At 33.6% G+C, this 107,644-nt stretch overlaps 2 protein-coding genes and 2 long non-coding RNA genes across 7 annotated transcripts; all 4 read left to right on the top strand.

The window, feature by feature from the left end:
- The first annotated feature begins 221 nt into the window (after window positions 1–221).
- Window positions 222–3,071, top strand: LOC126886821 (uncharacterized). 2 transcript variants are annotated; one of them, XR_007698777.1, is made up of 3 exons: window positions 222–487; window positions 686–997; window positions 1,658–3,071. It is a non-coding gene; the product is annotated as an uncharacterized LOC126886821 (long non-coding RNA). The 2 variants fall into 2 exon arrangements; XR_007698778.1 differs by having other exon boundaries at window positions 222–491.
- Window positions 3,072–5,076: 2,005 nt separating this feature from the next.
- On the top strand, window positions 5,077–14,031 carry LOC126886815 (uncharacterized). 2 transcript variants are annotated; one of them, XR_007698775.1, is made up of 3 exons: window positions 5,077–5,188; window positions 10,550–11,046; window positions 13,840–14,031. It is a non-coding gene; the product is annotated as an uncharacterized LOC126886815 (long non-coding RNA). The 2 variants fall into 2 exon arrangements; XR_007698774.1 differs by having other exon boundaries at window positions 10,550–11,056.
- A 1,983-nt stretch (window positions 14,032–16,014) lies between these two features.
- On the top strand, window positions 16,015–59,114 carry LOC126886812 (zinc finger protein 664-like). Of its 2 annotated transcripts, none has more exons than XM_050653877.1 (2): window positions 16,015–16,929; window positions 57,990–59,114. In XM_050653877.1, the coding sequence occupies exons 1-2, from the start codon at window positions 16,638–16,640 to the stop codon at window positions 59,060–59,062; spliced, it is 1,365 nt and encodes a 454-aa protein (XP_050509834.1). In that variant the 5' UTR covers window positions 16,015–16,637; the 3' UTR covers window positions 59,063–59,114. The 2 variants fall into 2 exon arrangements, with proteins under 2 accessions (XP_050509834.1, XP_050509833.1); XM_050653876.1 differs by lacking the exon at window positions 57,990–59,114 and adding an exon at window positions 32,532–36,389 and having other exon boundaries at window positions 16,018–16,929.
- A 6,003-nt stretch (window positions 59,115–65,117) lies between these two features.
- Window positions 65,118–106,507, top strand: LOC126887391 (zinc finger protein 271-like). The gene is made up of 2 exons (XM_050654891.1): window positions 65,118–65,604; window positions 104,539–106,507. Exons 1-2 carry the CDS (start codon window positions 65,370–65,372, stop codon window positions 106,431–106,433), a joined length of 2,130 nt encoding a protein of 709 aa, XP_050510848.1. The 5' UTR covers window positions 65,118–65,369; the 3' UTR covers window positions 106,434–106,507.
- Window positions 106,508–107,644: the final 1,137 nt, after the last annotated feature.

Genomic DNA, 107,644 nt, shown 5'->3' with positions numbered 1-107,644 from the left:
GAATCGTGGACTCAAGTGTACACTTTTGACATTGCGTCCCAGCGGTGACATAACCGTCAAAATCTTGAAATGCCCTATTCGATCTTCTTCTTCTCTTCATTTGAATGGCCTTAGCTGCCAGGGCTATCCAGCCAGACCTATTCGATCTAAACTTCTCAAATTGTCAAATGTCAAAAAGCATTTTTGTTTGTCAGGACTATGGAGACCTACACAGAGGAGGGAGAGATTAAATGTCCAGCAAACGACGGCAATGTTGCCAGATTCCTTTTAGCGGGAATTTTAAAATTTTATAGCAGTTTGGTTTTAAATTTGACAGTTCTGTTTTCTCAAGTCAAAAATCTTAACCTTACTTTTACAAGTGATTAAGATTATTATTATTTTATTTACACGTAAATTGAAACAATAAATATTGTGCTTTGTCATAATTTAAAACTCATTATGTTGAAGTCTTTTCCAGTTGATAAAATTGCAATTCAAAAACTTTTAGGTAGGTACGTGTAACTTCCACAATATTATTTATTTTTTAAGTATTAAGGTTGATGTTGATATCAAAAATTTAGATTTCGAAGATAGTTTTATGTAGGTAGATACTAATAGAGTAATACAGATAATAGATTAGATACAAAGTAAGCTGTAAGTAGTATAACTGCCCGTGTAATCACCTGTTATTTTGTTTTTTTTTTAGATTTGCACTGTATGGATGGCACAGGAAGAGGAGAGAGAACAAGAGTACAAGAACATGAAACATCTTATTATGAATGTATATGTATGTGATCCTCAAAAAATTATTTTTCAAAACAAGATAGAGAAAGAGCTTTAAAATCCCAAGGATCCTGCAAAATGTTTATTTGGTGTACTAGTCGAATAATAGTATCTAAAAATATTGAAACTGTTTTAAAACACATTATAGGCATGAGGATGATATAGAGCACTTACATAAATACCAAAATCAGATAAATATCTCTTCAAAGTTTATTTTGAGACTTTCTTCAAAAATGTAAGTGAAATATTTGCATATCGACGGCGGAAAGGCAAAACTGAAATTTTTTTATAACATGAGTTACTTCAGTTTTCGCTTTAGAATAAGTTTATCGGCAGTTATGTTTATATACAGCAGTTTATATACAGCTGGGAAAGTTTCCGGAAGGCTTCCAAAAGGCTTTCCCAGCTCTAAAAGCTGTTTAATAGGTGCTGATACACTTATTCTAAAGCGAAAACCGAAGTAACTCATTTTATACAAATTTTTCAGTTATGAGGTCCTGCCTTTCCGCTGTCGATATACACAATATAATTTAAAACAAGAATGTTACCACTAAACCACTTTTTAAATATTAAGGCGGGTTGACATTACTAGTGAATAACGAACGTGGCTCACGCTTACGTATTTTGCCCCTGCTATTGTTAGATATTTTATTATCTATTTTCAAACTCGAGCAGTACATTTGTATCTATGCATTGCATAAATACAAATGTACTGCTTGGGTTTGAAAATAGATAATAAAATATCTAACAATAGCACGGGCAAAATACGTAAGCGTGAGCCACGTTCGTTATTCACTAGTAATGTCAACCCGCTTATACTCATGAATATTTACTACAGTTTACAATTTCAAACTAGTGTGTTTGATTCTCCTATACCTATATTTTACTTTTTTAGCAAACTTCAGACTGTTCAGGATAGCATAATAGCATAGGAGGCGAATTAAAAAGAATTAATTTACTTACAAGAAAAGATATCACAAACATTAAACTCTCTTATGGCATTGATTTGAAAGATGGGTATATGTACAAGGCTGATGCAACCAGTGTTTATTTTTGGGTTGAATGCTTACAGACTCATGTCCAATATTATTTTACAAACAACAGGGCATACTAATGGATATTCATTCTGAATTTAACATTTATGATTTTTGTCTTATTTTCCTTAATACTGTGCCAAATGGAAATGTTAATTAAGTTTGGCAAATCCTTTATCGCAATCGATGGAACTCATGGGCTCAATTCCTATGACTTTGAACTTATGACAGTATTAGTAAAAGATGAATTTGGGAATGGATTTTGTACTGCTTTCTTATTTTCAAAATAGAAAAGATACCTACTTTAACTTACCAATTTTTTTAAATACATGTCTGTGTTGGTATTATATGTATAGTCAAATGTTTTCATATCAGGCATAAGTGACACCTTTTACAATGCCTCGTCAAATGTAATGGGTATTGCTCCTAATAGACTGTTAAGTGCCTGGCACATAGATAGGGCATGGTAAGTAAATCTTAATAAAATATCTGATTCTGAAAAAAATCCTATTATATATACAAGATGTATTAATGATGGTTCAGAGAGTATTAATAGCTTTTTGGGTAGACTTCTAAGTGATGCAGATACATACAATTTCAATAAGTATTTCCAATAGAACTACTGCAGTAACATCCAACAATGGGCCTATTGTTATAGGAAGGGGTTGTGGAATTAATACCAATATGACCATTCAAAATTTTCATAAAATTTTGGATAAAAGGGTATCCATTAGTTGTTATCAGTTAAGTTTAAAACTTGGCACTCATGGAGAGCTATACTCTATACCATAATATATAATAGGTATATCTCATAATATTACATCTCATATTGTTCACTCCAGTAGTAATAAGTGAGCCTGCATACACAGAACCATAATAATATATTATAGTTTGTGTATGCAGGCTCACTCATTACAATAGTGAGCAATAGAAGATATAACATATTATAGTATAAGTCTCTGTGCATGACCAGATTAACATGTTTGGTGCCCATCTCGAACAAGCTCCACTTGGCTGGTACCACATACTTAAATCATTTATTTAGTTACACAGTACTACTCACATAACTTATGTGTCGTCAGTACCTTCCATAAAACCTTCGTGATGCTACTCATACTTCATGGCCACTGAATGTGTTAAAGCTTGTTAATGTAGGAGAGTTATACTAAAATATATATCTTATATTATATTGTCTTAAATAGAAAAAATATCTTATTTAAATTGTATCCATGTAAGTTTTGATTTAATGAAATAAACTTTTAATCAAAAAAGTGTTGTTTATTTGTGTACACCTAGCAATATCCTGATCATAGATAAATAATATAGTATTACCGGATCCTGATATGCAGACACCAATAGGGCTTTTCATCGATTGTCATTTGTTTCGAGCTTCTGTCATGAGTCACATAATATTAATGTATCTACGTCATACGTCTTTGGCTTGTATCATTGGTATATACCAATAACGTACAACGTAGATATATTAATATTATGTGACACATGACAGAAGCTCGAAACAAATGACTGTGAATGAAATGCCCTATTGAATAGGGCTTTTTCATCGATTGTCATTTGTTTCGAGCTTCGGTCAAGCGTCACATAATATTAATATATCTACGTCATACGTCTTTAGTTTGTATCATTGGCAATATCAATAACATATGACAGATATATTAATATTAGACAACACATGACAGAAGCTCGAAACAAATGACTGAGTGAAAAGCCCTATATCATGTAAATACAAGTCATAGAGATGTCTTTCTACGGTTAAAATTTCACAGCCTAAAGACATCATTTATGTAACTTCTTAAGCCGTCACAAAATGACTGCAATAAGAAAATAGAATTTATTAGCTCGCCTCGCCCCCAGGCAAAGTGAAGATGCTAGGCCACTAAGAATGTTTTTTTCAATTTTTTTTATTTTGCGGCTTTAGCACTTAGCTATTTAGCCAGATACATGATGAGAATTAATACTATTATAATACATATTAAAACTAATTCAAATTACTAGTAATTTTATTAATATTCTGAATAATTATGTAACCACTTAATACTAAAATAAAAAAGTGTCCATCCCAACACATTTTCACCTTTGAAATCGTAAATTTCCATTCCCATTAAAAAATAATTTGTACTGTATAAGTATATTTCTTTTGAGCTTCATTTTTTTTTCAAAATACTGCAACATGACTTTTAAATTATGACACAGTACAATACTTGTTTCAATATTTACATGTAAATAAAATAATCCTAATTACTTGTAAAAGTAAGGTTATAAATTTAAGAATACAGAACTCTCTTTTAAAACCAAAGTGGCATTAGACTTATTTTAAAATTCCCGCTAAAAGGAAAAAGGTAAATCTGGCAACAGTGCCGTCGTTTGCTAATCTCTCCCCACAGAGGGGAGGAATCGAGATAGGACGACCTTGAAATTTTTGTACACGATTTTGCCTGTTTCACCATGCCCCGCTAACTCTAATAAAAAACATGTAATCGTATTTATTTTCCTTCCGTTTAGTCAGAGGCGCTGATGTCGGCATTGTGATTGGTGGAACATGACTTTTGACAAATCCTGCGCTATCTGTGAATCTGTAATCTGTGTTCGTGTTCGTTCGTTCGTTGTCGTTCACTTATTTTATATGGTCGATGGTCGGTTAGGTGTAGGTGATGTGTTTGGTGTTTGTGTTTATTTTGTGGCACCATAAAAAGCTGATATTCAGTCGTGTTTTTTGATATTTTTGTTATTTCATAATCGAGTACCTTTTTAAAGGTAAGTTTTTCTGATTGTAGGTACTGTTTATCCAACAGTTTTAAAATACACATTTTATTTCGCGTTTTGTTGTTGGGTCTAATGGCTGATCAGCTGTTGTGTGCAGCCGATAAATTCAACAAGTAAACATATATTTAATAGAAATTAAATACTCATATTTCTATGTAAAATGTCACATTATTGTATAAATAAATAATTAAGAAACAAAAGTTTTTTGTGTTTTACCTTTATTGTCCACTTGAGTAAAATAATATTAAATATTCGAAGTACCGTATGGAGGCTATGATGTACCTAGCGTGGAGGCTAGATAACGCTACCCTTCCTATCCAATCAACAGCAAGAACGTTTAAAATTTCACACCTATCATGTCGAAGCTACAGACCACTTATGTGGAGGCCAGATTTGTAGTATCCTTCCAATTTTCCAGGTGCTGAAATACGTGACATATTTTTTGAAGGGTAAGATCGCATTCTACCAAATCACACAACACTTTTTTCTATGCTGTTTCACTCTTGACCTGTGCTTGGTGGTGTGAACAGCGCTTGGCTCCGCGTTCTACGAATACGAGGTCTTTCCTAAGTACTAACGTACCTAACCTACCCCAAATTGTTTTTGTCTGGGTAAGTTGAGCATTAGCTTAATCATTTGAATACTTCTTTCTTTTTTATAGGCTTAATTTGATATATTTTGTTATTTTTCTTTTTTATATATTGTTTATTACAAAACTTGCACTGACTGGCTTTTTGTATTATGAGTAACGAACAGGGGGGTACGTCCCCCCTCAAACCCGTCGAGAACATAATTTTAGATTCCGCATCAAATAGTAATAACGATATTTCAAATAGTAATAACGATATTTCTAACTCCCATAGCCTATCTCAGAACGATAAAACCCATCAGGAACAAAAAATTATCAACCTCTACTCCGAAAAAGATAATGGGCCCTTTTTTGTGTATTTAGAATCAACAAACATAGATACGAAAGTAGGTTCGTTTAATGGGATTAAAATTGCTAGAGATATTTTCAATTTAAAATTAAAAGATATTCAAAAATACATAGTAAAGGCCTTAATCGAATTGCAATTGAATTTATTAATTTTGAATCAGCTAATCAATTTCTAAATAATAAAACTTTGTTAGACAAGGGTTATAAAATTTATATTCCCTTTAATTTTGTTACTTGTAAGGGTATAGTTAGACAAATTGATCTAGAGATTGGTGACAAAGAATTGTTGGATTGTTGCAGTACAGGCTCTGACATCGAAATACTAAATGTTAGAAGACTCAATAGGAAGGTATTCAAGAATGACATAATCACGTATGAACCAACAGGCACAGTACTCTTTACTTTTAAAGGTGTAATAATGCCTAAAATAGTAAACTTTTATGGCATGCCGAAACTAGTTAACGTTTACGTAGCACCAGTTACTCAGTGTTTCAATTGTTTAAGGTTTGGGCACACTAAAACAATCTGTAAGAGTAAAGATCGTTGCATTAACTGTGGTGAACTTGCCCATACTGAAGCATGTGAAGTCAGATGCTTCTTCTGCAAGGGACCCCACAAAGCCACTGATAAGAACTGCCCCGAATTCCTGAGGCAAAAAAACATTAAAGAATTAATGGCATACGAAAATATGACTTTCTATGATGCCAACGAAGCAGTCACAAAAACATATGTAGAAAAAGATAAGTTTATTATGTATGCCAGTGACTTCCCAGTTCTTAGGAATAGGAAGTCCAATAATATCCCAAACAATAATGTTAGCATCAACGACTCTGTCACGCCCTCCCAAAGAAGAACTCATAACTTCAAATCCTCCACTACCAAACGCTCATTTCAACAGGTGGTCTCTAACTCAAACAACAAAAGACGAGTCATTCAAAAAGGGTACGACAAGAAAGCTCATGAAGAAAACCTCTTTTTCCCTAATTCACGCCCCGAAAAATCAACATACTCTCCCTCCCAACAACAAGCCTCAACATCATATAACACAAACACAGAAAAACCCTCATCAAACTCTCTACAAAACTTAGCCTGGCATCCCAGTGCATTGCAACATATTCAACATTCTGACTCAGATACTTTATATAATACCAGAAACGCTTGTCTACATTTTCTCAATAATGCGACATTCGATAATTTAAATATTCTCAAAAATATATTATCCCAGACAAACTTGGACTATATGGACCAAGATTCAATCTCAGACTTTGACTCTTTATAACTTCCTATACACCACAATGTCTCACAACCCAAAACTAAAAATAATACAATGGAATATCAGAAGTGTTAATGCAAATAGGGATAACCTGATTAGTCTAATATCCGAAATGGATCCAGATATCATTTTCATCAATGAAACATGGCTTAAGCATGATGCCAGATTTTCTTTAAACTTTTATAACATCATCCGACAAGACAGGGATGATTCATTTGGTGGGGTGGCAACATGCATTAAGAAATCCATAAGGTTTTCGACAATCAAAAAATTCAATTCAGCTCTAGTTCAATACATAATAATTAGTATCAGTAACCTATACCTTATAAATATATATTCTAGTTCAAATATGGCAATCACTGCCACCTTACTAAACGAAATGGTAGAAGGTATACCCTTAAATAATCTAATCATTATGGGGGATTTGAACTCACACCATCCCGCTTGGGATAAAGGGGTATGCAATAAAGGTGGTAAAGTTATTTTTGATTTTTCCTTTGATAATGACCTTACAGTGTTAAATGATGGCTCAGCAACGTTATTTCAAGACTCTAATAAGAACATCAGTGCAATAGATCTTGCAATTGTGAGCAACAGTATGTGTTTGTCGTCTGAGTGGGGTGTTATCCAAGACTGCGGTAACAGTAACCACTTTCCCACATACATTAAATTAAATATAGAGGACCTTAATGGAATAGAAAGACACCTACTTAAACCATACAAAACAAGAAACACTAAAAAAGCTGACTGGAATACCTATTACCAGAACATATTATTAAACAAGCAAAACTTGTCAGAAATCAAAGACTATAAGGATTTCCTTACAGTCATAAACACAGCGGCAGATGAAGCAATCCCTTTCAAAAATTGTGGGGTACAGGGTAGACCCAGGAATCCATGGTGGGACGAAGAGTGTTCCTTATGGATCAAAACACGAAAAGAAGCAATCTCCAATTTTAATAATTCCCCCTCTATAGAAAATTTCATCGAAACAAAACGCATCATCGCTATGACTAGGAGGAACTTAAAAGCAAAAAAGAAATACAAATTTAAAAACTTTTGTGAATCCTTAAACAGAGGATCCAATATCACTTACGTTTGGAATAAAATTAAAAAATTTTCCAATTATCACAATAATAAAGTTGTTCATAATCCGCCAGATAATATTAAATTAGAAATATTAGGTAAAATGTCTTCAATAAACATTGATCCCAATTTTAATATGTCATATGATAACCAAGAAGTTGCTCCCTTTTCAATCCATGAGTATAATTTGGCGTTAAATAATAAAAAAGATTCTGCGCCAGGTATCGATGACATATCTTACTTGATGTTAAGAAACCTCCCACTGGCAGCCAAAAACACACTGTTAAGAATTTACAACCTTTGTTTGAGTGGGGGTCCTGTTCCTGTGGAATGGAAAAAATTTAATGTAATTAACATCTTAAAGCCTCAAAAAAACCCTACTTTGTCTGAGAGTTTCAGACCAATAGTCCTATCATCCTGTGTACTTAAAACTCTCGAAATCATAATTAAAAATCGTCTGGATTGGTTTATGGAACACAATTCACTATTTAAAATTAATCAATCAGGTTTCAGGAAAGGTAGAGGGACATATGATAATTTAGCTCTTTTACACTCTACGATTTTAGAAGCATTTGAATCTTCCCAAACGGTATTAGCCATTTTTCTAGATATTAAATCAGCCTACGACAATGTTGAAATATACAACCTTTATAATAAACTTAAAAATTTAAACCTCCCCTTGGCTTTAATCAACCTTATCCTTAAAATCCTACAAAATAGACTTTTATATTCAAGAGCTGATGACGGCAATTTCTTGGGACCATACCAAACTTCTAAGGGGCTACCTCAAGGCTCTCCCTTAAGCACCATTCTTTTTAACATATACATTCATGACCTTTTCTATTTATTCTCTAACGAAGTGAAAATATGTGGGTATGCAGATGATTTAGTGTTGTATATTAGCGGTAAAGACATTCATAGTATGACAAATAAGATCATCCCAGAAATTACAAACACTCAAAACTGGCTAGAAGCTCATGGGTTGTCTATTTCAATTGATAAATGTGAAGCTGTGTGGTTCACAAGAGGTCAACGCAAAACAAACCCCCCTATAATCACTCTTAATAATAACAATAACATTCCCTTCAAAAATCAGGTTAAATTCTTGGGCATCACTTTTCATAAAAACTTGAAATGGGACCCTCACATAGACAAAATTGTACTTAAAGCAAAGAAAAATATCAACATATTGAGAGCATTGTGTGGAGTTTGGTGGGGTGCAGACCCCAAGATTCTAATTATGGTCTTTAATGCTTTGATTAGGTCTCATATGGATTATGGTTCCTTTCTGTTCAGCCCAATTACACAGAAATGTAGCAATAACCTAAATAAAGTATTTTTCGAAGGGCTCAGAGTATGCCTGGGATGCATGAAATCCACTCCGCGCTTAGCAATCTTAGCTGAATCTGCTCAGATTGACCTGGAACATAGAAGTCTAATACTAGCGTCTAAATTCATATCTAAAATTATCAAAATTAACAATCACCCAGTAATAAAGACGCTTCTTAACATACGTAGAAAAATCATAAATAAACCCATTTTCCACAAGGCAAACCTTGTACCTCTTCTTGTAATGGCCCTTGAACATTTTTTCCCTTATCAAAACAAAATACACAAACATCCAAACTTTCCTTGTTATGACTTGGACTTCAACACATTAATCAATCCAATACAAACGTTAAACTGTAATCTTAAGAAAAATGAATCATCAATCAAACAAAAATTTTCAATATTCACCCAAAAGTACAATAGGGATTTCTCCTTTGTATATACTGACGCCTCCAAAAGTAATGGGAGAATAGGTTTTGGAGTCAACATTCCCAACATTAACTTCAAGTTTTCTTCTAGGCTTCCTGGTGAGTTATCTATAACAAAAGCCGAAAATGTGGCAATTTACCAAGCAATTAAAATCATAATATCTAAAGACATCAAGAAGGCTATTATCTTCTCAGATTCTCTAAATGCTATATCTAAAATTAAAAACCCTAAAATATCAGCCACTGATGACTCAATCTCCCTCAAAACAAAAAATCTCATCTTATCAGCATATAAGAAAGGTTTTGACATTTTAATCTCATGGATTCCAGGACATTCTGACATTCCTGGTAATGTAGAAGCTGATTTACTAGCCAAAATAGGGACAGGCTTAAATATTCCGTTGGCTATGTTATTAGACTCCCAAGATATTCTAAACTCCATAAAGGAAAAAATTATTACTAAATTTAAAATCAATTGGGAAGCCATGCTGCGGAGGAAAAACTACCAGTATATGAGAATGCAAACCTCTTTTTCCTTTAAGGCATGGTTCTCAACCCTAACATTTAAAAACAGAAGACATATCACCACAATAATAAGAATGAGAACAGGTCATTGCTTAACTAAACAACATCTTTTTAAAATCAAAATAATAGACAGTCCAGCATGTGAATGCGGAGTAGTGGAGGATTTAAACCATATTTTCTTTGAATGCCCCATTAATGTTATTCCCAACATGGATTTATACACAATCTTTATTTCAATGAAATTCAAAACACCAATCTCAATAGATACAATCTTAATATCCCCTAACGAAAGGTCGGTCAGTGCAATCTTACAGTTTCTTGACTATAATAAAATTAATTTGTAATTCATGATGCTCAACTTTATTTTAATATGTTTAATATTTTTGCCTTCCAGTTTCTCCTCTGTGGCGTTCCTATTACCATTTGTTTACAATCTGTGTTTGTGTTTCCTATTTGTATATAACACCTTAACCTCAAATTTTTAAAAGTCAGGAAAAAATGCTACCATCTCACGCAAATGTCAGCGGCCCTGTGGTGGGATCACGATCAGTAGAATGGTAGAATGCTGACGTCACAAAAATAATTCTACAATCGACAATTTTGGTATCACGTTAACACGCTTGGGAAAGTAGAATCGGTGCTCGGCAATGTTCGGATATTCTACTAGCCGTGTTAAAAATATCGCTTCTTCTTCTTAAAAATATTGCTGTTTGACGTGTGGTTGTCTTTATTTTGTGGTGGTTGTATTCAAAAAGCTAACCTAAAGAAAGATTATTATTTGTGATTATTTTCAATTTGTTTATTTTTGTCTGGTGTTGTTTGGAACTATTTTATTAGAAATCACTAAATTTTTGGATTTTACCTGTGACTAGGGAACATTGTTATATTAAGGTATTTTTATGTAGGTATTTTTTCTATAAATTCCTGTTACTGTAAAGGAAAAATAACACATTAATAAGTTGTAGGTTCATATCACTTATTAATTATTATTAATATATTTTGATGTTTATATTAAATACAGATATAGTTCGACGTTCAGATGCTTCCTGCTCGGATACTTGGTCATATACAAAGAAATGAGCAATTAAGAAACGAAATAAATGGGTATAATATAGAGGAGAATAATGAGAAGGGAAAGTGACGCATTTACTTTAGGAGTTTGTAGATCTATTTATATCAACAACAGACATAGTGAACTATTTAATTATTATTAATATATTTTGATGTTTATATTAAATACTGATATAGTTTGACGTTTAGATGCTTCCTGCTCATATACAAAGAAATGAGCAATTAAGAAACGAAATAAATAGGTATAATATAGAGGAGAATAATGAGAAGGGAAAGTGATGCATTTACTTTAGGAGTTTGTAGATTTATTTATATTAACAACAGACATGGTGAACTATTTTTTTGAGAGGCTTATACCTCATAATATGTGATAATCCGTTCATCCAAGCAGTGTTGAGCCTTCACTGTAAATTTTTACCTCACTTATTTTTATGCAATAAGTTCCTATCAAAGAGTAGTCGGTCAGAGCTATCAGTTATTTTTCGTCTGCTATAACTTTTCCCACGTGTAGCGATTCATTTTCAAACAAATTAAGTCAAAACATAAAGTGAAATGAACGTTGATGTGTATATACATTTTGTATACTAATATACTAAACACATCGGCGTACGTTTCACTTTATGCCTATATATAACTACTATATCAATTGCCCAAAATACTGTTAGCAACCGTTTAAATGATGTAACAAATTTAACAATTGAACATCTAAGTGAAGAGTCGATTATCTTTCCTACTACATTCGTTCAAAAAGAGAATTTTAAAAGAAAATTTATGCAGAAGTTTAACTTTCCTGGCTGTGTAGGGGCCATAGTTTGCACACATGTTGCTATAATTGCTCCAACGGAACGGGAACATAACTATCTTAATAGAAAAGTTATCTTTCTAAAAATGTAGAAATTGTAACACTCGTTATATAACACTACTTACTTGTAATATTATTTTATGTACTATATGCTGCCAATAATCAATTTATAAAAATAATGTATTATCACATAATATATTATATTGCAAATATCACAAAAATTTGTAGTATTTGTTGATATTTGTGTTGAAAAAACTTTGACTAACAAAATAAAGAATAAGTAAAAAATTACAATCTTTTAGGCGTGTGATCCAGACTTAAAAATTTTAAACATCGATGCTAGATGAGGAGGTGCAACACATGATGTGGAGAAACTCAAATGTAAAACTTTTTTGCAGCAGATTGTTTAAAATAGAGATCAAAGCATTTTCCATTTCTATTCTGGCAAAGATTACTTTCACTTCTTAGTTATCTTTGCTGGACGGTGAAGCTTTATATCTTATTATGAAGTATTTTGAACATAAAATTTTTGTTTTATGGATGCATTGATCAAATATCTTAAAGAAATGTTTATTTAAAGTTTCATAATAATTTTTATAAGTACAGTGGAACCCCGATAAGTCGGCCCCCGATAACCCGGAAGTCCGGCTAACCCGGACCGATTTTCATCAGACAAAAATTTAACAAATAAACAATTTAACAATTTTATCAAATAAAAATGTATGTAGGTCAAATAATATTTGAGAGATAATGTGTATTTGTGTAATTTGAACACATATAAGTATGTACAACAGTAAAAATGATTCATGCACACGGCGGCAGGCAGAGCGACCGTCTCAGCTTATCGGAAAGAACAGGCACCTGTCTGTATTCCTTTTCCGTTATTTATGTCAAACTGTCTTAGCATTGTTTAAAATAGACGTGACTATTTAAAAATTCTTTTTTAAAACAATGGCCTTAGTCTGTTCTTAAATAACAACATTGTTTTAATCACTTCCGTTCTGTAATCGTGCTTCAGATTGTGTTTGCCTGATTTTTGTCTACGTCTACGTAATGGTAACAAAACTGTAATGTTAACAAAACGTAAAAATGTTGTGACAATGGAAAAGAAACTAGAAACATTAGGTAGGATTGATAAAGGCGAATCTTTAAAATAAATTTATTGCAGCATCATAATATGATATTATGATACCATATTATGGTGTCGGTACATCTCTACAGTATGACTGAGTTTTTTACCAAGAAATGAACAAAACTCTACACTCTATACAACTATACGTAATTTAGATGTGTACTGTGCATATGTGTTTCATGTTTTTGTAATTATAATGGAGGTTATTTATTAATTTTTACTATATTCTCCGGCTAACCCGGATCGGCCGCGGTCCCGATTAATCCGGGTTATCGAGGTTCCACTGTAGTTTAATATTATTACTTATTTTTGCACTAGAAATAATAATTGTAAAGCTTCATTGACTAATGGCCAGTTTCACCAAAGATGAATAGTAGTTTATTCGATGAATAAAATTATTCAACTGATAAAACTGACACAACTATGTTTCTCTAACGTCAAATAGTACTTATTTTATTTATTTATCAAATAAATATTTACTCTTCAAATGAATTGACGAGTTAATCTCACTTTAAATATCTATAACAAAGAAAATTTGTCAATTTAATTTTAAATTATCAAACTATTCACTGATTTATTTGTTGTTGGTGAAACTGGCCATAGAGAGTAAAATTGCATTATTTTTCAATTTACATAAATTTGTGGTTTATTTGTGATTTATTCTTTGTTCTTATTTTAGTCTTGGTATGAAACAATGTTAAGACAATACTGTGTGCTTTTTCAGTCCTATGAAAGAAAATGTTTTGGATGTAACAGAGAAGTACTACAACTTTGTTATGAAAATTTGTCTTTATGTTATTTTTATAATGTTCATGGATTATATTTGTTTTTATGTTTTCTTCAGTTTAAATAAAGTTTATGTTTTACCCATTATTGATTTTTATTTCAACCTGAAAATTATAATGATAATAGTAAGAGGATTCTGAGGTTTTTCTGCAGAAACAATGCATTTTTTGAGAAAAAATATTTCACAAAAATTAAGGTTAATTTTGTAAAAGTCAGACTGTCCTCTGTAGTTAATTTACATATATTTTTATATTGTTCTGAAGCTGCTTCTTTGTGATATCGTATGCAATATACTATTTTATTGTGAAATAATCCACGATTTAGTTAAAAATAAAATTTATTAACGTTTCAACTTCCAAGTCGGAAATCGTTATTGAAATACAAAATCTTAATTAATATTTTAGTACTCATTAATAAGTTGAATTAAAATTTATTATATTAATTTATATTTTATATTTCGATAACTGCTTCCGAAGTGGAAGTTAAAACGTCAATAAATTTCATTTTTCACTTAAATTGTGGCTTTTTTCCCAATAAAATAGTAAATCATATATTTTTATTAACTAAACTTATGCCTGGTAGCACCAACAAATCTTAAACTCAGCTCAGCTCATAGATATGGCCGCTTTAAGTTTCACTCACATTGCACCATAATTTTCGATTCTTATCTAAATAAATAAATAAATTAAATAATCCATTGTGCCAAGCTGAAAACTCATCTAAGACTCAATGATGCCACACATACATATATTTCGCAATCTGAGCTTAAGGCACGTCTAAAGTTTAAGATCTGTTGGTGCAACCAGGCATTAAACATCTTTATATAGGTAAGCTTTCAGAATACAAATAATGTGCAAAAGAATAAGCATTTTAAATTTTAATCAAAAGATTAAATTCAAACAAATTTTTATAAAAAAACTACAAATAATTTAAATAACTTATTAAAAACAATCACAGTGAAGGTCAAACTTTTTTTTATCTGCATCAACCACTAGGGTTATTAGTGGTAGGTTTATTAAACAAGTGGAGAAAATATTATATTTAAAATGAATATTAATGAATAAATTATATTTACTATAAGTATGGGTTGTTAAACAGTATATAAAATCAAAATGTACCTACAATTATGTAGAAAAAAGTTTTATTCATCTAAGAAACATACAGTGTGTAAGTAGATACATTCACCAATCTATTTTGAGACAAAATTCTATTCTGTAGAGATTTAAGGTACCAGTATCACGAAGAAATAAAGTTGATGTCTCCAAATAAAGGAAAGCCAAACATGTTATTTAGGTTTGTTGCTTCGTTATCCTGCTATTAGTTATCTCAAAATAAAAACTAATTGTATTTTTGCAAAACAGTCACTATGAAAAACCACGAGAAACTTTCTTTACATGTCTATGAGGAAAACCGTTGATTGAAATATTATGTAAAACATATTAGTGAACATAAACAATAACAATAAACAAGACAAAAAATACGGAAGCGGGAAAAATAAATATCTGTCATATTGCCATATTGGTTCTGTTTTTGTTTATTAACATGAGAAAGAAAGAGATTAACCGTCCTTTCTACAGCTAAGAAGTGGTAGTTTGAGGAGGATTTTTATTCTACAAGGGTGGGGATAAAATTCGACTGGAAACGACCATTCTATTCATCGTGATACCAAATTTACGCTTGCAGGCGATAATCGACGGTTGCTAGGCAACGTGACGTCAGCATTCTACCATTCTACCGATCGTGATCCCACCGCTGATATGGTTTAGAACGATTACATCACGGTCGCCAACAAATAGTGCTGGCGAATCGCCTCGTAGCGAAGCCATAAAAAAAGAGAAGAAGAAGAATTTTGCCTGTTTGCTTGGTTTCTCGCTAGGGCGGCGGTGGCGTCAGTGCTGCCAATTTAGTTGTTTTTGTGCCATCCGTATTGACAGTTCATTGGTTAAAATTTCAATTTGTTTGTTTATATTGTAATTTTGTAATGAATTAATATTGTAATTTAAACTGAGTCCGAGTGTGGACCAATGAACTGTCAATACGGATGGAATAGGCACAAAGACAACTAACGCAGCCACGATACAAGAGAGAGGTCCTAGAGAGAGACAGACAAGGTGGTGGAAACTTTGACAGGCCGTGTAATTTGAGTTGTCTATATCAACTTAAATCGGGGAAATATAAAAGTAAAATTCTAAATATAAAAGTAACATAAAAACATAATCAAGGACTACTTCTTCACTTTATATAAAACAGTCACTAATTTAGTATTTAAATAGTTTTAAAATTATTTAACTCCCAAATACTTTAGGAAAGTAGGTATTTGTTTTGATAAATACAAATAACAATTCTGAAAAGTATTTAAACACCAAGTATGGCACTGTGTACTCTATTTATCCCCTAAATACAAAAAAGTGGTTAAATTTTGAAATATGTACTGCCAATCAGCATTAGGCCTTAGCCAAGTTAAAATATAAGTTAAAATATTCAACGAACTGTAAATACTGATTCAATCGGGTCCATTTATATAGGCAACTCAAATTACACGGCCTGTCAAATTCTCCAACACCTTGTCTGTCTCTCTCTAGGACCTCTCTCTTGTATGTTGGTGTCAATCTTGCTTCACTATTTGAATGGGACATGACCATTCCATCCGTATTGACAGTTCATTGGTGTGGACACATTGTGTGGATGTGAATGCCCTGGTGTAAAATTATCATTAGAATAGAATACATAAAATCAAGTTTACATAAAATGGAAGTGAAACAAGAATTTATTGAGGAAACATGCAAAATAGAAATAGAGTATAACGACTTGGATGATGCTCTTCTAGATGGCTTTAAATGTGAAATCAAAGAGGAATCCAATAGCCAAAGTACCCATGGCACATATGATTCTTTTGACTTAAAGAAATGTCCCATAAAAACTGAAATAGAACAACATGGAAATGCCCTCAATCCATTTGAAGAAAACCAAGGAACTGAAAAAGGTTAGTAACTAAATATTTAGTCCTCCCATATTTAGAAATATTGTAAAAAGGTAAACTGTTCAGCCCTAGGCCTTCAAGGCCTGTTGAGCTTAATACAAAAATATTTTAGCCAGTATAATTTTGATCCTAATTTAAATTTAAGGGCATGTGTGTGTTATTCTAGAGTCACACAGTAAAGACCGATTTATGTTACAACAGGGACATAGACAGGACAGGCAAGTTGGAGGATCGTATGATATGAAAAGCATTGGCTAGTTGATCTTACAACGGGGCGACACCGGGAAGTACCAAGGACATGCGATTTCTATTGTTTTGCACACTGTGCTGTCCATGTCCCGCTGCAACATAAATCAGCTTTAATGCCTTTTCATAGGGATTCATTATACACACACCAGCAAAATTAATGGAACACCTTAAAAATGGGACATGTTTAGTGATGTAAAATTTCCGGGAAGATTCAAATGCCGGAAAGTTTACGGGAATATTGGAAACTTTCGGAAACTTATGGAAATATTGCATTTTTATTAAAATTATTTTAATAAATTATACAAATCAGTAGTTAGCTTTACTTATTTTTGTGGTATTACGAATACAGAAAAAATCTGTTAAAAATTAAATGTCCAAAATTTTAAAATTTAACTTAATTAAAAAAAATACTCGGAATATTTGTTATTAGTCGTTATAATTAAAAATAAAAAAGTATTTTATTTAAAAATATATTAAAATAAAAAGATAACATACAATAACCAAACCAAAATTGATTATTCGCGGTGTGCAAGTACTTGGAAGGGATTCGTGAAACGATCGTGCGCGAATAGAGGAGAAATATTGCAACTTTCTTAAATAATTCATATTGTCAATTGAATTTGTCAAATTGACGTACATTTCATATCTACTGTCATTGAAGGAGAAAAATTATATGTTGCTCCACAATATTCATATGATATGCAATTATTATATAAAGGTAAATTTAATTAATTGTATTTTGCTTGCAGTACTGCATTTTAATAACTATTTTATTTACTACATACAATTGTTTACGTTTTCATCACATAACCTGAATCTTATTTGTTCTTCTTATTATTTTTTTGGGATATGGCCTTGATAATTATCCAGCAACCAGGACTAACATAATTGGTCAATACAATTAAAAGTGCGAATAAAAGTGCAGGGCGTAGAAATAGGTGTCGCTTTGCGCAACTTGCACGGTCCCAATATAGGTACTTACTTCAGGTAATCTGCATTCCTATATATTATTAAAGCAGGAACTCTTTTCTTAACAAATAATAATAAAAGACACTACAAAATTCTAAGGAATTATAATTACAAAATATATAAATAAGTAAGAGTCTATTCTTGTGAGTCAACGAAATTGTCTTCACACAAGCTGGACTCTGTATTATGAAGAGAATATAATGAAGAGTCTCTCTCCGTCTCGCTTAATCTTTAATTTTCTGATATGGATTAAGAGTCGTGCCCTGCTTCCAAAAGATGAGGTATAGAAAGGCTCTCATCACATACCATTTTTCCATGTTTATGATTTTTTAGTGAGTTCTTCATTATGAGCTATTAACTTTCCTGCTCTATCTATAGTCAGTATATTTCTCCTTTTATTATGTATGAAAGAGTATGTGCTATAACTACGATCTGTTTCAGCGAAGGAAGCTGGTAACCTCAGTATTGTAATTGCCAAATCTCTTAAAGAAGTTTTGGTGCACATTCCTTGTCACCAGCTTATACAATCAACTGATCGTGCTGAAAGCCAAATAAAATCCATTGACCAAAGGTCTGCTTTTGCACAGAACTTTGTTAGTTCTGTAAAAACGTTTTCTTTTTTGTCAACAAACTTGGGATGATTGGTTAATACCTTGTCTATACACTGCATAGCTAATATATGCTCTTCATCAGTGAGGCTTTGTCCTGTTAAAGAAGAATCAAGCAAGTTTCCAGCATAGTGCACAGGCTTCACTGTCATTTCTTTTCTTTTTTCTAATTTAGATAAGCATTCCTTTTCCTTAGACTTATTGATTGGAAGTAATGGAATATTTTCGGTAAAAATATTTTCTCTATCCTTAAATGCCTCGACAACCTGAGGTATTTTAAACATATTGCCTTCCAATAAAGTCTAATCCATTTCACAATTGGCGTTAGCACAACTGCTACTTTTTATAACTTTATCCAAAATATTTCATCATTCAGACATTTCTGTATGTTATTTATACAATTAAGAATTGAACTCCATCTAGTTTTTACAGGAAGTTTTAATGATAGTATAACTTTATTGTAGTTTTGAATTTTTCTTTTTTTATTATTTCTCTTTTGAAATATTCCCATGCATTATACCTATATACAACCACAATAAAGATGCACTAGAAATAAACAAACCAAGACACATTGAATGTTCGAGGAGGACTCCCAAATCATGATTTACAATGTATTAACATTGTAAATCCTAAATCATGATTTGCAAAGTTTATACATTTTAAATCATGATTCCTACTCCTCGTAATATTCAACGTGTATGGGTTTGTTTATTTCTAGTGCATCTTTATTATAATTTTAGTATAGCTTTAGGCATTTTAGTATAAAAATAATGAAGGTAATGTTCAAAACAATGTTCCTTTTGTCCTTGGCAGTGGTATAGGTTCACCGGCCGTGTGAATTAAATAGCGCTACTTCCATGTAAATTCAAATTACGTCACTGACTCTTATGTCCAAAAGGCTCTTGGAAATATTCTCAAAAGTTCTCGGGAATATTATGGAAAGTTCTCGGAAACATTCTTGAAAGTTCTCGGAAATATTCTCGAGAATTTTCCATTGAAAGTTTCCTGGAATATTCGCGGTCAGGAGAATATTTCCATTTTTTATAGGCGAATATTCTCGAAAACTTTCCAATGTTCGCGAATATTCGCTTGGAAATATTCTCGACTCACATCACTAGACATGTTAGATGTTTTGAATTTCCTAAACCATTTGTCCGATTTGAGTGAATTTTTAGTATGTTATAGCCTTATTATTTAAGAATATTGGTGTTGCTAGACAGGTAAATGTCATTTTATACTGGGTGTAACAATCATACTGTGTATTTTCCTTACAGTTCGGAACACCCTGTGGAATATTCCAGCATATTATATCATCATCATTCTCTTTGCCTTATCCCTATGCGGGGTCAGCTTCCCTAATTGCATTTCTCCACACAATTCTATCTTGGGTCATATCAATGTTAATCCCCTTTACCAACATGTCGGCCGTCTAAATTCAAAACCAAGTAAGGGACATATTTTTCATAATCACTTTTTTCAGATGTGTCCTATACTTGGAAAATTCTCTATCGAATGCGCTTATTCCAGTTGTCGTAGGAGTCGTATTTTTAAGGATATACAATATCAAAACCTAGTAAGTACTCGACTGAAATGCATTTAAAAAATTTAAAACACGGTACAGCTCCATTGCAATTTAATAACCCAGTAAATACAAGGAGGTGCTAGGTTTTAAAGCAGCAAAATTCCCATACTTGGTTTTTCATTTTGTTATAGAGTCTTACTAAGTATTTAAATTTGTAAATGCAAACGCACCCCACTCTATTTTTTTTTCAACACACGTCTCGCCAAGTTAGACTACAAGACAAACTGTTTTGGTTTGGTCAGTGTAATTTAGATAAGGCGTGTGAGGAGTAGTATTACTCAGAGAAATCTAGTACGTCGTAAGTATATTTTTCTTTACGTCTTTTAGACTAAATTGTTATTTTAATTTTATTAAAATATACCAACTATTTTTAACTTAAGTTTGTCGCAGGTTGGTTGCAATCGATTAGTAACATGTAATAAACAATTGATTTTCATTATTGTCAAGGTGTTTGATTTGGAAAATAGGTAACTAGGGGAGATGGGGGTAATGAGAGCCAGTGGGTAATGGGAGCCACCTTATTATTACGGATTGGAATGCCTTAATATATATACTGATACTATCTACTAAACTTGCTGTTAATGAATATTTCTTTCAGAAAGTCACTTATAAAAGCATAGATACAAACAATGTGTTCGAATCTATTCAGCATAACAATGTCCCAATACCACCGTCGGACCCAATTAATGTTGGATGCTTGAAACAAGAATAAAGAAAACTTCTGTTGGAGTGAAAGTAAAAAGAAAGATATACTCCAACAGAAGTAAGGAAAAAGATGAAAGTAACTGTGGGACAAAAATGAAAATAGATGGGATGTAAAGAAGAGAGTAAAGTGGCTTCTACATTGAGAAGCCGCAGTAGGAAAAATACTACTTTCCAGTAGTATTAGTGGAGGAAAGTGGAAGGATGTAGAACTGAAGAGAAGGGGATATTAAAAGGGATAGAAGTAGAAGTATGAAGAGACAGAGGCAAACTGAATAGAGTTGGCTAGCAAGAGATGCAAGAGAACAACTTGACACTCAAGGATGGATAAGGCTCGTTTGCATGCCTGTCGAAGAACAGTAGCTCTGTAGAAACAAAAAAATACATTTTTTTCAAATAAACTTTTTTATCCGATGCCTAGATTTTGTGTGAAGAAAATGTATTTTTTTGTTCTCCTTAATGGCGGTACAGGCTCGTTTTTTTAATATTGTATTTAATTACAGAGTTCCACATATTAATGGTACATTCCATGTCAAATCACTCAGGCAAAAAATTTTGGATCTCCGATTTGTCTGAAAATTGGTATATAGCTTCTGCGTGACGTAAAAATAAGATATTTAAAGTCAAAAAATCTTCTTCTTTTTTTCTCAAAATGTTATTTTATGCGATTTTACAGTGATTTGGTGTTTATTTAAACAAATTTGCATTTTCTGTCGTAAAGTATCAATGAAAAACATAATATTTTAATAGAAAGAACTCAATAATGTCATTATATGGCATTATAACAAGTGATTTTGAATCAAAACAAGTTTTTGATCAAATTTTATAGTGTAAAAAACGTTAAAATACCGTTTTTTACATTTTCCTCCATTCCCAAAATACATTATCATCGATTTGGCTGAAAATTTGCCCACAGATAGCCAAAAGATAGGACTTAATGCCCGATTTCACCAACGATACCTAAATATTTAAGAATTACCTAAGTGGATTTAGGTACTTCCTAACTCTAAAACGGATTTCACCATACGATAAGAATTGCCTAAACCGCTTAAGCATTACCTTACGTTAGGATACGGATTTCGATCTCTCTAAACTTTAGGTATTACTTATCGTTGACAGTCGGGTTATATTTTTACAATTTTGACTAATGTACTTGTGACGTTTGTCAATAATTTGCTTCTTACCTTAATTTTTCTGTTATTCTGTAATATTAGGTATATTATTAACATAAGACATAAAAACACCATTTCTATTCCTTATCATCGTACACAGCAATACAAGCAGTCTTTTACATATCAAATAGCCCAAGTTATGAATAAATATACTACTGGTACTAATTTTACTCAAAACAAATTTAGAAGGTTCGTTATTGAAAAATTAGGAAATATTGCATAGGTAGAGTTGGCTGACATGGTATGAGTAGAGCTTACATTCAAAGCGCATATTGGTAAACTGTTAATTAATGTTACATTTTGATTTATTTTTATTTAAATGTTAGTAGGTAACCTATTATACATAATCCTAGGTATATTTTTTTTTTATTATTTGTTTTGCCCAGGTTAGCTGAACAGACAGGACATGTATTCTGCCCCGCATTATACATCTCCTGAACTGAAACTCGCCTGGAGCTTTTTTTTAAACTAATATTCATTATGTGAATAATATTATAGAATGAATAAAGGCCTTTATTATTATTATCCAGATTTAGCCATACGGCTCACACTCCCTCTAAGGGGAAAATTGACTCATCCCAGATACCTACGGTATCAAAAGGATTGTGCTCTGGTGGGACTCTTTCCGTGTTATCGAGCCCTAGGTGACTTGGAATGCAGGTGTATCTCCCAAAAATTTTCGTACACTTCTGGCCGTCGCAAGTAGTACAGCTTTCTGCATGGTCTTATAAAGATGTTCATTGAGACCCAGCTTTTTTATGCTTTCGAGGAGGGTCTTCGGAATGACTCCAGTAGTAGATATAACAATAGGTATCGTCTGGGTACTTTGCATTCTCCACTGTCTCCGTATTTGAATTTCCAGATCTCTATACTTGGCGATCTTTTCAGTAAATTTACTACGTAGATTATTGTTGTTAGGTATCGCCACATCAATTAGTGTTGTTTGTCTTGTTAATTTATTAACTAGTACGAGATCTGGTCTATTATGTGCCACTGTTTGGTCTGTGAGCACACTGCGGTCCCAGTATAGCTTGTAGTTGCCATCCTCAAGCATACTCTCAGGAACGTATTGATAATATGGGAGATGGTCCGTTTGGAGAAGTCCCAACTTATTAGCTATCTCTTGATGAAGGATTTTTCCCACTGCGTCATGCCGTTCCTTATATTCAGTTGCAGCAAATGCCTGGCAGCCCCCTGTAATATGTTGGATGGTTTCTTGGGCTTGACATCCATATCGGCATCTGTCGTTTTGAACCTGAGGGTCTTTGACGATATATTTCAGGTAATTTCTGGTTGGTATAACCTGATCCTGAATGGCCAGTAATGAACCCTCCGTTTCAGGGAACATCTTTCCTGATGTCAACCAATAGTTCGACGCTATATTGTCGACATAGTCTTGGCTAACTTCATTGGGATGTCGCCCGTGCAGAGGTTTACCCATCCAGGTGCGCAGTTTTTCATCCTTAGTAAGGTGGTTTATGCGCATTTCTGGTTCCCTCAGTTTGATCGGTGTTGTGTCATCTACTGCGCAAATTGCGCGGTGTAGAGTAGATGTCTCAGCCTGCATCTGAAAATAAGTTCTTAAATTAGCAATCTGTTTATCTAATTGCTCACCTGTATCCATAAGTCCTCTTCCTCCTAAATACCGGGGTAATGTCGTTCGTTCTACTGCACTTTTAGGGTGGTGTTTTTGTGCCTTTGTGAGGTGTGTTCGTACTTTTCGCTGAAGATTTTCTATATCCGTTTTTGTCCACTTAACAATACCAAATGAATAGCTAAGCGCGGAACAAGCGTAGGTGTTCAGTGCCTTAAACAAATTTTTACTGTTAAGCTGTGAACGAAGCAGCTGTTTAACCCTTCTTATAAACTCAGTAGTTATCTCAGTTTTCATTTGCTTATGGTCAATTTTCCGCGCCTGCTTTACTCCAAGATATTTGTACATATCGTTATCGCCCATGGCCTCGATGTTCTGGCCATTTTGCATATCGAATCCACCGGGCTGTACCTTTCCTTTGACTATATTCAAAACACGGCACTTGTCTAGACCGAACTGCATACTAATATCATTAGAGAATGTTTCTACAGTTTTTAGCATCTCTTCTAGGTGTTCTCGAGTGGAAGCCATTAATTTCAAATCATCCATATACAACAGATGATTGAGCTTCGCTACTACAGTATTATTGCTTTTAATGCTAAAACCTGAGTCTGTGGAGTTTAATAGCTGGGAAAGGGGGCTCAAAGCTAAACAGAACCACAGTGGACTCAACGAGTCTCCTTGAAACAGGCCCCGGTTGATTGCGATATTTTCGGTTTCAATATTGTTTTCACCAGGTATTTGGAGGTGAATTTTAGTCTTCCAATCTCTCATTATATGCCTTAAAAAGGTCACTATGTTATCATCGACCTTGTATATTTTCAAAATATCTATTAGCCATTCATGCGGTACTGAATCAAAGGCCTTTTTATAGTCAATAAAAGCAGTAAAAAGATTCCTTTTTTTAGTGAATGCCTGGTTAGAAATGACTGAGTCGATGATAAGCTGTTCTTTGCAGCCCATGGAACCATCGCATCCTTTCTGTTGAGGCTCTATGATATTGTTTAGAGCACAGTGTTGGTAGATACGCCGGGTTACACAGGATGTGACCAATTTATACAAAGTTGGAAGACAAGTAATTGGGCGGTACTTGGATGGATCTTGGGTGTTATTTTGATCCTTGGGTATTAAATAAGTAGTTCCCTGAGTTAGAAATGATGGTAATTCCTGCGGATTAGAAATAACATGATTAATTAATGTTGATAAGCACTCATGAATACTCCAAAACTTTTTAAGCCAGAAGTTCTGAACTCCGTCTGGTCCAGGAGATTTCCAGTTATGAAGCTCTTTGATGACATTTGAGACTTCTTCAGTCGTGAATGGTTCGTAGTTAGCAGCGACGTAGTGGTGACAGTTGTGCGTCGTATCTTCTATCCAGCCAGCATTGTTGTTAAAAGCAGCTGGTGTGGAAAGTTGATTTCCCCAAAACTCATGAATTTCTTCTTGGCTTGGGTAAGACTTGTCGACACTTTCTACGGTGGAATTGAGTTTTCGGTAAAACGCCTTCTCAGAGTTCTCAAAAAGTGCATTGTCACATTTTCGGTTGCTACTAACTTTATACCTTCTTAATCGTCCTGAATAGACGGAGAGTTTTTGTTTTAATGTATCCAGACACTGTTGGGCTGTGTTATTTTCTGGATCGTATCTCGAGTGTCTTGCAGTGCTCCGCATTATTTCTTCCACTCTCTTAATGACTTTTCTACTTGTTACACCTCTTATATATTCTGTGACTTGACCAATATCCCTACGCAGTAATTAAATTTTTCCGAGAAGTCTTTTTTCCCATGGTGCAATTCTGTTACCAGTCCTTCCGTTATTAGTACCCCGTCGTGTTCTGATCTTAACGCCCATTACATTGGCAATTGCTGTTGCTGCACAGTAGATTAGCATATGCAGATATTCCAATGTGTGGGCTTCTACGATATAATTGGGTAGGACTTCGGTGTTCACAATTTGTAACAGCGCACCTAGTTTCTTACAAGAGTTTATTCGTGGTAGCGGTGGTCTGCTAAGTGGATTTGTTCCATTAAACTCTTGTACGGCACGAGCCATTTCGTTTTCTAGACTATCGCGCAACTCGTTGTTTTCCAGCTGTGTATTGTCAGGTTGAGTTTCTGGTATGGGAATCTCAGGAATCTGCTCCTCAAGGATTTCATTAGGGACTTGATCTAAAACTAGCTCTTGGTTATTAATCTCCCGTTCGACTTCGCTTTTGATGGCATCGCGTCTAGTCTCTGGGATAAGATTATTTCTTATGATTACCCGGTATTGATCTGATACTCTTTGCTCCGATACTTGAATATCTGGGTACTCCCTGCAAAATTATTATTATTTTTATTATTTTATTATTATTATTATCCAGATTTAGCCATACGGCTCACACTCCCTCTAAGGGGAAAATTGACTCATCCCAGATACCTACGGTATCAAAAGGATTGAGCTCTGGTGGGACTCTTTCCGTGTTATCGAGCCCTAGGTGACTTGGAATGCAGGTGTATCTCCCAAAAATTTTCGTACACTTCTGGCCGTCGCAAGTAGTACAGCTTTCTGCATGGTCTTATAAAGATGTTCATTGAGACCCAGCTTTTTTATGCTTTCGAGGAGGGTCTTCGGAATGACTCCAGTAGTAGATATAACAATAGGTATCGTCTGGGTACTTTGCATTCTCCACTGTCTCCGTATTTGAATTTCCAGATCTCTATACTTGGCGATCTTTTCAGTAAATTTACTACGTAGATTATTGTTGTTAGGTATCGCCACATCAATTAGTGTTGTTTGTCTTGTTAATTTATTAACTAGTACGAGATCTGGTCTATTATGTGCCACTGTTTGGTCTGTGAGCACACTGCGGTCCCAGTATAGCTTGTAGTTGCCATCCTCAAGCATACTCTCAGGAACGTATTGATAATATGGGAGATGGTCCGTTTGGAGAAGTCCCAACTTGTTAGCTATCTCTTGATGAAGGATTTTTCCCACTGCGTCATGCCGTTCCTTATATTCAGTTGCAGCAAATGCCTGGCAGCCCCCTGTAATATGTTGGATGGTTTCTTGGGCTTGACATCCATATCGGCATCTGTCGTTTTGAACCTGAGGGTCTTTGACGATATATTTCAGGTAATTTCTGGTTGGTATAACCTGATCCTGAATGGCCAGTAATGAACCCTCCGTTTCAGGGAACATCTTTCCTGATGTCAACCAATAGTTCGACGCTATATTGTCGACATAGTCTTGGCTAACTTCATTGGGATGTCGCCCGTGCAGAGGTTTACCCATCCAGGTGCGCAGTTTTTCATCCTTAGTAAGGTGGTTTATGCGCATTTCTGGTTCCCTCAGTTTGATCGGTGTTGTGTCATCTACTGCGCAAATTGCGCGGTGTAGAGTAGATGTCTCAGCTTGCATCTGAAAATAAGTTCTTAAATTAGCAATCTGTTTATCTAATTGCTCACCTATATCCATAAGTCCTCTTCCTCCTAAATACCGGGGTAATGTCGTTCGTTCTACTGCACTTTTAGGGTGGTGTTTTTGTGCCTTTGTGAGGTGTGTTCGTACTTTTCGCTGAAGATTTTCTATATCCGTTTTTGTCCACTTAACAATACCAAATGAATAGCTAAGCGCGGAACAAGCGTAGGTGTTCAGTGCCTTAAACAAATTTTTACTGTTAAGCTGTGAACGAAGCAGCTGTTTAACCCTTCTTATAAACTCAGTAGTTATCTCAGTTTTCATTTGCTTATGGTCAATTTTCCGCGCCTGCTTTACTCCAAGATATTTGTACATATCGTTATCGCCCATGGCCTCGATGTTCTGGCCATTTTGCATATCGAATCCACCGGGCTGTACCTTTCCTTTGACTATATTCAAAACACGGCACTTGTCTAGACCGAACTGCATACTAATATCATTAGAGAATGTTTCTACAGTTTTTAGCATCTCTTCTAGGTGTTCTCGAGTGGAAGCCATTAATTTCAAATCATCCATATACAACAGATGATTGAGCTTCGCTACTACAGTATTATTGCTTTTAATGCTAAAACCTGAGTCTGTGGAGTTTAATAGCTGGGAAAGGGGGTTCAAAGCTAAACAGAACCACAGTGGACTCAACGAGTCTCCTTGAAACAGGCCCCGGTTGATTGCGATATTTTCGGTTTCGATATTGTTTTCACCAGGTATTTGGAGGTGAATTTTAGTCTTCCAATCTCTCATTATATGCCTTAAAAAGGTCACTATTATTATTATTAGTTGTAATTTTGTATTTTCTTTTATATTATTAATATAATATGTGTTGGAAAATATAGAAAATCCTTTGGAGTTTTTTATAGGTCTGTTAACAAAATTATGTAGTATACCTACTACCTTACAAACTAGTGTTGTGTTTCAAAAACCCATTCATGATATAACTAAAAGTGTGTCATAAAAAAATTAATAATAAAAAGCAATTTTCAACATATTATTTATTTTAAAATTATTTCATTAATGACAATTCAACTAACTTCAATTTTTCGTCATATGTGAAATTTACAACTCTTTTATTTTCCTCCATTTCACTGTACATATACAAATAACATACAAGACTATATTTATTATATACAAACTTAATGCACAAATATCTAACTACTAAATAAAATAACTATACGCTGTGAGCTCGTACGTAGAGGGGATATTTACAAATTCGCGAATGCCAGTAAACGTTTACCGGAAATTTGACATAAATGTCAAAGTGATTAATTTAAAATTAAAATTAAAAACATTAATTATAAACAATATTAGTTGGTCAAAGCTGTGGTATATATTTTTACCTTAAATATACTTACGTTTTAAATACTGAAGTTTTTTTAATGTTCCGTAATATCTAATAGGGCTTTTCATTCACAGTCATTTGTTTCGAGCTTCTGTCATGTGTCACATAATATTAATATAGCTACGTCGTACGTTATTGGTATGTACCATGATACAAACCAAAGACGTATGACGTAGATATATTAATATTATGTGACACATGACAGAAGCTCGAAACAAATGACAATCGATGAAAAGCCCTATTATAAATAATCTATTATAATCTTAGCGCCATCTACACGATTATTGTCAAAGTATCCGAAGTAAGAAATTGATATTTTATCAATAGAACGTCAAAATGATTAGAAAAATCTTAAAAAAATCGATTACAATTTAATTACTTTTTTGCGTTGTAAATATTAAGCGATAACAATTAAATAATAAATTTAAAAATTACCGGTAAAAGTTGAATTAGTAACCGCTAGGAGCGACACCAGCGAAGCTCAGAGCGTATAACATTACAAAACTGAACAAAACCAAATTGGCAAACTAACAATAATGACAAATAATCGAAAAAGTAAGGAAATGTCATCTTATTCTTCTTTTTATTTATCAAAAATAGTTCAAACGTACCCTAGGTAATACCTAGGAAAGCATTTCCTAGATAAGCACTTCTTTTAGTTGTGAAATGCAATTGTTCCTAAGTATTGACTTAAGAAGTTCCTATCGATAAGAATTACTTAATAAGGCAACTGTTTAGTTATCCTTGGTGAAATCGGGCATAAAAGTGGTTAGAAGGATTTAAATTATATTTCAATACCAAAAAAGTTACATGCAGTAATATCAGACTCAAAAGTATATATTAGTCCAGTCGGGATAGCATTTGACCTTGAATGCCGAGCTGCCCAAAATTTTATTTTTCTGATCTTTAGGGGAGTCAATAGTAGCCTAAATTTAAAATCACGAATGAATTCCTCCTTTACGTTAAAGGATCCGCCATCTTGATTTTAAAGGAGAACCTTTTTTGCTCAATATCTCCGCCATTTTGAACTTTTCGACAAAAATGGTAGCAACTGAAATTGTTCCAAATAAATCGTATTTACAATTATTACAATTTCTTTTTAACAATTTTTGTCGTGAGGTCGATATTTTCGAGTTAATTGTACTTACAGTAGACGCCTATATTTTTGACTATAATATTGTATGTAACTTTTTTGGTATTGTAATATAATTCAAATCCTTCTCACCACTTAAAGTCCTATGTTTTGTCTATCTGTGGGCAAATTTTCAGCCAAATCGATTATGATGTATTTTGGGAATGGAGAAAAATGTAAAAAACGGTATTTTAACGTTTTCTACACTATAAAATTTAATCAAAAGCTTGTTTTGAATCAAACTTGTTATAATGCCATATAATGACATTTTTGAGCCCCTTCTATTAAAATATTATGTTTTCCATTGATACTTTACGATAGAAAATGCAAATTTGTATAAATAAACACCAAATCACTGTAAAATCGCATAAAATAACATTTTGAGAGAAAAAGAAGAAGAAGATTTTTTGACCTTAAATATCTTATTTTTACGTCCCGCAGAAGCTATATACCAATTTTCAGACAAATCGGAGATCCAAATTTTTTTTTGCTCCAAAATTGAGTGATTTGAAATGGAATGACCCTAATATATTTTTCAAATTGGGCTCCGTACCGCCATTCTTTATTATATTACGAATACGTCTGCCAAATATCTCGAAAAAATATTCAAAATTACAGCCGCAATCTTGGAACGCGTTTTCGCTACCTGTTGATCGCTACTGTTTCCTCTTAAGATAAGGTAAGTTAAGTACATGCAAAACAGTGTACATTTAAAAAATCTGACGATTTGGGCGGCCCGTAAGGAAATGGGTGAGTCACAAAGTTTCACAAGCAAAAATCGAATATTTCACGAAATGAACGATACATCTAAAAACTAAAAAATACATGTTCAATATTTGTCAAAAATCTATTGAATGATACCAAACACGACTCCCCACGGAGAGGGGTGGAGGGTAAATTTTAAATACGAATCCCGCGATATTCCGCGAAATGAACATCAGATCGAAAAACTGAAAAATACACTTATTCAGTATGTTTGAAAAATCTATCGAATGGCACCAAACACGACCCCCGCGGAGGTGGAGTGGGGGGTTACTCTAAAATTTTAAATAGGAGCCCCCATTTTTTATTGCAGATTCGGATTCCTTACCAAAAAATAAGTCACTTTTATTTGAAACATTTTTTCGAATTATGTATAAATGGCGCTATAATCGGAAAAAACGATTGTTGGAAATGGAAAATTAAATTAAAAATGGAAAGTCCCCACTAAAATGGAAAACTTTACTTAACTTTTTTTGGTTTTAAAACCTACTCTTCACTACCCAATAGGTCCTCAAAGCGCTTGAGTGACTGAACATTTAGCATACTTTCCTCCCCTACTATTTTATATTTGTCTACACAGCAAAATAATTATTTACCAGTCTGACTTCTTATTTCCTGGTCAATCTGTTCAAATAGTGATAAGACCGTGGTCTTTGACAAACGAAATCGGAAAAAAAGTCTAAATCGTCCCAGTAATTTTAATTCTCTTCTGTTATGAAACCGAGGTAGACGTTATGAACTAAACAAAGATTCCGAACTTGATATTGCATTGCATTAATCATTTTTTAATTTGGTTATGAAATTGTTTTTTTATTTATTTTTCTGTCAAATTGATAATTATTTCTCGAATTGCACATGCGCACGTACAGTTACTGCTGCCAACAGAAGAACCGAGTTAGCTCACCGAGATTTTCTTATCTGGTTTAAAGCACTGAAAAACGCTATGAGGGTTAAAATATTGGTTAAAATTTAAACTAGGTTAGCTAACCAAAATTTTAACCGCTCACTGAAAAACCGGGCCTAAAGACCTGTTTACACGGGTAGAGTAATGATGCAAGTTCTTGATAGAGTAGAGTAACTCTACCCGTAAAGACTTGTTTACACGGATAGAGTAATGATGCAAGTACTTGATAGAGTAGAGTAACTCTACCCGTAAAAACGCTCAGCACAGTAGAGTCTCAAGTAGAGTGTATAGTAGGTGGTAAAGTAGAGTGACTAGCAACATGTGGCAAAGTAACTCTACTCTACTACCACCACCATCGCCAAAATGTCCATTGGCCTACGTACTCTACCTATAGGCTTGTTTACACGGGTAGAGTTTTGAGAAGAGTAGAGTGGCGAGGAGAGTCGACTCTACTTGCTACTCTACCAAAAATGGCTTGTGGTGACCGTTCACACGAGAGGATAGTACAAGTAATAGCAGAACAACGGAATGACAGCGTCCTCACTCTCCTTCCGACTCTACTCTACCAGAATCGAGCGCGTTCCATAAGACCTGTTTACACGGGTAGAGTAATGATGCAAGTTCTTGATAGAGTAGAGTAACTCTACCCGTAAAAACGCTCAGCACAGAAAGTAGCACAGTAGAGTAGCAAGTAGAGTGTATAGTAGGTGGTAAAGTAGAGTGACTAGCAACATGTGGCAAAGTAACTATACTCTACTACCACCACCACCGCGAAAATGTCCACTGGCCTACGTACTCTACCCATGGAACGCGCTCGATTATGGTAGAGTAGAGTCGGAAGGAGAGTGAGGACGCTGTCATTCCGTTGTTCTGCTATTACTTGTACTATCCTCTCGTGTGAACGGTCACCACAAGCCATTTTTGGTAGAGTAGCGAGGAGAGTAGACTCTCCTCGCTACTCTACTCTCCTCAAAACTCTACTCGTGTAAACAAGTCTTATCCTCTCGTGTGAACGGTCACAAGCCATTTTTGGTAGAGTAGCAAGTAGAGTCGACTCTCCTCGCCACTCTACTCTTCTCAAAACTCTACCCGTGTAAACAAGCCTTTAAGTGTATTATAGTCAGTTTGATTTTTAGGTTGTCTCCAAGAGAACAAGATGGAAATGATGGAGACACTAACTGAACATTCATCTCAGGAAGAAAATTATATGAATCCACGTGCAGAAGGAAAAACATTAAATAAAAATGTAAAAGTTGTAACTGGGAAAAAACATTACAAGTGTGAAATTTGTTTTAAGCGGTTTAGTCTAGCAGGTACTTTAAAAAGACATTTGAGAGTACATACTGGAGAAAAAGGTTATAAGTGTGAAATTTGTTTTAAACAATTTAGTGAAGCAGGTAATTTGAAAGTACATTTGAGACTGCACACTGGAGAACAACCTCACAAGTGTGAAATTTGTTTTAAGCAGTTTTTTACAGCAGGTGCTTTGAAAGTACATTTGAGACTGCACACTGGAGAAAACCCTCCCAAGTGTGAAATCTGTTTTAAGCAGTTTAGTCAAGCAGGTCATTTGAAAGTACATTATTTGAGAGTGCATACGGGAGAAAGACCTCACAAATGTGAAATTTGTTTTAAGTCGTTTATTACAGCAAGTGAGTTGAAAATACATTTGAGAGTGCACACTGGAGAAAAACCTCACAAGTGTGATATTTGTTTTCAGCAGTTTAGTCGAGCAGGTACTTTAAAGATGCATTTGAGAGTGCATACTGGAGAAAGACCTTACAAGTGTAAACATTGTTTTAAGAATTTTGTTAGAGCAAGTTATCTGAAAATACATTTGAGAGTCCACACTGGGGAAAAGCCTCACAACTGTGAAATTTGTTCTAAACAGTTTAATGAAGCAGGTACTTTAAAAAGACATTTAAGAGTGCATACTGGAGAAAAGCCTCACAAGTGTGAAATTTGTTTTAAGCAGTTTATTACAGCAGGTTCTTTGAAAGTACATTTGACAGTACACACTGGAGAAAAACTTCACAAGTGTGAAATTTGTTTTCAGCAGTTTAGTCGAGTAGATTATTTGAAAAATCATTTGAGAGTGCACACTGGAGAAAAACCTCACAAGTGTGAGATTTGTTTAAAACAGTTTGCTCGAAAAACTAATTTAACTATTCACATGAAAGTTCATACTGGAGAAAAACCTCACAAGTGTGAAATTTGCTTTAAACAATTTAGTCAAGCAGGTACTTTAAAAAGACATTTTTTGAGAGTTCACGCTGGGGAAAAAGCCTCTCAAGTGTGAAATTTGTTTTAAGCAATTTAGTCTAAAGTATAATTCAATAAGCGATGCAGAGCATATAAACAACGATAAATTTAACAGATAATTGAATACCTTGGGACCAGAAGGGGGCATGCCACCAAACAATATTTTGGAGAAAACATCATTTTAAACTTATTTTCAAATCCTGAAATCCAATTTTTAAAATTTTCTTGGTAGTAATGCCCATAATCGTTTGGGGGTCCGGACAAATAATCCCCGGACAAATAATCCCGGACAAAAAATCCCCACAAATTATCCCCGGACAAGAAATCCCCGGACAAAAAATCCCCACAAATAATCCCCACAAATAATCCCCGGACAAATAATCCCCGGACAAAAAATCCCCACAAAAAATCCCGGACAAAAAATCCCCACAAAAAATCCCGGACAAAAAATCCCCACAAATTTTTTTGGACAAAATATCCCCACAAAAAATCCCGGACAGAAAATCTCCGGATAGAAAGATGCAGTCTGGCGGCCTAGAAAAAGGTGGAAAGATGCAGTCTGGCGGCCTAGAAAAAGGTTGAAAAGTTATAACGCCATTGATGATGATAATGACTAAATATTTTTGACGTTAAACTTACAAAAAGGAACAGAATTTTTTGCATTACAATCAAGATTACCGTTTTCTGGACCAGCAGTTATCATCACTAATAGACAATAAGTACAACATAATTCCCAAAGCCTTAGCTTATTCCCCATATCTTCCAAGATATTTGAAAAAACTCACGATTGGAATTCGACATTTGGTAATCGAAATTACAATGTATGCTTAATTTTAATCGCTAATCATTATTTTCGTGCAGAAAACTGGTTTCATGGCGATTGCTATAACTCTCATGCACTGAAGCTGAAAAACATTTGCGTCGATTGCATTCACGGGAAAACTTTTAGAGAACTATTTGGTAGCAAAAAAATTTCTTGGGGATTTTTTGTCCGGGATTATTTGTGGGGATATTTTGTCCAAAAAAATTTGTGGGGATTTTTTGTCCGGGATTTTTTATGGGGATTTTTTGTCCGGGGATTATTTGTGGGGATTTTTTGTCCGGGGATAATTTGTGGGGATTTTTTGTCCGGGATTATTTGTCCTGGGATTATTTGTCCTAGCTTCAATCGTTTGGAAATATGATATTAAATACACAATAAAAGTAACACAAGTGTTTATTTAACGGTTTTTGAACCTTTTTTGAAAAAATATGAGGCTTATCCCCTTTTGTATAAAAAATTATATTCTAAAATATGAACATAAAATGCAACAATAAAATAATTCAGTTGTCAATATTTTCAATATCTGAAAAGTCGTCCGAATGTTCAATGTCTTCCAGTGGTTCATTATTCTCAGTATCTAGTAGAATATGTTGGCAAGCACCAATTTCTACCTACACTGTTTTTTGCAACCGCAAGGTGCACCTAATTTTTTGGTTTTATTTTCTTCCCTTTTGTATTTATATACATATTCGTAAACTAGATTTTTTTTGTCTTGCGCCTAATTTTTTATGTCGCTGGGTATTCTTGTGTCTCCATCTAGAAGGCGCCTTCTTTTCTGAGAAGTTTGAGGGGTATAAACCTATTCATTTTCCTACAATGAAGTAGGTATTTTACTAAAAAGGTATAAGCCACAAAAAAACTTTAGAACAATCCTAATATTTTTAGGTTCGAAAAATATAACAATGGGACAAGTCACACAGTAAATAAACTTACTGTTCCTGAGTTTATATTTTCCTAATCGCTGCTACTTCCGGATACTGTATAGTCTTTGTCATCTTCGCTTTTATTTAAAAACGGATCTTGGTCACTGTGTTCAGAATCAAACTCAGAAAAGTATATTTGCCTTTTACATGCACGGGAATGTTCCGCCGCCATGTTGATTACTACTGTGGCTTGTTTCCTTCTGTTGCAATATAAAGTAATGGTGACACAACGGGACTTAACTACAGCGGCGCCATCTATGAGAAAACTGCTGAAATTTTCTGTTTGAGACATTAATATGGTTTTAAAGTGTGTGATTTCTACTCTAACTCATTTTTGACGAAATTGTGGCTTGTCCCCTTCTGGTTCCAAGGTCTTCAATTGTTAAAGATGTTCCAAATGAGTCTACTCCTTCCGATAAGTAACAGTATAATTATGACACTTTATTAATTTTTTCTTTTCTCAACTATTAGTGTTTATTGCATAGTAAATAAGTTATTGTTATCACTGAATAAATAGTAAGTGAAAAAATGAACCGCTTTATAAAATTAATGAATATTTTATGCATACATGCAGGTAACAGTTCTTGTTACTCGTGGTGGAAAACAGGTTCGGACAAGATTTAAGTAGGTATATTTCGGTATTAAAATTTTGTAATTTGAATCGATTTGTTAGTAAATTTTTAGTCGTCTTGATGGTTAAAGGACAATAAATTATATTTATGCTGTTAATGTTGAATAAGCAATTATTTGTTGTGCGATTTCAAACTATTTCAGTATATATTTTTATTTGTGTAACGACCCTATCTATACGTAATTGTGATTACTCTGTAACAGTAACCACGTATTATTTCAATAATAGATATTGAAACCAAAAATGTCGTCCACTGATTCTGCTGATGAATTGGTTGAAATACATGGAGTCCTCCTCGATAACGCAGTAAAAGAAGCCCTCGTAGCGTTGACGTTTAAGAAATAATTTTAAATGTTTTTAAATGTGAAAGACAAGAAAATCCCGGGATAGTGGTTGAAGATATTGTGAAAAAAGTGGCCAAAGAAGTTGGAGTTTGTGGTAGAAGTGTGTTTACGGTGATCAAGGAATACAAAACGAATCATCAATTCGCAGGACCTTAAACCTATGACTTGCATGTCTCATTGCTTGACTTTACGTTTAGTTCTGATGACATATTTATAGTACATATGCATTCCCCAAACTTTTGAAATTTAGAAAAGTTAACAGCCACGAGTCACGACATATTAATAATTAATTATATATGAATATATAGAGTGAGCACGTAAATGTTGGAATAAATTCATTTTCTCGAGAATGGACGATTTTGGAAAAATATCCCGAAACAGGTCAATTTTTATTTTTAAATTGCGACTTTTTGGTATACGTATCATACCAGTGACGTCACCCATCTGGGCGTAATGACGTCATCTATATTTTTTAAATGAGAATAGGGGTCGTGTGATAGCTCATTTGAAAGGTAAATCAATATTCTCTATTCAGTAATATAAACATTAACATAATTATTTATACAGGGTGTCCAAAAAAAATTTTTTTAATTAAATTTATTGACATAAGAAGAATGTGTGTAATTTATTTAACTCAAAATACATTTTACTGCTATCAAAAAACAGGAAATAATGTTTATTTAACAAATAAATATTGTTTTTTGTTTAAATTCAATATTAAAACCGCCACCCACCTTCCTCATGACAGTTTGAACATTAAATTTAAGCAAAACTATTTTTCAAATAAACATTTTTTTCTGTTTTCTGAGAGCAGTAAAATGTATTTTGAACTAAATAAATTACATGCATTCTTCTTTTTATGTCAATACATTTAATTAAAAAAAATTTTTTTGGACACTCTGTATAAATAATTATGTAAATGTTTATATTACTGAATAGAGAATTAAATTACTTTTTAAATGAGCTATCATACAACACCTATTCCCATTTAAAAAAATCATCGATGACGTCATCACGCCCAGATGGGTGACGTCACTAGTATAATATATATGCCAAAAAGTCGTAATTTAAAAATAAAAATTGACCTGTTTTGGGATTTTTTCCAAAATCGTCCATTCTTGAGAAAATGAATTTATTCCAACCTTTACGTGCTATTTATAATATTTATATCACTGTATACTATTTCAACATAATTGAGTAATTTGTATTTTTTTTTGTTATTATTATTATGAAACTTTTTGGAATTGTACAAACAACTAAGTACATATTATATCAAAAATTAAAAATAAAACTTATATTTTTTGTAGGCACTCTGTACATAAAATTGTTGGCAAAAAAATAAATTCTTGGGTTTTTCGCCCTGTATAAATGGTTCCTATTATCGGATATCAACTAAAACAATCAGGTTCTTTGTCGAGCACTTTTGCAAAATTAAAATATAAATTTGGTATTTTATAAGATAAATATATGTATATTCTGACTAAACAAAAAGATAATCCTAAATGCGGCCCTGTTGAGGCCTACACGTGGTAATATTTACATCGCCCTGCATCGCTTATTGAATTATACTTTAGCATCTAGAACAGTGTTTCCCAAATTCCCAATGTAATATACACATCGTCGTCCCCCTATGTAATATACATAATTTTTAATATTAGAAAATAAAATTGTTCGCTTACAAAACTTAATTGTATTTCAAAACATAATGAAAAACTCAAATTCAAATTCCAAACCATAGAGATTTTTCTATTAGGGCAGTCAATGAGGGTGTTTGGCTCCGAATTCCATCCTACTACATCGATTTACTTGATATTTTCACAGTAAGTAGGGAAGAGCTCAAGAAACAAAGTCTACCCTATGGCGATGGGCGCTTTTATCTTGGGGGTGGTTCCTTCCCCTTCTAGGGGGTGGAAAATTTTTTGGTTAAAATAGCCACGGAAGCGGCTAGAGAAGATCGAAGTGGCTAGAGATAGATCTGAGAAAACCAGTAGATGTGTAACACAAGGTGGGGTGCTTATTGCAGTTAAAAACACATTGTCTTGTCGTATACTTAATACTACAGTTGACACTATTGAACATTTGTTTGTGTTGATAAGTATTGGTTGTCATAAAATACTTATCGGAAATGCCTACATACCTGGTGATTCAAATGTAGAAACTTATGAGACATATTGTTTATCTGTCATGAATGTTGTTGAGCAAATGGAAATTACTGACATTCTATTATGGGGTGATTTTAATTTACCTAAGATAAAGTGGATAAGTTGTGAAAATAGTTCGATCCCTTGTGGAATAATAACTAAACAAGCTAATTTTATATCTGATTGTGCTGCTTACCTTGGATTATATCAAAATATAGACATTCCAAACAGGTATAACAACTATTTGGATCTACTTTTCTCCAATCATAAGGATGTACATGTTGTCATAAGTGATAAACCTGTTTTAAAATTGGATGACCCTCACCCAGCTTTTGAGTTAGATTTTGTTCTATCTGATGCTTCAATACCATTGCTTAGTGATTATTATTATTATAACTTCAAATGTGCTGATTTTAGACAAATAAATTATCATCTGTCTTGTGTGGATTGGAGTTTCATTTCTGAGGAAGCAAATGTCGATATTGTTGTATCTCAATTTTATGACATAGTATTCTATATTATTGATACCTTTACACCTAGATCTAGATACAAATCCCCAAAATTTTCAAGATGGATGAATAACGAATTAAAACATCTTATTATTGAAAAGAAAAAAGCTCATATAACATACAAAAGCACACGTTCCTATGAAGATTACTTAAAATTCTCTTACATAAGATCTCAATGTAGAGAATTATCAAAAACATCATATAAGAACTATCTAAAAAATTTAGAGTCCCAACTATCTAACAAAAAAGAATTTTGGCGGTTTGTAAATTCAAAAAAGGGTTCTCTGGAGTATCCACAGTGTATGTTCTTTTCTGAAAGAGAGACAACTGATCCCCAAGAAATAACTGAGTTGTCTTCTGAACATTTTGCATCTGTTTTCTCGGAATATGAAGATACACACGACATGTCTTTCAGATATGAAAAATTTTTAGATGTTGGTGGTATGGAACTTTCTGTGTTGGATGTTTTTGATAGAATAAGCAAATTGAAACCATCACTAAGTAAGGGTCCGGATGATCTGCCAGTATTGTTTTTAGAGAACTGTAAATATGTCCTTTCAGAAGTTTTGTGTAAAATCTTTAACCTATCCTTGAAAACTGGAAAATTTCCAGCTGTTTGGAAACAATCTTTTGTTACACCCGTTTATAAGGATTGAGATAAGTCAAATATTAAAAATTATAGAGCTATATCTAAGACCTCACTTATTCCAAAGGTTTTCGAAGCAATGGTGGCAGATAAATTAAATCCACTTTTTAGAGATATTATTATTGTTGAACAGCACGGTTTCACCAAAGGTAGGTCAACAGTTTCTAATCTTTTAAGTTATGAGCATATCTTGTTAGGTGCCTTGGAGAATGGGTACCAGGTTGATGTAACTTATACCGATTTCTCTAAGGCATTCGACAAAATTGATCAGAATATCTTACTTGGAAAAATGTCTGCCTTGGGCATTCATGGATCAATGTTTGATTGGTTTCAAAGTAACCTTAAAGAAAGAAAACAAGTTGTGAAAATGAAGAACTTTATCTCATCTGAAATCATTGTTACTTCTGGAATTCCACAGGGTGGTCACTTATCAAGTTTATTATTCAATGTATTTATTAATGATATCAAGAATGTTTTTAATAACTGTTTATTCAAGGCCTTCGCAGATGATGTCAAAATACTGAACATCATCAAGTCTCCAAATGATTGTCTAAACTTACAAAGAGAACTCAATATCTTCTCAAATTGGTGTAATACTAATAATCTAACATTAAATATAAATAAATGTAAAATCATTACATTTAGCAGAATAAAAAAACCTATTCTTTTCAATTACACTCTGAATTCGGTAGGCCTTGAAAGATGTTACCTAATAAAAGATCTTGATGTATGGTTTGATAGTGAATTAAATTTCTCAAACCATATTGATCTGATTACAAATAAAGCAATGAGGTTGTTAGGGTTTGTTTTTAGAACATTAAAATGTTTTGACAATATATTTGTTTTAAGAGGATCGGTACGTATTTTCGGCTGCAATGCTATTCAAATGGGGATTCATTTTTTTCGAATCCTGAGAAAACTAATAAGTATTTTTGAAAAATTTAAACGCAGAATGAAAGATCACGTTATTAGCGAGGGCCGAAAGTCCCTGAGAACTTCTATAATGTTTATTTTAATAAGTTACAGGGGTGAAAAACTAAGAAAAAATTTAGTGTGATTTTTAATTTCAAATATATCATTAAAAATAAACTTTTTATTAATTCTAAGGGACTTTCGGCCCTCGGTAATAATTTAGTCTTACATTCTGCGTTTAAATTTTTCAAAAATATTTATTGGTTTTTTCAGGATTTGAAAAAAATAAACATAATGCCGTGGTAATATTTTCCAAATCTATCTTTGTCTTACAACGCACTCAGCCGGATATAATATTGTCAGCATATATTGTCAGTCAGACACTGACAATCAGTGACAATTTTAAATATTTGACATTGCATCGGGAATATGTTGAGTTACTGATTAAATATTATTGAAATAGAGTGTATTTGATAAATAATTTATTTAAGACCTGAACATAATAAAAAGTTATTTATTGTGTATTATTTGTGGAAGATTTAAGCAGAGAATACATCAGGATAATATTCTGTGATCCAAGTAATTTGTTGTTAAAGATGTTCAAAATTGTAAGCGTTCCATAACAATATATTATTAAAAAATCACTTTAACACTTTTCCTCTTTTCTCGATTGAGTATTAGTCTTTGTTTTACAAATAAATTATTACAATCACTGAATACATAGTTAGTGAAAAAATTATCACATTTATTAACTGAATTGATAATTTCCAATTATAAAAATAACAGTTATCCAAGAACATTCAAAACCCATCTCTTTAAATGAATGATGACATTTTCAAGTAGAATGACATTCTAGTAATGTTTACATATCCATATCAGTTTAAATTTTACTACACGTAATTTGACGTGTAAAGACAGAAAAATTAGGGATACACGTAAAATATTTGCGAATTATGTACCCATAGCCTTAAAGGAAGTTTACTGTTCCTTAGTGCGATCAATTCTAGAATATGCAGCACCTATATGGCATCCATATTACACTGTGCACAAAGAAAAACTTGAACGAGTTCAGAGAAAGTTTTTGAGACGAATAGGTCACAAACTAAAAATACCTTATGAAGAGATAAATGTTAATGACATCATGAGGCTTTTGAATTGAACCCCTTTGGAGATCAGAAGGAACTATTTAGATATTTGTACAATATATAAAATCATAAATAATATTATTGATGACCCAGATCTCCTGGCAGCTGTTGGCCTGCGTGTTCCATCTATTAATTCCAGAAATAACCAACTACTTAACATTGAGTTTCATAGAACCAATTATGGCATTAACTCGCCTATTTGTCGAATGAGCAAATTAACAAATGAAATGTTACAAAAGTGTGATTTGGATTTATTTAATGATGGTTTTAATAAATTTAGTGGTAAAATAAAAAAGTTTCTATCAAATTAATGTTAAAATTATTATGGTAAAATGTGTCTTATTTATTAAATATGTAATCTGATTTCAAATTTGTTACCTCCAAACTTTTTGTTATATATATATATATATATATATATATATATATATATATATATATATATATGTTTCAGTGTTTTTATAATTATTGAAAAAAAAATCTAGTCACAACGACATCTTGTTATTGTTATAGTAATCTTTTAATATATTTTGACTTGTATGTATATTCTAATGATTTAACTTTGTAAGACTATATAGGTTATACTTATAACTATCCTTTGTACTTTTACAATTATTGTTGTTTTATACCTACTTACTCTGTAAATGCTATATGCGTAAATAAAATTTTGACTTTTGACTTGGAACCTAATTCTAAGCAAAAACTGTTCTATAATTTTTTTGAATACCCAATACTTTTTGAGTTATGCGTGGTTGAAAATTGGCCATTTTCAGTGAAAATTGACACCTTTGTGGACGGTTTTTTGCGAATACCTTAAAAACTATGCATATAACTTGGTTATATTATAAGATTGATTTTTATTTTAAATAAACTAAGGGTTAAATTTAATTTTTTTGGTTTTTTATTTTTTTACAAACAGCGTGCTTAAAAGTAAATGAATTATTATGAAATAAATCATAATTTCTAATTTTTTTATTAATTTATTTATTTAATTGACATTTGACAAATGGCATACAGCTAGTCACAGCATGATAACATATAGGGCTTTTCATCGATTGTCATTTGTTTCGAGCTTCTGTCATGTGTCACATAATATTAATATATCTATGTCATACGTCTTTGGTTTGTATTATTGTAGATACCAATAACGTATGTCGTAGATATATTAATATTATGTGACATATGACAGAAGCTCGAAACAAATGACTGTGAATGAAAAGCCCTATTCTAAACATCTAATTATACTAATAGTAACTAACCAGAGTGTAAGAAAGCCCTGCAAAACCACGCTAGAGGCATATTTTTGCCTGCCTCTGAAAGGATACTTAATCCTGGTTCCAAAAATTATTCTCAGTTTATATTTTATTGCTGCCGGCCGATCTCCGTCGGCTTCATAATATGCTAGACAAGGACCCATCTGAGGCATGCTTCTACGATGCCTTTGCTATACAGGGTGTTAGTAAATAAGTATGAACAATTTTAAGGGCTAATTCTACATGAAAAATGAATGCCAGTTTGTTCTATAAATATATGTCCGCAAATGCTTCGTTTACGAGATACGGGGTGTTGAAATTTTTATTTCAAACTGCCAATTTATTTATTGCTCTAAGACCAGTTGAGCTATGAAAGTGAAATTGGGTGAGTTTTAGGACGTAGTTATTACGAATTGTATGACATACAATTAAAAATTTTGTATTCATCATTGGCGCTCCTACGGGCAATGGTCTGAATTATTTTAAAGAAAAAAATAGTACGCCACTGAGATATTTCGAATTAGAAATTATTTTTAAATTCCACGTCTAATTTATGATAAAAAACCTTTCTTTCCTTTTTTTATATGATGCACCGTTTTGATGCAGAAAAATAAAACATCTTGGCGCATATTTTTCATTTCTTAATACATCATCAAGAACTATCCAATATAATAATACTAAACTAGAACCATAACAGAAAATATTACTAATACCATTTCAACTAGGTGCAAAGCTGCAAGAAATGTTTAAAATGATCTCCTTTACAGGTAACAGAAGAATTTTATATTCATCATTGGCGCGCGTACGGGTAATGGTCTGAATTTTTTGAAGAAAAAAATAGTACGCCACTGAGATATGTCAACTAAAAATCATTTTTGAATTTTTCGTTCAATTGACCACAAAAAATCTTTCTTGCCTTTTTTTCATATGCGGCGCCGTTTTTATGCAAAAAAATTAAACATCTTAACGTTTACAAAGTATTTGAACTATTCTATGCATATGGAAACTACCTCAAATACTTGGTAAGCGTTAAGATGTTTTATTTTTTTGTATAAAAATGGCGCCTCGTATGAAAAAAAGGCAAGAAATATTTTTTGTCGTAAATTGAACGAGGAATTCAAAAATGAGTTTTAGTTTGACATATCTCAGTGGCGTACTATTTTTTTCTTCAAAAAATTCAGACCATTACCCGTACGCGCGCCAATGATGAATATAAAATTCTTCTGTTATCTGTAAAGGAGATCATTTTAAACATTTCTTGCAGCTTTGCACCTAGTTGAAATCTTATTAGTAATATTTTCTGTTATTGTTCTAGTTTATTTAGTATTATTATATTGGATAGTTCTTGATGATGTATTAAGAAATGAAAAATACGCGCCAACATGTTTTATTTTTCTGCATAAAACGGTGCATCATATGAAGAAAGGCAAGAAAGGTTTTTTATCATAAATTAGACGTGGAATTTAAAAATAATTTTTAATTCGAAATATCTCAGTGGCGTACTATTTTTTTCTATAAAAAATTCAGACCATTGCCCGTAGGCGCGCCAATGATGAATACAGAATTCTAAATTGTATGTCAAAAAATTCGTAATAACTACCTCCTAAAACTCACCAAATTTCATTTTCATAGCTCAACTGGTCTTAGAGCAATAAATAAATTGGTAGTTTGAAATAAAAATGTCAACACCTCGTATCTCCGAAACTAAGCATTTGCGGACATATGTTTATAGAGCAAACTGGTATTAATTTTTCATGTAGAATTAGCCTTTAAAATTTTTCATACTTATTTACTAACACCCTGTATAATTTGAGAAAGTGAGAATGAGACGCATATATGTATACTCCCACGTAGATTAGGTACCGGTGTATTTATAGCTGGGTACTCACTTAAAGCCGAGGCCGTACGAGGCAGTAAGTGAGGACGTCATCCGAGGCGCGGCACGGCAAATATGCTCAAATCGTTCGCCACACGCCTCGGAGCGATCCATTTGCTGTCGGTCCATCAAAGGGATTCGTGTCTCAGTGTGGACGTTTTTTTAAGTATTTTTAAAACGTGCGGTTGCGTTTCGATTCTTCATTTGTAAACAGACCGTGAAAGCAATGAATGTAGCCTATATAATTTACAAAACGGTGTTAAAAGATTTGAATTTTGTTGAATTTTATTTCTTATCTTGAAATATTCATTCCTTTGGAAAGTTATACACTTAAAAATTTAAGACAAATTTATAAATTTACCTATAAAAATGGAATGGAGCCAAGCGTTATGTTTAGAAGTTATTGATAAATATAAAAATATGGAATAGTAGAATAGCTTTTCTAAATTTTGTATTTTTTTTACTTATTATGTTTCTTATGCCATCCAAAATAAAATTAAAATCTTCTTGGGACATTCTCGTGAAATTATTAAACTTGTCAGTTTCATCAACTAACAGGTCGATTAACAAAAACGAAGTATTAATATTATTCATGCCTCTTCTTTTTAAATAAAATTGGGAGGACCATATACGTCTCTGCTGTTTACGTGTTTTTAGTTTTTAATAATTTATAAATAATTATAAAACTAGCACAAGCCACAGATAATTGTTCATTCGACATATTCTTTGCCTCACGACGAATAAATGGATCACTGCTGCGGCAAGCCTCATGCGGGAGAGTGTCCTCATACATTTTTTCCGACTCGAGGCATTCGGTGCGGCCTCGGCTTGCCTCATGCGCATTCGTGCTCAAGTGAGTACCCAGCTTATAAAGAACGCTTAACTACAAAGATAAGGGGTCAGGGTCGTACCTATTTTTATTTTTTATCATAAAAATAAAGTTATTAAGTTTTATAATAAAAATTAAGTTATTTAGCAAATTTCAAAAAGTTCAATTGTATTTAAAGAATTGATGATGAAATAACGCAATAACGTAGAGTCGATTGATATACCGGTGAGGTACTGCCTCACTTGCGTCATAGGACCAGCCGCCACTGACTTATAGTTGTCCTGTTGTTTGTTTTTGCCTGTCTCTCCTGTTGTTCTGCATTGTCTTATAGTGGTTCCTGTTTATCTGAACCATCTCAGATAATTGAGGAGTGGTTACCCCCTACCATAAGGGTTGATGAAGTAGCAATACTCACTGTAAATTCATTTATTGGTACGTTGAAGTAACTACGGTAAAGAGCTGGTGGTATAATATTTAGTAGCTGTGATGTTTACCCGTTGGGATCTCAAATACCAATGACTAATCTTTTCGCAATGAAATTAGAACTAAGAATGTGGATTCCCCTGTTTACTGTTTTGGTATAAAAAAAAGTGAGAGTGTTTTTTATTAAAAATGCTGTGTCGGCTTGATTATAAATAAAGGATACTATTTGTTATTGCAAACTGACCTTGTATCGAAAGCCGATACAGGTGTGGTAATATGGGTCAATCATGTTTACTATAAACAAACGTATTTAACATTTAACCATTAAAAGAATTTGTCTTGTACTTAATAAGATGATTACTAAGAGATGCAGTGTATCCCAATACATCTTCCTCTTCCCTCCAAAAATTTTCTGACTACGGAAAAGGAAGAAAATTTTCTGATAATACCACCAACTGCTTACTGCCTTTTAATCAATACCAGTAAGTTTTTATTTTCTATAACTAATAATTAAATACAAAAAATGTTCGTTATCAACATTGTTCCCGTTCCACTTGTCACTCACTGTGTTCTCGGATTGTAAGCATATAATCTATTCTTATGTATTTCCTTGATTTTATAAAGACTATTACACTTCCCTTTTTACCAGGACTAGGTCTCCTATTTTAAAGTGTTGTGATGTTGTTTTGGGCTTATTTTCTTCTTGCCGCTCTTTTTTGTCTTCATTGCTTTTAGTGAATTGACCTATCGTGTCTATGTACTCTGTGTCCTCTGGTTTCGAAGAAGTGTCCGATATCACTACTTCTTTGACATGTGTTCTTTTTAGTTTGTTGATTTGACATTCATGGCATTGTTTAGCGTATTTCCTTACGTCTTTTTCCAAATTTTTCCATCTAAATCTTGCTTTTAGCTTCTTTATTAGTCTATTTTTCTTTAAGTGTCCTCCAAATATCGGGTGATTATGATATTCTTCTATTAACCTGTGTTTTTCTTTGTCATCTTCTATTGTTTCTGGTACTTCACATATGTACATTTCTACATTCTTCAATATTTTGTTTCCTTGTTTAATAAATTCATCTATTGTGCACAATTTAAAAATAATATCGTTTACGTATATCTTTACTTTACGTATTGCATTATCTACCGCCAGCTTATCAAGCTGTGCCAACATTTGGTTTAAATCGAAATGATTGAATCGTGTGGCTATGCTCTTGCTGCATTTTATTTTGTTTTTGACCCTAATGCTCAGTCTTGGTGAGATTAGTTCTGCTCCAAAAGACAAAATTGGTAGTCTATGCGCCTCTAAATTATTTAGTACCTTCCTTACTGTCTGTTTGGTGGCTTCTGGCTGTAGTGCGAGTTCACTTTCTGCCTTCGTTTGCCTTGATTCTTTTTCCTTTTCTCTTGCTTGAGCTCGTGGTATAGCTAATATATGGGTATTGTCTATGTATAAGTTCTTTAGTTGATGTAATGTTATTCTTGAAAGACTGTCTGCGTAGTTATTTTTCCCTGTTATATACTCTATTTCGAAATCGTATTCCTCTAAATCTAATCTGATCCTTGTAAGTTTCGAAGTTGGTTCTTTCATTGCAAATAAATGTGTTAGGGGTTTATGATCCGTTTTGACTAAAAATGTTGGTGCTCCATATAAATAACATTTGAAATGATTAATTCCCCAATGAATCGCTAGTAATTCCTTAACGATTATAGGTTTATTACATTCTCCTTTATTGAAACTTCTTGATGCGTATGCTATTGGTAGGTCTATTCCGTTATTAGTGCGGCAGATTCGTGCAAATATTAAAAGAATTGCACATTTAATGATACAATCATATAATTTGGTCCACATATACTGCACACATAAAGGTTCAAATTTAGATATGAGGCCATCTCAGATTTTGCTTTTTACAAAAATGGCGGCCATTCAAAATGGGCGACTATACATATGTGACTAATAGAACGATATCTTTTGAATGAAAAGTACGATTTCAACCAAATTTGGTATATAGGTTCTTTTTGTGATTTACAAGATCGATGTCGTGAACTGGAAGAATCGGTGTACCAGAAGTTGTGTTTTTCCTGGTTTTTTTGTAAAACTATCGAGGAGCTGATATGGATTCCGATCATATATTGTTGATAGCAAAAATAAGAGAAAGAATGCCGAAACCGAGAGGTCAATTGGAAAGTCGGAAAAAATACGATGTTGCCAAATTGAACAACGAGGACATTGCAAGGAGCTTTGAAGCGGAAATTACGGACAAGCTTAGAGGTAGGCAGTACCATGACAATATAGAAACGGAGTGGACAGAAATTGAGGAATCTTTGAAGGAATCAGCAAGTAAGCACCTGGGACAAGTAAGTAGAAAACAGGAAAAAGAATGGCTCGATGATGACTGTAGAAAAAGGTTAGAGAAAAGGAATCAGGCACGACAAAGAATGATAAATGAGCCTAGTGAAAAAAATAGAAAGAAATATGAAGAAGAGAGGAGAAACACAAAAAGACTGTGTAGATATAAAAAGCGGGAGCACATGAGTAAAAAGCTTGAAGATATTGAACAACACTATATCAATAAGAACATTAGAAATTTCTACCAAGAAGCAAAAAGAAGTAAAGAACAGTATTCAAGAGGGCAAAACTTTTACAGGAGCAAAGAGGGGCACCTAATAGGCGACAAGGAAGGAAAACTTAATAGATGGAGAGAGCATTTCGAGGAACTGCTAAATGAGAGGCAGGAAGGTAATGACGAGGTTCAGATGGAAGTGATACAAGAAAACTACAACCAAGAGGATGTAGTGGGGCCGCCAACAGACGAGGAAATAATGGAAGTTTTAAGAAGCATAAAGAACAACAAGAGTGCGGGTATCAACGACATTCCAGGAGAAATGATTAAACATGGAGGTAAAATATTAGAAAAGAGAATATGCAGCCTACTAAAGATGATATGGGATCAGGAAGAAATGCCGAGACAATGGAGTCAGGCTGTAATATGCCCGATATTCAAAAAGGGAGATAAATCTCAATGTGAAAGTTACAGAGGCATCGCTTTGCTTGATGTAATTTATAAAGTCCTTGCCAAGGTTATAAGAGAAAAATTAGACAGATATATTAGTGTGCAGGTAGGGGAATATCAAGGTGGTTTTAAGAAGGGAAGATCTACCATCGATCAGATTTTCGTACTAAAGATGTTACAGTGCGGTACCTACGAACAACAGCTAAATATGAAGCTCCTGTTTATAGACTTCCAGCAGGCATATGATACAGTCGTAAGGAAACGCCTTTATCATGCACTTCGGTTAATTGGGATACCGGAGAAGTTGGTCAAACTGGTGAAAATGACACTCGAGAGAACAGAAAATCGAGTAGCACTGGAGGGTAGCCTCTCAGAAAAGTTTAAAGTACGAAGGGGTTTGAAGCAGGGAGACCCTCTATCAACTGTCCTTTTCAATTGTGTATTAGAGGCAATATTCAGGGAGAGCGGGAACAGAACGCAAGGTACGATCCATGATAGAAGAACTCAGGTACTTGCATATGCAGACGACATAGTATTGATAACAAGAACAAAAAGAGAACTGCTAAGAGTATTTAACCTTTTTGAAAGAAAAGCTATGCAGTACGGTCTGAAAATTAACGAAGACAAAACAAAATTTATGGAAATGGGAGATACACTAAATGAAGAACAGGTTTTGAAAATTAGAATAGATAACGATGGAAAAGAATATTGTTTCGAGAAAGTAAAAGAATTTGAATACCTAGGGGTCACTGTAACAGAGAAAGGAGATGAAGTTCCGGAAATTGAAAAAAGAATTGCGAAGGGAAGACGAGCAGTTGGAGCATTGAGCATACTTTTAAAAAGTAGTCTTATCTCAAGAGCAGCAAAATTGCGGTTATATAGTACGGTGATACAACCTACAGTACTGTATAGTAGTGAATGTTGGGTTCTGAATAAGAGAGAAGAAAATGTATTGGAAAGATGGGAACGGAGTGTGCTGAGAAAGATTTTCGGTGGTGTGAAAGTGGGAGAGAACGAATGGAGAAGACGGACGAATGCGGAAGTTCAAGAACTGTTTGGGAAGCCAGTAATCAGCCATATGGTAAAAACTAGAAGACTTCGCTGGCTAGGACATGTGGAAAGGATGTCAGGGGACCGATGGGCGAAGAGTATATTGTTAAGAGGTGAGGGAAGAAGAAGGAGGGGTCGACCGCGGAAAAAGTGGCTGGAAGCAGCCAAAGAGGATCTACAAAGAGCAGGCGTTGTAAACTGGAAGACAGCTGCCCTGGACAGAGTAAAGTGGAGAAAGACAGTTGAAAAATTTCAAGCCATGGGCCCCTGAGGCCTGCAGCGCTATATATATATATATATATATATATATATATATATATATATATATATATATATATATATATATATATATATACATATATATATATATATATATATATATATATATATATATATATATATATACATATGCGACTAATAGAACGATATCTTTTGAATGAAAAGTACGATTTCAACCAAATTTGGTATATAGGTTCTTTTTATGATTTACAAGATCGATGTCGGGAACTGGAAGAATCGGTGTACCAGAAGTTGTGTTTTTCCTGGTTTTTTTGTAAAACTATTTTATATTATGTAAATAATTTATTTTCAATTTTTTCACCCGGTATATATTAATTTTTCAAAATGGTAATACCACCATTGAAAAGAGCGTAAGAATATGTTTTAGGAAATATTTTGAACTTTTTAGTTATGTTAATTACCATTTAATAAATGCGTAACGTATCTTCACATGTACCTATGTGTGGCAGATCCGTGCAAATATTATAAAAATTATTGTGCATTTAATGGTAGAAGTATATAATTTTGAACACATATACTACACATACAAAAGTTCAAATATAGATATGAGGCCATCTCAGATTTTGCCCTTTACAAAAATGGCGAGCTTTCAAAATGGCGGCTATAGGTACATATGTGACTAATAGCACGATAACTTTTGAACGGAAAGTCCGATTTCAGCCAAATTTGACATCACCATCAAGGTTCTTTTTTTGATGCATAAGATCGAGATCTTGAACCGGAAGAATCGGTTTACCAGAAGTTGTGTTTTTACTGTTTTTTATGTAAAAATATGTTGTTTTTCTTTTCAATTCTTCCACCCTGTATATATTAATTTATCAAAAAGGTAATACCGCTATTGAAAAGAGTGTAAAAATATTTTTTAGGAAAGATTTTGAACTTTTTAGTTATGTTAATTTTCATTTAATAAATGCATAACGTATCTTCACATGTACCTATGTGCGGTAGATTCATTTTGAATGCCCGCCATTTTTGTAAAAGAAAAAATCTGAGATGGCCTCATATCTAAATTTGAATATTTGTTTGTGTAGTGTGTGTGGTCCAAATTATATGCTTTTACCATTAAGTGCACAATAATTCTTATATTATTTGCACGAATCTGCCGCACATAAGTTTATAGGTACATGTGAAGATACGTTATGCATTTATTAATTGGTAATTAACATAACTAAATAGTTGAAAATATTTCCAAAAAAATGTTTTTACGCTCTTTTCAACACCGGTATTACTTTTTTGAAAAATTAATATATACAGGGTGAAAGAATTGGTAAAAAAACAACATGTTTTTACATAAAAATTAGGAAAAGCACAACTTCTGGTAAATCGATTCTTCCAGTTCAAGACCTTGGTCTTACACATCCAAAAAAGAACCTATATGATACCGAATTTGGTTGAAATCAGACTTTTTGTTCAAAAGTTATCGTGCTATTAGTCACATAAGTATAGTCGCCATTTTGAATGCCCGCCATTTTTGTAAAAGGTAAAACATGAGATGGCCTTATATCTAACTGTAAACCTTGATGTGTGTAGTATATGTGGTCCAAATTATATGCTTCTATCATTAAATGCACAATAAGTCTTATAATATTTGCACGAATCTGCCACACAAAGGTACATGTGAAGATACGTTATGCATTTATTAAATGGTAATTAACATAACTAAAAAGTTCAAAATATTTTCTACAAAATATTTTTACGCTCTTTTTAATTGCGGTATTACCTTTTTGAAAAATTAATATATACAGAGGGAAAAAATTTACATTTAAAAACATATTTTTACATAAACAACCAGTAAAAACACAACTTCTCGTAAACCGATTCTTCTGGTTCACCACATCCATCTTGTAAATCAAAAAAAGAACCTATATACCAAATTTAGTTGAAATCGAACTTTTCGTTCAAGAGTTATGGTACTATTAAACACATATGCATAACCTCCATTTTGAATGCCCGCCATTTTTGTAAAAGGCAAAATCTGAGATGGCCTCATATCTAAATTTGAACCTTTATATGTGTAGTATATGTGGTCCAAATTATATGGTTGTATCATTAAATGTGCAATTGTTTCACATATCGGCCGCACTATATAATCTTGACTTAAAATTGCTGAACAACTCTCGTTGGATGCGTCTGTTGTTAGGATGAATTGTTTATTGAAATCTGGGTATTTTAGGATCGGTGGCTTCATCAGAGATGATTTAAGCTTATTGAATGCTTTTTCACATTCTTCTGACCAAAAAAATTCTACTCCTTTTCTTGATAATCTGGTGAGTGGTCTGCATATTTCAGCAAAATTTTGAATAAAACGTCTATAATACAGTGGAACCTCGATAAGTCGTATTAATCGGGACCGCGGTCGATCCGGTTTATCAAAAATTCGGGTTAGCAGGAGAATATGGTAAACATTAATAAAATACGGTATACTTACAGATAAACTTCATTTTAATTCCAAAAAAATGAAATATATGTACATGCCCAATACATCTAAATTAAGCACAGTTGTATACAGTATTGTTCATTTCTTAGTAAAAACTCAGTCAAACTGAAAAAATTTCGGTTTTGTCTCATGAAAATCGGTCCGGGTTAGCCGGACTTTCGGGTTATCGGAGGCCGACTTATCGGGGTTCCACTGTAGTTACAAAATGCTACGAATCTTTTTGTTTCTTCCGCTGTCTAGGTGTCGGGTATTGTTCAATCGTTGCATATTTCGCTTTGTCTGGTGATACTCCTTCCTGAGAAAGATCATGACCTAAATATGTTACTTCTCTTCTAAAAAATTGACATTTTCCTGGGTTAAGTTTCAGATTGAATTTTCGACATGTCTCGAATGTCTTTTTCAGGTTGTCTAGGTGATGTTTTTCAGATATTCCTATTACTACTATTATATCGTCCATGTAAAGAAATGCTTTGTCTGGTGTTAATCCTGAAAATGCTATTGACATCATCCTTGAAAAGCTATTTGGGCTTACATTTAATCCAAAAGGTAATCTGGTAAATTGAAATGCTCCATTTTCCGTGCTAAACGATGTGTATTTTCTCGATGATTTTTCTAATGCTATCTGGTGAAAACCTGACATTAAGTCTATAACTGAAAACCATTTTGCTCTTCCTAGTTGATCTAATATCGAGTCTATTCTTGGTAAAGGAAATTTGTCTGTGACTATTTTCTTGTTCAGTTGTCTAAAATCTATGCATAATCTCCATGCTTTATTTCCATCTATCGCTTTTTTCGGTACCAGCACTACTGGGCTGTTGTATTCTGATGTGGACGGTTCTATTATTCCTTGGTCTCTTAGTTTTTGTACTTGTCGGTTTAATTCCTCTGTTTGTGCATGAGGTGTCCTATAGTTTTTAATATACCGGAGTTTGGTCTTTAACTCTCAGTTTCTGCTCGTAGAAGTTGTTACATGTTAGCATGTCATGCCTTAGGGCGAATATATCTGAATAATCTTCGCATAAAGATACTAACTTATCGCGTATGTATTCTGGAATGTCTAACTTCAATGATTCCCGTAATTCCTTTTTCCTGTCCTTGCTGTCGTTGATTAGTCTATATATGTTGAATAATTTAATGTCTAATGTTTTGATTGCGTTTGTCTCTACTTTTTACTGTTTCGTAGGTTGTGTTCAGAAATTTAATATATGGATTATTACTTGAAATAATTGCTCTCGCTATGAATATTCCTGGTTGTATTTCCTGTTGTTCCACTATCCTGTCGTTCTTCAGCGTTTAAAAAATTTTTACGACTCTGTAAATTTCACATCTAGGCGGTATTATTATCGTGTCATCTATATTATCCAAAATGTTTGTACTAATGTAACAATCGTTGTCCTCTTTAATGTGCATTTTAAGGTTAGCGTAGTCCAGTATGCATTGAAAGTTTGAAATAAAGTCTCTCCCAATGATTCCGTCGGTTGGAATAGGAAAGCTAGGTTCAACTAATTGAAAGATATGCTCAAATCGAGCTCCTTTTACTTCTAGTGTTGTTTCAACTTCTCCCATTGTTTGTAATTCTCCTTTAGTTACTCCTTGTATTTTCGCCTTTGTGTTTGGTTTCACATGTTCCTTCATAAAATCTTGTGAACATTTCAGTATTGAAATATCAGCTCCTGTGTCTATGATAAATGTATTTGTATGTTCTAGGATTCCTGTTTTCATTCGTACAAAATTCGTTAGGTTTAAGTCGAAGTTGTAAATATTATATTCCACTTCTGACTGTGTACTTCCATTGTTTCGTTCATTCAAAACCTCAACTGCGGGTTCTCCGGTTCCTCTTGGCTGTCCTCTAACTCCAGTAGCCTTACGTTTCTGTTACGTCCTCCTCTCTGGTTCCCTCTGTACGTTTGGTTGTTAAATTGTCTATATCCTCTGTTCGAATAGTTCCGTTGGTTGTCCGTTGCTTCTCCTTCGTTCCGTTGTCCGAAGTTATTTCGTCTTCCTCTATCGTATTTGTTATAGTATCCTCTTTTGTATTGCTGCTGTCCTCTCCTATTTTCATAATTCGTCCTATAATTGAACACTCTTCCCTGTGTGTTCTCCTCTGTCGTATCAATCGATAAAAATTTGGATACTACTTCCTGCGGTGTTGTGAAATTGCCTGCCTCCAGTATTAACTTAGCTTTAAATGTATTAACATTTCGTTTCATTGTTGTTACCACTGTTTCCGTTGTGTATTTTTTCGCTAATTCCAATGGCATTCCTTCCGCTATGTATGCTACCTTTAACTGTTCCGCTAGTTCCTCTACTTCAGATGCGTACGCTGCTGCATCTTTGTTTCCTTGCCTTTTCTTTGCTAATTTGTCTATTATCGTTTTCGGATTGTCGCCTCTTAATTCTTTCTTCAGTGCCGCGGCTATAAGTGGGATCGTATCCTCTGTGGTTATCTGGTTTCTGGTCTTATTGGTCAATCTTGTCTTTATTAATGTTATCGCTGTTTCTTCATGTCCTGCTATTTTTCCAAGTAGTTCTAATGCGTCTAAAAATGGTTGTAGTTTACCTGCGCTTCCATCAAACTCGTTGGGCAATACCTTGCTTGCAATATTCAAAAATTCGTTAATTGTCAGAACCATGTTTAATATTTTTATATCTTGTTTTACGTCGCCTTTTTCCTCTTCTATTTCCTCGTTAATTTTTTCCTCTATTTCTTCGTCACTTTTTTCCTCTTCTACTTCTTCGTCGCTTTGTTTTTCCTCTATTTCCTTGTCGATTGGCTGATGTATTGAACTTGGAACTACTGTTCTTAAGTTTACAGCTTGAAATGAGCGTATAAGTTTGTCTCTGATTCTTCCAAAATATTTGTTGCACGCTTCTCTTTGTTTGTCCGATAGCGCTTCCCAATTTTTCTTCGTTAAGTGTGTGAATTTGTTATACAATTTAATTAACTGTGTCGTTACTTCTTCTTGTATATCCTTAGATTTAGGTACTTTCTTCTTCAAGACCCTTCTACTTTGTCTTATTACTTCTTGCGTAATCTCCTCAACTATTTTGACGAAGTCTTCCCAAGTAACTTTGTTGCTACTCATTTATTCATAATTTTCCTATCCTTATTCATGTACTCGTACCGAACGCATAAATTTGATAATCTTACGAGGTATAGAGTAAATATATGTATAAAATATTATGTCAAAAATAGTAAAAATATAGTAAATTGCAATAAAAATCATTATATCAATCAATATAAATCACCATAAAAATCAGTAGACAAATCAAAATGTCATAAAAATCAGTAGGTAAAATAATAATTGGATAAAAAGTCGGTAAAGATAAAAATATATGCTAGTAAATATGAGTGCACGAGATGCAAAACTCGCTTATCGACAAAAATTGATAAAAGTAGTTAAGCACGCCATCTTGTTCGTATAATATTTACTTATTATTTTACATAAGTATTTGGAGCAAAACTAATTTTTTAACACACGAAAAGCTATCCCAAAAATCATGACTTGATGCAAAACTCGCTTTATGCATTGATGCGTGCGATGCAAAACTCTCTTTTTGTAAGGCGTCCAATCACAGCATCGGATTTTACTCACGTGTTTACTGGTGTGATTCGACCGTTTGAATCAGTTGCGTTTTAGCGCCATTTGGCGGTGTTCTGAATTGTTTGTTTAACTTTGGGCTGCAGTGGTTTAAAACCTTGCGACATTGATCTACAAATTTAATGTAATATTGTAAGTAACTATTTAATTGCTTTGTGAATAAAAATTTTTCCAAACTATTTCTGTATCATTTTTTGGTGCAAAACTCGCTAAATGCTTTCTTTTTTCTTATTTTTTTTTTAAATATACACTATTTTTTTAAAATATGTTAAAAACTATTAGAGATGTATATGTTCTAAAGGGACGCTAACAGTATTAATTGATTATTAACAAATATAATGCAAAAAACGTTGTTTACACTTTTCTCAAATTGCCTTTACATGCAATAAGCGAGTTTTGCATCTCGTGTATTCATATATAAAAATCATATAAAAATGTATCATTACGTCCTATAAATAACCATAATACTTGAGAAAAAAAATTCCCTATAATACCAATAAGGTAATTAAAATAGAATAGGTAGATAAAAAATAGGTAAAACTTAGATTATGTGTATCTTAAATTACGATTATATTATTATTATATTGTGAATTACGACTATATCGTGGAAATACTATAAGAACAGATAATATGGACTTACCACTTTAAACGTCTGTGTTCGTATCACCCAAAAGTCCTCGCTGCACGTCCCATATCATTGTCCATTTTCACACGATGTTCCATCTCCATACCATTCCATCCTCAGCTCCGCGTGGGCCTGATGTCTCCATCCTTTTTATGCAGGCACCCCGCTGTTATCTAGGGTGGTCGAGGTGCAAGAACATTGACGTTTATTTCTATTTCTCCTTCCAGACTGCTAGTTCCATACGTTCTCGCCTGGTCTTAGATCGCCATATGGTGGTTCCTGTTTATCTGAACCATCTCAGATAATTGAGGGGTGGTTACCCCCTACCATAAGGGTTGATGAAGTAACAATACTCACTGTAAATTCATTTATTGGTACGTTGAAGTAACTACGGTAAAGAGCTGGTGGTATAATATTTAGTAGCTGTGATGTTTACAAGTTGGGATCTCAAATACCAATGACTAATCTTTTCGCAATGAAATTAGAACTAAGAATATGGATTCCCCTGTTTACTGTTTTGGTATAAATAAAAGTGAGAGTGTTTTTTATTAAAAATGCTGTGTCGGCTTGATTATAGATAAAGGATACTATTTGTTATTGCAAACTGACCTTGTATCGAAAGCCGATACAGGTGTGGTAATATGGGTCAATCATGTTTACTATAAACAAACGTATTTAACATTTAACTATTAAAAGAATTTGTCTTGTACTTAATAAGATGATTACTAAGAGATGCAGTGTATCCCAATACAGTCTTGCATTTTATTACTATAACTTTAATATTACATTTCTTTGTTTTTACACTCATTTTCCCTTTCACTCAAATGTTTATATTATAGTCAGTTTGATTTTTAGGTTGTCTCCAAGTGAACAAGGTGGAAATTATGAAGAGACTAACTGAACATTCATCTCAGGAAGAAAATTATATGAATCCACATGCGGAAGGAAAAACATTAAATAAAAATATGAAAGTTGTGACTGGAAAAAAACCTTACAAGTGTGAAATTTGTTTTAAGCAGTTTAGTCAAGCAGGTACTTTTAAAATCCATTTGAGGGTGCACACTGGAGAAAAACCCCACAAGTGTCATATTTGTTTCAAGCAGTTTAGTCAAGTAGGTAGTTTGAAAAGACATTTGAGATTGCACACTGGAGAAAGACCCCACAAGTGTGAAATTTGTTTTAAGCAATTTAGTCAAGCAGTTTCTTTAAAAATACATTTAAGAGCGCACACTGGAGTAAAACCTCACAAGTGTGAAATCTGTTTTAAGCGGTTTAGTGAAGCATGTCATTTGAAAAGACATTTGAGATTGCACACAGGAGAAAGACCACACAAGTGTGAAATTTGTTTTAAGCAATTTAGTCGAGCAGTTTCTTTAAAAATACATTTAAGAGCGCACACTGGAGAAAAACCTCACAAGTGTGAAATCTGTTTTAAGCGGTTTAGTGAAGCAGGTTATTTGAAAGTACATTTGAGAGTGCATACTGGAGAAAAACCTCACAAGTGTGAAATTTGTTTCAACCAGTTTATTACAGCGGGGAATTTGAGAGTTCATTTGAGATTGCACACTGGAGAAAAACCTCACAAGTGTGAAATTTGTTCTAAACAGTTTAGTGAAACAGGTACTTTAAAGTCACATTCGAGACTGCACACTGGAGGAAAACCTCACAATTGTGAAATTTGTCTTAAGCAGTTTATTACAGCAGGTGCGTTGAAAGTGCATTTGAGAGTACACACTGGAGAAAGGCCTCACAAGTGTGAAATTTGTTTTAAACAATTTAGTGAAGCAGGTAATTTAAAAAGACATTTGATAGTGCATACTGGAGAAAAGCGTCACAAGTGTGAAATTTGTTTTAAGCAATTTAGTCAAGCAGGTGTTTTGAAACAACATTTGAGAGTGCACACTAGAAAAAAGCCAAACAGGAAATGATCTTTATTTTGTACCTAATAATATTTTGTTAATAAAAAGAAGTTAAATTCTTTGTATATTCAGTTACCTAAATGCGCTCCAAAATTAACTCATAGATAATTTTAAAATTATAATTTCAGTTGTAATGAAAAAATTTTTGTTTGTTCTTTTCTGCTTTATGGTTGCTTTTAGAACATCTGGAATAAAAAACTTATGATAATTAACATAATTGATTAACACTAGAAAGTCTGGCTTAGTATACCTACCTAGAAAGCCCGAAGGGATCATTTTGGCCCCACGTTCTTTAATCAATTAAAACTCAGTTAAAAGAAATTAAATCTACTCTAGACGACAAAATTTGATTTTATTTTCTACTTTCATTGTTTAACACGTTCGCTGCCTATCAAAAACATTCGGAACACCATACAGTTTGCAGCTTTTGATATTTGCCACACATTGCCTTGTTATAGCCGTGGCAATGATTGGAAGTATGATTTCCTTTAAAAAATATTTTCAACTGATTTTTTTTTTCGTTTTTGGAGAGTAACAGTGATAGTTGTTGGTAGATCTGATGTTGCTAGGCGTAGTTCCAGATTTCGGGAGGCAAGGTATGGGGCCCATAATTCTTCACACAGCCGAAGAACAAACTTACGAAGACTGAGTCTATTTCCAGTTATTTCTTTATAAATAAGCCATGCCTTTATTGCTTCCAAGTCAAGAGTATTATAAAACACGTACATAGGCCATCGTCTTGAAGTTACTTTTGTAGTATAAAGACGCGTCATTTGGTCCTCTACACCAATAATTGTATCTTTGTGTTCACTTGTGTTCATCAACAATTGTATCTTTATTACGTAGATGATCAGTATCAGTATAATGGTAACCATTTACAATAAACATACATAAATATAATTTTACCCATCCGACAGGAATTTGAAAGAAAGGCTCGTCGAAGAAGAATCCCATTTCCGGACCCCTCGGAGTCCAGAAACCTCCCCGGAAAATTTTGAAAAATTATGGTTAAAATCATGATACTATAAATAATAAGATAATGTATTGCACATCCGGAAGTCGTGACGTAACTGGAGACCCGCAAGTTCGTAATCGTTCGTAATCATTCGTAATGTCCAATTAGTTTGAATTGTTCTCGGTTGTAAGCTAAGTGTATTTTATCTTTCACAGGAATCTCGACACTAAATTTTTTCGAATACATTGAAGTTTAATGTTATTTTGCTAATTGAATAATTTCATCACAGAATGCATACAAATCTCATTTAACAAGAATTCAACTTCCGGTCTCCAGTTACGTCATCATGCTCGAACTCGGACGTATTTGCGCTACGGGAAGCTATTATCTCGTTATTTATAGTATCATGGTTAAAATAGTGAGTTTTAAGGCACTTTACAATGTCATCAACAGTTCAAAAATTATAATGTTCAAGGATAACTTGAGGATAGTGTATCGGACTGATTAATCAATAGGCAGGCCATTTCATTCATATACTGTTTTTAGGGATGCTATTTCAGTTTTCAAACCTTCCCGAAGAGAAATTAATCCCAAGGGCAGAGAAGGACTAATGCCATTTCCATACTTCTTTTGAAGCTTTTTTGCTCTTTGCATAATTTCATTCTCTGTCAGTTTTACAAGCATAGTATGGACATCCTAAGTCTTGACGTCACAAAATTGGGAGGAGCTTATATTTGGCTCCAAACAATTTTGTTTATAATGTTAAACACTCATAAGGAATTTTTAATTTATTGTTTACGTGGTTCCCACATAACAATTTCATGTTCTTAGTAGATTCATAGAACATACTTTTCAGAAAAAGTATATACTGAGAATGTGCGTAATTACCATTGCGAAGGTGCAGAGCAGATACTGAGTATATACTACATTACAGTACTTAAACGTTCTATGTATATACTTAGAATGTACTACCGCACTTCTTTTCAGTATATACCAAGAATGTTCTTTTTAGAACATTCCAAGGACATGCTATAAACCTTCTATGTGTATACTTAGAACATACTACCGCACATCTTTTTAGTTTATACCAAGAAGGTACTTTTTAGAATATTCCAAGGAAGTGCTATAAACCTTCTATTTATATACTAAGAACGTACTACCGCACATCTTTGTATGGGAAGAATATTATATTTTTAAGAATATTCTAAGAAAGTGCTATCAAGTGCTATATTGCTTAGAAGTATGTTTTCAGCATCACCTAATCTCATCTTAGGTTCTACTGGTTCTACCAAATATCTATTTACATATTTTAATTGCAAATGAGAATGTAGTTAGTACCTACATTCTACAATATTACTTAAAAAGTAAGTACATATTTATAAATTTTAGTTATTTATATAAATCATTATATAATATTTAGCTAAACTAAACTATGCATAATAAGTAACTAAAATTTATATAATACTTATATGTACTTACCTATTTAAGTAATATTGAGTTATCAAAATAGATTATATATGTATTTTGAAGTACCGCAAACAAAATAAACAGATTATGTATGTTCTTTAGTCCTAGTACTACATCATTCGCCTTCATCCTTAACACTGCATAGTATAGATCCATAGATGATACAAATAATGAAATAATGCCTGTTTTCTTTTTCATATTTTACGGTTTTTTCCTATCCCTGATCCATTCAGGTAATATTATAGAAATGGTCAGAATATGGGGGGGGGGGGGTTATGATTCATAACTTATGAATGTATTGTGGAATAACAAAATCGGTGGTCAGTGTTGCCAAACGGAGAGAAATTTCCCTTTTTGCGGGAATTTTCAACATAAACGGTGATAAAGGGAAAAAGTTAACTCAAAAGGGAATTATTGTTCCAGTCCAAATTGTAAAATATTAAGAAAAAATCAAAATATTTGAAAATAATTCAACATATCTTCTCAGATTTTGTAAACAGGAGGGAAGTTTTTTTTATAAAAGTGGGAATTTTTAAGGTAAGTTGACGGAAAAAGCTTACTCGACGGTTGGCAACGCCAAATCCTTTGGTTGCTTTGGTTGTGCAGTTTGGCACGTTTTGGTTCTGCGAAATGGTCTATTGAATTGAATGTACCTAAATTCAAATTCCAAGGATGTAAAAATACTAATGATTCATGATAAACTCGAAATGGTAAAGTCATTTTAATTATGAAAACGAATTTTTAATAGTATCTATGTAAACGTTAATACAATTAATGTTTAAACTTTTTTACCCTACAAAAATTTTGAAATGAAATTCGTCCAATACTACCTACATACATAAATTTTATTAATTATGTATTCTAAAAAATAACGAAGTTGATAATATGTAAGGCTAATATTATACTTCCTATACATACAAATTATTTTTAAGATATTTTAAAAGTATCTACTTATAAGTATGTGTTAAGAATGTACTTATAAGTATGTGTTAAGAATATTCGATAAAGGTATATTCTAAGAATAAACTTTTACGAATATTCCGAGATCCTACGTACACGAATATACTTAGTATATTCGGTACGAGAATATACTTTGAAGTATATACAAAGAACATGAAATTTAGAATGTTTTTTAAGGTAGATGCTATGCTTGTACTGCACATATACTAAAAAGAATATACTCCGACGAATGTTGGTAGGATATGCTTAGAACATGATGCGAACATCATTGTTATGTGGGTTTGTGTGACAAAATAAGACTTTTCATTTAGGTATTTAGTTAAAGAAACGTGCCAATTAGATTTTTATTCGTTTTTGCCTAGGTGAGTTAATTTAATGCAATGATTAGAACGTAAACAGTTTTGAAGTTATGTTTATTTTCAATCACTACGGAATAAAAACCACCTGAGCAAAAACGAATAAAAATCTCTTAATTAACACGTTTCTTTAACGAAATACCTAAATGAAGTCTTATTTTGCCACACAAAGCACATAAATGAAAAATTCCTTAGGGCCATTTAACGTTACAAACAAAATTGTTTGGAGCCAATATAAGCTCCTCCCAATTTGGTGACATTTGTGACGCCAGACTTAGGCTGTCCATTGAACCGTTGTGCAATCTGACCATTTACCACATTCACCCCACATCTAATAAAGCATAGAACACCTCGACTTTGAAAGAGGTCTCTTCATCATAAAATCTATGGTTCTGTACTAATTCATCAAAATGCCTTTTCTCTTTGCTCTGTTAAGTACTAGCAAACACGGGATCTACTTGCCATTTGGAATTAAGATTAGTAGCTTCTTTTTCTAATTTTGGGTAGTCTTCTGCTCGAATGTTCTGTAAACGGTCTTTACTCGTATTTTTAGAGTCTGCACAACTTTTCCAGATATGTTTCTTTACCTTGAAGTACGGTACACGTACAGTTTACGTTTACCGTTTACTCTGTACGTTTACCGTGACCTTGAAGTATTTTAAGAGTCATAGATAGAATAAGAGTCGTAATAATGAATTTAAAACTGTTCATTGCTTTTACAAATTTATTTGTTTCAGTGGCGGGTCTACGGGGAGGGAAAAAGGGGAAATTCCCCCCAATAAGGTCCAAAATTAAAGAAAAAAATTGTTGAAACATAAAATATATTACACCAAAATATATTATAATTTTGGTTTATCCTTTTTATGTCTTTTGGTTGGTGTTTCATTGGAAGTTTCCCCCCTAAGGCAAATATCTAGATTCGCACTGGTTTGCTTCTGCAATTTCATACTGTTTTTTGCTTTCAAGCAAAATCCTTCTTAGTGCTTTCATAATACATATCTGGGAATCTAAGTTTTATTGTCAAAATAGGTTCATGTCATCTTGTTGGATTCAGTTTCTTGAAAGTCACATCGGATTAACGTGTCATTGAAGACAATACGATCAACTCTCATGTGTTTTTTTAAACGTACCTAAATTTAACATAATAATTGGTAGGCCTATTTTAAACGTTGGAAATTATGAATATCATTATCAATATAAACCATAAAACAAAATCTCAATTTGTAACAAATTTCTCATCAGCCTTTCAAATGAATACGTACGGCACCCGCGGGTCCTAGATCCGGGCCTGGGGTCGTATTTTCGAATTAAATCGAATATTTTCGCATACGTGTTAACTCGAATGAAAAATTTCGTATACGAACGTGAATGTGTATTTTTGAACGTCCTTCGAAATGTTATACGTATACGAGCAGAATTTGCACCGGCAACACTGCAAATTCGAATAACATTGAACTTATTTGTCAGCTGAAGAGTCACAATGTTGCCATATTTGTTTGGTCTATTTCTTGTACAATGTACAAGACTGTCTTAACTGGGGTATAATGTATAAGAATAAGATTGTATAAGAACGTTTAATGTATAAATATAACGACTTATAGTCTGAGCAAATTACAAAAAAGGGCCATTTTTGGGAGAAAAGTTGTTTAGAAGTTATTTTAAGTGTAATCGAATATTAAGATTGCATAGGTATAATATCAATTTACAAAGTCCGCAGAAAGTGTGCCATTTTGTTTAATATGATTTTTATATCCAGTATTTACACTGATACTTTAGTATTTACTTTTCAAAACTTTACTTCAAAGCGATTTTTTAAATGCACCTTTATGTAATGTGATAGTATGAAAAAATTGAGGATATGGCAACGGTGTCATATGTCAAGTTTGGAGCTTAGATCCAATGCTAAAATGCGTACATAAAGTTAGGTTAGGTTATATTTTCAAGGCATAATCGTACAGCATGTCCTTTCTTTCTATTAAAGAATTATTTAAACCAGCCATTGAAAATAAGTTTCAAGGTAAAAATATTGTAGACAACAACACAATTAACACTATCAGCTAAAACTATCATGACAGCTGAAATGACCTTGAAATGAAACAACAATTCGTATACGAGCATCACGATTCGAATGGTTCATACCCATTCGAGTCGCCGTATACGAAAAAATTCGTACACGAAGTATTCGAAAATACAAGACACCGGATTTCAAGCGAAATTCTTCTAATTTCGTATGCGAAATATGCTCGAGTGAATTCGAAAATAGGACCCCTGTACATGCCCGTTCCCGATTTATTCTAAGAAGACATGGCAACACTGAAATGTCTTCATGGTCCGTGTATAAAAGGTATATGTCCGTGTCCGTAGCTAACTTCTCAAATGTCAAAAAAAAGCATTTTTATTTTCATAAAAATTTTATTTTTATATATTATGAACAAAATTTCAATCAATTTCAATTCGTTTATTTATATTGTAATTTATACTGAGTCTGGGTGTGGACAATGTGGACACAGTGTGTGGATGTGAATACTGCCCTGGTGTAAAATTATCGTTGGAATACCTAAAATCAAGTTTTAATAAAATGGAAGTGAAACAAGAATTTAATGAGGAAACGTGTAAAATAGAAATAGAGTATAATCACGTGGATAATGCTCTTCTAGGTGCCTTTAAATGTGAAATCAAAGAGGAATCCAATAGCCAAAGTACACATGGCATATATGATTCTTTTGACTTAAAAAAATGTCCCATAAAAACTGAAATAGAACAACATGGAAATGAACTTAATCCATTTGAAGAAAACCAAGAAACTGAAAAAGGTTAGCATGTCCTATTTTTAAGGTGGTGCATTAATTTTGATGCTTAGTGTATATGTGGATATGATTAAAAATTAAAAACAAATGAATAACTACTAATGTACAAGTATATACAGTATGTCCCTGTAAGTTGGAACCATATGGAAAACTTCTTATGAAAAAAAGTCATTCTTCATAAAAAGTTCTGCGTGGTCTAAAATCTAAGATGCAATCATCTGATATCAAGTTTTATCAATAGGATACAAGGAATGTCAAAAAATATAAATTTATCTCAAGAGTAAAGTACCTTTATATATTTCACAAGATTGAAAATTGTTATTACGAAAATTTGTTTGGACTTACGACTTACAAATAATGTTCTAATATGCAATTACATTCTTCTAATTGAAAGAAAAATTGACTTTTTTCTGAAATTACAGATGTAACGGGTACGAAAATCACTAACGTTTTCGGATCCCTAATATTATCACTTCACCTAGTATGCTGAATCAGTTTCAGAAATTGTACCGTGTATTGCATGGATATGTTTGGTTCTTTCGGTTCTCACGGAATTGGTCGATCATGTGTTTCTTGTGAATAGATCAATTTTTATTTCTCCATGTGTTTACGTTATTTTAAAACTGCCAAAAGAATTAGAGTCATAAATTCTTCTCTAATGTGTTTTGGCGACTGTGAAACTGGACAATATTTATCTTATACAGATAAGTGGCTCTGAGTTTGTTGAGTTATACATTCCTTTGCAGAGATAAGAGTCCGAGTGTTTTTTTTATGAATTGGCGTTATCCCTGAGAAGAAGGTCGTATGAACTGATGAAGTCTGTTTTGGTAATTTTTTTCATTATTGGATCGAATGTTTTTGATGAACATAGAGGGTGTGGCTAAAAGTATGTCTAAGTGATTTCACCACAATCCGCTCGCAAAGGCCAATTTCACCAATTTACACACCGACTTCTCACTTTTTAAAAACTGGACTGTCCTCTCTCGATATTAATTACACAGTGCCCCTTTTTTCTCTCCTAAAAATCAGACTCAACACTCTCATCCCTTCTATCCATTATTCTCCGCCAATCACAAACATCCTGTCTACCAAACAACCCATTTACTTTGTATACAACTTTTCCATTTTGTTAAATTCTAGGAGATACCAAATTACTTTTCATTGTTTCAATATGCTAAAAAAACCTTATATTCTAAACTAAATAAAATTTGTTTATTGTCTCTCCTTCTACGAATAATTTACAAATGTCCTATTGTTGATTCCAACGCGAAATAAATGTACTTTCTAATTTTTACCGCATAATTGTATATCCGTTCAAAGAACCATTAACAAATCACTTAACGATTTCACCTTCCGCGAAAACACTGGTTACTAGCTAACTTAAAATATTTACAACTTTTGGTCATATACAGGGCGATGAAAATCTATGATCTTGTGGTCTCTGATATAAATTTATTTTCTAAAATTTTCCTATAAAATTTTACAACAGTATTTTAGATGGAATAGTAATGATAACGACAAACTCAAAATTATTCATATGCTCTAATAATGAATTAACTTATAATTTTTCATCGTTTTTTAGATAGCAATGAAATATTCGTTAAAGATTTCATTACTTGTCGGAAAGCTCGACACAAAGCCATAACAGCATCATGTCTGTATGACCACCTAGTTTCACATAACCTTTTAAGTGTTGGCAAATAATAGTACATAGTACATCCTATCTTTTAGTACTTGCACTAAAAAAACATAATCTTTCCAAAAAAAAACAACTCCTGTACACCAACAACGGCATCATTCAACACTAGGTTCAGCTTATGGGATGTACAATACAATGAACATAGGAAGCTGTTTTTTCAATGTCAGTTATACGCCTTTGTACGCCTGAATATACACCACTCATAACCCTTGCTCCATCATACCCCTTTCCTCTGCAGTTTTGTACGGAAAGGTGCTTTGATTGTATAAATTTTAAAATGATTTTATTTACAAGACCTTCTGCACTTTGGTCTAACATGCGAAAAAATCCCAAAGAACTTTCAACAACTTCTGCTTTAGAAGATAAATTATTTTCATCGCAAGCTACATACCGGAAAATAAAATTGAGCTGATCGTGATTCGAAATATCTTAAGTGGTATCAAGAATTATTGAAAACAATTTTTTAATTAAATTAATCAATTTGTTTTCAGTTTCTCGAGCCAGAAAATTTATAACTTTTTGTATTTGGGGGCTCAATTAAATTGTTTTTTTTTTAGTTATTGTTTTTATCGATTAATTTGGCTAAAACAGGATCATTTTTATCTAGTAAAAGAACCACCGACAAAAAATTACTTTTGGGATTCACTTTCATCTAAACTACCAACAAGTCCACGAAAGTACGAAACGCTAAATTGCACCCGAAAAGAGTACGAGTTACGTCAATTACCCGCTTCATTATTTCCTTCCAAATTCCCTATTTTGATGCTTATTAGCAAAATATGTTTTGGTCTCCAATTTAAAGAAAGTAGAAGTATTAACACATTGAACGCCACGTGAGTTGTATTTAACTCACGCCTTGTTTGGCCCAGGCGCTCAGTGAGTTAAATATTATTCACATTAACATTGAGCTTCTGAACGTGGAGCCTGAAGGCACAAACAAATTTTAATGTGGCGGGTAATGTGTTAAGCTTGAAGGCTTTAAGGGGCACCTCCTAACGTCGGGGCCCCCCGCCTTGCGGGCCTGTCAGCTACGCCACTGTTTACATCACATTTACAAATCAACTACGCATATAGTCATCCTTAGTCATCCAAAATAAAAACTTTGCTCTCTCAAATGCAAAAAAACTAGAAAATTTATTTTTGTGTGGGTGAAAGCACACTCAGGTATCACATTCAATGAACAAGTTGATAAAGCGGCTAAAGAAAGCATACAGTTGGGAGAAGATGTTACACCCTTATTAAAATTAGATGAGAGAATAAATATTGCTAAGGATAATTTATATAAAAAATGGTCTAAACAATACAAATATTTCATTTTGACAAAAGGCACATGATATACATTGCTAGAACCCGATATTCGAAAAAATTACTGGTTTAAAAATTACGATTATCCGAGAAGTTCCATAACAACCATATCTTGGATGAAGTTTGGCTATCCGGCACATTTATACAAAATAAAAATAATTGATAACAATCTTTGTGATATTTGCAATGAAACGGCGGACTTAGTTCATATATTTTTTAATTGTAAGAAGTACACACATCAGTCGGACATTCTTACAAAAAATTTAAGAAGTTTAAACGTTTACGGTCTCTATAATGTTATGTATCTTTTGACACTGAGTGATAAACGTATTTTTGATTTTATTTTGTTTTTCCTAAATGACTGTAAAATTAAGTTATAGAATGACTAGATTAGGCTTGTAACCTTAAATGTCTTGCCTTTTGATTGCCTACATGCCTGCCTTACCTTGTGGGGTGGATATATAGTAGGGAGGTGCGAAAAAAGTCAAGTTGATAATGCCGTATCGCTATATTGCGGAAAAGTTGCGATTGGTAATTACAAGAAAAACAAAAAAAGAATTATTTAAATCGGACTTTATCTTCCGATCCCGCAATTCCGAAAGAAACATTTATTTTAAAATACTCTTACAAAAAAACCCAAAACAGTTTAGATTTTATTTTTTATTTTACATACTTGTTTTTGTACATTTTTCAATAAAACTTTCCGCGGGACTTGATATTATTTATCTACAACTAAGTACTGTAAAAATTTGGACCTTCTATCATCTAAGATCCAGAGATATCTGACATCAAAAGTTAAAAACCTAACATTCAGGAAATCACAAAAACATAAAATACTCTAATAGGCTGTAAAGCTACCGGTACACAGTAAATTGAGTGCAGACATTCAAAAAATAAATAATTTTGTAACCATGGATATTTTTTACAATAATGTTATACAGTGAGGACGTTTGAGTTGGAATAAATTCATTATCTCAAGAAGGGGCCAATTTGGAGAGAAATCCTGAGATAGGTCGATTTTTATTTTTAAATTATGACTTTTTGGCATATATGTCATACTAGTGACGTCATCCATCTGGGCGTGATGACGTAATCGATGATTTTTTTAAATAAGAGTAGGGGTCGTGTAATAGCTCGTTTGAAAGGTTATCTAATTCTCTATTCAGCAATATAAACGTTAACATAATTATTTATACAGGGCGTCCAAAAATTTTTTTTGTAATAAATTAATTGAGACAAAAAGAAGAATGTATGTAATTCATTTATTTCAAAATGCATTTGAGTGCTGTCAAAAAACAGAAAGTTTTGACAAATAAACATTGTTTTTCGCTTAAATTCAATGTTAAAACTGACACCCACCTGTCTCTTTGCAAATTGAACATTGAATTTAAGCGAAAAGCAATGTATATTTGTGAAATAAACATTATTACCTGTTTTTCTGACAGCAGTAAAATGTATTTCGAATTAAATAAATTGCTTAAATTCTTCTTTTTGTGTAAATTAATTTATTGAAAAACATTTTTCCTACTCTCATTTAAAAAAATCATCGATTACGTCATCACGCCCAGATGGATGACGTCACTAGTATGATATATATGCCAAAAAGTAATTTAAAAATAAAAATCGACCTGTCTCAGGATTTCTCTCTAAATTCGCCCATTCTCGAGTAAATGAATGCATTCCAACTCAAACGTCCTCACTGTATATCGTTGGAAAGAGAAGATTTCAGATAACCATTTTAGATCATAACCCAAAAAAAACTTTTGGCTGCACTTAAATCCCTTAAATTTTTGCATTTTATAAAATTGAAGATTAGAAACTACTGATACAACTATTTTTTTTGTAATAAATAAAATATTATTTTTACTTTTAGTAACTGAATTTTTTAGCACTGAACTACATAAACAATATTGTGATTCAAATTTTCAATTTAAATGTATACAAATCTACAAATATTCAGCCCTGTGATGGTTGACCAAAGTTATCTTTAACGTAAAGTTATCCTGTAGTTAAGTTATAATCGTTTGTTTAACATAATTTAGCAGGGTGTAAAGCCCGGTTATAGATAAATGAGAAATTTAAAGAGATAGACCAATTGGTGTACAAATGGAATTACCACTTGTACACCAATTGGTCTATCTCTTTAAATTCCGCATTTATCTATAACCGGGCTATACTAGCACCACTTACCAAATTTAGTGTTGTCCCATGCCTGTCAGGAAATATTAAAAAATAAATAAAATAAAAGTTTAACTTTGACACCCTGTATTTCGGTTATTACCAACTTTTGTACTAAGGTAAGTTAGCTTAAATCGACCTATTTTAACCTCAGCAATCTGAGGTTAAGCTATGGCCCATTCTTTAACAAACACCCTGTATAATAAAAGGTATTGTAGAAGGAAAACGATGCATTTAAATTCTGGTGGATGAGGGGTTAAAAATCATGATTTGGAAGTGCTCCTCGATCATTCAACGCATCTTGGTTTGTTTATTTCTATATGGTGCATTTTTATTGTGATTGTAGTGTAGACAGTTGTGTCTCAGATTAGAGAATCGACATATATGATTGCAAACATTATTCAGTGACGGATCTACTGGGAGGGAAAATGAGGAAATTTCCCATCCTAACAAGATATTAAAGAAAAAAAATTGTTCAAACATAAAAATATATTAGCTGACATGAAACCGAAACCACAGAAAGACAAATTCAACCCAATAAACACGCTAGTTAGGAAAATTAAGGGAACTTAACCCGGCATTGGTCGCTAGGTTGACTATTACGCGAGTGGTCGCGCGTGAGATTTTGTCTCACACATCCAAATTTTGCCGTTTTTTATGAAATACAGTGAAACCTCCGTTAACCGAAGCCTTTTTAACCGAAACATCGTTTAACCGAAATGGCTGACAGTTTCAATAATTTCGTCAATAAAAAGTAAATTTAAAAAAAAACGATGTTTTGCAGCTAGATCTCTCCAATGCTATGTAATTTAATACAAGAAGAATACAAAAAACAATGTTATTTTTAACCGAAATTCTTGTTATCCGAAACCGTCTCCCCCCCCCCATTTATTTCGATTAACGGAGGTTTTACTGTAAAAATTTTCAAAACATATTTTAAACTTAGATAATAAAGTTATTATTAGGTTTACACAATGTGACAATTTAAAACATGTATAAAAGATAAAAAAGTTTTGTTTGTCTTTCGTTTGGCCCCTAAAGACGATTAAAAATTCAAATTAAAACAGGTGGCCCAAAACGCGTCGTGACGTCACTCGGTTTTACATTTACATTTTTCCAATAAAGTAAACAGAATTTTAAATTAGACGTTATAAACGTCAGTAGGAAGGTCCACCTGTCTCGTCTAAATGCTCTGATCGACGCCTGAGCGTCAAATCGTGTCCTAGTCTAATATCCCAAATTATATTGAAAAAAAAGACAATGAAAAATTAAAAAAAAAAAAAATAAAAAAAATATCTAAAAAAAAATAAGTACATAAATAAAAAACATACATAAAAAAATGATAAAAAAAATCACAATGCAAAGAAATAATTCCAAATAAAAACAAAAATCGTTGAAAATTAGATATAGGTATATAAAATAGTTCTTTGTAAAATTGGAGCAGGATTGTGATTGGATACATACCTGAACAAATCAGTAGAAAGCAGGAAGCACTCCTTTAGAGCTTCCGCATAAATAATACAATTAATCCCAAAAAGGTAAGATGGCGAATGGACATTGACTCCGAAGCCAATAATGCTCAAACACACACACACACACACACACACACACACACACACACACACACACACACACACACACACACACACACACACACACACACACACACACACACACACACACACACACACACACACACACACACACACACACACACACACACACACACACACACACACACACACACACACACACACACACACACACACACACACACACACACACACACACACACACACACACACACACACACACACACACACACACACACACACACACACACACACACACACACACACACACACACACACACACACACACACACACACACACACACACACACACACACACACACACACACACACACACACACACACACACACACACACACACACACACACACACACACACACACACACACACACACACACACACACACACACACACACACACACACACACACACACACACACACACACACACACACACACACACACACACACACACACACACACACACACACACACACACACACACACACACACACACACACACACACACACACACACACACACACACACACACACACACACACACACACACACACACACACACACACACACACACACACACACACACACACACACACACACACACACATACACACACACACACACACACACACACACACACACACACACACACACACACACACACACACACACACACATACACACACACACACACACACACACACACACACACACACACACACACACACACACACACACACAACGTCAGTAGAAAATACATTTATGTGACGTTACAAGTGTTTTTGATCGTTTGAACTATTCATAGAAAATTTGTACTTTTACAAAATGGTTTTATTTTCAATAGTAAACCTTCGTTCCTTTCCTTCAAAAACAGTATAAAATTCCAATTTTAACAAACTGGTATATATTATTACAATGACATACGATAAATGTCATTAGAATATAAATATTTTTGACTTATTCCACGACGATGAGCTGGCCAAATACCCAAGTAGGTGGAGGCCAATAAACTAAAGAAGGAGAAGAAGAATATACCTAAATATAAGGTTGTGTCTATGTATACGCTAACGTGTACGCAAATAAAAAAGTTAGAGTGTCAGTGATTTTTTATTTGTTAATGTTTGTTTTTAAATTAACTATGGAGTGTGGACAATTATTTAGTTCTTTTAATGAGTTTAAGAACATTTTAAAACAGTACGAAAAAGATTAGAGACTATAAATTAATATATATTTTTTTAGTTATAAATGAAATAGTATTACCGTCCAAGATTAAAATAAAAGGAAGACCTAAAGCTTTCACAATAATAATTAACTTGTTCTGAAGCTATCATCCGTGTGGCATTTTTGTAATCAACTATTCTAAATGGGAACTAAGCCACAATTTAACTAAAAAATTGATTTTATTAACGTTTCGACGTCTAAACCGGATGTCGTTGTCAAAATACAAAATATTATTAAATTAAACAAAAATGTTGTTGCTTAGTAAAAAAATTTTTCTAATAATTTATTTAATCTGACTAATTTTTGTATTTTGACAATGACATCCGATGTGGACTTCGAAACGTTAATAAACTATTTTTTTTAGTTAAATTGTGGCTTATTTTGCATTTAGAATAGTTGATTATAATAATTAACTTACGTATAAAAATTATTTTAACAATATTTTGTACCTACATGTCATGTCAACTAAACACAAAATAAATTATTTTGCTAACCTAAATATATACTTTTATATATACATTGATTTATTACAATTAAGTTTGAAACATCTAAATAATTCTGCTTCCCTTCCCTTAACAAATATTTTTCTATCAAACAAACACTAAACATATCAACATAGCATGTACCAAAATATATAGTCACTGCGCAAGCTAAATAATGACGTCACTGGCTTGATGAAGTTTAATTCGCGTCTATTGTCCTTTTCATGAGCATTTTTCAGTGCGTAACAAATGATAGGAAAAGGTAAGTCCGTGATAATACACATTTATGACATTTATTCTAACATGACATTTTAGTTAAATCTGACAGTTGTCACATTTTATTTTCAATTTGGAATAAAAACAAATCAAATGTGTTTCTTGAATTTATAAAATGGTGTTTTCTTTGATTTGTATAGTCTTATAAATTATACAGATTATATTTGTCATACTATTATCTAATTATACAGATTATATTTGTCATACTATTATCTAATTAAAAAAAATTATTTTTTTATTATGGCGCCATCTCTAGAATAACTAGAATAAATTTTATAAATGTCACCGACGAAATGTAATCACCGACGTGCCTTTTTTTCTGTCACATACAATTTAATGCGTTAGAAAGAAATCGAAAAACTGTGACGCACTGAAAGATGATCATGAGAAAAAGAATACCTAACTTTTTTATTTGCGTCCACGTTAGCGTGTACCTAGACACAGCGAAATATAACCATAATCAAAACTAATGCAAAACTATGTGACGTCACGGGCCGTTTGAACTATTTTATACGGCAGAAGACTTTAACTTTGTATTTCTAAATTATTACGAGTTTTTGAAACGTGAAATTTTGGAAATCTCATTTTTAAACAAAACTGAACATTATTATCTAATAAAAAAAAATGTGCAAGTTCCCTATTGTAATATTTCAATATAAATCTCAAATTTGTACTAACACCCAAGCGCACTGACTTAACAATCGGGCCGTACTAAGTCAACTGAACCACCATCTTAACAGACGAGGCTATTCGATTGTAGAGGAAGGATAATTAGGAGACTAGAAGGAACTACAGCATGCTTAATTTACCAGGAAAAAAGTTGTGTGCAATATTCTGAAACAACCCCCTCTGTGGCTCAGTGGTAAGAGCGCCTAACCTTTGGATCGAAAGTTCCGAATGGTAGTGAGTTCAAATCCCACCAGGGTCAGGAATTTTTTCATTTATTATAAATTAATAAATGAAAACAGTTTCTGTCCTTGTGGGATCGGTACTCACCGGAGGGACCGCAGACGTTCGGATACAATTAGCGTCTCTTTGCAAAGACAATGACGTCGACTTTGCAAAGTAACAAGACACTTACTCAACACACACACTACACATTACACCTGAGTTAGTGATAAGTTATACAATTACGTGGCTAAAGGTTCTAGTTCTAAACCAAGGCCAGAATCAGAGAAAAAAAATATTCTGAAACCGTGAGAGAAAAATCTCATATAGTGACCAATGGCGGGTAAATGCCTATAAGTTATTATTTATGTCTTTTACGTAATCTGAGTTTATCTTTTTTGTCTTTTGGTTGGTTTTCATTGGAAGTCCCCCCCTTCCAAGGCAAATTTCTAGATCCTCCACTGCCCACTTTTTCCACGAAAAAATCTTTAATTCTAGTCCGAAATGGCAGACGGTGGATCTGTCTGACTCCTTCAGTATGTTCCCCATATGTACGCATCTGGTGGCGTTAATTCTGGTGAGAAGCAACTTACAAAATCATCGCGCAGTATTCGAAGAGACTTCGTGGCAGTGTGACAGGTTGTCCCGTCCTGCTGAAAACATTGTTGATTTTAAGTTTTGGCCATTTTCGTGACTTTTCCGTATGACCGAAAATAGTACTCCACCATAAAAATTTTTCTGCAAAACTGAGAGCCATTCTGAAGCACCTAACATTATCACGACATTCAAATACGTTATACCGACGTTCGCAAACCACTCAGTACATATCGGTGCCTGACACATACAAATTTGAGGCATACGAATTTCAGTAGGTACCGTTTATTTTGCCGCATACCGTATTACCTTTCTTTGTTTTTACATTTGTTTTCCCTTGCACTCAAATGTTTATATTATAGTCAGTTTGATTTTTAGGTTGTCTCCAAGGGAGCAAGATGGAAATTATAGAGACAGTAACTGAACATTCATCTCAGGAAGAAAATTACATGAATCCACATGCGGAAGGAAAAACATTAAATAAAAATGTAAAAGTTTTGACTGGAAAAAAATCTTACAAGTGTGAAATTTGTTTTAAACAATTTAGTGAAGCAGGTTATTTGAAAATACATTTGAGAGTGCACACTGGAGAAAAACCTCACAAGTGTGAAATTTGTTTTAAGCAGTTTAGTCAAGCAGATAATTTGAAAAGACATTTGAGAGTGCACACGGGAGATAAGCCTCACAAATGTGAAATTTGTTTTAAACAGTTTAGTCAAGCAGTTAATTTGAAAGGACATTTGAAAGTGCACACTGGAGAAAAACCTCACAAGTGTGAAATTTGTTTTAAGCAGTTTAGTCTAGCAGGTGGTTTGAAAACACATTTGAGGGTGCACACTGGAGAAAAACCCCACAAGTGTGAAATTTGTTCTAAACAATTTAGTCAAGCAGGAACTTTAAAAACACATTTGAAAGGGCACACTGGAGAAAAACCTCACAAGTGTGAAATCTGTTTTAAGCAATTTCTTACAGCAGGTGCTTTGAAAGTACATTTGAGAGTGCATACTGGAGAAAAACCTCACAAGTGTGAAATTTGTAGTAGATAGGCAAAGCGGTTTCTGGCGCAACCCCTAAATCGCAACCCTTAAATATTAATAAATGCCAAACGGCTTAACGTAGGATGACGTGTGACGTATCGTTGGAAAGGGGATGAAAAAGGGGGTTGAACTCAGTATGTGGCGTGCGCATCGGAATATGCCAAAAGGGCATTACGTCATATCTTCTTTTCTATTGGTCCGATTTTGACGTAAGAGGGCTCGTCGGAACGGGGAGGGGGTAACGAACACATAAAAAAGATGGCGGCAGTGCCAAAACGGCATTACAGCATATCTTCTTTTCTATTGGTCTGATTTTGACGTAAGAGGGCTCGTCGGAACGGGGAGGGGGTAACGAACACATAAAAAAGATGGCGGCAGTGCCAAAAGGGCATTACAGCATATCTTTGTTGCTATTGGTCCGATTATGACGTATGGAGTGTCAAATGAAAGCGGCGGCGACACAGAAGCCAACTGTCAATTCTTCTTCTGTCAACGTTCAATATTAACTGTCAATTCTTCTTCTTTTCCGTATAGTGCCTAACAGAACGTGACATTTGACGTATGACGTGACAAACGAAATAAATAAGAAGAAGAATTGACAGCATCATGACAAACTAAAAGAAGAGGAAGAATTGACAGCAACATGACAAACTGAAAAGAAGAAGTTGACATGACAAACGAAAAGAAGAAGAATTGACAGCAACATGACAACTAACAGAAGAAGTGACAATGGCTTAACAAAATGAAGAAGAATTGACAAACCGGAAAGAAGAAGAAGAATTGACGGCTGCGGAAAAGAAAAAGAGTTGACATGACAAACGAAAAGAAGAAGAAGAATTGACAGCAACATGACAACTAAAAGAAGAAGTGACAATGTCTTAACAAAATGAAGAAGAATTGACAAACCGGAAAGAAGAAGAATTGACGGCTGCGGAAAAGAAGAAGAAGAAGAAGGTGACGTGACAAACGAAAAGAAGAAGTGACGATGGCTCGACCCAAAGTAGAATTAACAAACCGAAAAGAAGAAGAATTGATAGGATCCTGGACGCCCATATAAAAAGCATGGAAAACGGAAAGTTTACCTTGGACAGAGGAGTCCTGTGATGGACATTTAAGTCAACCTTGGACAAAAATTCAATACAAATTAAATGGGTCAATTCTCTATTAGACATGATACAGTCTAGCTTGGACTGAACTATTCTAAATAAAATTCCAAGAGTTATCGCATTCAAAAAGTGTTTTTTGTATTACGAAATAAAATACCAAGATGTTACATATTATTTATTAACAAATTATAATAATTCTAATAATTTTAAAATTGTTTCTCTTTGCAGTTCTGCCTTTTTATTTAAACCTAAATTCATTAGTTCACTAATAATTTTTCGTTTTTGATGCATTTTTTCTTTGTATGATTTTCGTATCGCCATCCCACGTTCAGTTTTGTAAAATGTTCTTCTCTTTTCATTTGCTTCATTTTTCCTTCTAATACCTTCCTCACCTCTTTCACACTTGCAGGTTGATTTGACATGTAGTTCATGCTCTGATGTATATTTTTCTAAATTGCTAACGCCTCTGCTCGCTAGGGTAGAAATTTCTTTGCGTATACCTGCACAGAACTTTCCTCTCGAATGTAACCATTCCGATTTAAATATTCTTCTCTCGTAATGGGAGTGAGGTTTACCTAAAAGTCCATCTCCATCTCGACGAAGGGGTTTTTGACCATCAGCACAGGCAATGTATCTCAAAACACCAACACAATGATCCAAACAAATAATTTTTCTAAATGTAGTTTTTGGATGTAGTCTTTTCCCTGCACGTTGTAGTTTCTTCTTGTAAGCCAACATTGTAGATCCATTCGTAAAATGAATTAATGAATGGAGATGTTCGTGTGCAGTACTTCCGTCGTCTGCTACTAAATGACAACGGCAAATGGAATACCATTTTACATTAGGAGCACATGCTAGAAGAGAAAAATCACTCTCATTTAAGAGTAAATGATACCATTCTCTTGGTGACTCTTCGTAATCCTTTGCCATATCCGCCGGAGAAAGAGCATTAATGTCGTTGACACTCAAAAGAGCCAGATAGTCACTTTTTGACAAAATAGACATATTTTAACTGGATACTTAAGAACAAAGAACTGAACTCTGAAAGCTGTCTCACTAGACTAAAAGAGTCCTTACAAAGTCGTTAAATTTATCTGCCAGTACAGCTTCCCCCACCCTAATTGATTAATTTACGCATGCGCCATTCACGCGGTCAAAGGTCAAAGTCTCGCTGTCTAGACCTGCAATAATTAACCAAGTTAATCCAACAATTTCGACCTGCTGTTCTGACACAGTACCTAAATCACAACCCCACGTTCGATGTAGAAATTATGAATTCAATTATTTAGATATCTCGATAGTCAGGAACTTTACATTTTCCATTACCAATTGTCTTAGTTTGCAGAAATCACCACACTCAAATTCGAGTGGACTACCCTAATTGAGCAAAGGATTACGAAGAGTCACCAAGAGAATGGTATCATTTACTCTTAAATGAGAGTGATTTTTCTCTTCTAGCATGTGCTCCTAATGTAAAATGGTATTCCATTTGCCGTTGTCATTTAGTAGCAGACGACGGAAGTACTGCACACGAACATCTCCATTCATTAATTCATTTTACGAATGGATCTACAATGTTGGCTTACAAGAAGAAACTACAACGTGCAGGGAAAAGACTACATCCAAAAACTACATTTAGAAAAATTATTTGTTTGGATCATTGTGTTGGTGTTTTGAGATACATTGCCTGTGCTGATGGTCAAAAACCCCTTCGTCGAGATGGAGATGGACTTTTAGGTAAACCTCACTCCCATTACGAGAGAAGAATATTTAAATCGGAATGGTTACATTCGAGAGGAAAGTTCTGTGCAGGTATACGCAAAGAAATTTCTACCCTAGCGAGCAGAGGCGTTAGCAATTTAGAAAAATATACATCAGAGCATGAACTACATGTCAAATCAACCTGCAAGTGTGAAAGAGGTGAGGAAGGTATTAGAAGGAAAAATGAAGCAAATGAAAAGAGAAGAACATTTTACAAAACTGAACGTGGGATGGCGATACGAAAATCATACAAAGAAAAAATGCATCAAAAACGAAAAATTATTAGTGAACTAATGAATTTAGGTTTAAATAAAAAGGCAGAACTGCAAAGAGAAACAATTTTAAAATTATTAGAATTATTATAATTTGTTAATAAATAATATGTAACATCTTGGTATTTTATTTCGTAATACAAAAAACACTTTTTGAATGCGATAACTCTTGGAATTTTATTTAGAATAGTTCAGTCCAAGCTAGACTGTATCATGTCTAATAGAGAATTGACCCATTTAATTTGTATTGAATTTTTGTCCAAGGTTGACTTAAATGTCCATCACAGGACTCCTCTGTCCAAGGTAAACTTTCCGTTTTCCATGCTTTTTATATGGGCGTCCAGGATCCTATAGTGCCTAACAGAACGTGACATTTGACGTATGACGTGACAAACGAAATAAATAAGAAGAAGAATTGACAGCATCATGACAAACTAAAAGAAGAGGAAGAATTGACAGCAACATGACAAACTGAAAAGAAGAAGTTGACATGACAAACGAAAAGAAGAAGAATTGACAGCAACATGACAACTAACAGAAGAAGTGACAATGGCTTAACAAAATGAAGAAGAATTGACAAACCGGAAAGAAGAAGAAGAATTGACGGCTGCGGAAAAGAAAAAGAGTTGACATGACAAACGAAAAGAAGAAGAAGAATTGACAGCAACATGACAACTAAAAGAAGAAGTGACAATGTCTTAACAAAATGAAGAAGAATTGACAAACCGGAAAGAAGAAGAATTGACGGCTGCGGAAAAGAAGAAGAAGAAGAAGGTGACGTGACAAACGAAAAGAAGAAGTGACGATGGCTCGACCCAAAGTAGAATTAACAAACCGAAAAGAAGAAGAATTGATAGGATCCTGGACGCCCATATAAAAAGCATGGAAAACGGAAAGTTTACCTTGGACAGAGGAGTCCTGTGATGGACATTTAAGTCAACCTTGGACAAAAATTCAATACAAATTAAATGGGTCAATTCTCTATTAGACATGATACAGTCTAGCTTGGACTGAACTATTCTAAATAAAATTCCAAGAGTTATCGCATTCAAAAAGTGTTTTTTGTATTACGAAATAAAATACCAAGATGTTACATATTATTTATTAACAAATTATAATAATTCTAATAATTTTAAAATTGTTTCTCTTTGCAGTTCTGCCTTTTTATTTAAACCTAAATTCATTAGTTCACTAATAATTTTTCGTTTTTGATGCATTTTTTCTTTGTATGATTTTCGTATCGCCATCCCACGTTCAGTTTTGTAAAATGTTCTTCTCTTTTCATTTGCTTCATTTTTCCTTCTAATACCTTCCTCACCTCTTTCACACTTGCAGGTTGATTTGACATGTAGTTCATGCTCTGATGTATATTTTTCTAAATTGCTAACGCCTCTGCTCGCTAGGGTAGAAATTTCTTTGCGTATACCTGCACAGAACTTTCCTCTCGAATGTAACCATTCCGATTTAAATATTCTTCTCTCGTAATGGGAGTGAGGTTTACCTAAAAGTCCATCTCCATCTCGACGAAGGGGTTTTTGACCATCAGCACAGGCAATGTATCTCAAAACACCAACACAATGATCCAAACAAATAATTTTTCTAAATGTAGTTTTTGGATGTAGTCTTTTCCCTGCACGTTGTAGTTTCTTCTTGTAAGCCAACATTGTAGATCCATTCGTAAAATGAATTAATGAATGGAGATGTTCGTGTGCAGTACTTCCGTCGTCTGCTACTAAATGACAACGGCAAATGGAATACCATTTTACATTAGGAGCACATGCTAGAAGAGAAAAATCACTCTCATTTAAGAGTAAATGATACCATTCTCTTGGTGACTCTTCGTAATCCTTTGCCATATCCGCCGGAGAAAGAGCATTAATGTCGTTGACACTCAAAAGAGCCAGATAGTCACTTTTTGACAAAATAGACATATTTTAACTGGATACTTAAGAACAAAGAACTGAACTCTGAAAGCTGTCTCACTAGACTAAAAGAGTCCTTACAAAGTCGTTAAATTTATCTGCCAGTACAGCTTCCCCCACCCTAATTGATTAATTTACGCATGCGCCATTCACGCGGTCAAAGGTCAAAGTCTCGCTGTCTAGACCTGCAATAATTAACCAAGTTAATCCAACAATTTCGACCTGCTGTTCTGACACAGTACCTAAATCACAACCCCACGTTCGATGTAGAAATTATGAATTCAATTATTTAGATATCTCGATAGTCAGGAACTTTACATTTTCCATTACCAATTGTCTTAGTTTGCAGAAATCACCACACTCAAATTCGAGTGGACTACCCTAATTGAGCAAAGGATTACGAAGAGTCACCAAGAGAATGGTATCATTTACTCTTAAATGAGAGTGATTTTTCTCTTCTAGCATGTGCTCCTAATGTAAAATGGTATTCCATTTGCCGTTGTCATTTAGTAGCAGACGACGGAAGTACTGCACACGAACATCTCCATTCATTAATTCATTTTACGAATGGATCTACAATGTTGGCTTACAAGAAGAAACTACAACGTGCAGGGAAAAGACTACATCCAAAAACTACATTTAGAAAAATTATTTGTTTGGATCATTGTGTTGGTGTTTTGAGATACATTGCCTGTGCTGATGGTCAAAAACCCCTTCGTCGAGATGGAGATGGACTTTTAGGTAAACCTCACTCCCATTACGAGAGAAGAATATTTAAATCGGAATGGTTACATTCGAGAGGAAAGTTCTGTGCAGGTATACGCAAAGAAATTTCTACCCTAGCGAGCAGAGGCGTTAGCAATTTAGAAAAATATACATCAGAGCATGAACTACATGTCAAATCAACCTGCAAGTGTGAAAGAGGTGAGGAAGGTATTAGAAGGAAAAATGAAGCAAATGAAAAGAGAAGAACATTTTACAAAACTGAACGTGGGATGGCGATACGAAAATCATACAAAGAAAAAATGCATCAAAAACGAAAAATTATTAGTGAACTAATGAATTTAGGTTTAAATAAAAAGGCAGAACTGCAAAGAGAAACAATTTTAAAATTATTAGAATTATTATAATTTGTTAATAAATAATATGTAACATCTTGGTATTTTATTTCGTAATACAAAAAACACTTTTTGAATGCGATAACTCTTGGAATTTTATTTAGAATAGTTCAGTCCAAGCTAGACTGTATCATGTCTAATAGAGAATTGACCCATTTAATTTGTATTGAATTTTTGTCCAAGGTTGACTTAAATGTCCATCACAGGACTCCTCTGTCCAAGGTAAACTTTCCGTTTTCCATGCTTTTTATATGGGCGTCCAGGATCCTATACAGAAGTCTTCCATTCTTTCGTCTATAAGTAATTTTTTTGATCAACACGGTATATACAAGTACTAATATTTTCACACACTAGAGTAATTCCAACGAAAATTTCTAATCTGGACTTTTAAAATTTCCTTATTTTATAACTTCTATTTCACGAATAAATTCGTGAGCCACCCCGTATATACAAATACTAATATTTTTCATACATTACAATTAAAATAGGTAAATAAATGCACAAGAAATGTCGTTAAAGAAGGAAACTGTATATGTGAATCATTTCCAATAACAAAGTAGTTTAAACAAGGATGTTGTCTGCCTCCGACTTTATTCAAAATATATTCAATCATAGCTAGAGCAGTGGAGGAAACAATTATCCGGAATGGGAATAGACAGAGGCGGTGGTAAATATCTAGCAACCTTGTTTTTCGCAGATGATCAGGTAGTCGTAGCGAATGATGAAGAAGACAGACTATATGTTTAGAAGAATACATAAAGAATATGAAAAATGAGACCTCAATATGAATATGTCAAAGACAGAGTATCTTTATAATAGGATCCTGGACGCCCATATAAAAAGCATGGAAAACGGAAAGTTTACCTTGGACAGAGGAGTCCTGTGATGGACATTTAAGTCAACCTTGGACAAAAATTCAATACAAATTAAATGGGTCAATTCTCTATTAGACATGATACAGTCTAGCTTGGACTGAACTATTCTAAATAAAATTCCAAGAGTTATCGCATTCAAAAAGTGTTTTTTGTATTACGAAATAAAATACCAAGATGTTACATATTATTTATTAACAAATTATAATAATTCTAATAATTTTAAAATTGTTTCTCTTTGCAGTTCTGCCTTTTTATTTAAACCTAAATTCATTAGTTCACTAATAATTTTTCGTTTTTGATGCATTTTTTCTTTGTATGATTTTCGTATCGCCATCCCACTTTCAGTTTTGTAAAATGTTCTTCTCTTTTCATTTGCTTCATTTTTCCTTCTAATACCTTCCTCACCTCTTTCACACTTGCAGGTTGATTTGGCATGTAGTTCATGCTCTGATGTATATTTTTCTAAATTGCTAACGCCTCTGCTCGCTAGGGTAGAAATTTCTTTGCGTATACCTGCACAGAACTTTCCTCTCGAATGTAACCATTCTGATTTAAATATTCTTCTCTCGTAATGGGAGTGAGGTTTACCTAAAAGTCCATCTCCATCTCGACGAAGCGGTTTTTGACCATCAGCACAGGCAATGTATCTCAAAACACCAACACAATGATCCAAACAAATAATTTTTCTAAATGTAGTTTTTGGATGTAGTCTTTTCCCTGCACGTTGTAGTTTCTTCTTGTAAGCCAACATTGTAGATCCATTCGTAAAATGAATTAATGAATGGAGATGTTCGTGTGCAGTACTTCCGTCGTCTGCTACTAAATGACAACGGCAAATGGAATACCATTTTACATTAGGAGCACATGCTAGAAGAGAAAAATCACTCTCATTTAAGAGTAAATGATACCATTCTCTTGGTGACTCTTCGTAATCCTTTGCCATATCCGCCGGAGAAAGAGCATTAATGTCGTTGACACTCAAAAGAGCCAGATAGTCACTTTTTGACAAAATAGACATATTTTAACTGGATACTTAAGAACAAAGAACTGAACTCTGAAAGCTGTCTCACTAGACTAAAAGAGTCCTTACAAAGTCGTTAAATTTATCTGCCAGTACAGCTTCCCCCACCCTAATTGATTACTTTACGCATGCGCCATTCACGCGGTCAAAGGTCAAAGTCTCGTTGTCTAGACCTGCAATAATTAACCAAGTTAATCCAACAATTTCGACCTGCTGTTCTGACACAGTACTTAAATCACAACTCCACGTTCGATGTAGAAATTATGAATTAAATTATTTAGATATAAATTGCAGTTACAGAACGTGGGGTTGTGATTTAAGTACTGTGTCAGAACAGCAGGTCGAAATTGTTGGATTAACTTGGTTAATTATTGCAGGTCTAGACAACGAGACTTTGACCTTTGACCGCGTGAATGGCGCATGCGTAAAGTAATCAATTAGGGTGGGGGAAGCTGTACTGGCAGATAAATTTAACGACTTTGTAAGGACTCTTTTAGTCTAGTGAGACAGCTTTCAGAGTTCAGTTCTTTGTTCTTAAGTATCCAGTTAAAATATGTCTATTTTGTCAAAAAGTGACTATCTGGCTCTTTTGAGTGTCAACGACATTAATGCTCTTTCTCCGGCGGATATGGCAAAGGATTACGAAGAGTCACCAAGAGAATGGTATCATTTACTCTTAAATGAGAGTGATTTTTCTCTTCTAGCATGTGCTCCTAATGTAAAATGGTATTCCATTTGCCGTTGTCATTTAGTAGCAGACGACGGAAGTACTGCACACGAACATCTCCATTCATTAATTCATTTTACGAATGGATCTACAATGTTGGCTTACAAGAAGAAACTACAACGTGCAGGGAAAAGACTACATCCAAAAACTACATTTAGAAAAATTATTTGTTTGGATCATTGTGTTGGTGTTTTGAGATACATTGCCTGTGCTGATGGTCAAAAACCGCTTCGTCGAGATGGAGATGGACTTTTAGGTAAACCTCACTCCCATTACGAGAGAAGAATATTTAAATCAGAATGGTTACATTCGAGAGGAAAGTTCTGTGCAGGTATAGGATCCTGGACGCCCATATAAAAAGCATGGAAAACGGAAAGTTTACCTTGGACAGAGGAGTCCTGTGATGGACATTTAAGTCAACCTTGGACAAAAATTCAATACAAATTAAATGGGTCAATTCTCTATTAGACATGATACAGTCTAGCTTGGACTGAACTATTCTAAATAAAATTCCAAGAGTTATCGCATTCAAAAAGTGTTTTTTGTATTACGAAATAAAATACCAAGATGTTACATATTATTTATTAACAAATTATAATAATTCTAATAATTTTAAAATTGTTTCTCTTTGCAGTTCTGCCTTTTTATTTAAACCTAAATTCATTAGTTCACTAATAATTTTTCGTTTTTGATGCATTTTTTCTTTGTATGATTTTCGTATCGCCATCCCACTTTCAGTTTTGTAAAATGTTCTTCTCTTTTCATTTGCTTCATTTTTCCTTCTAATACCTTCCTCACCTCTTTCACACTTGCAGGTTGATTTGGCATGTAGTTCATGCTCTGATGTATATTTTTCTAAATTGCTAACGCCTCTGCTCGCTAGGGTAGAAATTTCTTTGCGTATACCTGCACAGAACTTTCCTCTCGAATGTAACCATTCTGATTTAAATATTCTTCTCTCGTAATGGGAGTGAGGTTTACCTAAAAGTCCATCTCCATCTCGACGAAGCGGTTTTTGACCATCAGCACAGGCAATGTATCTCAAAACACCAACACAATGATCCAAACAAATAATTTTTCTAAATGTAGTTTTTGGATGTAGTCTTTTCCCTGCACGTTGTAGTTTCTTCTTGTAAGCCAACATTGTAGATCCATTCGTAAAATGAATTAATGAATGGAGATGTTCGTGTGCAGTACTTCCGTCGTCTGCTACTAAATGACAACGGCAAATGGAATACCATTTTACATTAGGAGCACATGCTAGAAGAGAAAAATCACTCTCATTTAAGAGTAAATGATACCATTCTCTTGGTGACTCTTCGTAATCCTTTGCCATATCCGCCGGAGAAAGAGCATTAATGTCGTTGACACTCAAAAGAGCCAGATAGTCACTTTTTGACAAAATAGACATATTTTAACTGGATACTTAAGAACAAAGAACTGAACTCTGAAAGCTGTCTCACTAGACTAAAAGAGTCCTTACAAAGTCGTTAAATTTATCTGCCAGTACAGCTTCCCCCACCCTAATTGATTACTTTACGCATGCGCCATTTACGCGGTCAAAGGTCAAAGTCTCGTTGTCTAGACCTGCAATAATTAACCAAGTTAATCCAACAATTTCGACCTGCTGTTCTGACACAGTACTTAAATCACAACTCCACGTTCGATGTAGAAATTATGAATTAAATTATTTAGATATAAATTGCAGTTACAGAACGTGGGGTTGTGATTTAAGTACTGTGTCAGAACAGCAGGTCGAAATTGTTGGATTAACTTGGTTAATTATTGCAGGTCTAGACAACGAGACTTTGACCTTTGACCGCGTGAATGGCGCATGCGTAAAGTAATCAATTAGGGTGGGGGAAGCTGTACTGGCAGATAAATTTAACGACTTTGTAAGGACTCTTTTAGTCTAGTGAGACAGCTTTCAGAGTTCAGTTCTTTGTTCTTAAGTATCCAGTTAAAATATGTCTATTTTGTCAAAAAGTGACTATCTGGCTCTTTTGAGTGTCAACGACATTAATGCTCTTTCTCCGGCGGATATGGCAAAGGATTACGAAGAGTCACCAAGAGAATGGTATCATTTACTCTTAAATGAGAGTGATTTTTCTCTTCTAGCATGTGCTCCTAATGTAAAATGGTATTCCATTTGCCGTTGTCATTTAGTAGCAGACGACGGAAGTACTGCACACGAACATCTCCATTCATTAATTCATTTTACGAATGGATCTACAATGTTGGCTTACAAGAAGAAACTACAACGTGCAGGGAAAAGACTACATCCAAAAACTACATTTAGAAAAATTATTTGTTTGGATCATTGTGTTGGTGTTTTGAGATACATTGCCTGTGCTGATGGTCAAAAACCGCTTCGTCGAGATGGAGATGGACTTTTAGGTAAACCTCACTCCCATTACGAGAGAAGAATATTTAAATCAGAATGGTTACATTCGAGAGGAAAGTTCTGTGCAGGTATACGCAAAGAAATTTCTACCCTAGCGAGCAGAGGCGTTAGCAATTTAGAAAAATATACATCAGAGCATGAACTACATGCCAAATCAACCTGCAAGTGTGAAAGAGGTGAGGAAGGTATTAGAAGGAAAAATGAAGCAAATGAAAAGAGAAGAACATTTTACAAAACTGAAAGTGGGATGGCGATACGAAAATCATACAAAGAAAAAATGCATCAAAAACGAAAAATTATTAGTGAACTAATGAATTTAGGTTTAAATAAAAAGGCAGAACTGCAAAGAGAAACAATTTTAAAATTATTAGAATTATTATAATTTGTTAATAAATAATATGTAACATCTTGGTATTTTATTTCGTAATACAAAAAACACTTTTTGAATGCGATAACTCTTGGAATTTTATTTAGAATAGTTCAGTCCAAGCTAGACTGTATCATGTCTAATAGAGAATTGACCCATTTAATTTGTATTGAATTTTTGTCCAAGGTTGACTTAAATGTCCATCACAGGACTCCTCTGTCCAAGGTAAACTTTCCGTTTTCCATGCTTTTTATATGGGCGTCCAGGATCCTATACCTGCACAGAACTTTCCTCTCGAATGTAACCATTCTGATTTAAATATTCTTCTCTCGTAATGGGAGTGAGGTTTACCTAAAAGTCCATCTCCATCTCGACGAAGCGGTTTTTGACCATCAGCACAGGCAATGTATCTCAAAACACCAACACAATGATCCAAACAAATAATTTTTCTAAATGTAGTTTTTGGATGTAGTCTTTTCCCTGCACGTTGTAGTTTCTTCTTGTAAGCCAACATTGTAGATCCATTCGTAAAATGAATTAATGAATGGAGATGTTCGTGTGCAGTACTTCCGTCGTCTGCTACTAAATGACAACGGCAAATGGAATACCATTTTACATTAGGAGCACATGCTAGAAGAGAAAAATCACTCTCATTTAAGAGTAAATGATACCATTCTCTTGGTGACTCTTCGTAATCCTTTGCCATATCCGCCGGAGAAAGAGCATTAATGTCGTTGACACTCAAAAGAGCCAGATAGTCACTTTTTGACAAAATAGACATATTTTAACTGGATACTTAAGAACAAAGAACTGAACTCTGAAAGCTGTCTCACTAGACTAAAAGAGTCCTTACAAAGTCGTTAAATTTATCTGCCAGTACAGCTTCCCCCACCCTAATTGATTACTTTACGCATGCGCCATTCACGCGGTCAAAGGTCAAAGTCTCGTTGTCTAGACCTGCAATAATTAACCAAGTTAATCCAACAATTTCGACCTGCTGTTCTGACACAGTACTTAAATCACAACCCCACGTTCTGTAACTGCAATTTATATCTAAATAATTTAATTCATAATTTCTACATCGAACGTGGAGTTGTGATTTAAGTACTGTGTCAGAACAGCAGGTCGAAATTGTTGGATTAACTTGGTTAATTATTGCAGGTCTAGACAACGAGACTTTGACCTTTGACCGCGTGAATGGCGCATGCGTAAAGTAATCAATTAGGGTGGGGGAAGCTGTACTGGCAGATAAATTTAACGACTTTGTAAGGACTCTTTTAGTCTAGTGAGACAGCTTTCAGAGTTCAGTTCTTTGTTCTTAAGTATCCAGTTAAAATATGTCTATTTTGTCAAAAAGTGACTATCTGGCTCTTTTGAGTGTCAACGACATTAATGCTCTTTCTCCGGCGGATATGGCAAAGGATTACGAAGAGTCACCAAGAGAATGGTATCATTTACTCTTAAATGAGAGTGATTTTTCTCTTCTAGCATGTGCTCCTAATGTAAAATGGTATTCCATTTGCCGTTGTCATTTAGTAGCAGACGACGGAAGTACTGCACACGAACATCTCCATTCATTAATTCATTTTACGAATGGATCTACAATGTTGGCTTACAAGAAGAAACTACAACGTGCAGGGAAAAGACTACATCCAAAAACTACATTTAGAAAAATTATTTGTTTGGATCATTGTGTTGGTGTTTTGAGATACATTGCCTGTGCTGATGGTCAAAAACCGCTTCGTCGAGATGGAGATGGACTTTTAGGTAAACCTCACTCCCATTACGAGAGAAGAATATTTAAATCAGAATGGTTACATTCGAGAGGAAAGTTCTGTGCAGGTATACGCAAAGAAATTTCTACCCTAGCGAGCAGAGGCGTTAGCAATTTAGAAAAATATACATCAGAGCATGAACTACATGCCAAATCAACCTGCAAGTGTGAAAGAGGTGAGGAAGGTATTAGAAGGAAAAATGAAGCAAATGAAAAGAGAAGAACATTTTACAAAACTGAAAGTGGGATGGCGATACGAAAATCATACAAAGAAAAAATGCATCAAAAACGAAAAATTATTAGTGAACTAATGAATTTAGGTTTAAATAAAAAGGCAGAACTGCAAAGAGAAACAATTTTAAAATTATTAGAATTATTATAATTTGTTAATAAATAATATGTAACATCTTGGTATTTTATTTCGTAATACAAAAAACACTTTTTGAATGCGATAACTCTTGGAATTTTATTTAGAATAGTTCAGTCCAAGCTAGACTGTATCATGTCTAATAGAGAATTGACCCATTTAATTTGTATTGAATTTTTGTCCAAGGTTGACTTAAATGTCCATCACAGGACTCCTCTGTCCAAGGTAAACTTTCCGTTTTCCATGCTTTTTATATGGGCGTCCAGGATCCTATTGCAATATCATGTTACAGGTGTAATATGAGATTGGGAATGTGCCTTGCTTCCGCTGACACATTCGTTTTGTGTGACTAATGAAATTCTATTTAATACTTAGTATTAGATGTGAATTTTATGAATAATAAACTCGTATTTAATTTCTTCTTCTTCTTTGTGTCAAGCCATCTGTCAATTCTTCTTCTTTTCGGTGTGTCACTTCTTCTTCTGTTTTCCGGTTTGTCAATTCTTCATTGTGCTGTGCCATTGTTACTTCTTCTTCTTCTTTTCGTTTGTCTTGTTGCTATCAATTCTTCTTCTTTTCGGTTTGTTAATTCTACTTTGGGTCGAGCCATCGTCACTTCTTCTTTTCGTTTGTCACGTCACCTTCTTCTTCTTCTTCTTTTCCGCAGCCGTCAATTCTTCTTCTTTCCGGTTTGTCAATTCTTCTTCATTTTGTTAAGACATTGTCACTTCTTCTTTTAGTTGTCATGTTGCTGTCAATTCTTCTTCTTCTTTTCGTTTGTCATGTCAACTCTTTTTCTTTTCCGCAGCCGTCAATTCTTCTTCTTCTTTCCGGTTTGTCAATTCTTCTTCATTTTGTTAAGCCATTGTCACTTCTTCTGTTAGTTGTCATGTTGCTGTCAATTCTTCTTCTTTTCGTTTGTCATGTCAACTTCTTCTTTTCAGTTTGTCATGTTGCTGTCAATTCTTCCTCTTCTTTTAGTTTGTCATGATGCTGTCAATTCTTCTTCTTATTTATTTCGTTTGTCACGTCATACGTCAAATGTCACGTTCTGTTAGGCACTATACGGAAAAGAAGAAGAATTGACAGTTAATATTGAACGTTGACAGAAGAAGAATTGACAGTTGGCTTCTGTGTCGCCGCCGCTTTCATTTGACACCCCATACGTCAAAATCGGACCAATAGCAACGAAGATATGCTGTAATGCCCTTTTGACACTGCCGCCATCTTTGTTTTTTGTCTCAACTTATTCGTTATCCCCTCCCCGTTCCAACGAGCCCTCTTACGTCACAATCGGACCAATAGAAACGAAGATATGACGTAATGCCCTTTTGGCATATTCTGATGCGCACGCCACATACTGCATTCAACCCCCTTTTTCATCCCCTTTCCAACGATACGTCACACGTCATCCTACGTTAAGCCGTTTGGCATTTATTAATATTTAAGGGTTGCGATTTAGGGGTTGCGCCAGAAACCGCTTTGCCTATCTACTATTTGTTTTAAGCAATTTATTACAGCAAGTAAATTGAAAATACATTTGAGAGTGCACACTGGAGAAAAACCTCACAAGTGTGAAATTTGTTTTAAGCTATTTATTACAGGAAGTAAATTGAAAACACATTTGAGAGTGCACACTGGAGATAAACCTCACAAGTTTGAAATTAGTTTTAAACAATTTAGTGAAGCAGGTAATTTAAAAAGACATTTGACAGTGCATACTAGAGAAAAGCCTCACAAATGTTAAATTTGTTTTAAGCAGTTTAGTCAAGCAGGTAATTTGAAAGAACATTTGAGAGTGCATGGGTACTAGAAAGAAGCCAAACAGGAAATGATCTTTAATTTTTACCTAATAATATTTTGTTAATAAAAAGAAGTTGAAGTCTTTTTATATTTAGTTACCTAATAATATAACCTGCGCTCAAAAATTAACGCATAATTTTAAAATTATAATTTCAGTTGTAAATAAATTTTTTTTTGTTCTTTTCTGCTTTATGGTTGCTTTTAGAACATCTGGAATAAACAACTTTTCTTTTTTTACCAAAAATGTATTGAAATACACAATTGTATATGCTTCTTTTCATGAGCATTTTTCAGTGCGTCACAAATGTTATCCTCAAATTATTTTTTTCTGATGTTTTTATTCGCAAAACATTCGCACAAATCTCGCGAATACGAATGTGAATATGCAAAAATATGCGAATATTCGCGAATACGAATATTCGTTACATCACTAGTACCGAGTATTGCCTATTTTGGTATTTAATTTGTTGTTGCTATTGTTCTATTGGGTTGAGGTCAGGACTTCTCGCAGACTAATCCATGCCTTGTATTCCAACCTCCTGACGATATTTCTGCACAATTCTTGCCTTGTGTGGCCTATCAACTGTAACTTCCTCAAAGATAAGAAGCTTACTCAAAACACAAAACTGAAAATTTAAAAAAGCAGCAATTAGACCAGTAATCACATATGGTGCTGAAGTAATGTGTCTGACACAGAAAGAGGAAGAAAGATTGAGGATCCTAGAAAGGAAATTAATTCGGAGTATAGCAGGACCACTAAACTTAGGTAATAATGAATTTAGAAAACTCATGAACCACGAAGTAAGAGAACTTCTGAAAGGAGAAGACATCGTTAGATTTATCAAGACACAGAGACTCAGATGGATGGGGCATATAGAAAGGAGGAATCCAGAAGCCGTTATCAAGAAAATTTCCAAATGGAGACCTGTATCAGGCAGACCACGAGGAAGACCCAAAACTAGATGGGAGGACCAGATAGTGGAGGGCCTTAAGAAGATATGAGTCAGAGAATGGGTAACCAGAAGCAAAAACAGGAACGAATGGAGGAAAATTATAGAAGATGCCAAGTCACACAACCAATTGCAAAACAAAAATGTTAATGCGGATTGATTCACCGCGACAAACGAATCGGAAGAGCCCAAAGAGGGCGGCAATCACTCCGCTAGGAATGTTTTTTTTTTAACTAAGTTAATGGCACTGGCGTAGCCAAAAGGCCAGTCATGTTTTCTTATAGTTTTATCAACCATTGCTTACTTATACTTACATTTATATACGTGGTACATTGAGTAACAATAATTTGTATATAAAATATTTGTATATAAAAATCGACCCTTAGGGTCGATTTCTCATACCTGCGTTAATCTATGGTTCAGTTGAACCAGGTTCACCCGTGATCTGTGGTTTTGTTTGAAATGCATTTCTCATTGCGGGTTCATGTCAGCGCTCGTTCTACAGCTTTCGAGAAATGCCAATAGATGGCAAAAGGTAAAAAACTGTCGCCATTTTGAACTACCATTTTTATGTTGTTTTTGAATAAAGTTAAATTTAAGTATTTATAGTCAAATAGTCATTTTAATAATTATAAATAAATATTATAAAAACAAAAATAATGTTATCGTTTATCGTTAGGCTTAATATAATAAAATAGGATATATTTATATTATGACAGCGTTTCGTGTTAATACAACGCATGCGTAGTCCATGGAATCATATGAACTGAGTTCTGCTGAAATCTTTGAACGGTCGAATTCCACCGTTCAAGCATCGTTCAAGTTTAAACTGCCATCGGTTGAACGTGGATTGAGAAAGACGATTTTGACTTTAAACTGACGTTTACTAGAAGTTCAGGTTAAACTGGAGTTGAACTCGATATGAGAAATTGGCCCTTAACCGAGTTATTAAGCCTTGAAAATCGCCATTTTTGGTTTTTTCAATTTTAAATTGCTTATAAGTCGAAAACGATCAACTTTAGAGAAAAATTATAAGACCTTTTTTGGACCATTCGGGACAAAAAAGGTCTTATAATTTTTCTCTAAAGTTGATCGTTTTCGACTTATAAGCAATTTAAAATTGAAAAAACCAAAAATGGCGATTTTCAAGGCTTAATAACTCGGTTAAGGGCCAATTTCTCATATCGAGTTCAACTCCAGTTTAACCTGAACTTCTAGTAAACGTCAGTTTAAAGTCAAAATCGTCTTTCTCAATTCACTTGTCCCGAATGGTCCAAAAAATTAAAGAAAAAATTGTTCGGGCAAAAAATATTGATTATTGCAATTTGTTAAAAAAAAATTGGCCCACTTTTCACGTGGGCGACTTCTTGAACCTTATTCTGGGATATCTCACGAATGTGATTATGCAAAAAAATCGCATGGGAATATTTTTCCCTTCGAACCCGCCGTTTTCGCCTTGTCTAATAGATTTGAAACATTTATTGGAAATTTCATATTGTAAGATATTAAATTTTGATAAAGCTTGTCAATTTCTAATTTTTTTAAAGGACATTCTAAAATAATATGTTGTAAATCGGCAATTTCATCACAAAGACATTTATTATTATCTAACAAACCTATTTTACATTTATACACGGGAAATAAGGCATGATTACAGCGCATTCCACTTATAATCCGAATAATTGAACGATTACATAATATTCTCAAACCATGGTTTGTCCCTTATTTTTGGTTGTATATTCTTAAAAAACTGTCCCTTCTCTCCTAATTCATATTTTAGCTGCCAATTTTCCTTTAGTTCCTTTCGAAAAATTGGAATAAAGTCAGACTCTGGTATTTTTGATCCGAGTATTCTTCCATTTTTCGCACCATTTTTTGCTAAAGAATCCACTTCTTCATTTTCTTCTATACCTGAATGGGCTTTGATCCATGAAATATAAATTTGTTTTCCCATACTTAATACATTGTGATACAATTCCAAAATATCAAGAAGTATATAATTTAAATTAGGATTTAAACAAAGGTTTTTAAGTTTTTCTACAGAACTTTTAGAGTCTGTGAATATAACAAATTTATCATCTTCTTGTTCTAAACACATACTAATTGCTAGTTTTATGGCAATAAGCTCTGCACTGAAAATTGACAACATTTCTGGTAGTTTGTATATTAACTTAATATTTTTAGAAGGGTAATAAACGGCACAACCAACTCCATGTTCCGATTTCGATCCATCAGTATAAATTTTTCCATACTCCTTCCACTTAACTGTACATTCCCGATAATGTTCTTTTTGTATAATATCACTGTTTTGACACAAGTATCTAACATTAATATGAGTCTTTACTGGATATAGAAACATTTCATAGGGATAATTCCATAAAGGGATACCATTGGATTGATAAAGTTGTTCATATCTGTGTACATTGGTAATAAAACTTTCAACTAATAACGGTGTTTTTTTCTTCTCCCAATATTTAGATGTCAAAACCATACTGGCTAAAAAGATTTGATTCCGCTGCTGAATGGTAAAATAAAGAACCATAATCTAAAATAGATCTGACAAGTGTTTTATAAAACAGTAACATTATTTTTGGATCCCCTCCCCAGGAGGAATGACTGAAAGTTTTTAATAAATTTACACTATTTTCTATTCTTTTGATTACATAATTTATGTGTTCTTTCCAATTTAATTTACAATCTAAAATTACTCCTAAAAATTTAGTAGAAGATTTGTAAGGAAATACATATTTTGATAACTTTATTTGAGAAGGACAACGAAATCTTCGCTAGGAATGTAGATGCCATGATGATGATGATTCACGTCCTATCTGCTCAGCGTGGTAAAGCTCCAACGAGAAGGATTCCTAAGTACTCCAAAAAGAGTAAATAAATTAAAAATTTAAAATTGTATAAACATTTTCAATTTAGTTACAACCCGAAACTGCAGCAGCATTCTATTCTAGTTCAATCAGAGACTGCAGGAACAGTCTATACCGGTTTCGGGGATTTTTTGCCCCATCATCAGTAGCCCCATATCCTCTTCTCTCCGATTAAACCAGGATACCGACGCGTGCCGTCCCGGATTGCAACGAACTAAATTGCTCGGATGTCGTAGCGACATCTGCTAAAAAACAAACTAAGTTCTCAATCTAGTAGTATACATAAACCGACAATAAATATCGTTCTACATACCACCAGATCGACAACAGATAGAAACCTCTCTCTGACTGAACTATGGTTTGTTTTTAAACCAAGAGGAGTAAACTAAAAAGACAGATTCGCACCAAAGAAAGTCACTAGAAAAATCGGGAAATACATCTTCTTTTTTGGTTGATCATATCGGCCTTCGACAGTAATCCATAAATATTATATTATACTAATACCTCGCTAAAGAGTTTTAAAAACAATTGTTTTTTTTTTATATAAAAGTAGACTACAAATTTAAAAATTATAGGAATAATTCAGAAAACACAAGCAATCGCCGATATAACTTAATTAACCTATGAAATACCAAATGTGTCAAAATTAGAGATTTAAAATTTCCGGAAAAATTGGATGCACGAAAAAATTCCGGGAAAAACACGAAAAATTCGGAAAAATTGAAATTTGTTACAATATACTAAACATAGTCTCCATAATCTCCATCCCGTATTAAAATCGATAAATTTAGTAGAATCGCATAGATCTATATTATCAGAAGTGCTATCAGAAAGCTTACTTAAATATGTTGAAGAACGCTACGAATTCTGTTCTAAGCCGATTCACTTTGCAGCCAATTTTCTTTATGCTCGTTTTAAAGGAGAATAATTATTGAATGAAGACCAACTAATGGAAGCTATAGACTTCATTTCTGAAATGACTCGTTCACTTAAACTAGATGTAGGGAAGGTGGTGGCAAATCTAACCCGATTTAGAACAAAAACTGGATTTTTTAGTCGAAATTCTTTATGGAATACTGCGAATAATGCTCATCCCATTATATGGTGGCAAAGTTTGTTTACATCGCAACCACTTATGCCAATTGGCTCCCGAATTTTAAATGGACCTCCATCTTCGCCTCTTCAGAAACTGGTCTTTACACGGCCTCATACATACAAGCAAAAGAAATACAATCACAGGATAAAATTCAGAAGTTATTCATTTAAATTTGGTTATAAACAAAAAACATATAAAAATTATGTTGTTTTATCCGTCCAGGATGATGAAGCGGGGGTCGAGTCTGAATCAGATGCTTGGTCTGAAGATTCAGACTCAGATGAAAACCAATGAGCCCTTTGGTTAAATATTGTGCTTTCTTGAAGTTTCGGTTTTGATACTTTCAATAATATTATAATTTTTAACCCTATATACATGTTTGTACTTATATCTTAGAGATATTAAAGTATGTTCCTGCATTTATTTTGACAACATATATATGTATATTTAACCGACTTTAAAATTGGTATTTCTTCACGTTTTAAGTCTCAATTAAAACATTTAAATTTTCCCATTTTCCCCAATTTTTCCCGTTTTTTTCCGATGTGTTAAATGTCTCACTCTCCCTCTCAAAATTTCATAAATGATATTAAAAAGCTTCATAACAATGGAGTAATAAACTTGCCTGAGGTTGGACTAATTACAAACAAGCATTACGGCGCGCTAAATTTGAATTACTCCTCTTGGTTTAAAAACAGACCATAGAATATAATGCTGCTGCAGTTTCGTTTAATGTTTAATTTATTTACTCTTTTTGGAGTACTTAGGAAACCTTCTCGTTGGAGCTTTACCACGCTGAGCAGATGGGACGTGAATTATTTAAAATTCCCTCATCTTCTGATCGTCTTGGCACAAAATGTTTGTACATTTTTAATGTTGTAGTATTTTTTGTCCATTTTTTATATAAATAAAAATGTCATAAGGTTTTTATTTAACATTTAAAATAGCATTTTAGATTTTTATCCTTTACTTTTTCCCTATTCTTGTATTTCTTTCACATTTCCTTGTTCCTCTTGCATAGAGTTCAAATAATTATCTGACCAATCCATATAGGCGAAGCGTTCTTGCGTTTCAAATAAACAGGTCTTAAGGCATGCTGCCCTCCTCAATTAAAACGCGGTATCTGCAAGAAAATTGAAAATTGAGTTTTGGCTATATGTAGTTTCCTTGTGACCTTATTTATGCTTCTGCGATGTCTGAAAGCCCTATCATTTTATTTAGTATCAAAATAAACCAATTGGAATATGCCGTATGTGCATATAGAGTCCTGAGAAAAAACTTTGAGAGCCGATTTCTCGGTTTTAAGTTGGCTGCACATACCGCGTTTTATTTGAGGACGGCAGCATAGCCATTTATATTTTAACATAGACCGAGTATAAGGGCCGCGCATGCTGACGACAAGATCTCTTGTATGTAGGTACTTATTTGTCCTGTCGTTTGTTTCTGTTTGTCCCTCCTGTTGCTCTGCATTGTCTTGCATTTTATTACTACCTTTCTTTAATTCTACCTTTCTACTTTAATTTTAATACATTATGCGGCAAAATAAAGAGTACTGAAATGAATATTGAAATGTTTATGTTTATTTATACAGGGTGTAATTCCTGAGGTTAAAATAGGTCGATTTAAGCTAACTTACCTTAGTACAAAAGTTGATAATAACCGAAATACATGGTGTCAAAGTTAAACTTTTATTTTATTTTTTTGAATAGTTCCTGACAGACATGGAACAACAGCACGAAATTTGGTAAGTGTGCTGGTACTGTTCACCCTACTAAATTATGCTAAACAAACGTTTCTGGCTACTACCAGAGGCGTACGAAGGGGGAACGTGAATGGTTGACCCTTCCCTAATTCGACGCCACTGGCAGAATTGCTATTTTAGTGCAATTTTTTGATCCAATACTTTCTATGTAAATAATATACTCTTCATTCGTAACGATAAAGCCATTAGTTTTCGAGATATTTGAAGCTAAAAACATTAATCAAAATAAGTGTGCCTTTTCATTTTTAACTTCAAATATCTCGAAAACTAATGACTTTATCGTTACGAATGAAGAGTATATTATTTGCATAGAAAGTATTGGAGAATCTAAAAATTATGCTAAAATAGCAGTTTCATCAGTGGCGTAGAGTTTGGGAAGGGTCAACCATTCACTTTCGCCTGTCGTACGCCTCTGGTAGTAGCTAGAAACGATTATTTAACATAATTTAGTAGGATGTACAGTACCTACACTTCTGCCAAGTATCATAAGGATATGTCAAATAGTTTTATAGTACCGGACACATATAGTTCTTAAAGTTTTAAATAAAGAATAAATTATTTAAAAAAAATAATACTTTAAAATAATTTGACATATCCATGTCATACTTGTCAGAAAGTGTAGGCACTGTACACCCTACTAAATTATGTTAAATAATCGTTTCTGGCTACTACCAGAGCCGTGCGACAGGAGAAAGAGAATGGTTGACCCTTCCCAAATTCTACGCCACTGATGAAACTGCTATTTTAGCATAATTTTTAGATTCTCCAATACTTTCTATGTAAATAATATACTCTTCATTCGTAACGATGAAGTCATTCGTTTTTTATATATTTGAAGTTAAAAATGAAAAGGCACACTTATTTTGACAATTCGACACTGACAGTGACGTTTATACTATCAAAAATAATATTTTTTATACACATAGGCGCGAAATGTTGCCAAGTCAGTGACGTTCGATTTCTTGTTATAAAAAAATCGATTTTTAGTAGTTCCAATGTGACACAAAACCTAGTCACGGGATAAAAAAGTTTATTTGAAGAAAGTGTATTTTTTTGTCTTTCTTAATGGCGGTACAGGCTCCTTTTATTTTGAGTAATTTTCACATACTAACATATTTCTGAAATTGTGGTCTGTACCGCCATTCTTTATTATTTTACGAATATGTGTGCCAAATATCTCGACAAAATATTCAAAATTAGAGCCGCAATCTTAGAACGCGTTTGTTGCTACCTGTTGATCGCTACTGTTTGCTCTTAATGTATTATGCTCCTTCGTTTTTAGCTTCAAATATCTCGAAAACTAATGGCTTTATCGTTACGAATGAAGAGTATATTATTTACATAGAAAGTATTGGAGAATAAAAAAATTGCACTAAAATAGCAATTCCGCCAGTGGCGTAGAATTTGGGAAGAGTCAACCATTCACGTTCCCCCGTCGTACGCCTCTGGTAGCAGCCAGAAACGTTTGTTTAACATAATTTAGTAGGGTATACAGTACCAGCACCACTTACCAAATTTCGTGTTGTTGTCAAATGCCTGTCAGGAAATATTCAAAAATAAATAAAATAAAAGTTTAACTTTGACACCCTGTATTTCGGTTATTATCAACTTTTGTACTAAGGTAAGTTAGCTTAAATCTACCTATTTTAACCTCAGGAATCTAAGGTTAAGCTATGTCCCATTCTTTACCAAACACCCTGTATATCTAGTGTCGATTCGCTAATCCAAGACACAACTGGCTACACTACAATCATAGTAAAGACGCACTATGGTTTATTTTTTAACCAGGAGGAGTAAACTAAAAAGACAGATTCACACCCGACAAAGTCACTAGAATAATCACCAAATACATCTTATTTTTTGGTTGATCATGTTCGTCCTTCGACGGTAATCCATAAATATTATATTAATACGTCGCTAAAGAGTTCTAAAAACAACTGCTTTTTATATAGGGTGTCCCAAAAGTAGCGGAACGGTCGAATATTTCGCAAAATAAACATCGGATCGAGAAACTGAACAATACGTATTCAATAATTTTCAAAAATCTAACAAATGACACTAAACACGACCCCCACTCCACCCGCTAGAGGTAGAGTGGGGGGTTACTTTAAAATCTTAAATAGAAACCCCAGTTTTTATTGCAGATTTGGATTATTTATGTAGTGTAGTATGCGAGTTGGGGTGTTATGAATAGGATCGTATCCAACTTGGTGTCTATGCATTTTGACGTTGCGACCCTGACAGAAATTGTAGTGACATCTGGTGACTGTCTCAATTTAAATCGAAACAAATTTTCCTATTGGGCTGACCAACTATCCCTATATAAACAATGGTTAAAGTATTGAATATTATTCATTACTACATTTACAGTTTGTTAAAGTATTGAATAACATTCAATACTTTAACAGACTGTAAATCTAGTTGTAATATACAGGGTGTCCCGAAAAGATTGGTCATAAATTATACCACAGATTCTGGGGTCAAAAATAGGTTGATTGAACCTCACTTACCTATATACAATAGTGCACACAAAAAAAGTTACAGCCCTTTGAAGTTACAAAATGAAAATCGATTTTTTTTCATATATCGAAAACTCTCAGAGATTTTTTATTGAAAATTGACATGTGGCATTTTTACGACAGCAATATCTTAAAAAAAAATTAAGTAAAATTTGTGCACCCCATACAAATTTTATGGGGGTTTTGTTCCCTTAAACCCCCCCAAACTTTTGTGTACGTTCCAATTAAATTATTATTGTGGCACTATTGGTTAAACACATTATTTTTAAAACTTTTTTGCCTCTTAATACTTTTTCGATAAGCCAGTGTTTATCGAGATATTTTGAATATTTGTCGAATCCACCACATATTTGTATATGGTTAAGTACGGTTATAGAGACCTGTTAATAATCTGAAAATTTATTTATAATTTACATTTTTAGGTATATTTTGAAAAAGAAGCTACATCTCGATAAAAGGTGACTTATGAACAAAAGACTAAGAGACAAAAGTTTTAAAAACACTGTTTAACTAATGGTACCACAATAATAGTTTAATTGGAACGTACACAAACATTAGGGGGGTTTAAAGGAACAGAACCCCATAAAATTTTTACGTAAATATATTGAAAAATAAGCCGCATCTCAATAAAAACTGGCTTATCGAAAAAATACTAAGAGGCAAAAAAGTTTTAAAAACGTTGTGTTTAACTAATGGTACCACAATAATGAATTAATTGGAACGTACACAAAAGTTTGGGGGGGTTTAAGGGAACAAAATCCCCATAAATTTTTTATGGGGTGGACAAATTTCACTATAATTTTGTTTTAAGATGTTCCTGACATAAGAATTATACATGTCCATTTTCAATAAAAAATCTCTAATAGTTTTCGATATATTGAAAAAAATCGATTTTCATTTTGTAACTTCAAAGGGCTGTAACTTTTTTTGTGAGCACATTTGTACTAAGGTAAGTTAGGTTCAATCGAACTATTTTTGACCCCAGAATGTGTGGTATAATTTATGACCATTCTTTTCGGGACACCCTGTATACTCCTAACCACCTCCTAACTGTTTAATGCCATCTGGTGAATTTCGCAGATTCGCTGCTTTACCATACGAGGGAGGATACTTATAGTCCAGGACGCATCTGTTTTGAGATGTACGTTGAGAGCTGACTCATATTTTTTTGCAGAAGTTGCTTGGAGTTAACTCATATAATAATAATTGAGTTATCCTCCCACTCAGAAAGGTCCGGAACATTGTTTAAATAATCAAAATGTCAAAAAATGAAGGGAAAATTCGATTTTTTTCTTCGTTTTTTGATTATAACTTTTAAAGTATTCATTTCCGAGAAAAGTTGCACTGGCATAAAAGTTGCGAAATTAAATTTCCTACAATATAAGATTGGTTAAAAATTTTAAAAATTGTCATCCTTGCTGCAAAATAGCAATAATTGCGAAAAAACCATAGAAAAAACAAGTAGTCGCATTTTACGTTTTTCACGCATTTATGCTACACTTAGGACCTTCATATTTTACACAAAAAAACTTTATGATATACCTAGTCAAACAGTACTGTAAATTTGATTAAGATCGGGTTAAAATATTTTGCAATAAGTTTTGCAATCCAGCTTTCGCAAAAAAAATCATTTTTTCAAAATGTTGCAGGACTGAAAATAAAGCAGATAGCAATATGACATTTTTTTACATATAGAAGATTACTGTACCTTTCATTTGCAAGTTGCAAAATTAAAATCTATCAACTACCACGGCGCCAGGATTTTTTTTAAATAATCATTAATTTTTGGTGCTACGCGCAGGACAGCGGTGTTCGATTCACCCAAGTTGATTTCCACCAAAATTTCTTCCAATCTTTATCTAAAAATAATAAACTTTTATTCTATAAGTTAAAATATATATGAACAAATAAAGTTTTTGCTAAAAAAATTGTTATTTCAAAGGACAGAGTATGTGTTTTTATTTTGCAATAAACAAATTCATTTATTTATATCGAAATGTACTAAAAATTAAAATTGATCAATCATTATCAAAGGTCACTGGAATGCCCAATCAGAGCAAACTATCCGCTGTCCTGCGCGTAGCACCAAAAATTAATGTTTATTTAAAAAAATTCCTGACGCCGTTATGGTTAACCGATTTTAATTTTGCAAATTGCAAACGAAAGGTGCAGTATTCTTCTATATTTTAAAAAAAATTAAACTTGCTGTCTGCTTTATTTTCAGTCCTGCAACATTTTGAAAAAATGAATTTTTTTTGCGAAATCTATTGAACCGATCTTAATGAAATTCACAGTATTTTTTTACTATATCATATAGTTTTTCTGGTTAAAATATGAAGGTCCTAAGTGTAGCATAAATGGTTGAAAAACGTAAAATGCGAATACTTGTGTTTTTGTTTTTTTCCCGCAATTATTACTATTATGCAACAAGCTTGACAATTTTTAAAATATTTAACTAATCCTAATATTGTAGAAAATTTAATTACGCAACTTTTATGTCCATGCAACTTTTCTCGGAAATGAATACTTTTTAAGTTATAATCAAAACACGAAGAAAAAATCGAATATTTCCTTAATTTTTGACATTTTGATTATTTAAACAATGTTCCGGACCTTTTTGAATGGGAGGATAACTCTATTATTATATGAGTTATTTTCAAGCAATTTCTGCAAAAAAATATGAGTCACCTCTCAACGTCCAAATGTACTAATATTTTTACAGATGCGCCCTGGTCTATTAAACGTTATACCGACGTTCGCATACCACTCAGTATGTATCGGTGCCTGACACATACAGATTTGAGACATACGAATTTCGAAGGTACTTTTTATTTTGCCGCATACCGTATTACCTTTCTTTGTTTTTATATTTATTTCCCTTGCACTCAAATGTTTATATAATACATAGTCTGTTTGATTTTTAGGTTGTCTCCAAGCGAACAAGATGGAAATTATAGAGACAGTAACTGAATATTCATCTCAGGAAGAAAATTACATGAATCCACATGCGGAAGGAAAAACATTAAATAAAAATGTAAAAGTTTTGACTGGAAAAAAATCTTACAAGTGTGAAATTTGTTTTAAACAATTTAGTAAAGCAGGTAATTTAAAAGTGCATTTGACAGTGCACACGGGAGAAAAACCTCACAAGTGTGAAATTTGTTTTAAGCAGTTTAGTCAAGCAGATCATTTGAAAAGACATTTGAGAGTGCACACGGGAGATAAGCCTCACAAGTGTGAAATTTGTTTTAAACAGTTTAGTCAAGCAGTTAATTTGAAAAGACATTTGAGAGTGCACACGGGAGATAAGCCTCACAAGTGTGAAGTTTGTTTTAAACAGTTTAGTGAAGCAGGTTATTTGAAAATACATTTGAAAGTGCATACTGGAGAAAAACCTCACAAGTGTGAAATTTGTTTTAAGCAGTTTATGACAGCGGGGCATTTGAGAGTACATTTGAGAGTGCACACTAGAGAAAAACCTCACAAGTGTGAAATTTGTTTTAAGCAGTTTAGTCAAGCAGATCATTTGAAAAGACATTTGAGAGTGCACACGGGAGATAAGCCTCACAAGTGTGAAATTTGTTTTAAGCAGTTTATGACAGCGGGGCATTTGAGAGTACATTTGAGAGTGCACACTGGAGAAAAACCTCACAAGTGTGAAATTTGTTTTAAGCAGTTTATGACAGCGGGGCATTTGAGAGTACATTTGAGAGTGCACACTAGAGAAAAACCTCACAAGTGTGATTTTTGTTTTAAGCAGTTTATGACAGCGGGACATTTGAGAGTACATTTGAGAGTGCACACTGGAGAAAAACCTCATAAGTGTGATATTTGTTTTAAGCAGTTTAGTGAAGCAGGTAATTTAAAAGTACATTTGAGGGTGCATACTGGAGAAAAACCCCACAAGTGTGATATTTGTTTTAAGCAGTTTACTGTAGCAAGTACTTTAAAAACACATTTGAGAATGCACACTGGAAAAAAACATCACAACTGTGAAATCTGTTTTAAGCAATTTCTTACAGCAGGTGCTTTGAAATTACATTTGAAAATGCATACTGGAGAAAAACCTCACAAGTGTGAAATTTGTTTTAAGCAGTTTATGATAGCCGGGCATTTGAGAGTACATTTGAGAGTGCACACTGGAGAAAAACCTCACAAGTGTGAAATTTGTTTTAAGCAGTTTATGACAGCTGGGCATTTGAGAGTACATTTGAGAGTGCACACTGGAGAAAAACCTCACAAGTGTCAAATTTGTTTTAAGCAATTTAGTGAAGCAGGTACATTAAAAAGACATTTGACAGTGCATACTGGAGAAAAACCTCACAAGTGTGATATTTGTTTTAAGCAGTTTCGTGATCCAAGTAATTTAAAAACACATTTGAGGGTACACACTAGAGAAAAACCTCACACGTGTGATATTTGTTTTAAGCAGTTTAGTCAAGCAGGTCAATTGAAAAGACATTTGAGATTGCACATTGGAGAAAAACCTCACAACTGTGAAATCTGTTTTGAACAATTTCTTACAGCAGGTGCTTTGAAAGTACATTTGAGAGTGCATACTGAAGGAAAACCTCACAAGTGTGATATTTGTTTTAAGCTTTTTATGACAGCGGGGCATTTGAGAGTACATTTGAGAGTGCACACTGGTGAAAAACCTCACAAGTGTGAAATTTGTTTTAAGCAGTTTCGTGATTCAAGTAATTTAAAAACACACTTGAGGGTACATACTGGAGAAAAACCTCACAAGTGTGAAATTTGTTTTAAGCAGTTTAGTCAAGCAGGTAATTTGAAAGAACATTTGAGAGTGCATAGGTACTAGAAAAGAGCCGAACAGGAAATCATCTTGAATTTGTACCTAATAATATTTTGTTAATAAAAATAAGTTGAATTCTAGTTACCTAATATAACCTGCGCTCAAAAATTAACGCATAATTTTAAAATTATAATGTTAGTTGTAAATAAAAACATTTTTTGTTTTTTCTTTTCTGCTTTATGGTTGCTTTTAGAACATCTGCAATAAACAACTTTTCTTTTTTTACCAAAAATGTATTGAAATGAACAATATAACATAATAAATCTTAACATCTAAACAAACTAACATAATAAATAAATGACGGAATTGAAATTTTTAGACTCTAGAACAGAGTATAATAGTATCGAGTATTGCCTCCTCTGGCATTTATTACTGCTTGACAACGATTTCTCATACTGAAAATTACTGTTCGTAATTTTTCTTGATCAATTTGATCCCATATTTCAACTAACCGCAAAAACAGTTCATCTAATGTATTTTGTGCTTTAGGTAGTTGTCTTAGCCGTCTGCCTATGATGTCCCAAACATGTTCTATTGGGTTGAGGTCAGGACTTCTCGCAGGCCAATCCATGGCAGGAATTCCGACCTCCTGACGATATTTCTGCACAATTCTTGCCATATGTGGCCTGGCATTATCTTGCATAAGCCTGAAATTATCCCCAATAAATGGTGCAAATGGCACGACATGCTCTTCTAAAATGTCTGTTATAAAGGGTGAGGCAGATAAAGGGCCTATTAGAAATATCTCGAGAACTAAAGGCAACTGAATTATGAAAATTGGAATAAGGGGGTTTTGAAGACTGATCTATTTAATGAAAATATTTTCATCTATTTGCTACTTCCGGTTATACCGGAAGTTGCTTATAACTTCGTTTTTTAATGGAACACCCTGTATATTTTTATATTTTTTGATTCTCCTCGATTTCTTCTTTCTTAAAATATAAGGTTTTTAATATTATACAGGGTAGGTTAAAAGATAATTACGTTTTCTTATTAATTTCGTAGCAATATTCACACCCTGTAGGATTGTAGTAATTTGTCATAATAAATTATATTTATGTTCAAATGATTTTTAATATAGTCTACTATTGTTAACAATTATTGGTATAGCTAAATTTTTAATTTTAGTATACAGGGTGGGTCGAAACTCGGAATGAGTATTTTCAGAGTTTTCTTAAATGGAACACTCTATATTTTAGTATTGTAATGAAATGATA

This window comes from Diabrotica virgifera, chromosome 6, assembly GCF_917563875.1.
Source record: "Diabrotica virgifera virgifera chromosome 6, PGI_DIABVI_V3a".
In the NCBI taxonomy this organism is placed as follows: Eukaryota; Metazoa; Arthropoda; class Insecta; order Coleoptera; family Chrysomelidae; genus Diabrotica; species Diabrotica virgifera.
This window is presented reverse-complemented; position numbering and strand designations above follow the sequence as displayed.

Excerpts from the sequence above, each read along its gene's own strand:
- LOC126887391 (XM_050654891.1), top strand. The coding sequence starts at position 65,370 with ATGGAAGTGAAACAAGAATTTAATGAGGAAACGTGTAAAATAGAAATA. Across the intron at positions 65,605-104,538 it reads AAACCAAGAAACTGAAAAAG|GTTGTCTCCAAGCGAACAAG; the intron begins GTTAGCATGTCC and ends TTTGATTTTTAG.
- LOC126886812 (XM_050653876.1), top strand. The coding sequence starts at position 16,638 with ATGCCCTGGTGTAAAATTATCATTAGAATAGAATACATAAAATCAAGT. Across the intron at positions 16,930-32,531 it reads AAACCAAGGAACTGAAAAAG|GTTGTCTCCAAGAGAACAAG; the intron begins GTTAGTAACTAA and ends TTTGATTTTTAG.